This window comes from Nothobranchius furzeri, chromosome 3 (assembly GCF_043380555.1).
Source record: "Nothobranchius furzeri strain GRZ-AD chromosome 3, NfurGRZ-RIMD1, whole genome shotgun sequence".
Classification (NCBI taxonomy): domain Eukaryota; kingdom Metazoa; phylum Chordata; class Actinopteri; order Cyprinodontiformes; family Nothobranchiidae; genus Nothobranchius; species Nothobranchius furzeri.
This window is the reverse complement of record NC_091743.1, coordinates 58,022,529-58,166,707: the sequence shown is the minus strand read 5'-3', so window position 1 is coordinate 58,166,707 and position 144,179 is coordinate 58,022,529. Positions and strand designations below refer to the sequence as shown.

The window sequence follows — 144,179 nt, the reverse complement described above, 5'->3', positions numbered from 1 at the left end:
TGTGTGGTGGAGTTGCTAATGCTAACTGTTAGTTTCTACTAGCCGAGACATTCTCTGCTGTTTCATGGACGCTAAACCAAATTATTTTTACGACATTTGTTCTGCCAAGCTTGGTAGCAATATTGCTGTAATGCCAGACTTGTGAATGCACGTAACACCTTGGCGCAACAGAGAGAGGTGTCATGTGTCACGTGGGGAATTACTGCCGAGCTCCAGCTGGCAACTATATTGAAAATTAAAGTAAACGAGCAAAGTTTTGTTTTGTTAACAGAACAAGCTGAGATGATAAATTGTAGTGATGCAGAGCTTCAGGATCTTTTCTCAGTTAGAGCTGGAGCTCAGATCACCAGCACAGATCCTTTAGGAGCAGCTTTGATGGCAATATAAAGCAAGTTGTGTTGAAGATAGCAGCATAGAGACCGTCCCCATACCCCTTTTTTTACCACCATCATGTAATCTTTTGTAAGAAGGACATGAATGTGCCACATTACCACCATGGTCTGACCACTTATAAACAATATAAAGCTCCCTTATGCTGGCTCAGCATTGCAGAAAATTGGCAGCATTGTTTTCTAAAAGATGCTCATGAGTCTCACATCAGTGAGGAGAATTATTTGCAGAATTCAGCCAAAATGGAGAGCTTTCCAGCATGAACTCCTCGTTTAGCATTAAAGGTTAGACATTTTCTTTCAGACCAGTCTGGATTTTCTCGTAGCGGGAAGTATTTATGTTCCAGTGTATCAGTTACAGGTCCTGAAGTGGGAGAGCAGACCCATACCATCACACTACCACTACCATGCTTGACTGTTGGTTGATCATCAGAATGTTTGTTTTTTTTTGTCTGAATTTGTTTACTAATCAGAAACATTAATGTGAGGTTAGGTAGGTGTTACATGTAAGCAATGTTGTTTTAATTAAAGGATTAAAACTTACTTCAGATATTTCAATTAAACTTTTCTCTAAACTTCAAATAACACCAATAAAGACAAAAGTGTTTCATTGTGCCTGACTGCAGCTCATATTTCCAACAGTGCTTCTGTTTTCTTAACTCTCACTTTCACTTACTCTCTTTCGGGTTACTACACTGTCACCCCAACGTTAATCCAGTTCAAATGTAAACAGGCTTAGGTCCTCATTCCTCGCTCAAACCATATCAAATGTATCAAAGCAGAGGCTCAGAGCTGTCCTTGGCCACACAGGGGTCAGACCAGGGCCACACAGGGCCACACACTCTACTCAATTAGCCCAAGAGCCAGTTAGTCTGTCCGACCCAACACCGTGTTAGTTTCAGCTGACGTGCCCCAGGAAAGAGACTGTGTTTGTGCATGTCCATAACTTTCTAAACACAGTGCATTCTATAAGTAATCATATGCGAGTGTGACTAAATGTAAATGATGCTGTGTACCGGGTTAATAGGTCAGTTCATGTTATAAAGGGCATGAATGTGTGTGTGTGTGTGTGTGTGTGTTTAATAAAGTGTGTGTATATGTGTGTCTAGCAGAGACATGAAGTCTCACAGCCCCATCAACCAAAAGGGAAAATATGTGAAAGGTTGTCTGCAGGCTAAGGACAATAATGCACTCTGTGTCTGCAGAAACATCGTTTCTCTGGTTAAGCCAGAAGCCCCCGGAGGAGTCCTCAATGGCCTTGAGAGTGCATCACTGCTGTATGAAGCAAAGTTCTCTTTTTTCCTTTTTAAAGTACCCATGAAGTCAAATTTAATGTTGAAAAATGTTTGATAATTCACATGTTATCCATCACATGTACACACACTTGCTCCAATAACAGAAGTTATTTTGTTGACATATTATTTGTTTTTAATTGCCTTGAAAAATATGCATGCAAAATGTGAGTACAATAAAAGTCTCTTGCAAATTTAGGTTTCTTCTCTTAACTGACAGGCCGTGTCTGCTCAAGCCACTTTGCAGCTGACCAATCAGAGAGAGCTGGATCCTGCTGGAATTGGTTTTCAGAAGATGGGTCCACTGTGGTCATAAACAAATGGACAGTGGACCCATCTCCTGATGGCTTCTTTCAGCAGGTTAATGCATCATGTCATAAAGCTCAAATCATCTCAAACTGAAGAACTTAAAATAATTTCTCTAATGATCTCCACAGTCTCCAGATCTCATTCCAGTCCAGAACCTCTGTGATGTGGTGGGCCAGGAGAATCATAATCATGGCTAGAAATGTGTGAAGGTATTATTTCCAAAATGCTTTTTTAAATCTATGTCATGAAGAATTCAGGCAGCAGTCCTGAATGAAAAAGTTAACCAACCAAGTATTAACACTGTGCCAAATAAAGTGGCCAATATTTGTGTGACCATGTTTTGTCCTTCTGGTGTAATGTTACTTGTCAGCAGTGGTTGGTGGTATTTTATTAAACCCTGCTGTGACTTATGCGATTTTATCCGCTTGCGATCAAAAACAAGGTGTGTTTACAGAGATGGATTCTACTTGATCTGATGAGCTTTTTGTTCAGCTACTGATACAAACTGACAGTGGGTTAGTTTGGTGCTTTTTACACGTATTGCTTTTTCATATGTGGGTGCATTGAAATGTAACGCATGAGTGCAAATTTGTCCTGAAAGGTTGTAAGCCTTCTCTGAAAACAAAGATGCAGAACCTACAATTGTCACACATAGAATTCCAGTCAGGAAGCAAACCAGATTTTTTGGTGATGTTCTCTTGAAAAAATCCTGAAAAATTTTTTGTGACTCTTTTTATTAGGCTGCTGTATCCATAGTCAACTCGCATGAGCCATAAGTTATCAGGATGCCATAAGGAGGACTGCTACCGCATACCTTTTCTTTTTAAACTCCAGTCTAAATGTACAAACTCTTGATGAGAAGAAACAAATTGGAAAAAAGAAAAACACAAGCAAATAAACAAGAAAAAATGTATCAAAAGAAAATCACTAATTAATATGTGTCACGGTCCGTGGTGAGCCTCCTGCATTTCACCTGTATTTTCTGAGCATTGTTTTCAGGTGGGCGTGTCTGAGAGTCTGAGTCTCCAGCTGCAGCCAATCCAGTCATTACGGCCCAGGGGATTTAAGGAGCAGTGTGGCACTTCACTTCGCCGGATGATTACTCTATCTTGGGTAGCGCTAGCCTTAACCTGTCTTGATCCTGTGAAATTTCTAGTTCCTAGTCACTAACCTGTATTTGAAGCTCTGCTTGATTTCTGTCGTCAGAAGAAACCCTGATAATCCTCCCCTGCTCTGCTCCAGGTTTCTCTTTCACACTCCACCACCTCCATAACCAGCTTGGACTCCTGCACACCAGATCACGCCGTCTCCTCCCCTGGCCGCTCGCTCTCAGCCGCTCGCCTGCCTCCACCAAACCGCTGCTCCTACCTACTCTCTGGACCAACAGTCCCATCACCTTCTGGAGCTTTCCTGCTCACCCGGACCTGACCAGTCCCTCCGGAGGTTCTCACCACTACTGCAATCAGTAAGCTCCACTCCCAATATCAGTCTCCGTCATTCCTCCATATACTCATTTTGTCTCCCTCCTCAGAGTTCCATCCTGAAATCTTGCTGCCAGCCTGCCCGTCGTCTGTTCCCCTCGTTGCCCTTCAGTACATAATAAAGTCGTTTTACTTACTTACCGGTTCCTGTGTGGTGATTCTGCATGTCGTGGGTCAAAAGATTGCCGCCCGCCATGACAGAATCATCCGGCCATAACAATGATCCCATTGCAGAATCCAACCCGTCCACTAGTGCTCCGCTCGCTGTTTCTGAGGTTCTCACACGCCATGAACACGCCATCCATGGTTTACTGGAGCAAGTCTCCGACTCTCACCGACGAATACTCCAGATGGACACAATGTTACGTAATCTCACTACACGCTTAACTCCCTCGGAACCTTCTGCTCAGCCTCCCGTTTCTCCTCCGTCCGTACTTCCGGTTCCGCCCCCTACTGTAAACTTCCGGATACCCAACTCGCCTCCTTCAGACATCTATTCCGGTGAGTTCGGCAAATGCCGTGGTTTTCTGTTTAATTGCCAGTTGGCTTTTGAAAGATCTCCGGAAGCTTTCATGTTAGATTCAGTTAAGATTTCCTATATTATCGGTTTACTCCGGGGTAAGGCTTTAGATTGGGCTGAAGCCAGGAGCCATGACGTTAGTTTTCTGCGTGGTCCACTTTCACATTTCCTAGCTGAATTCAAGCAAACGTTCGATCACTCAGAGACCCCAGCTGTGGTAGCCAAAAAAGTGTGGAATCTCCGCCAGGGAAATCAAACAGTAGCCGATTTCGCCATAGCATTTCGCACGCTGGCAGCAACTTCCTCCCTCGATAGTGGTTCGTTACTGGGAGCATTTACCCAGGGGTTAAATGATCGCCTCTAGGATCAGTTGGCGTTATGCCAGGAACCTCCTGACCTCGAAACCCTTATTACCTTGGCCATAAAGATTGAAAAGCGTCTCAAGGAGCGTTCTAAGGGCTCTAGAATGTCATTTCCACCGCTAACTCAAACCAGAACCCCTCAGCCACCAGTCGCATCTTCCTCAGGAGACGAGCCTATGCAGATCGGCAGAACCCAGCTGAGTCAGGAGGAGCGGCAACGTCGTTTCTCCGCTAATCTTTGTTTTTACTGTGGTCAATCAGGGCACAGAATCTCAAATTGTGGCTTGCGGGTAAAAGGGCAAGCCCACCAGTAGTTCCGGGATTACTGGTGGGTGGTAATGGTGGCTCAAACTCCCGATGTTTGCTTCCTTGTACTGTGGTGTGTAATCAAAGAAGTCGTGTGTTGAAGGCTTTAGTAGACTCTGGATGCAAACGTAACATGCTGGACCAATCAGTCGTTCAAGATCTGGACATTCCCACTATTCTCCTTCCGACTCCTCTGCGAGCATCATCCCTGGATGGCAACTCTCTCATTACCATAACCCACCAGACCGTGCCAGTCAGCTTGCTGGTGTCAGGCAACCACCAGGAAGGTATCTCGTTTTTTGTTTTTCCATCTCCTCACTCCCCCGTAGTCTTAGGATATGATTGGCTGGTTAAGCACAACCCACAAATAAATTGGAAAACATCCCGAGTTACTGTTTGGAGCTCACACTGCCTAACTGACTGCCTTCGTTCTGCTCCACCTATCTGTTCAGCACCAACAGCCGATTCCCCAGTTCCTCCCGACCTGTCTGAAGTACCAGAGGAGTACCATGACCTCTCCCTTGTGTTCAGTAAGGACCGAGCCTCATCTCTACCTCCTCACCGTCCTTACGACTGTGCCATCGATCTCCTGCCGGGCGCAACACTTCCATCCAGCAGGTTGTATAACCTATCCAAACCCGAACAGCTCAGCATGTCCACCTACATTAACGAATCCCTAGCATCTGGTATCATCAGACCATCCACTTCACCACTAGGAGCAGGATTCTTTTTTGTAACTAAGAAGGATGGTTCACTTCGACCTTGCATTGATTACAGAGGGCTCAACCAGATTACAGTAAAAAAACAAATATCCTCTTCCGTTACTGTCATCCACATTCAAACCTGTTCAAGATGCTACCATTTTCACAAAACTCGACCTACGCAATGCTTACCATCTCGTCCGAATCAGAGAGGGCGATGAATGGAAAACGGCGTTCAAGACTCCCCTTGGTCATTTTGAGTATTTAGTCATGCCTTTTGGTCTCACAAATGCCCCCGCAGTGTTTCAATCCCTGGTCAATTCTGTTCTTGGCGACTACCTCAACCAGTTTGTCACAGTCTATTTGGATGACATTCTTATTTTCTCCAGATCCCCTGCTGAACACCGACAACATGTCAGATGTGTACTTCAACGCCTACTGGAGAACCGGCTCTATGTAAAGGCAGAGAAATGCGAATTCCACGTACCCTCAGTTAAGTTCCTCGGCTTCATCCTTGAGAGCGGGCGGTTGAAGACGGATCCAGAAAAGATCAAGTCAGTTCTCTCCTGGCCTACTCCCACCACACGCAAGCAGCTTCAACGCTTCTTAGGTTTTGCAAATTTTTACCGTCGTTTCATTAAAAACTACAGCCAGACTGCCGCCCCACTCACTCAGCTCACATCCATTAATAAACCCTTTATTTGGTCCCCCTCTGCTGAAGAATCCTTCCAAGCCCTAAAAGACAAATTCACGCAAGCACCTATTCTTACCCGTCCTGACACTTCTGCCCAGTTCACCCTGGAGGTTGACGCTTCTGACTCTGGTGTTGGTGCTGTGCTGTCACAGGTTTCCCTCTCAGATCACCGTCTCCACCCATGCGCTTTCTTCTCTCGCCGCCTCTCCCCAGCTGAGAAGAACTACGATGTCGGGGATCGGGAACTGTTGGCCATTAAACTGGCCCTGGAGGAGTGGCGACACTGGCTGGAGGGAGCGGAACACCCTATCATCATCTGGACCGACCATAAAAACTTGGCATATTTAAAGGAGGCTAAAAGATTGAATCCTCGACAGTCCCGCTGGTCCCTGTTTTTCTCCCGTTTCCACTTTCTCATCTCTTTCAGACCCGGTTCCAAGAACACTAAACCTGACGCCCTGTCCAGACTGTATTCACCCGACAAAGACCCCGAATCAGCCCCTATTCTGCCACCATCCTGCATAATGGGCGCTGTAGATTGGGACATCACAAAGAAAGTTCAGGATGCCCAGCAGACTGAACCCGATCCAGGTACCGGTCCACCACACAAGGTATATGTCCCTACCCGGGTTCGCGGTGATCTGATACATTGGGCCCACACAGCTAAATTCTCTATCCATCCTGGGGTTGGCCGTACATTGGCTTTAATCCGTAGAACCTTCTGGTGGCCCTCAATGTACAAAGACGTCCGTGAATACATCAGTGCCTGTTCCATCTGTGCCAGAAACAAATGCAGTAATCAACCCCCAGCTGGTCTTCTCAACCCACTTCCGGTACCCACTCGCCCCTGGTCTCATATAGCTTTGGATTTTGTTACTAGTCTACCCCCCTCTAATGGTTTTTCAGTCATTCTCACTATCGTCGATCGATTCTCTAAGTCCTGTCACCTGGTTCCTCTCAAGTCTCTCCCAACATCTGCCGAAACTGCCAGTCTACTAATCAAACATGTCTTCCGTCTCCATGGTATTCCTGCAGAGATCTTATCTGACCGTGATCCTCAGTTCCTGTCCCGTGTATGGAAGGGGCCCGTGTCGCCCTGAGCTCCGGGTTCCATCCTCAGACGAACGGACAATGTGAGAGGATGAATCAGGAGCTCGAAGCTATGTGAAGATGCGTGTGTTCATCCAACCCCTCGGGATGGAGTTCCCAACTGCCCTGGGTGGAATACGCACACAACGCTCACACCTCTGCATCTACAGGTTTGTCCCCATTCGAAACCGTTCTAGGTTACCAGCCCCCTCTGTTCCCATCCAGTCAGGACCCTCCTACCACAGCCCCCCAGTTCATTCGCCGTTCCAGGCGCACCTGGGCTCAGACCACGGCGGCCCTTCAACGGACAGCTGACCGCAACCGCCGTCTGGCAGATCGCCACAGGCGACCTGCTCCTATGTATGTCCCTGGGCAGAAGGTCTGGCTCTCCACCAGGGACATCCGGCTGAGGGACACCAGCAAGAAGTTGGCTCCGCGGTTCATTGGTCCGTATCCGATCACTGACGTCATTAGTCCCTCCGCTGTCCGCCTGGCCCTGCCTCCGTCGATGCGTGTCCACCCTGTGTTCCATGTCTCCCTGCTGAAACCTGTTCTGTCCAGTCCTTTGTGTCCTGCCCCTGCTCCTCCTCCACCTGCCCGGCTCGTCGGCGGTGGCCTGGTTTACCCGGTCCGCCGTCTCCTCGACGTCCGTCCCCGAGGCAGGGGCCTCCAGTACCTGGTGGACTGGGAGGGGTATGGTCCGGAGGATCGTTCCTGGGTTCCTCGATCCTTCATAACGGATCCGGATCTCATCAGGGACTTCGAGGCCTCTCGGGCTGCCTCCTCCTCCGCCTCCTCCTCCTCTGCTCGGCCGCCGGGTGGCGCCCGTTGAGGGGGGGGTACTGTCACGGTCCGTGGTGAGCCTCCTGCCTTTCACCTGTATTTTCTGAGCATTGTTTTCAGGTGGGCGTGTCTGAGAGTCTGAGAGTCTCCAGCTGCAGCCAATCCAGTCATTACGGCCCAGGGGATTTAAGGAGCAGTGTGGCACTTCACTTCGCCGGATGATTACTCTATCTTGGGTAGCTCTAGCCTTAACCTGTCTTGATCCTGTGAAATTTCTAGTTCCTAGTCACTAACCTGTATTTGAAGCTCTGCTTGATTTCTGTCGTCAGAAGAAACCCTGATAATCCTCCCCTGCTCTGCTCCAGGTTTCTCTTTCACACTCCACCACCTCCATAACCAGCTTGGACTCCTGCACACCAGATCACGCCGTCTCCTCCCCTGGCCGCTCGCTCTCAGCCGCTCGCCTGCCTCCACCAAACCGCTGCTCCTACCTACTCTCTGGACCAACAGTCCCATCACCTTCTGGAGCTTTCCTGCTCACCCGGACCTGACCAGTCCCTCCGGAGGTTCTCACCACTACTGCAATCAGTAAGCTCCACTCCCAATATCATTCTCCATCATTCCTCCATATACTCATTTTGTCTCCCTCCTCAGAGTTCCATCCTGAAATCTTGCTGCCAGCCTGCCCGTCGTCTGTTCCCCTCGTTGCCCTTCAGTACATAATAAAGTCGTTTTACTTACTTACCGGTTCTTGTGTGGTGATTCTGCATGTCGTGGGTCAAAAGATTGCCGCCCGCCATGACAATACGTTTAAGAACATTGCTAATTTTGCTCTTTTTCAAACTGAATTTCCATCAAAATGATTTCACACCAATTGGATAATTAATCCCACAATGTTCAGCATATTTTGTGAGTCCTCAGAGGTCGCAGTGGGGCTCTCCAGCATGAGGGCCCCTCCTCCCAATCAGAGTCCCAAGCCCATCACTCTTCCTCAGGCAAGTAACTGTCAATCCAACCCTGATATGGGAACCCTGCCTTATCTGATTCCCCAGAGCTCCCTGGAGGATGGAGGGCAGAGTTTGGTGGGCTACCCCAGCCAAGCCAAGCCATGTCTGCATACCTCCCATTAAACAGCTCAGCTATGTCAATCCCAACTGTGTCAATGTGTCCTCATCTTCTAGAGTCTGACTATGTCCTGCTTGATGCTTGTCCCATTTGTTTTTATTGGGCAGCAGATATCAGCTCTCTGAGAGGACATCTAGAGGAACGTAAATCTTGTGTTCAAGTGGAGTCAACAAACAGAATAGGTGATTACGTTATTCACTTTGAATGATCAGGGGTATTAAGATGTTTTGTCACCTAAAAAGTGATGATTTTTTCAAAGAGAAGTGAAAAGATACTTTATGCATGATTATTTGACAACAACGTAAATCTAACACCACAAAAGAATAATCTTAAAAAAAAGAAAACTTTAATATAACAACAACCTGTGTCTTAAACTGTTGTCCAGTTGTATTTGGGCCATTTTTCTCGTATATACCATTAGTATACCCCTGATACCACTGAAAAGAGTTTGTCAGATTCTTGTAAATGACTTTGACAAACTGCAAGGAAACAACTTCTGGACTGAACCTTTATCACTGGTTTACTGGTGTGCTGGATTCACTATAAGCTTGAGTTCTTTGGTTTCTTATTTTCACAGAACATTAGATCAGGTCAAAAACCTGTGCCATTTTGGTCTTGAAGCTCCACTGGTTTAGCTCACAATGCAGGATTGAACCATCTCTCTAGACTGCTCCAGATCAGTCAGAAACAAGTTTGATGAACTATTTCAAGATGACTTTAGATCCTTTTGACAGCTATTGTTTTCTGGTGCTGTTGTCTTCTCCATTGTGAAAAACACATCACAACACAACAAGGTCCAGATTTATATAAAACTAGCCAGTAATAAATTTAAAAAATGACGAGATGTGCTAATTTACTTATTTCAATGATCTTCATTCACAGATGACAAAACTCTTGTCAATGTTCACCAAAATTTTGAATAATTAAGATAGCTAATATTAATTAGGAGGGAGATGGGCTCAAAGTAGTTTCCCTGCTTCTCCACATCAAGAAGAGCCAGTTGAGGTGGCTTGAGCATCTGGTTAGGTGAGGTTTTCTAGACACGTCCAACCAAGAGGAGGCCTAAAAGAAGACCCAGGAACCATTGGAGGGACTATGGCCAGATTTCCAAATGGTATGGGGGCACTGATCTATGGATTTAGTTTTCCCACTTGGCTAAAACTGTTCATTACCAAAATGGGACGAAATATTCTTTTTACTTTCTTGTAATTCTTACATTTCTTTACATTTTTTTAGAATCTTCGGATCAAAAACTGATAAAGAGAAACAGTTTGAAATCCTCGTAGAAATTGTGACACAAAAATTGTGGCGTTATATCGCACACAGAAATTGTGTGCGGTTTAACTCCGCTCAATCGAAACAGGGTTTTGTCTGTTTTTTGTTCACATCTCTACATGACATTGTATCAGTGCACTGACCTGTCTATCCCCCTTTATCAACAGATTCCAGCATGTAGGAATAAGCTCTGTCAGGGCTTGTTGCTAATCATTCTGAAGCTCGTCCATCACACATAGATTCAATTGGAGCCTTTTAATTAATAATGCCGTTTATCGAGGGGGACATCAGGCGCTGGAACAGAGGCTGGGGAGGGGGGTTAGCAGGAGGAGGGGACATTGGGAGATTGTCTTTGTAATTGGGATGCCTGATTAGGCAGCGGAGGAAGCTTTTAAGCCAGCAAGGTTATCAGTGCTCCTCCCTCTGCTTGTCATCATCTCCTCAGAGTAGGATACCAGCTTCCTTTGCTCTTCTTGTCTTGTCATTTTGAGTTTATTATCTTCTGTTGCAGCTTTGTCTGTTTTTTCTTTTCTTCATGAGTCTTGCGTAACAGGTGTTTGACGTTAATAAGCTACCTGTGTTATCAATCTCAACATGCATACATACTTTTAAAGATAATTAATGACGTCCTTGATAGGATATCACCTGAAACAGCGGTGATGCTCAGCAGTCAGACAGCTGGACTGCTCCAGTCCAGTGGGATGGGAACAGAGTCTTATTGATCCCAGCAGGCCATGTGGTTTCCATTTCTGCACATTCTGTTTGTCCCCTCTTAATTACAGCAACACCATAATGAATTCAAACAACTCCCTAGACACTCCATGGCTTTCTCCTCCTGTTATTCATTTATTTTATTTTTTTTACTTATTTTGTTTTTCCATTTGCTTCCCCACCCATAGCCTCTCTGTGCTACGGAACCCCCCTGGGAATTATTTCTAACGGAAGCGTTTGTGAGGCCTGTCTGGTGCTGGCATGGCTCATGTGTTTTGTTGGTGTGGAAATTATGCACTGGTTCAAAATGAAACAAACTGACCAATGAGGCAAGTCAGGAAACACCCACTGATGTCAGCTGGGGTAACATTTACATGAGCACAGGTTTAAACATTTTAAATTCTCCATTATTAACATTTCTAGGGTCACCTGTTGAATACTTTAGGAGCTTTTAACTTACTAAATTGAACAGAATTTTGCTGTAAACTATTTACACGTGTGCACCAAACTAAACAAAAATAAAGGATGAACACTTCTTGGGAAGTGTGCATAGATTTACATTTACACTAAAGTGCAAATTAAACTCAGCTCATTTCAGCTCATTTCATTCAAAAGGCAACAAGAAACGGTCACAGGAGCATCAAATGTAATGTCATATTCTTGGAAATATATTGGACACATTTCTTAAACTCTTGTTTTTAGGGCACCATGTTTTCAGTGTGTTCATTATTAACAGTCTTGCGTTGTTTAAACTTCTCTTTTTTTTACTGTATTTTGTGGAAAAAGTGCAATTAGCTTCCCTCAAAAAGCCATGCTTGTTTGAAAACCTTTATCCCCATGATAAATGAAATAATTTGAAAACATTTTTAATGAATTGCCCAATTTCTCTTTACCTTTATTTTCTTTGTGCTGATCTGAAACATTCAAGAGTCACAAAAAGTATTGTGGAAATAAAAAAATACTCTTTATTACACAGTTGAAGAAACACTCTCAACTTTACTCTGATATTGCACATTTCCAGCTGTGGTTTCAACACAAAAAATTAAAACAAGTATTAATATTGTACACTTTTATTGAAGAGTTAACATTTTTAAAGCAACAAATCTCCTAAACAATGATACCCGTAGTTCTGGGCTGCAAGCAAATATTTATTTATTCCTACAGGTAGTTTTCCAAAGGTATTTCGACTTTATTCAACAAGTAAATTTCACCTTGAATGGTATAAAAAATTGAGGGGACACATGCAAAGACAAAATTACTTGCCTTTGAATTTGTCTGTGAAGTCAAGCCAGATAATTTGTATTAAATTATTTTATACAACATTTCAGAAGTTTACCATTTTCAAATACTTACAAATTTACCCTGCAAAGAGTAAAAAAGAGCATTTAGGACAATTAATCATGTTGATTTTTATGAGCACACCTCTGTTCTTCTCAAAATCTAAATACTTAAATTTGAAAAAGTGGTTGAATTTAAAACAACTAAAGAACAAAAGGATGTGTGAGTCCAGTGATCAGTGACATAAATTAAATAATCTATCTGTCATTACACTGACACTTTGAAGCCTTTGGGGACCTGTTGAAAGAATCTCAGAGCTCTGTGAGGAAATGAGTAAATGAAATTAAGACCAAAATGAATCGAAAATTTATAGGAGAAGAGATGAAATATTGGTTCTTGAGCGATAAAACAACATTTTTGTTAGTTTTGGTCAAAAGTGTGTTTTCCTCCCCCAATTCTCTTGGTATGCTGTCATCCCTGGAGAAGGATACACCCTCTCTCTCGAACCTTTAACCCCACCTTCCCCTTCGAAAACTCAGTTTATAAATGATCCTGTAACTTTTCCGTCTTAAGCTGATGTTGGTGGACTTTTTTGTCGCTTCGTTTGTTCAGAAGGTCAGCCGTAGGAGTGCAGCAGCGCTTTTATGGAGCAACAGAAGGAAAACATCAAGTACCAATAATAAAATGAAAGTTACAGTTTTAAATAATTCTTTCTATTACCTATCAACATGACTAAGAGCAATAATAAATGAATGATACACATTTCTTTCCACATAATAAAACACATTAAAGTCCCACGTGACAAATATAGATAATGGTGTTAGGGCTTGGGTTTGAGGACGTTTTTATGACTTTTTTCTGCCTGGTTGAAAAGAAACATGTAAATCAACAGAGAAAAGTCTTAAAATCTGAGGAACAGATGAAAGAAAAGGAGGAGGGATCCCAGGACAATGAGAGAAAAGCTTACATACCATTCTGTTTATGACAGAGACCAATGAAACATCTCTGGCTAGATTAAGTTCTGGGTAAGACCCATTAGATAACTTGTAGGCAGATTTTAACATGGCCTGTGCTTACTAAAAGTACATTATATAAGGTAGTCAAAATTTAGTCAGCCATTGATTTCTGTAATGATTACTATGAGGTGCAATGGTTCAGTTTTTGTTTGTTCATTTTGTTTTGGTATTATTATGAACCACTTTGAGGTTTTTCATTGTATTTATTTACCACCACCAATCACGATGGCTCAAAGTGCTGGACACAGTCAAAAAACAAATAAAAGAAAGATTAAAACTCATAAAACATACAATAGATACACCAAGCTTTGGTACAGTGGCCTGTCAGCTAGTGATTAATCCACAGTATACACTAAAAAGTAGAGCAGGTTGTCACGTTAGGAGTAGGAGGAGGTTAGGACCCAAGATGCAGAACACCAGAATACACGAGGCAGGAGCGATTGTAAAAGTAAAATCCTTTTATTAGGATGGGGAACAAAAATCCAAAAAGGCAGGAAGCCAAACCTAATATCTAAAATTGAAAGACAAAACCAAAAGCAAACGTAGTGGGGGGACAAAACTACGCTGACAAACATCAATGGACCGACAAAACACTGAGACGCACACAGGGTTATATACACAGTGACGGGGTGATTGGGAGACGAGGAGCAGGTGCGTGCGGAGAGAGAACTGGGGGGAGACTGGTGAAATCAATTAACTAAATGGGAAGGGAAAACCAAGCAGAGGGGATAAACCCTAACCTATAAAGCTCAAAATAAATAATAAACCTAAAAGACTAAGGGCACAGGAGAACCAAAGAACAAATAACTAATGACCTGAGGAGTAAGGGAGACTAATTAACAAGTGGGGAAGGGAACACACTCTAAAGGGGACTAATACAATGAAAAGCTGAACCTATAGAAAAACTACAGAGGGGTGACTAGGGGAAACCTGAGGGAGGCCGGGAGGGAGCTGGGGACAAAGAGCTGGAGAGGGAGCGTGGGGTCGAGAGAGAGCGGGTCGGTCAGGACGGATGGATGATGAACGTTGCAGAGCAAGACAGTCCGGAGTCCTATGGAGTTGGGTGAGTAATCCTGATGTATCGAGAACCTGAGGAGGGTGAGCCAAAAATACAAAAAATCACACGAGACCAAAACTACACTAGAGTAACCCAAAAAAAACCTGGACACTAGAACGAGGGCTGGAAACTACCAAGCAGTAGCAATCATCCAGCGTCGAGCTGTGTTCACCATCCCTCTTAAGTAGTCGACCCTCTGATTAGCAGATCAGGTGCAGCTGCCACTCCCTCTCCTGCAAACACTCAGAGATATGTTGATGAAGAGAGAGTACTCACCCCGGCTCACAACACCAACTACCTTAGCTTTAAAGCTCCATGCTGTGGTTGAGCTTCGAATCTCAAATTGGCTCCACAATTTTGGTGCTAAAATCCCAACTGCACGTTCTCCACGTGACTTGAGTTTTTATCCTCTAAAGAGTGCTTTACAAATAAGAATTACTCACTTGTTATTTGTTTTTTAAACATCCATCCATCCATCCATCTATCCATCCATTTTTTTCCTCTCATCTAGAGTCGGGTTGCAGGGGCAGCAGCCTAAGTGGAGAGGCCCAGACTTCTCTCTCCCCAGCCACTTGGGCCAGCTCTTCCGGGGGGAATCCCAAGGCCTGGTCAGGTGAGAGACATAGTCCCTCCAACGTGTCCTGGGTCTCCCTTTAGGTCTCCTCCCGGTTGGACGTGCCCAGAAAGCATCACCAGGGAGGCGTCCAGGAGGCATCCTGACCAGATGCCCGAGCCACCTCAACTGGCTCCTCTCAATGTGAAAGAGCAGCGGATCTACACCGAGCCCCTCCCGGATGACCGAGCTTCTTACCCTATCTGTAAGGGAGAGCCCAGCTAGTCTGCAGACAAAACTAATTTCGGCCGCTTGTATCTGCAATCTCATTCTTTCGGTCAATACCCAAAGCTCATGACCATAGGTGAGGGTAGGAACGTAGATCGTCCGGTAAATCGAGAGCTTCGCCTTCTGGCTCAGCTCTCTCTTCACCACGACAGACCGATACAACGTCTGCATCATTGCAGACGCAGCACCAATCCACCTATCGATCTCGCGCTCCAGCTTTCCCTCACTCATTTGATATTTCCACATGAAAATAACTTTTGTTTTGTTTAGGTGTCCTTATTGAGATTAAGGTCCCGTTTTGTTGCAGTTGAAATGTGCATGGTACATGATGTTAGTCTCATTACATCCTGTATGAAGTGTGAACTAAGTACACTACCTTTAGAAGTCATTTTGACTTGACATTATGGTATGCACACTTAAATTATAACTACTTCATCCAGTTTAGAAGAAGTTTTACTTATTAGTATTTATAATTACTAGACCAAGTATCTCCTCCTTTTCATGTTGCTAAAAAGTAAAGTGACCTCTGAAGGGCTGCCAAGGGCTGTTTTTGTTGTTGACCCAGAGTCTGTGCACTAACTCACCTTCAAACAACCATGATGGTCTTAAATGGCTTTTTTTCTGCACTAAGTAAACACATCGTACAGCTGTGTGTTGGTGTTGCTGTAACAAGTGAATATCCCCAAAGTAGGATCAATAAAGTCTATTCTATTCTATTCTATTCTATTCTATTCTATTCTATTCTATTCTATTCTATTCACTGGTTTGAAGAGGGAGCCACTCAGCTGTGGTGATGTCACAAGAATATTTAAAAGCCCTGGCACCTCAATATCAAAGGGTACATTTACTTTTGTCTGAAGTTATAATAGATCCTGCATGATCCTGACATTTTTACTTAAAATCCCTCTCACATTAAACAATTTCAGAAGTTTTTTTTTTCTTGACATTTTTACTATCTTGCAGAATGAACCGTTTCAGGTTTTTGTCCGTTTAAAAAAAACAAGCTGGAGCTGGACATGCCCACCCATGAGAAGCTCCGGTATATGGGAGGTGCTCAGAGTAGAGTCGCTTCCCCTCCAGCAGCAACTCTCTTGCATGTGAGAGGTGGTTCTATGCTAATATCCCTATCTGTGACATCACAAATGGGGACTTTTTGAAATTACTCTTTTTCTGCACAAAATTCCTTAAATGAATCACTGATGGAAAATAGATGCACAAGTTTAGGTGTTTATAGAGGCAGTAGAGACCCACATAGCTGCACAAAAGGATGCAAAAGGTGAGTTTTGCATAATAGACTTTGACAAAACAAAGTAACATCAAGAAAGTTAGATTTACTCTTTCTTACTTTTATAAACTATAGCCATACTGTCATCTAAATAAATTGTATGGTTTGTAGCTGTTTTAGAAACCATGTTTTAGTTAACGTATCTCAGTAAAAAAAGCTGTTTCTGTTTGGGTTAAGATGAGCACCTGACTCCCACATAAAACTTATATATTCATCTACATATTGCATATTTTTACATCTTAAACAAAAAAAAAAATCAACCAAAAAAAACAGACCAATGTATTAAAAAACATTAATAACTTATGCCCACTGACAACACTTGCTGGTTTCCTCCACACATCCCACCCTCCTCTGTTTTGCTTTAGCGTGGTCTGTCCCGCGGCCCATCCGTTGGCTGGTTCCTAATCCAGTTAGGGCTGAGGGGGTCTGGCGTTTCCCGTCTTGGCTGAACAGGCTGTGCTAAATGAGTTTTTTACTTGCCCTGGGGACTACAACTTTAATGGAGGTCGGTCAATGACTGCACAGAGAAGAGAGGCAGGCGACCAAGCGCAGGAAAATGCTAAGAAGACATGAGGAGGAAGAACAGTGACGGTAATTAACAGGTGAAGTGAGCAGATGGTCTGCTCATCAATCAAATCTGGATCCATTTATTTTATGGAGTAAAAGAAAATGTGGCATCATAAAGGCTAAAAAGTTTTAAAATGTTCTTTGTGGGAGTTGGGTGAATAAATCCGACATTACGAAAGCCTGTAATGTTCTTTGTGAAATAACTTGAAGGCGACAGAGGTCCACACACTGCTCAAAGCACTTCCTTTCTCCCACTATTGGAAAAAACACTATTGTTAATATGAATGTATTTATAAGCTGCGGCCGCTGTTGTGGCAGCTTGAGGCCCTTTGGTTCAGTTAGAAAATAGCTCCAGCTATAACCCTGCTTTTTCTCCCCCATACGTACACAACAAACCACCCTCCACTCCACCCTTTCCCACTGGATGGGCAGTAGACTCTGGGGAAAAGAGTTAACACACACACACACACAACACACAACACACACACACACACACACACACACACACACACACACACACACACACACACACACACACACACACACACACACACACACACACACACACACCACAGTGGCATTGCAATGCCATTTAGACCTGTGTTCTTCTCTTTCCATCACAGCTGTCAGTCTCAGGGAATTTCTCATTGGACCCCCACCATCCCCTACACACACCACCACCAACACCATCACCCTCACCCATAGACCTCAACCCACCTTTTCAAGACCTGGAATATTTGGTCCTGCCAGTTGTCATGGGAACCATCCAGATGTTGGGCTCTGATTAGCTGGCAACGGTCAAATGAAATCAGAAGATGTGTGATAAGATCACGGAGCAACAGAAACTGGAAGAGTGGTGGCCGCGAGCGAGTGGGAGGGTGGTGGTGGTTGTGGTGGGGGAGTAGTAAAAGTCATGGGGGTTGGGTTCGGGGGTTGGCACTTAAATGCAACTCAATGAGGAGCGCTGGCTTTTCCAGAGAATGACTATTTTCATTCTGTGTAGCTTCTGTATGAATCTCTACTCTAAGAATGTATTTTTCTGAATGAAAGTGGGATTGTGATTATCTAGCTCACAGCAGGACAACCTCCGCTGACCCTTTGAGGAGGTAAAAATAGAAACAATAACTGTAAAACAGCAGCCTGTTGATCCCATTGATAAGTCACTTAAGTCACATCGGACCAAGGACAACAGGCTGTGCGTTCAAAGTGCTTTTAAACAAACTCCAAACAGCACTTCTCCTCTCGCCTACCTGTCCCATAAGCATCTAATCACATCCAAAGTCCCATTTCCTGTCAATGAAATTACATTTAACATTTCCCTCTAGGTCCTTGTCCAAAGTGACCCCAAACTCAGAGCGACTGATAAGGGTGCTAACTAGGTAAAAGCTGAAGCGCTCCCCTGTGTTCGGTCAGTGAAAGGAAATGTAGTGCACAGGAGTGGGTGGGGGGGCTTGGCCCTGCCCCTGCTTGCTCCATTTTCCAATAAACTCCAGCAATCAGATCAGCGCTGCTTTAAATGGACGACTTGATGGCAGCAGGCTGCATTAGCCCCTGGTGATCTTCCAATCCGATTAGACAGAGACAGTGACAGGTTCCAGCTAAAAAGACCAGGTAACACACACACACACACACACACACACACACACACACACACACACACACACACACACACACACACACACACACACACACACACACACACACACACACACACACACACACACACACACACACACACTCTCTTGAAACAACAAGTTAGTATAACATGAATGGGCATCACAGTGACACATGCAGGCAGGACCTCTTGTGGTCATTTACGGTGATAATTGGATGGAGGCAGATGTCATTATTGTTACCCAACCAGTCACTTGATGCTTTCAAGTTATTGGGCAGTCATTTGGGCATATTAGCAGCTCCTTTGGGTCAGAGGTCATGCCTTAGGGCTACTTTACGGGTCTGTCAGAGCACGTAAAGATGCGTGCATGATTGTTGATGTGCACCGACGTGTGCTGCAGTGATTTATGAACGCAAACAAACAACAAAAACCCCTCCCTCTATCTCTTTCCTTTGCTTTAAGCAGTGGCCTTTTACAGCCACATAATTACCCCTAATTGTTCTTATGTTAACAGCAGGGCTACTTTCCTGCAAGGCTCACATGAGAAACAACACGCCACTCAAAGCAACAGGCAGTGGCTGTAAAAATGGTTGCAATACCTCAGATAGCTAAAACCTCTATTAGGACAACTACCTCTCCTCGGGACTTACTGAAGGGAGAATAGTCCCTCAGTGTGCTTATCAGGTAAAATAAACCTGATGCAAAGTAATGGCTCAGTTACATGAGACTGAATGTGTGGGGTAGAGACTGGAAACCCTGCTCCTTTTCACGCTGTGAGACACAGAGGAGTGAGACGGTACTTAACAGATTTAGACGCTCAGTGGAGCCCAACACCTGGACGTAGACGTCTCAGCCTATACACAGAGACAAAAGAGAACCTAAACGGTGGTTAAGTGAAAAAAGTCCTGTTTTTTTTATTTTTTACTCAGATCAGAGTGCTTCTTTTATTTCAACATCATCAGCACTTACATTTCTCTGTTTAATCAGACCCTCCTGGCAATGTTTTGAATCCAGAAATAGTAGATAGGAAATATTCAGAATAAGTTTACTCGGCATAAGCGAGAGCTGATAAAAGCAGGCCACCGGCTGTTTTTTTTTTTTTTTTGGTGTTTTAAGTTAGAAACACATTAGCGTGGAGCTGCGCTACCTGACGCTTTCTGATGACATGTCTGATGATGGACTGCAGATCAGCCAGTTAATTTAGGCCAGATAAAAGCCTCTCGTCTCTGCTGAGGTAGATTACTGTAATAGCAGCCATTGTCATCTTTTGATCTTTTTTTTACTGCTGTGTTGGTTCATTTGCATGTGTCAGAGATACAGCTTTATTTAGGGCAACTTTAATGGGAACAGGAGGGATTCTAGATACTAAAATCTGAGGCAGATTAGTAGTGACCCCCCTGGATCCTTCATGGTGTTACTTTGCACACTTGTGAGGAAAATAATCTGAATACAGGTATACATGCACAAACATGAACAAATGTATGCAGATGCGTAATCTAAAAAAGCTGCATGCACTCAAAGCAGGAAAGCTAACTCATAAAATAGACATACATACATAGACATAACAGACTCAGACAGAAATGAGATGCACGTGCACAACAACACACAAACATTCCTTCAACATGTTGGGGGAGGGGGGGTATATTGTTCTTCTTGGGGCGCTAAGCCCCTGGGCGATTACCCTGTCAAGGAAGGAGAACTCAGAGCCAGAGCCGACTGCCATAAACCAGCTCTAAATCCCAACTGATCGTAAAAAGAGGCCGATTTTACACTTTAGATTCCTCCCATCTCTTAATGCGGCCGATGAAGCAGAGGATCTTCGCCTCTCCCTCATCTCATCCGCATGCTGCTATCCTCTTCAACTGGTGGCGTCAAACCCTAAGCTCGGGCTGCGGGGATAAAACTCAACGCCTTGTCAGGCCAGATCAATGTGATTTTACAACGCAGGCCGAGAGAAGGGCCCACACAGCTGAGCGCAGCCCCTTAAACAAGCAGCAGCTCTGCTCAGAAGTGATTCCTACCACCACTTACTATCTGCTCAAATAAGATACTGCAATCTAACAACAATCTGGTACACGAAACCTACCAACTGCATCTCCTAAATCTGACTACCTCACACATACCTGTACTATCTCCCCCCTCTCTATCTCAGGGGTTGATCTCTCTGAATGCCTCATTGAACTCCCTCATCGGTTTATCTTATCTGTTTTCTCAGAAACACTCCTCGGGACACTTCTTCAAATTCCTTCTCCAGTTGTTAACGCATTTTTTTAAACATAAAGAGATCACCTGAGGATATGTCCCCTGGAGATGTTACCATCGTGTGAGTCTGTATTTGGGTGAGGTAGACGATATTTATGTTCATAGGGGATTAAAAGACAACGCTGCGATTATGTTATCGCATAACGTAGTCAGTAATATTTTTCTACTAGACTTCCCCTTGGAGTGGAAAGACGAAGACGGGAGTTCCATTGGTGAGCAGGTGGAGTGGCAGATTCAGTGCAAAAAGAGAAATATTTGAAAGAAATAATTTCCCATCAGAGCACCAAGCTTCACTAACATCCTGAGTCCTGCCAAACAGTTCAACTGATTTCCTGTTTTGTTTTGATTATCACACAGGACGAAGCTCCGATGTCACCCCCTCCCTCGCTCCTGCTCTCTTTTAGTTTTTACGAGTGACAGTGGGGGGAATAAAGTGTAGCATAAATCTCTGGCAGCAATAAAGCTGCTCAGGCCAATGTTTCTTCCTAATGCGGGTTCGTCTCTCTCCAGGACTTTTTTTTTAGCAACATGAGTTTAGGACCACGTTTCAGTTCACTCACTAAGTCGTCTTGAAATGTCAGGTCTCAATCTGGGTTTCAGAGTAGATCCACGATACACCCACAAGTGTAAAACATGTTTTAAGCATTCGCATAAATGCAGAGTTATGTCTAGCTCACCACATGAACACACCTCAATCCACTGGTAAAAGAACAACTGTACAAATTAAAGTGTAGTGGCAGTATAAGGTGGAAGTTCAAGCAAGTTATGAAAAAGCTGTTAAAACATCTGACACTTTTTTCAGAGACAGAGAATCCGATGGTCGCTGAAAATGGTTTAACACCAGCTCATGACACACACACACACACACACACACGCACGCACACACACACACACACACACACACACACACTGTAGCCATGGCCTGACCACATTCCTGTAAAGGGCGATCATGAATCTTGGCAAGGAATCTGAGTCCTGAACTGGTAACTCAGCCTGTGGCAGCAGTCCTCCTTCCTGCCTATAATGTGTTCTCTGGGTGGGCAGGAGAGCACTGCACCTCCCTGGCCTCCATCCATCATTTGGTGGGGAGTGCAATGAGTGGGTTCTAGATCCATCTTCCAGAATCAGCCTTCATGTGGACACACACACCTGCATCTAACCTGTGAGAGCTCACGGGTATCAAAACAGCATCTCAAAGCACAGGTCTCACAACTGTCTCATCACCTCACCCATCACTTGCAAATCCTTCCAAACTTTCCTAATATTTCATGATGGAAATAAGAAGTACAATACTGTGAAAAAAAGTATTTGCTGCCTAACAGATTTCAGACAAAGATAACATGATAACAAGAAAGATATCCAAAGTAAACTGGAATTATGTCTGAAATGTTATGTGATGTCTGAAGTCTGTTACATATCTTTCTGAGGTGTTTTATTTTGCAGAGCAAAGCTGCCCTCTCGGTGGAGGGTAACTCTGAAGTGCCTTTTTTCCCCCTCCACCTGAACCAATCCTCATGTAACCCTCTGATCTCTATTAAGGTAGTGTGACGCAGGGTTGCGAATGACCACAGTCACCAATTCTTGTCATGTGTCTTGCCCATGTATGTCTGATCTCTGAATTGTGTGTACTGAAACTCTAATTTCCCTCTGGGATTAATAAAGTATCTTGAATATGAATTGAATTGAATTTGAAATTGTACCCTTGTAAAATCTTGAATAAACTGTGATTAACCACATTATTAAGCTGAGTACAGTTTCACCAGTCACACCCAGGTCTGATTACGGTCAGACCTGAAGATTTTTAATAACTTCAATAGAACCTGTTTGACCACATGAAGGTTGCTAAAAGCAATAAATTAATTAACAAAACACCTGAAGCCCTTGATTGAGGTTAAAGGTGCAATAAGTTAGAAATTCAGTCTAATGTCTCAATTGTGTTGGAAGGAAGGTTACATTGAAACAGATTTCCTTCTCAGCCGGCTGCAGGGTTGCCAGTTTTTCTCCTCTTAAAAGAGGGATTTAGTCATTGTTTACAATCTGTCCCACCTCCGTACTTACTGGTTTCAGAGCCAATCATATGAAAGCACACTGCTGCACTGGCATTTGTAATTTGTCACTGGACAACAAATTGCACCAGCGCTGCAAACAGAATGGAAGCCAGTAAAAGTGGCAACCCATAAGCTATTTTTTGTGACCCTAAGAAGTCTAAGCATCCATTTTGTTTTACTGTTATATCAAGTGAAGCAGGCTGGAGGCTAATATTGAGCTAACAATGCTAATGGTGAATATGAAAAATAGTCAGCTCTAAAAATATATCAATCTATTTTTTTTCAATTACCAAAAATCTATATTAGAGTGAAACGTATTTATCTACTCAACAACTTACAATGTATGACTCATGGCTTGTCAACCAGAATCTATTGGTGCTGAGTTGTAACTAGCAACCGCCATGAAACTCAACAAAGTACACAAAAAGGAGGGGGTTGAGTTCCTTAGAGCAGGCTTGTTTGTTTTGATACATGGGCAGTAGTACCCAATGTCATTCTTACTTCATGCACCTTTAAGGTCAGAGGTCATTCTCTGTGAATAAGAGATAGGTGGAACTGTGCAAAACAGGTCACACCATCATCATAGACACAGTCAAACACAGTGGTGGTGGTGTGATTATCTGGGCTGTGTTGCTGCTTCAGACCCTGGCCCACTTGCTGTAAATGATGGAAATTTGAATTTTGCTCTCTGTCAGAAAATCCTGAACAAGAATGTTTGACCTCTGACCTTAAACAGACCATTCAATGTGGCTGAGTTAAAACAAATGTGCAACGTTAAGTAGGCTGTTATGTCTAAGGTTTGTTGTGCTGAAGTTAATTGCAGTAAACTCTTGCAAACTGACCTGGAAGGTGAATCACTCCAAAGATGATGGTTTTTAAGCATCTCTAGGTTGGCTGAGTACAGATCCTTTCTCACGCACCACAGAAAAGCAAAAGGCAAATAATGATTTTCCCTTTGTTGTGATTATTATTATTATTATTGTCTGGTAAAAAAAAATCTCATGGGAAAATTTTCACTAAGAAACTCTCAGAGAATAATTATTAAACATGCATCTACAACCTTCTACTCTTCTTCCGGCTCTTGGAGAGTTCAGACACTTTTTTTTTCTCCTCTCCCTCCCTCCTCATCCCAAGATTGTTTGTCCTGTCTTTGGGTGTATGGCGCTTTCTGCGTTTTTTCTGGAAACTAGAAATTATTAAAAATGGATTTGGTCAGTTGGTCTCTCAACGCGATTGAAATTTTTTTTTTCAGCGATGAGAATGGGAGAAGGGGCTCCCGGATGCCCCTCTGGGACAGAGCCAGCTGGGTATATCATGGACTCCTGGAAACTGTGGAACCTGATCTGCCTCTCTCAACTGTCTGTAGAAGATTCTGAAGACGTCTGGATATTCGTGGTGTTGGTGTCAGGTTTCTTGCTGTTTGGCCTGAGCGGTTACCTGGCTTACCGGAAAATTAATGAGCTTTCGAGGACAATTGTCTCAATCCCGGAGCTCAGGGATGGATTGCACCGCACTGTGAACGCACAAACTCATATAATTGTCGAGATGAGTCGTAAGCTTGGAACTTTGGCTGAGATTCAGACTCTGGCACAGAAGGTGGATTCGATCAAAGAGAGAGTTGATGGGACAGCACGGCTGGGAATAGATTAATTTAAGCCATTATTGGATCGAGAGGGGTTGGAGACTAACAGAACTTTAAGGCAGAGAGGAAATAATCTCTGTCTGGCCCCAAAACAATTTCTTATATGAATCTGGTGCCCTTGAGCATGTGAGGCTGTAGTAAGTACTCCCCCTTAGAAGAAATGTGGAATGCTGCCGTCGCTATGGTAACTCTGTCTCCCTATTCCAGCCTGGGCGGGACTGCGACCGGTGAAGGCCGTTGAATCGTTTCCAGGAGTCACTGTGCTCTCTAATCCAAATACCTCCCTCCCCTGTCCAAACGGAGGTGAAGAACACTGCTTATCGCGGCTGCATGCACTGATGTGAGGATAGTCCCCAACCCTACCTCCCCACCTAGTGGACACTTATGTTGTGTGATGTCTGAAGTCTGTTGCATTTCTGTCTGAGGTGTTTCTTGCCTAGCAAAGCTGCCCTCCCCGTGGAGGGTAACTCTGAAGTGCCTTTTTTTCCTCCACCTGACCCAATCCTCATGTAAACCCTCGGATCTCTATTAAGGTAGCGCGACTCGGGTGCGAATTACCATAGTCACCAATTCTTGTCATGTGTCTATGCCTATGTATGTATGTCTGATCTCAGAATTGTGTGTACTGAAACTCTAATTTCCCTCTGGGATTAATAAAGTATCTTTGAATTGAAATGACCATTGGAGTCAGCCTTTTTGAAGATGGCCACCAAAGTTAACTGACTGTAGAAAACACAAAAACAGCAACAATTGAATTGATTTTAGAGATACTGAGCTGAGATTTGATGCAGTACAGTCATTCACAACAGATACTTCTTGACCAAAAGATCACGTTAGATCTTACGATGTTATGATGTTAATGATTGAACCAGAACTCCGTCTGTAACTACATCTGCAACATTAGATTATCTTAGATGTTTTTAAAGATCTTAAATCATCTGTTTTTATTCAATAGTATTGTACAGGAATAAAATGCACTTTTACATAAAAACATGTCAAGTCAATCATACTGTATTTCTATGTGGGACAGATTGGTTTTCTGCTTCATCTTTCAATGGCCTTTTCTATCCAAAAGTTCAAATTCTACCAAATCAAAGTCTTTGCTGTTTCTGAGTATCTCAGTGAGATGATGACCAAAGAGCTGTGTGACCATCATCATTGGATTTCTGCTGCTCCTGAATAATTTTTCAAATTTACTTAAACAAAAAGTAACTAAATGACAGTGTTCTGGGCAGGGATGGAGTAAGTGAGAGCTGCTGGGACTCAAGTCATGACTCTAGCCACATTTAAGGTACTTGGGACTCAAGTCGGACTTCAAAAGTTGGGACATGAACTTGGATAGAGTGACATGCTGCTGTTTGACAATTCAACATGTTCAGAGAGGGTCTGCACATACTGCACTTTGTTTGTTTTCAAATATTTTTCTGCAAAGTCAGGAAAATGCAGCACCAGATGTACAACATATAGGAGGAAGTCAAGAATGGGACAGCCTAATGTCCCAAGCTATCACCAACCTAAAACAGTTGCATGTGGCTAAATAATAAAATATCCTTAAAATACATTTGAAAACAACAAATTATCATATCAACATGTCACCTGTACACTTCCAGAGACTTTGGTAATTTGTTATCAAATAATCCGATCAAACAAAACAAGCTAGCGTTAACATCAACTACAGGTATATCCTGACAGCAGAACCAATACTACCTTTCTGGTTGAAATTGGCTGTTGGACTTGAACAGGAAGATTCTGTGTGGGACGAATAAGCAAAACAGGTTCAAATCTTTTCAAATCTTTTCTATTTTAGCCAGGCCAATAGATTAGCATACAGCAAAAGGCTTTATGCACAATACAGCTGCTGTAGAAGATTGCTCTGGAAGGTGTTTACTAGAGAAGGAACCCAAACAGAAACAAAGATTTGATCTGTTTGTTTCTCACTTAATGATGAAGATGAGAGGATTAAAGGAAAACACAAATCTGGGACATCCACCATGAAGAAAGATATAAAAAACAGCCAGTTTACAGCAGAAAAGCTTTTATTTAGTTATTATTCTACCTCCTTTATCTCCAGGCACAAGGTAGCAAGTATCATGTGAGAGCTGAAGTTTTTTTCATAAGTGTCCTTTTGTGTCTGAAAGTAGCTTTAGGGAACTTTAATGAAAATGAGCAAGGATGTATTCTACGTACTAAAGGGTACCTTGTGATCACGGACATATCTACAATATATACAGTGGGGCAATAAATCAGCTCCAGTTCCTCACTTTGATTTTTTTCACAATTCTTTCAAAATGACTTCAGAGTTGTTTAAACTTCATCACTTCGCTCTTATTGAAAATCAACTTCAACTGCATCTAGTGAAGAAACTTTACTTTCAGTTTTATTTTAAAAAGCAATATAAAGGTTGAAGCTGTGTCACTAGTTATAATATTATGGATTTATATAACTGTATGTCATAACAAGAAATATTCTATATAAATGCAAAAAAAGATGTGCCAACTGATGCATCAATTCCTGCAAAAACAGATCAAATGTTGATAAAACAGATTTTTTATTTTCATGAAAACCTTTTGGTCCACTTTGAAAAATAAAATCCCTTAAAGATTTCTCACACAGACGCTTTTCATGTGTCATTCTACAGATGTGGAATGACCTACCAAGCACTAATAGAACAGGGGGTTCCTTGTCAATTTTCAAGAAACTCCTGAGGACCCAGCTCTTCAGAGCATCTTCTAAACTAGCACCCTCCCAGCACCTGTCCCCCACTCTACTGCAAACTCCATATTTGCTTCCTTCTATGATCGATTATGCTGCCTCACTGCCACCTATTTGACTGAATAATGTTTGTTTTTAGCCTCAAGGGCAACCTCATGGCATGATTATCACCTATAAGTTGCTTTTGACAAAAGCATCTGCTCAATGCATAAACATAAACATAAATGTAAACAGATAAGAAAAATATGGACTCAGCCGGTCCAACTTGAGGAGACCCAAGGGAAGACCCAGGACACATTGGGGGGACTATGTGTCTCGGCTTGCCAGGGAACACCTTGGGATTCCCCAGTAAGAGCTGGCCCAAGTAGCTGGGGAGAGGGAAGTCTGGGCGTCTCGGCTTTGGCTGCTGCCCCAGTGACCCGATTCTGGATAAACAGTTGAAAATGGATGGATGGATGGATGGATGGATGGACTCAGATCTGAACTAAATCACTTTACAGTAAACTAAAGAAAAACAAAACTTTAATCACATGATAAAGTAAAAATAAAACACTTCTTGTCAGGCTGTGGCAGGGTTGTTTTAAGAAGTTGTAATTCTGCATTCAGCCAGTAGGAGAGAGGTAACTTTTAGAGTTAGTTTAAAGCTGCAAAAGCAACTTTGGAAGACAAATTGGCTTAAAATATGTTTCTATGACTCTAAACTCATTCACTGCCATTGACGACTAAAGTCGTCATTTACATTTTTTTTTACTGTGTGGGCATCGGAACAAGCCCCCGCACCGTGAGAACAAACATCCCAGCTCTAAAGTCTATCTTCATCTGCGTACGTCACATGTCATGTGACCAGGAAGCAGAAAATTCATGTGTTAGGAGATCGTTTTTGGGCCATTGCTGTAAAAAAAGTGAGGAGCGAACCGGAAAAGCTTATGCCAATCACAATTGGACAACGAGTTATGAAAGAACGGATAAAGCTCAAAACGCACGGATTCTTCCTGATGTAAGAGGTGAGTCTCCTCTTTGTTTTGGTAGATTTGGTGTCAACATCATCCTAGCGTGCAATGTTCTGTGACTCTTAAAAAACAGTAAAAACGGTGAGAAAGGCTGGCAGCGAAGGGCTTTACCCATCAGGAAACGGCTGGCAGTGAATGAGTTAACAATGTTCAAACTTTCTATAGCCACGCCGTTATGCGTCTGCACAAGAGCTCTTCTGAACTGTTTATTCCTGAGTAGGATGGCAGAAGCTGCAGAACCACATTGTAACAGGCTCCACAGACTAGCTGTTAGCTCATCCATCCTAACAGAGCTAATAATTGTCTCTTTGAAGGGAGACTGAGCTATTTCTATCCTCGATCCACCAGCCACATGTGCAGATTCCTGTTGTGTATCCTGTTGTGTGTTCTTGTATTAAGCATCCGTTCTCACAAGAAAAAGGAAAAATTTAATTCATCTCAAGTTACATGCTAGAAAAGACAATTGAATTCATACATTTTGCATCAGATGGTGTTGACTTAGATCTTTATCCTGAACAAGCACAAGGGGACAGTTGAAAGGGAAAACTCCCTTTAACAGGAATAAACCTCCATCAGAAACAAAATGGGCCTCTATCAGCTTTTAGCTTCTATTAAATGTATTTTTTTTCACATTTAATTCATTTTGGAAATCCTTTGAAGACCTCATAATTACTGCTTTATGAGCCCCAATTAGATTTCTACCCCGACTTTGGAAACCATTGTTATTGTTTTTTTTTTGCCACATTAAATGACTTTATGGTTCTTTTATTGTTAGAATTTCCATTTTGTTTGAATAAATATTACTAGTAAACAGGCCCTAAATAGACATGCTTTGGGCCCAATTGTTTTGCCCTTTAATATTTTCCACAAACAAGCTCTCATAGCAACCAACAGACCAATGGGTCCATAGAAAACATTCATTTGAAGCCTGCTCAGTCTATTTAGGCAACAAATTGTACAGTATCTATGTGTGAAAAAGAGCTGCTCCCAAATCAGAAGTAAAGTAGTAAAAGTGTGAAGAAAAACTCAAAAACGTACTTAGTAAAATTTAAGGAAACAACCATCATTAATCTTCAAATCAATGTAAACAAAAAAAAGAAATGATAAAAGAAAATGAATGGAAACAGATTACATCAATAATAAATGGGTACTGTAAGCCCATCTATTCAGAACACACACACACACACACACACACACACACACACACACACACACACACACACACACACACACACACACACACACACACACACACACACACACTAGAGCTTCCTGAGTGGGTTTGAGACTTTCTCAGGGGTGGGACTGTGGGAACCATGCTGTCACTTCCTGTGCCCGTGGGCCCCGGCCAATCGTCACCAGATAAGAACTAAAACGCTGCCAATGAGAGCTGGTCTAGAGCTTCACAAGATGGGGCAGAGGACGCGATAAGAAAATAACTTGCCAGGGAAAATGTCTTGATCTCAATTGCCACCCCCCTCCTTCCATTCGACCCCTCCTTCCCACCAAAATAGTTGTTTGGACACAGGGTTTCTTTTTGTCTTTTGCCCATAATTACGCTCCCTTTCATCTGCCCCCCTGTTCCCCTTGACCCCTACTCTGGGGTCAGTAGCCAGGATATCCCACTCTCCCCCAGCCAATAATGTGCCTTTTAGGGTGGATGAAATGGGGCATTCATGCCAGGGCAGACAGGAGAGCAGCAAGGAGAGTAATCACTCCATCACACTCTGCCCCCGTCTGTCCCAGCTCCTGACCAAACACCCAAACAGCTTGCCTCACTCCTGAGATCAAAGACATGGACTCGGACCGCAGCCTCAGCCTCACGCAGCACAGAGAGAGAGACTGTCTCACCAGCCGTGGCGAAGCAGTGACTCGCAGCTGGGATCATTGTGTAACCCCCCCGAGAAAGGTCCCTGTCATACTGTAGAACACTGAGAAACAAGCTCACATTCGCTTTTTATGGGAGCACACTCAGTTCACTGGCAGACATACCTGCAGGAACCACATTGCCATTAAACACGCTTTTTATTCATTTCACTTTTAAATTATGTTTGATGTGCTCAACGAGGTGTGTGTTTGTGTTGTGTATGAGAGGACAAAACTAGCTATGACTGTATGTGTGTGTTGCAACAAGTGACCAACAACACAAGAAAAAACATGCAGTTAATTTCTCCTGGAGAAATATTTCAAGTGCTGTCTGTATCGTGGGCCACACAGACGTTCGGTACATCCTCATCACAGAAGGTGGTCTGGATTACGAGCTAAAAACTCAGTGAGCTACACTAACGACTCGGGGTATGTCAACAGTGTGAGTCTATTTTAAAGCAGAGTTCACCAAAGGAGTGGAAGATCATCTGTCTGGTTTTACTTCAATAGAATATGTTAATGGCCTTTTGTGACCCCGTGTGCAAAAGAACAATAAGCAGCGTGGGTTTTATAAATGTCCCCAATTCTTTAATGTCTACATCAAGAAAAGAGCAACAATTTTTTTTTCTTAATTTGTGCCGTCACTGTCCTTGCCCTGCTGTTGGTGGAGGGAGCGGCATGTGGTGTCTGTGTACAGCAGCCAAGCATCAGTCCAGTGTTGGGAAAGTTCATTTTACATTTGGACTAGTTCAGCTCAACCGTTCAGCCATACCCAGCTGCAGCGTTTACCCCTGCAGCTGGCTAAGGCTGTTAGCCCAGGTTAAACCATTCCTCTACTGCCATTCTTTTAATCAGTTTGAGGCAGGACTACTGTAACATACTGTATACTGGATTATCACAGGCTGTCATCTCTCGCTGGTTAAAATCTAAATTAGTGCAAAATGTCGCAGCAAGTCCTCCCAGGAGGATGCATATTACACCTGTACTGTTATCACTCCACTGGCTTCCTGTGAGCTTTAAATGCAGTTCAAAATCCTGATGCTTGCTGTAGCAATAACCAGCTACACAGGGTTCACACACTACTCAGCTTTGAGTTTAAAGACACTTTATTTAGCTTTTAGCTACCGTGCTCTCACCGTCGGATTCTTCTCTCTCTCCTTTCAGCCTGTGCCTTCTCTTCCGTATAAATTTGTCCTTCCTCTGATTGGGAATGCGTTTCAGCTGTGCTCAGCCGCACGCTACCGCATCTCCATCCATTCCTTGTTCACCCCGCAGACTTCCACCTCCATATTCAATGCCACATTACCTTTCAAGGCACTTATGGCACTGCTCCATCCTACATCTCAAATATGTTATCGTATGGAGTTACAAGGTCGTTGGGGCAACTGTTCCTAGATGTCCCCAGGTCAGGATACAAACAGTGGGGTGATGGCTTTTTTGTTGTGGTGACCCCAAAGTGGAACAAACTGACCTCTGATCTACGTACCACCACAGATCAGTTTAAATTGCTACAAAATGTACCTTTACCATCAGGCTTTTAAGAAAGAAAGATAGAGCACCTTTTCTTTCTAGGAACATGGCCAGTTGTATTAGTCCTCCATGAGTACCCAGGGTCCAGACCAGGAAGCAGAGTCGTAGTTTAACACACCCCTCTGCAGCTTCAGTACTGTTACCCACCCACTACCCCATTAAGACAGTGTCCTGCCCATGGCCAAAATCACACAGATTAAAAATCAGGCTTAATAAAGCAAATTATGGAAATCTCATAAATATTAGAACAAATTCAACTGAGCAGAAAATTAGAAAAAATTAACGTGGGTTATTGAACATTAGGTTCATTTTTTCTAAGACTTTGTTAGTTAATGACTTGATCTGTGATAATCAGATTTCTTTGCTCTCTCTCACAGAATCCTGGCTGCAGCAAGAGGACTACGTTAGTTTAAATGAGTCAACTCCGTCTAATTATTTAAATCATCATATTGCTCGAAGTACAGGGCGAGGAGGAGGAGTAGCAACTATATTTCATTCAGACTTATTAATCAATCTCGTACCAATTAATAGTTACAGTTCTTTTGAACATCTTATTCTTAGTTTTCCTAATCCAGATTGCAAAACTGTAAAACCACTCTTGTTTGTAGTTTTGTATCGTCCACCAGGCCCTTACCTGAGTTTTTGGATCAGACCTCTGATTTTTTTTATCTGATTTGGTGCTAAATACTGATAAGGTCATTGTAGTGGGGGATTTTAACATTCATGTGGATATTGAAAATGATAGCCTCAATGTAGCCTTTAGTAATATCTTAGAATCAATTGGTTTTACCCAAAGAATACATAGCTCCACCCACTCCTGCCATCATACATTAGACCAGGGGTGGGCAATTATTTGTTCCATGGGGCCACATGAGAAATAGAAAATATTGTGGAGGGCCATGTCAGGATCTGGGGTGAGTCTGCACATTCAACTAATTACCACCAAGTCGTTGCAGGTGAGCGGTGCCGGAGAGTGGCCAGCTGCGGTGTGTTTCCCATCACCTGCCAGGGTTTATAAGGAGCTGGGAGATCACTTCACCTCGCTGGAAGATTACTCAACTTGGGTAGTTCTGTCTTGCCTTTAGTACAAGCTACAGTTCTTGTCACAGTTTATAGATCGCTACAGTTATTGTTATCTCAGTCCTAGTAGCTACAGATGGTGTTTGTGCTCTTAATGAGCGTAGTAATCATTCGCCCTGCTTTCCTCAGGATCATCTTCAGACCTGCCTCATCCAACCTCAGCCATAATCTGGAACCGTGCTACAGATCTCCCTCCTCCTGGTGGACCCCACCGCTCTCCTCCGCTCACCTCTTGGATCACGCCCCAGTACCAACACCTCTGCCACAGCTCACCCCAGATCTGCCCAGACATCAAAGCCAGCTTCCTACAGTAAGACTCCTCCGAAGAATTTATTCCACTTCAGCCACAAGATCCTCACCTCTGTCTATCCTACAGACCCCGGCCACCGGAAAGAGTGCTCTGCGCCTTTGCTACCCATCTCCACATTTTGTGGTGCCTCTTTAGTTCAGTTAAAAGAAATAAAATTGTATCTTATTTTTTTCCTACCTCTGTCTCCGAATCATTCTGCATGTCTTGGGTCAGGAAACTCCCCTCAGTCATGTCAGGCCAGGCCAAAAGGCTGAAGTCAATTATGCATAATATTAATGGTATTTCTTTATAAAAAGCAGTAAATACCATCGTTTTTTTCAAGCTGGTAAGAGTGGACTATATGTTATAAATGAGCAAAAATGAAAAAGTGAGGTTGGCTTACAAAAATGTGATTTATTCAAATTTCCCATGGCAATGGTAAACAAAGTGCGCATTTGGTTTTTGTTAAACATTTGTGACTTATATTAGTTAACAGTTTTAGTCACATTCACTCCAAAACACATTTTGAGTTTCAAATATTGTTAGAAAGAGGTTCTTAGCATTCTACAGACACACAGTATTGTCTGTAAAATAAAATCACTGAACTGTGATCTTGAGAAAGAGGTTTAAAAAAAAAGTGTCCCAGTTCACTGCTATTTGCCTACATTTGTGGTCCAAACACCTTATTTTGTGTTTTTAAGCGATTTTTTTCTTATTCAATGAGAGAAATCTAGTCTCTGCTGGGCTTTAACGAGTGCATCAAAGTCAGGTTGAATATCTGAGGTGGAGATGCGAAGCACAGCTGACAAATGATCATCAGTGAGAGAGGATCTTTACCTGGATTTTGTAAACTTCATCATTGAAAATGCTTGTTCACAAATGTAGGTAGAGCCGAAGAGAACCATCATCTTCTGAGCATGTCTCCTCAGGTTTGGAAAGTTCTCCTCCTTAAGAGAAGAGTAGAAATCCAGCAGAGATCCTGAATCTCTGCTTTCAAGTCCCAAACCCTCTTCAGCACTTTCCCCAGGCTGAGCCATCTGACAGCTGTGTGGAGTCCTCCAAAAGAGCCACAAACTGTCTGTGATTCATTGCCCGCGCCCTGATGAAGTTTATTATTTTAGTAACAACATCAGTAACATGGTTGATTTTTAGCACTGACTTGCACAACACATGTTGGTGTATAATTCAATGCAAAAACACCTATTTTTGATCTGCATCGATTTCTGTCACTTTATCTTGCATGTGTTTCAAAAGTCCGGCATTTTTCCCTGTAAGATTTGGACAACCGTCTGTTGTGACACCTGACAGTCTCTCCCATTTCAATCCCAGAGTGTCCGTGCACGCATTTACCTCTGTAAAAAGATCACTCCCTGTCGTTGTCCCTTTCATCGACCGCATTGCTGCCAGCTCCGCTGTGAGCTCCGTTATCCCCCGGACATCACAGCTCTCGTCTAAGGCCAATGAGAAAAAGTCCAAACTTGCCACTTCACGTTGCAGCTGAAGCTCCAGGTTCCCCACGGTTCGCCTGGACAGCGGGATTTGCTCAAATGCGCCTTTTTTTTCAGGGCATATTAGTGCTGCGGAGTCCACCATGCACTCTTTGTCAAACTTTCCCTCCGAAAACGGCTTGCTGTTTTTAGCTATTTTGTGGCACATCACAAAGCTGGTCCTGGTTGCTGCATCCCTGGATGTGTGAAGCTTAGTAAAAAAGCCTTGCTGCTTTTGCAACTTTGCTAGCAAAGCTTCGGATGTCCGTGCCCTCTCAGCATCAGATGAGTTCTTGTATTTTTCCGAGTGTTTCTTGTCGTAATGCCGACTCAAATTGTAGTCCTTATACACGGCAATCTCCTCCCCGCAAACCAAACACATGGCTTTGCCTCCGACTTCAGTAAAAAAAAAAAAAAACTTAGCAGTCCAATTTTTGTTGAAAATCCTGTATTTGGCATCTTTCTTTCTTTTTTTTTTTTCTTTTTTTTTTGCATGAGCGGACATTTCTGGGGCTACAATCACCATGTCAACCGCGGGCACTTGTTGCTATACGTATTGTGTCATTGTGCACGTAAAAAACAACTTAAAAATAAAAGCAATGCAGCCTTAGCCCATGCATGAGGTAAAATGGGAAAATACATTTATTTTGTAATTTCCAATTAACCTTACGCGGGCCGGTCAAAGTCAACCAAAGGGCCGTATGTGGCCCGCGGGCCGTAAAATGCCCAGGTCTGCATTAGACCTTGTGCTGACGTATGGCAGAGTGTGAGGAAATAATGATATTTCGACATAATCCAGTCTCTCGGACAACTTTTTGATAACCTTTGAATTTTTTATAACTGAGTTCTCGAGGCATGAATGTAAATTTCACTATAGTCGGTCTCTATCTGACAACGCAGTTGCATCTTTTAAATAAACTGTTCCATCTTTACTGTCCTCAGCATCTCAGAGGAACGTAGCAGAGTGCAATATTTTTATTTCTAGCCCCTCACAAATTGATGCTTTAGTTCATAATGTTACTTCCTCTTTACGTGTGGCATTAGATGGTGTTGCCCCTTTTAAAAGAAGATAATTAGGGACAGGAAGTTGGCTCCCTGGTTTAATTCTCATTTACAAACTTTAAAACAAAACTCTAGAAAATTGGCAAGAACATGCCGCTCTATGCACCAGGAGGAGTCCTAGGAGGCCTCAGATAAGAATCTTGTGTCTGTTCTGTCTTGTTAGATCTCAGTTCTGCCTTTGACACAAATGATCACAATGGTCTTTTAGAAAGACTTGAACATGTTGTAGGGATCAAAGGAACAGCGCTAGGCTGGTTGAAATCCTACCTGTCTGATAGATTTCATTTTGTAAATGTACATGACAAATCTTCTTCCTACTCCAGGGTTACTTGTGGAGTACCACAGGGTTCGGTGCTTGGACCAATTCTTTTTAATATATATGCTTGCAATTGGTAAAATCATTAGACAGCATGAGATAAACTTCCACTGTTATGCTGACAATACTCAGTTATATTTATCCATGAACCCTGATGAACCTAATCGGTTAGTTAGATTACAGGCTTGTCTTGAAGACATAAAAAATTGGATGACTCAAAACTTTTTGCTTTTAAATCAAGACAAGACTAAAGTTCTCATCTTTGAACCTGAAAGTCAGACAAGGAAATTGCTTAGTCAATCACCTGACCTGAATGGCATTAAATAAGTTTCCGAGAACAAATTAAGGAACCTTGGTGTTATCTTCGACCCGAACATGTCATTCAAATCCCAGGTTAAACAGGTTTGTAGGATTTCCTTTTTCCACCTTCGGAATATTGCTAAAATTAGATGCATCCTTTCCAGGAGTGATGCTGAAAAACTAGTTAATGCATTTATTACATGAAGACCGTATTACTGTAATTCATGACTCTCAGGAAGTCCACAGAATGTAGTTAAAGGTATTCAGCTTGTCCAAAATGCTGCAGCTAGAGTTCTGATGAGAATTAAAAAGAGAGATCATATCTCTCCTGTCTTAGCTTCCCTACATTGGCTACCTGTTAAATTCAGAATAGATTTTAAGATCCTCCTTCTCACATATAAAGCTCTTAATAATCAAGCTCCATCATACATCAGTGACCAGATTGTTCAATACGTTCCTAACCTAGCACTTCGCGCTCAGACTGCAGGTTTACTGGTGGTTCCCAGAATATCTAAAAATAGGATTGGAGGCAGATCTTCTAGTTATCAGGCTCCTCTCTTGTGGAAATAACTCCCAGCTTTAGTCCGTGAGGCAGACACCTTGTCTACTTTTAAGACTAGGCTTAAAACATTTTTATTTGATAGGGCCTATGGTTAAAATCTGATGTTAGCCTAGATCCGGACAAGTGGGGGAGTAGAGGGAGGTGCAGTGTACCGTTGGTAAAGACGGCTCTCCCTTGCCCTGACTCCAACATGCCTCCATCTAAAAGGCTAGGATATCCAGAGATATCTCTGTAGTTATGCTGCTATAGGCTTAGACTGCTGGAGGACACACTGACCACTTTTCACACTCTACTACTTTCTTCTACAATCAGCTCTTTAAATGTATTATTTCCTGCAATTTCAGCTGTTAACTTTATTTTTTCTCTAAGTGTTTTTCTCCCCAGAAGAAGCTACAATGATGTTCTGTTGAGCTGTAGTGCCCTCATGGAGGGGGGCATTGTCTTGCACACTGTTGCTAAGCATTTAATCATTTTCCCTCTCCCGATAATAACATTTTACTTTCCTTGACAGTGGGCTGCATGGTGACGCAGTGGTTAGCACTGTTGCCTCGCAGTATGAAGGTTGCAGGTTCGAAACTCGGCTCGGCTGTGGCCTTTCTGCGCGGAGTTGCATGTTCTCCCCATGCATGCTCCGGGAACTCTGGTTTCCCCCACAGATCACAACATGCCCTATAGGTTATAAATTGTAAGTCGCTTTGGATAAAAGCGTCTGCTAAATGAATAAACATAAACATAAACTAGTTTACCCATTTAAATATAAATTCTCTAAGATAAATACAATAAAGTTTATCTCTCACCAAATAGAATATTTACTAAGAAATGACAATATAACCATAGACACGTTACTTGGTGTGTGTGTGTGTGTGTGTGTGTGTGTGTGTGTGTGTGTGTGTGTGTGTGTGTGTGTGTGTCTGCTCTGTCTTCTCAATCCCCAGTGAGTCGTGGAGGATGGCTGCTTATACTGAGCCAGGATCCTCTGGAGGTTTCTTCCTGTTAAAAGGTAGTTTTCCTCTCCACTGTCACTAAATGCTTGCTTAGTATGAGGATTGTTGTAAAGTCACTGACACTAGTCAGTGACTTAATGCAATTTGCTGGGTTCCTTATAAAGGAAACTTTTTTCTGATTGGCTTAATGAATTCACCTGAATTGGAATGTTTATTATGTGAAGTGCCTTGAGATGACTCTTGTCGTGATTTGGCGCTATATAAATAAAATTGAATTGAACTGAATTGGGAAAAAAACAATCTTTTATATAGCGCCTCTCAAGATAGAAATCATGAGCTGCTTCACAAAAAAAATCCCTAAGGGTCCAAAAACTATTTGACTTAAGTTCTTATTGAGCTACTTTGTCAGTTTTATGTTTTTATTCTGCTTTTATCTATTTTTTTATTCATTTTTATTGCCATTTTGGTCAATTGATTTTAGTGTCTTACTGTGATGCACACTGGTTGTTTGAAGTGCAGTAATTGTTTGGTAATGTTATACGACAAGAGCAATAGCTAAAGTTTGCCTCAGACACTTTGTGTAATCTGTAAGTCATGTTGAAACTAATCTTGAATGGAGAGCAAAAGGCTCTGCGTGTGTGAATTTTTGTGTTTCTATAATGTTTATGCAGAAGATATAACTGAATGAAAAGACCCTTTACTTCTAGTTTGGATGACATTTTAGGCTAAAATGACATCTGACTTTGGGTGCAAGGGTTTGGACTCTGAGGGGATTTGTGAGAAAACTAAAAAGCTAAAGGGGACAAAAATACACATTTGATGTAAAGTTTGTGTTTTTGTCGTGTTATTTAAAGTTGTGAGAGTAAGAATTGGCTGTTTGTTGAAGATTTGAAAATTTTAGTGTGACATCATGCATCAAAAGGCCAGTTCAGCCAAAGAAAGTCCAACTCTCTGTGAATCGTTAAACTTTTGCGTGATGTGAGTCTGCTGTCTGAGCTACAGAGCTCCTTCTATTTGACCAAAATCCCCCAATTTATTTTTAGCTAATTTGGTCCTTTGCCAAACCACCAACAACAACGCTTTAATGTATAATTATAATGAGCTTTTTTTTAAGATGCTGAGTGAAAATGAGCTAAATTCATGGCAGAACTATGAAAAGGACGCAAAAAATGAATAAGTGTAACAAATAATTTGTTTCCTAATAATGTGAAAGACTACAAATGTGTGAGTATATGAGCTTTAATTTAAACATTTGTTTGTGATGCATGAGTTAAATTACCAAAACAACCAACACACACGAGTAGTAGTGCTCATGAGCAGGGCATCCTCGTACACCAGCCAGCCTGCCTTCAGAGTTTTACTGTGATCAATAGCAGGATTAATTGTTGAAAGGACGAAGGGAGAAGGAGGAGATCTCCAGAGCCCCAGGCGAGGGAGGGCTTCAGGAGGTGGTGGTGGGGGGTTAAGATGCTGCTGACAGGCAGGGAAAGCTGAGGAGATTTAAAAGGAGGGAGCTGGACGTAGACGCTGTAAAGGCTCAAGAGGGGAACTTATACCTCCCCTTCCATCCATTTCGCCCACCCCAGGTCACCTGGCAGTGCGCAGGGTGGCGGGCCATCAGATTAGGATCTGAGAGGCGGAGATAACGAGTTTATTGCCCCCTGGACGGCCCTGGTTGAGCCAAGGAAGGAGGAGGGCCAGCCAAGCAGGCCTGGCTAGGAGGCTGAATGGTAGTGGGCGTTTGTGTTTGTTTTAACCTGGGGAGATAGATGCAGCCAGGCAGGGTCCTCATGAAAGAGCTCCACAGCAGGGCAGTAAAACTCACACAGGCAGCATGGTTAGAATACCAGCAGCAGCAGCACTCGAGAAGCAGGCGCAGCGGCTCATCTGTCACACCCCCGACAGCAGATACTCGCTTGTGTGCTCGGACTCAAGTGCACAAAGTGCCTGTTTTGTTCAGCAGATTAGAAAATAGCTGCACAAATTGATCCTCAAGTGGCCAAATATGTGACGCTGCTTATAATTACAGCAGAAAAACACCTCGTCCAATTTGTGCGCTGAGGGCCTGCTTGGACCCCGTACTTCTTCATTGATCAGCCACGTTTGCGCTCATGTTATCTGCTTGGTTATTGGGAATGGGATCAGCCCAATCCTATTACACATGAACACAGAATAACATATATAATCTATATGTATTTCACACTGCTGCACTCTTCAGGCCGCTGAATTCTGAACACGTACTGGGAGCCTGTATTAGCTTTGCGTGTCTGGGCCAGGCGCTGCAGGAGAGATAAGGGGAGCGGATATGAGAAATATGAAAAATAGCACTGTGATAGGATGATCAGTGGGAATGAGCAATGCCGGCTGTGGTGACAAATGGGACAGGGAGCCGTGGAGGAGAGAGCAATGCAAAAACGGCCTTAGAGCCAAGGACAGAATGATTTTCAAAAGACGAGTGGGGATCGAACATACGTTATGAGAAGGAACAGGTCAATAACGACCTCACAGTGTTGATCGCTAAGTACTTTTCTCCGTTTCACATAATTCCGTTTGAAGACATCTGTGAAAGTATTATTAACGTTGAATAAAATCTGTACACAGCAAAAGATGGATGGCTCAGACAACCAGAACCACAGGAACCAGAGCCTGGTTGCTTTTGTCCATGGTGAAACCACTGAACTTCAGTGCTCCTGTTTGTTTCTTTGTCAGTTCTACTATGGCAGCCTATTAGGGCCACAAAGAAAAAGAAAATCAATGACTAGGAATGTTGTTTATCTTTAGTCTACAGTACTGCGGGCGTTGCACCAGTCTGTAATGGTGAAGAAAGAGCTCAGCCAGAAGGTTCAGAATCTACTTTCCAACCCTCACCTATATGGTCACGAGCTTTAAAAGACGAGATCGAGACCAAAATAACCAGATCACAGAAGCCAGTCTAACTCATACTGCAGCTTGGCATTTTCTTTATAGGTCATGCTCAGCTCCAGATGCTATTATGTGTTAGCCTAGAATGAATTTGACCATAAAATGATTTTGGTTTACATTTTGGTCAGGCAACGCATCATTGGAACCATTGTATTGCAGCTGACCAATCACAGCTCGTTTATTTAGAAAAAAAAACATGTATTTAGTCTTTTCCTGCTTCTTCCACGATGTAATGGCGGACTGCCCCGTTGACTGACATCTGTAGCAGTCCAATCACAGTGCTCTATTGGTGTGTGGAATGTTCCTGAAAAACAAAGATGGCGACTGCTTGTTTGAAACAGCTTTGGCATCAACTTGGATTATTTTATCTTGGGCTTTCCTTTGTGTCAAGAGCAGACAGAGGTACTTAAATTTACTTAGACAAAGAATGTATTTGCGTCTTCTTTGATGGAGTACAGTGGACTGCCTTGTTGACTGACATCCGTAGCGAAGATGTTGTCATGTTATTTGTCGTCCAATAGTACGCAGAGACAGTTTGAAAGACACCCATAGGTCCCGCCCCATGACTGAGAGCCGTCAGACTATATATTCACATATTGTGGATGGCTTGCCAGGCTACTAATGTGAAGGAGCAAAAATAATTCCTTTATTAAGGTAACTTACTAATTTGGAAACACAAAGAAATTAAAGTTTCTTTACATGAGGTTTTGTGGATAACCTCTTATTTGTTACACTTTCTTCTGAAAACAACTGCATGTCTTTCTTGCAATTGTTCTTGTTTTTCTGGCTCTAATATGCCCTCATACATTTTGATAATGTGTCTAAATATCAACAAGTTAGGTTAAAAAGTTTTGAAACTGATACAAATATAAATTGTCTCACATTTTGCCTCCTCAGTAGTTACCTTATGTCATTGCCTCAATAAAGCCAAATACAATCTGTTTCAGATTGACAAACACCTGTGTAGGCAATCATACTGAATCTGTCTGACTGTGATGTTGTGAGTGTTAGAGACTTAAACACGTCGCTACACTGTGGCTTATTTCAGGAATAAAATATATCACACAAAAAACTGATTCAGCCAACAATCCAGCCAGACAACTGAAAATGAACAGACATCCAAGCAAACAGGATGAATAGCACAGATCCTCCTCAAACACACATTTCTCCTCACACACTCACACACTTGTGCACACACTCAGAGGGATTTGGGGGCCCTGTGGCGCGGCACGTGAGTAGCCCTCTGTCAGCTGTGTTTGCAGTCGGGCAGGCGAGGGGCGCCCTGCACCTCAGAAAGAAAGTAGCGACCCAGGGTAAGGGTGGTTGTGTGGAAAAGGCCAAGGCTTGAAGAGGAGAGAAAAGAGCAGCAACAAAACAGCTTTCCTCCAGAGACACACACACACACAACGGGGGTGGGGGGGTGGGGTTTGCTGGAACAATCAGCTGCAGGTGCAATGGCCAAGGCAGTGTCCATCCAAGTGTGTGTGTGTGTGTGTGTGTGTGTGTGTGTGTGTGTGTGTGTGTGTGTGTGTGTACAAACCACCTTCTTTTTTGTGTTAATTGAGCTGATTTGTTGTCTTTTCTCTGCTGCAAGTTCAACTCACAGCTGATTAACGTGTGGCCTTTCAGAGCTCCTGTATCAACACATTCTCACACCCAAGGCGTCAAAATATGATGGGTGTGACGAAGCGTATATATATAAATATTCGGGACGCCCCAGCGCGTCAGGAGACGACGATCAGGGAAAAACAGCTGACACAGCGTCCCAGAGCGTCGGTATCCGACGCCGGTGGTGAGACGGACATTAGAACTACTTGTGAACTACTTAACCTCACCCCAATCCTAACCTTAAAGTCACAGTGTATGGGCCTTAAGGTTAGGATTGGTGTGAGGGGAAGGTTAAATAGTTGAATAATGTCTGTGTGACCGCGCGCGTCAAACAGTGACACCAGCGGAGCCACGTGACCCAGCGTGTCCCTGATCGTCGTCTCCTGATGAGCTGGGGCGTCCCGAATCATCAAATATTGACGCTTGGTCACACGCGTCATATTTCGACGCCTTGGGTGTGAGAATGTGTTGCCTGTATGTGCAAAGTGTTTGTGTGTGTGTGTGTGTGTGTGTGTGTGTGTGTGCGTGCGTGCGTGTGTGTGCGTGTGTGTGTGTGTGTGTGTGTGTGTGTGTGTGTGTGTGTGTGTGTGTGTGTGTGTGTGCGTGTGTGCGTGTGTGTGTGTGTGTGTGTGTGTGTGTGTGTGTGTGTGTGTGTGTGTGTGTGCGTGTGTGTGTGTGTGTGTGCATGCATTCATGAAGAATTACAGAATGGGGAGTCAGAGCAGAGTAATGACACAGGCGCAGGGTCTGTAGACACAGACAAACAGAGAGTGTTAACTCGATTTGCACTTGTATGGAGTACGGCATAATGGTTAACACATCTGAATAAAGGCTTTATGTGCTACATGTCGTACAATTGGAAGTGCACAGAGGCGTCGCCCAGCCACCAGATTAAATAGCATACTCAGAGGATTAAAGGATTTATACCCAAGAACAGTAAAAGCTCACCTACAGTAATTACTGCCACTGTGTTATGTTACTAAACTGTATCAGGTCTCCTTACACACTTCAAAAGGCACGACGGGGCAAAGTTATTGTAATCATGCCTGGTTAAAGAAAGAAAACTTTAATATTGTTGAGTTTGACATCAAAACACTTTGGCGACTAAACTTAATCAGGCTCGGTGTGTTGACGCCGTGACAGCGGCCCCATGGTGAGCCATCCTGATTTTTCAGACCCCACCAGACTGGACGACCCTGTTTGGACAACTGGTTCCTATTCCACACTTACATGGAGCACGGCCGCCCGAGGGCGCGTCAAGGCTAGGTCTTGGCGCTGCAGCAGAGAAGTGCCCGTGTACCACCCACCAGCAGCGGCGATGGTCTCCACTCACACACACGTCAAAGTGAGAGCCCTCAGGCCATCGGCAGGCCAATAAGACAGCTAGTCCCAGTGAGGCACAAACACAGAAACATGTGTAAGGCCTCAAAGAAGACACAAACTTCACAGAGGAGTGTGTCCGCCCCCCTTGTTCCTCCCCCATCCTGCACCTTGGCCCATCTTTTTCATAGGAGATTATTGGGGGAGTGAGGAGCAGAGGGTAAAGATGGGGAACGGTGATATGAAAGTGAGTGAGCTAGCATGTCGGAGACAGAAACAGTGAGATTTTGCTCTCCACCCCTCTCTGCAGATATTACTGCTTAATTAAAAGGGCAGCATGTGCCAAGTATTATTCCAGCAGAGATCTCTATCATCAACCTATGTAATAAGATCTTCAGCAGGCTTACAGCTAAATTTTCTAGCAAATTTCCTTCCTATTCTTTGCCCTTATTTCCTTTTGGTCTGTTTTGTGCTTTCTCTGCAATCATTTTGATTGCTCGCAGTGTGTGTGTGTGTGTGTGTGTGTGTGTGTGTGTGTGTGTGTGTGTGTGTGTGTGTGTGTGTGTGTGTGTGTGTGTGTAGCGTGACTGTTTTGCATGTTAATTAATGTAATATTTGGTACACCTCTCGGGAGCGTGTAAGTGTTCTCTTGAATGTGTTCCAATTAAGAAACGTCCCTCGGGCGCGAATTGGTTTGGGCACACTGAAATTGTTCCCTTTAGTTTTTACACATTTGGGAGACCACGAAGAATGTGAACAAAATACAGAGTTTATGTCCAGGACCTGGAAATGTTGTCATACGGAGCAGTCTCATACTCCTTAACTGTCAGTCCCAAAGCCATCTCTCCTTCCGCCTCCCGCTCCACGTCCTGATGATGATTCATGTCTGCTGCTAATGCTGAAAATCCATGACGTCAGGCTGTCGTCTCTTGAAACCAATCCAACAAAGAGACAGTCTGCTAAAGTACCAAACATGTAGGAGCAGAATTTTAAAAAGTACATGCTCAGAATTTTAGGAGTAAAAGCTAAGCTGTTCTGGATTTGGAGGAATATCACGCTGCAGATTTATGCAGAGAACACTCATACGTGCACACTAAAATAAGCATGACTGCCAAGTCATTCATGTATCATGACCACTGGAGGGGTGACCAGGAGCACCTTATTGCATTTTTTTTCCAAAAGAGTGGCTTTGGACTCACATTCAATCATCTGGTAAATTAGTTTAATCCTGCAGCAAATCTGTCCCTCTCCTGGGACGTTTCCAGAGGTGTCAACCAGAGATAAGGACCATGTGACAATAAAGCCACTAAAGCACCAAAGGGGGAGGGGGTGGGTGCAGGTTTTACCTCATACATACATTTGATGCTATTTTGATTTATGAGAGAAGGAAAACTTATAGCAGAACATGAATGATGAGAATAAGAGTCGCTGTGATGAACAGAAAAGCTTTGTTTGGTAAAAACATCAAATTATGACTTTAAACTTAATCCAATACTGATGAAATAAGTGTGTCTCCACAACATTACTGTTAACTCTATCGGGATTTGTTTTTTAATGATACTAGAGTCACGTAAACTAAAATTACATCGTCTGTTCTTCACATTTAATGTCAGTTCTTGTGCTAGCGTCCTTTTGAGGGTTGTTATCAAGAGCAAACAGCTGGATCGGTGTTATACAGAGGTTCATCAAAGGCATGAACAGGCAAACATAAATAGAGAGCAGACAGATGAGAACACTGAGATGAGAACACTGACAGAGCTGCACACACGCTGGATGTCTCTGTTTCCTCTCCAGCACAAGCCTCAGCAGATCACTTCTGCCCTCCGTTGACTGTGAAGAGGACTGCAGCCGAGAGGACGAGGAGCTAGGATGGAAAAGTGAATCTAAACTGCAAAAAAGTACAAATTTGAAATAGGAAGAGCATTTATTTTATTTGTGACCTCTCCTTTAAAACAACCGTGGAAACTAAAGCTGTATTTTTTTATTTTAACAATTAATTTGTAGAATTAAATTCTCACTCATTTTCCAAGTGATTTATTTCACAGTAGGGTCATGAGAAGCTGTGTCTAACTCTAGGAGTCGTCAGGTGAGAGGCAGGGGACTCCCTGGACAGGTTTTCAGGCCATCACAGGGACACACACAACCAGTCACACACTCACTCACACCTAGGGACAATGTAGAGACTCCAATTAACCCGACATGCATGTTTCTTGTCTGTGGGATGAAACAGAAGTACCCAGAAAAAACCCACACATGCATGAGGGGTAACATGCTAACTCCACACGGAAAAATGCTGCTGGGATTTGAACCTGTGACCTTCTTGCTGTGAAGCAACAGTGCAACTGTGCCACCATGCAGCCCAAAGTAAAAACTGTTTGCTAGACTGTATATGAATTTGTTTTCCAAAATGACCAAAAAGCCATCAATTGATAAAGAGAAATGCAAAAAAATTGTGAAAGTTTAGCATCAGATGCAACATTTTTTAGATTTATTCTGTTTGTTGAAAAATTTGTTTATCATTTTGTCATCCGAGCATTCTTTGACAACATCTATCATTGAAAAGCGGTAGTTTTTCTGTGGATGTTTACTCAAACAAAAGGAATTACAAGACTAAAGCAGTGCCAGACGTGTGTCGAAGTGGTGTTAAAACCAGGAGACGGGAAATAAAAAGCAGAAAAGAGAAAAGAAAACTTCAAAATGCTCTTTGAGGAAAAGTGAGGTCACAGACTGCAATTATATAATTCATGTCAGTGATGGTGGTGATAGCTGAAGAGGAATGCACACACACACACACACACACACACACACACACACACACCATCAGTCCAGTGGGAGAATGGTCTCTATGACTGGATTCCTAAATGTTGGAAACTTATGGGCGGGTCACACGGGGGTCAGGCACAAGAAAAGAAAGTTAGAGAGAGAGAGAGAGAGAGAGAGAGAGAGAGAGAGAGAGAGAGAGAGAGAGAGAGAGAGAGAGAGAGAGAGAGAGAGGGAGAGAGAGAGACAGAGAGAGAGAGAGAGAGAGAGAGAGAAAGAGAAAGAGTGTGTGCGTGTGTGCGAGAGAGAGAGAGAGAGAGAGAGAGAGAGAGGGAGAGAGAGAGACAGAGAGAGAGAGAGAGAGAGAGAGAGAGAGAGAGAAAGAGAAAGAGTGTGTGCGTGTGTGCGTGTGTGTGTGTGTGTGTGTGTGTGTGTGTATGTGTGTGTGCGAGCGTGCGTGTGTGTGTGTGTGTGTGTGTGTGTGTGTGATGCTAGGAGTTTTGGGTCCTTGATAAAAAGCACTTCTTCTGATTTCCTCTGCATTTTTTCCTCGTGTCCATATGGTCGCCGCTCTTTCTCGTTATGTTGAAAGTCAAAAAGTCAAGCGGTTCCAAGTGCCTTGATGCCAAGAGCAGATTGGAGAGGAGTGAAGGACTTGTGAAGTGTGTTGTGCGTGCTGCGTGTGTTTTTGCATGATTGTGTGAGCGTGTTACACTCTGTCATGGTTTTAAGGGCAGCATTCACTGCAAGAAGCTTTGCTTTCCAGACGAACACACACAATAATGCAGGCATTCATGCTCTCTATCAATATCTTCAAATTTGTAAAAAGCATTAACAATATAGAAAACAAAAACTTCCTGTATGAGCCATCACATATTGTACACACACACGTAGACTGGTAGTGGGGCCAGGGGGTCTGCTGCCAGGTTCCCAGGGAGCCTCAGCGGTCTGATGGAGGCACTTTGTCTGAAGCCGGTGCAGACTACAGAGATGCCTATCAGCTACTAGCTATGCTAGTGCCGGCAGGAGAGAGGGAGGGTGAGAGAACTCAGAGAATGAGGGAGAACAAGAACAGAGGGTGCAGAATCAAGAGGAGGAAAAGGAGACAGAAAAAAACCCAGACCAGTCAGAAATTCTGAAAGCCAAACCAGGTTAAATCCCTAAAATCCCTAAATCCATAATCAAGTTCAAGAACCCAAACGCTCTTTCCGATGACAAACTTGAGTAAAATGGCATGTTGTATAGTAGCAGTGAATGCCTGAGGGAAGTGTTGGCAGCAGAGTGATGTGTGGTGAATCTGTGTGTGTGTGTGTGTGTGTGTGGGGGGGGGGGGGGGAGTCAAGCAGAGACAGACTAAAGTTCAACAAGGAGCAAGACCTCTCCAGGTGTGGCCTCCTGGCTCAGCTGCAACACAAGCTCCCTTTCTCACTCCGTCTGTCTATCCATTCTAAATAAATAAATGAAAATCATCTCTGACAGTTTTGAATTTATTAGCGGCATACAGTTCATCCGTCACCATGGCAGGTGGCTAAGGTGCTGAACAATGATAGGAGCAACAAAAAATGGGGACAAGGATGAACGCTCTTCATTTCTTCCCTTTTTTTTCTCCTGTAATCTCTCTGATTACAGAGGCAGAGCGAGGTCATGGATTGGTGGAGTTGGCTGACGTAGTGGTAGACAGATCTAATGTATGCTGTCTCCTGCATGGCGACTTCTTCGTTAGAGCATGAGGGTGTGGGGTGGGGTGAGGAGGGCTGGGAAGCAGGGACTTACACCATGACCCAAGGATTTCCATGGCCTCTGTCAGCGTAAAATTAGATTACAACAGTCCAAGTGGGGGGGGTGACTGAGGAGGGGGCGTCAAGAAGTCTAAATATGGAGGGCTCAGCATGTCCATAATCACTTTATACAAGTTAGATGAACTGAAAGACTTATCTCCTCCTCGCTGTCCAGATTGCCTTCACCTTGTCAAACAAATGCGAGTGTGTTGCCTTTTGTGGCATGACTGTGTCAGGATGCCAACAAGAAAAAGTGAACAGCGAAACAAAAATGGCAGTAATGTGTCTGAGTGGACGGTTTTGACTCCGTTTCGGCCAAAATTTAGCAGATGCCATTCAAAGTGAAGCCTTCTGAGGCGCAAGCACAAACGCGATAAGCAGCATGTCTATCTGGATTGGCATCCAGCATCAGGAAATTAGTAACTCGACGTGGAAAATTTAGATTTTTCTCACAAATATTTTCTTTTAGTTGAAATATGAAATAGTTACACTTAAGAGAAGAACTTATCTTGATGCCAAAGGGTCACATGTGAAGTGAGGACATGAACATGAAAGAACTTTTAAGGACAGAGACAGTGTCTGGAAGGAGTAATCTGGAGGACAGGCGCCGGCTGAGGATGAACGGTGGCAGCAAGAGGCAGTGGCGAAGACAACAGAAGGACAAAAGGTGAGAGGAGGGTAACAGAAAACTGAAGTACATGTAACATGACACAAATGGACAAAAGTATTTAGCTAATGATTTATTATTAAGCAGCGCAGGCAGCCGTCCCCGGGCCCAATCCTCCAGCCAAGCCCTGGCCCTATTGTAGGGAGATGGAGAGGCAGATAAGCAGGCCTGTAATGGTAGTCAGATGGCAGGTGGGCTGGTCGAATCCGGGGTTAATCACTGCTAAGTGCTGTGGATAGGGAAGGACACGGGGCCTGGCTGAAACACTGTATCCTGGGGGGGCACTGGGAGTCTAGGTAAGTCAGCCCAGGTAACCCACCTCAGCAGCATGGAGACAGCTGGACCCTCGCACCAATTGGATAATGGTGTTAACTCAGAAGAGTTGCCACAATAATATGTTACATCAACACACTCGACCCCCCCGTCTCACTCTCAGCTTTGCTCTTTCAAACCATGTTTGGCTCTTTTGTACCAACTCCATCCTGCCTTATTGCTTGGAGCATTTCCGAGTAACACAAGTGATTTAATCTGTCTGAGAGGAAGAAGGGAACACTGTGTAACACAGTTACATGACCAGCAAACCCTCAAACGGCGCTCCTCTGTAGGAAAAGAAGACAACTTTAGTATTGTTTTTATTTCAGAGATGAAGAGAAAACCTTTTAATTGCAATACTGTAAAAACTTTTAAACCACCTCTAATTTCTTTTAAGCAGCCAGATTTTCTAGCACTTTAAATGGTTTTCATTAATAGTTCAGATTCTGAAGCAGTTTGATTGTTTGTTTATTTTTATTGTATTTTTTACTTTTTTTTAAAGTTGATGATCTGAGGATAAGAGAAGAAATTTCAGACAACAAAAACAGCTTATTAACCATATCTGAAGGTTTCATCTTTAAGATAAAGGAAATCAATCTGTCAAATGACCCAAGGGATGCATCATCCTTAAGACAATCAGCCACACTGCAGCCATGCAGTTTCATCCTTAGTGTTTAGGAGCATGTTTATACCCAAAGGGCTTTTAGCACTGCAAAACACAATCTTAAATCAGTGGTTACCAAAGTTTGGGTTGGAAGACCTTTGTGGGTCACCGAGAGCTACAGAAGATGTCTGGAGAGGATTTCCAAAAATCAAAATAAAATAGAAAAACTGTATTTGTAGCATGATTGAATTATTTAGCTTTTTAAGCAATTTTGTATTATCCAATACGAGTCTAGAGCTAGAAGTTTAGTAACCACTATCTTAAATCCTGCTGAGGTAGTGGACGCAAAATTGTGAAGAATTAGTTAGTCTGAAGAAAAGCTCTAAAACTTCTCCAACAACTGTTGATCAAGTAAGAGAGCAAAAGAGTCTGTCTTTTTAGAAGCAAGGTAATATAAACTAGTGTATAAAAAAGCTGTGAAGCAACTGCAGCCTATTCAGAATGCTGCTACTCATGGACGTAATTTTTGGGGGGGGACAGGGGGGACATGTCCCCCCCTTTTTCCAAAGTCAAGTTTTGACCCCTGCAATTTTTACCATCCAAAAACAATATTACACTATATTAAATCGACACTGGTTGAGCTCTAGGACCAAGCAGAAAACAACAGTTTGTGTTGAGGCCTGTTTCCCATTAGAACATACTGTAAAGAATTCCCCCCCCCCCCCCCCCCCGTCCCCTCCACTTCTAAAGTGAAAATTACGTCCTTGCTGCTACTAGAGCCTTAACCAAGAGAACTGAGCCCATCACTCCTGTTCTTAACCCCCAGAGACCCACGGTTGTAATATCACAACATCAGATTTAAGTCTACAAAAATAAACCTTCCCCATTTTTTTTCTTTTTAAAACCACATTTACATTGCTAATAGGTCCTATTGTTCAGTTCTGCAACACTATTGGCTGTTAAAATGTGTAAATAGGCCCGTTTATCTGGCCTCCTCGAACAACATGTGAAAGGTAAAAAAAAAGATTTTGCAGTTGTTTTCTAAATTTGGGTTTCTGGGGGTTAAATCTTTACACTGGTTACCGGTAAACTATAGAATTCAAAGTGCTATGATAGTTTATAAATCCCTCAATGGCATGGGGACTGAATACATGTTGGATCTTCTTCTTGTATACATGCCCAGCAGGGCTCTGAGATCCATAGAAAGTAGTCAGCTGGTAGAACCCCGGGTCAGAACCAAACAGGGTGAAGCTGCTTTTAGCTACTATGCTGCACACCGATGGAACCAGCTTCCAAATGACATCAAATGTGACCCAACTCCAGTAACTTTTAAATAAAACTGAAAACGCTCATGTATTCATCAGCCTTTGAATTAATGTTTCTTATGCTGCACCTTCTGCACTGTAACTGTCCACCCTTAAGGAACAAGTCACTCCCACATCAACTTTATTTTGCTGATAAACTGAATAAATGAGTGTCTAATCGTGCTGTACACACATGTAGTCAATAATTGACACTTTAGAGCATCTTAGTTAAAATTTAAATATTCTGCCTAAAACTGTCAGTGTTTTGCCCTCTTCAGGTAAAAATTCTGCACAGCATTTGAATTTAAATCTGCCATCGCTATTGGCTAAGAGGTACCCTATGATGTTAGCTGGTACATTAGGATGTCACAATGTTGTTGTGAGCTTGTGTGTGTGTGTGTATTTGTTAGTGGCTCTGCCCTCTCGGTCTGCCTGGCAACATCATTTGTTGCATTTTTCAAGCAGGAAGTGGGAGTGGAGTAAGACTCTGGTAGGGGGTGACTTGCTCTTTAAACTTAAGCCTGGGGCACACCGGAGGCGAAAATGTACGTGGACTGCAGTGTTCAAAATTGACCACGGGGGGTGGGGGTGGGGTGGGGGGGGTGTCACTGTTCATACACATTTAAGCCCACACATTAACAAAATAAGATTACTAAATTGTCAGCAGATAAAAAATAAAGGCATACCAGTTTTGGTCCTACAGTGTGTGATGTAGCAAATGCTACACATGAACTGATTTCACACACAAACATTTCCAGTCAGACAGGAAATCACAGAAGATCAAACTTGACTTTGGAGTAAACAAACATGGTGGAGGAGGAGCATGCAGTGCACTTCCATAGCCTCCATTCAACAGGCAGCACTCTTGCTAGTTTTCGGATAATCGGACCAAGAGAATCCAACAAAGTTAAAGTCCCATTAGTCATCACACACTGATGAAATAACATCTATGCGTTTGACCCATCCCCGTTGGGTGCGGTGAGCTGCAGCAGTGGATACACTCGGGAACAATTTGGTGGTTTAACGTCCCAATTCAACCCTTTAAAGCTGAGTGTCAAGCAGGGAGGCACTGGGTCCCATTTTTAAAGTCTTTGACTCGACCGGGTTTTGAACCCCAATCTCTCAGTCCCAAGGCAGAAACTCTACCACCATGTCACTGAGAAGGTAAGTCAGAATACATCTGAAAGTCCCAGTTTATAATCGACCCCATGTCACACATCACACACAGAAGGAATATCTGATAAGACTATCTTTAGAGCCATTACAGTAATGATGCACATCCTGAAACTGTCAGAAAGGGAGGACAGGTTAAGAATTCAGCATAATAATTCTGCAAACTGGGCCTTATTAGAAATGGGGCAAAATCATAAAAATGTAAGAGTGGTGTCACAAGATTATTTTTTACTCTGTCATCAGTTTCCCCAAAACACTGAGTGAAGATGTGGACACAAGGCTGAAATGAGAAAAATCCAAAGCAAAATATCTGAACGAAAGCTGACATGCTTTCACAAAACCAAACAGGAAGTCCAGTTGCCTTCTATTCAAACACAGAATAAAAAGTGATATCATTGTCAGGTCGGCGATGGTGAAAAAAGTGTCAACCTAAACTCCCACATTCATCTGAGACCAAACTATCAGTCTTATTGCTTATTCCTCCACTCTCTCCAGTAAAGCGGAGTTGTTGTAAACAACAGATGAAGTCATCTTGTTTTAGAAGAAGAAAAGAGGTCAAGTTGAACGAAGAGGCTTAGTTAAATCATCTGCTTGTAGTAAACAGTTGAGAGGAACATCTATCAGCCGGGCACGTGCCGCTGACACTATAATAATAAGGTAGCGAGAGCTGGAGCGTGCGCTGAAAACAGATAAAGAGGAGAGAAGGAGAGCGCCGGGGAAAAGAAAGAGTGAACAAATACAAAGAGAGAAGTAGCTCATCACCTTTTCCATCAGCGCGCTCGGTGATGCCGGCGTGGGCGAGCACAGTTTTGCCACACACTCTGTTCATAACCACAAGGTTACTGTTCATTGTTCAACATGACCCACTGGACATGAGTGACAAGGTGGGTAGTGAGGTCTGTGCTGCTGCGCGGGTAATTACCTCATGACGACAAAGGAGACTTTGATGTCCACTTTCCTGCTGTAATGCTTTAATGACCTTAGAGCTGGTATTTCTGCCAGTTGGTGGATATATTTGTTTAAAGGAAGAAAGAAAATGCCTCCGCACACTCGACAAACCTATAATAGTCCTCGTAACGGAGCACCCGCTCTTCTTCTCACACAGGCTTCAGCCGCCAGCAGGCTTGATGTCAATCAAGAGGGTGTCTAATTAAAAGTAACAGGAGGAATGGGGACAGCAATCACTATCAGACTCCCATTTTCATATGAATGGCCTTTTTTTAATTAAACTCAGCAGCTAATAAGCCTCAGCATCCAGAACATGTAGCAGTTTAACAGACAAAGAGCCACGAAGAAACACACACACACACACACACACACACACACACGTAGAGCAGGAGAGGTAAAAGACAGTAGGATGAATAATGGAGAGTCAGTGGTAGAGTGATGCATTGCCTTTGAACTCGATGGTTCCCCTTTTGTTTGTGGAGGCGCTTGCCAGGAGCTATTGTTGTCAACAAAGTTTATTTAGCACTGATGGTATTAAAGAACACAGTCAAACACAAATTGTGTTTGCCATTAGACAGAAAGAAATGAAAGAGAGGTAAAAAATATATAAAACAGCACATGGCACAGCACATAGCACTATCTCTTTTTAGATGAAAAGGAGAGTCTACAAACACGTTGGGCATGTGTGTGTGTGTGTGTGTGTGTGTGTGTGTGTGTGTGTGTGTGTGTGTGTGTGTGTGTGTGTGTGTATTTTGTCCTGCAGCAAAGGACTAATTAGAAATGTGTTTGAGTTTTGGTGAATGGATCAAACATAAAGCAGCTTTCAGACTAAAGCAGCTGTCTTTATTTAAGGCAACAAAGACAAAATAATGCAACCTTTTTAAAGTTGATTGAGGTTATAAAGAAAATTTGAACTTAAATGAAAATTTCAATAGAATTAATGTGATTAGATTTAAGCAAAAAATGGAACATTTACCATGAGGTTGGTATTAATGTGTGTCGAAGTGGCATTGCATCAATTATAAGAATTTAGCTTTACATTTTGTAACATTCAAAGTGAAATAACTTCATCATCCTCCACACCACTAGTCTGAGCTGTACACTGAAGTATTAAGACCACTGAGAAGAACAAACGGAGACAGCAGAATCAAGAACAGAGTCAAAATGTCAAGATAAGTAGAAAATTGGCTGTTGTCCAACAATGTGGACCCCTCGTGCTCCAAGACCAGATCCATTTTTCTTACTGCTGTGACCGACGGTTTCTGAATGAAATAGGCACTTTTTAATGGTAAAAATTGTAATAGGCCAGTATTTGATATAGCACCTTTAAAGGATCTACAACCCCTAAGACACTTTACAACACATCCAGTCATTCACCGATGCACACACACATTCACACACTGGTAGTGATGAGCTACATTGTAGACACGGCTGCCATGGTGCGCACAGGCAGAAACGAGGCTGCCAGGCACGGGCACCACATGTCCCTCTGACCACATACATCATGTACATATACGCCCAATGGACTAACGCTTTGGAGAGGGAGGAACCCATCCAATACGGCGGTGATGCTGTTGTGCTCTCCAATGCCCAATGGGGCATCTATGTACTCATGTCTACGCCTCAGATGGGTTAAGTTTCTTGCCCAAGGACACAACAACTGTGACAGATGGGACTCAAACCTGCAACCGTCTGGTTACAGGCAGGCATGGAACTTAGTGATCATTTGAAGTTGTTTTGTTCACTTTGCAACATATTCTCTAACAAATGTTTTAAAACAAGACACTATGAACCTGAACATGTCTTCTCTCTGACTAATGAGCCTACTGCATAAATATATAAATTGTCGTGTCAGAGTAATTTGTTAAATTTGTGTTCAGTCAAGAGCTCCAACAATGACTTTCAACAAAACAAATAATGTTCATCAGGCATAACTAATAGACTGATCATCAGTCATCATCATCATAATCACAAAGCGAGAAACACTTTCAGATCCAGCTCATGAAAAAAGGGGAATTGTGTGTCTGCAAACACGCACAGTTACACCAGGTAGGTAATATGTGTAAGAAGAGAGAATGGCCTGAAAAGGCAACATAAATGGAACATATAATTCCCATACTGCTAAAATGTCATTGGTGTAGAGATTAGGGCTCCATTCTGACAAACACGAAAGAAAGAAAGAAATAAAGAAAGAAATGAGAAATCTCATTTCCCCAACCTTTTACAGCAGATAAAGGGCCTCGGATCCCTTTTCCACCCTAAACCCAAAATCAGCTTCTCTGTAGCTATTCAATCCACCCAGCAGGTTGCTTCTAAATGGCTTGAAAGTGAGCAGAGAGATAGCAAGCGCCAGAGTCTCAAATGAGCTCTGTGCAGCGCCGTGACGTGCGCTCGACTCGCTAATTCCCTCGCTTCTTTACTTCTTCAGAAACTTTTAACATCATGACCCCAAGAAACATTTGCAAACTATAACAATAAAATTAACATGTAATGAGCAAAATAATTGCACATCAAACGGTGCTCGATGGCAGAGCGTAAGCTTGGAAGAAAGGGCCCAATTTACAGATTACATGGCTCATGACTACCGGAGTTCAAAACACAGAGAAATTGGTTGAGAAGTGAGGAAAAAAAGGACCCTTCCAAAACGAGTCCCTAGCATTCTTTAAACTAGTGTAATGGATACGCTGTGGGCATCTTGGCAAATTCACCATGCAAAGAATCTCCATTCTGCATGCAGCACTTCAAAGGGGAAAGTAAGTGAGTTTCAGGAAGCCAGTGGGGAAAGGGAGAGGGAACTCAGAGATGCAGATTTGTCTCCTGGAGTGACAGAAATTGGGAGTTTTGTTGGGGGCATATTAGTCAACATCATAGTGTTTCCTCAGTCTTCAAGAACAGAAATGCTCAGAAAGCCCCCCAAAAAAAGAGTTGGAACACAAGATTTGTTTTTTCCTCCCAGCTGCTGGAAAATAAAAACAAAAAAAGTTAAGAAGAGATTAAAGAGATAGAGAAATGTGAGAAGGATGACTTGGGCAACAGCAGGCCAGGTTGTTGAGTTGTATTTTTCTCTATCAGGCAGCGGTCTGTTCTGTTGCATTGGCAGAGGAAGAATATAGCAGAGGAAAGAGATTACATTAGCGATGATAAAGTAAGCATTGCCTTGCTGTGTTTTACCATCAGATACACACAGCGTCAGAGATTACACTGAAAAACACCCAGAACCTCAGATACACTCTGGACCACACTGGACAGCTGATATCACGACAAGTCAACAAGTAGCAAAATGTGGGACGCAGCACTTTGAAAGTCTCATAAACACGATCTTTGTTCACGCCTTCTGAGATTAGACACCCGTGTAGATTACATCTAACCCAATTTTATTCCAAAAGATGCAGAAAAATGTCAGCAAAATCTTAAAAATGTACTTTTCTCTCTGCAGTTTGTGCTCATTTCTCCCACTCCATACCCTTTACTCGTTCTGCCCTTCCTTCACCACCCCCACCACCCTCTCTGCCTCACAAGGCAGCCTCCTTCTCCTGTTCTGCAGTCTTATCTGATGGGATGGCTGCCACTGTTTGCATAAAACACAGTTTATAAGGGGTTGCATATGTTAAAACATTAAAACACACACTTGATTGCACGCACGCACGCACGCACACACACACACACACACACACACACACACACACACACACACACACACACACACACACACACACACACACACACACACACACACATTGATTTAGATACAAAGTTGACCTTGCTGAAAACCGTGCAACTGACATAGCAAATTTGGTTCAAGAGGGCTTCTCCTTGTGTATTGTAGGAGTAACACACACAATGATACACATACAAAAGCTACTATAAACTCACTTTGACTAGTTACCTGTTCTATTTATGGTTCATTTAGGGCTCCTGCACATTGATTATGCAGAATATCAGGAGAACAAATATTTTGGTTGATAACAACATCCGTTATCAGAGTTGGGAAACACACTGCACTGGTTGCTCCTCTTCAGCTTTAAAGGGAAAGATGCGGGACTTTTTACCAAAATAAGAGCATCAAGTTGCACCTTAAACACTAAAAAAAGAGTCTGTGTAAAAGATGATTTGTGTTTATTTTATTAGATATTTGTATCTTGTCTCAGCTTTTCACCTGTGAGCAAATAACCTCAGAAATATATACGTTGATCACTCACATGAAAGGGCAACATTTCATAGCAGAGCATTTCTGCATAAACCCTACAACATTATATAACTCGTTGAATTAATACATTTGCAGTGGTTTCCAGGAATGAATGCCTCGCACTCGGGGGGGGGGGGGGGGGGGGGGGGGTGGGGGGGGGCTCACATGCGCTTGTTACTGGAACTAACCGAATGCCACATCAGAGCAGAGCTTAACACAGCAGGATTTGGAGTTTTATTTCTTGATATTTGAACAACTTGCCTCTGATTGGCTAACAGCAACACAACTCCACCACTGACTCTGTTTGCTTTGCAACATTGATGTTTTATCTCCACAAATAACACAAGCGTTGAGGATTTCTGTCATGTGGGGGAGTTGCTAATGCTAACAGTTAGCTTCTAATAGTCGAGATGTTCTCTGCTGTTTCCTGGATGCTAAACCAACAGCAGCCTTCCCCATCGCGAGTCAAGATTGGTGAGTCCATGAATGTTCAGTGACAGTGTGATGTAGATCTGTCAGGCTTTTCAAGCCCTAGAGTTTCACAATCTATTTTTTATAAGAAACAAATACAGGAGATAGGTGTGGGAGACTATTTTCATGTTCAGCCTGCATGAAAAACTCAGAAATAATAATAAAAAATTATTTTTCAGTGAACCACGCCATTAAGGGTACTGCAACACAGATTTATATCAACACGTGTCAGAGTTGTGCTGTTTAAATATGTAAAACTGATGAGAGTATAAACTTAGAGACCAAAGTTATTTACGTCATGTTAGAAAACACAAACAGACGGTCCTATAAAACACTTTTTTAAACCAAAGCAACAATGTGAGTTCAGCCTTCAGAAGGGAAGGAAATGTGCATCACTCAGATAGCATTACACATGAGCATGCCTTCAAAGTGGATTTCCTGTGATGACCAGAATGTTTTTGTCAAGTCAAATTGATGATGCCAAAGCTGATTTGATGTAAATTAATTTTAAGATTTAAGGCTCACTGAATCGTGATACACACATTTCTAAGTTTGTGGTAGCTGTATCTCTTTAGCAAGACTAGCATTTTCCTGAACAATCTGTAGTCTTAAATCTATTAAGGGTTTTCTGCCTGCTCATGGATTATTTATGTACTTAAGTGTCAATTGGGATTTTTATTTAGTATAATTATTGTTGTATTATTATAGAATTGCTCAATAAATTTAATATGAAAGTTAATAATTGTTATGTTATCATTACCAACCAAATGTTGAACATTTCTATACATTTGAGTCTTTTGAATATAATTTAATGTGTTGGGTCTTAAAGGGTTAAAATAACATTCTGAATGCAAATTTGATTGGCCCTGACGGGTGCAGAGTTTATGCTTATAGCTTTTTTGTTAAATTATTTAGATCATATAGTTCTTGAACATTTTGTGGTCTTGTTCCATTTTTTCTCTCCTGGAACACAAATCTGCGTGACAACCAGCCTAATTGTTTCTGTTCTACAAAGGATCAGTGTCAGATCACTATAATGGCCATCTGTGCCACATTGATGTCTTCAGCAAATGTTTAGTTATATTTATTTTTACCCATTCAGAAATGTTTTATTGACTCTGTATTTGTCTGTCGTCTTCAGGAAAAGTAACGGCTGGTGATAATTGCTGTGTCAGCAGCCCGCACATCATCATTAGTCTTTTCATGGGTCCCGCTTTGTTTTTCCCCACTCTGCCTACTGAGCTGACTGCTGTTGCACTCAATTAAAATTCCACCGACTGTTTTCTCTGAAAATGAAATTACACTTTCAAAATGTACACTAATTTACTCAACTTGCAGAAACATTTGGCTCTGGCAACTCAAAAGGCCTTGCAGTTTGTTTGACACATTTTGAACCAGGAGGATTTATAATTTTTTCTTTTTACATTTCATTTCACTTATTCCCATTTGAGGCATAAACATCAATCGATGTTCTGTGTTTGGTTCAAGGAAACATCTCCTGCTTTGATTTCATTGTAAACCAAAGGGGGTTTTGGTCAGTGCGGTGCATCGAGATGTGGTTTTGATTGGTCTACCACAGAACTGAAATTCAGACTCCCTACGATAGATCTCAGTATTGTTGGTCAGTTGTGTCAATGCGCTTGTGGACAGGAAAGACAGGGAGGAAGGTTCCCAGGAAGTTAAGGAGTGAGATGTGTGTATAGATTGGAAAGAGTGCTGTCATCGGAGTTAAGCCTCATGCCCTGACACATGACCTGACCACTTCCGGGTCATGTCGTGATAGCTTTCCTTAAGGTTATTCGGAGTGCCAGCAGGGTTTCACATGACCTCTGATGCAGCATTCCACAGCACAAATATGAAATGCTTTTCCTGACACACACGCACATGCACGCACACACACACACACACACACACACACACACACACACACACACACACACACACACACACACACACACACACACACACACACACACACACACACACCAGCCTTCTCCGCTCACAGTCAAAATCTGATCATTTCCAGCACAACGAGTGATTGAGGGCTGTTTGATGTCTAAATGGTGAACTGGGGTAGCGTTAGTGAGAGTCACTGACTCATGGGGGTTAATGGAGGCATTGGTGAAACTAGGCATGTTAACTGCAGGATGCTCTGTTTTTGGACAAGCGTGATTCAAGATCATCATCATTAAAGCTGAGGGTAAGCGGCTATGAGCTCATCATGAACCCATCCTCAATTGTCACATTCTTGAGCAGGAATAATTTATTCCACAGAGAAAACTGTCAGGAAGAGAAAAAATATATGAAAGGTCTTTATCGCTAAATTATATGTATGATTTCATATATTTATACATACCTTTCAAAAGATGTTCAAATAAATGTTGAATCTTTTGTTTTGAAGAGAAAACTTGGAAAGCCAACATTGAATTATCTTATGGTCCATGAACAGCTTTTGGCACTGTCCAAAAATGTAAAATAACCAGTATGTACCACAATTCAAAATATCGCTTCAGTTGCTAGACAACTTTAAATACAATATACGTTCAGACCACTTGACACGAGACATCACAGACCCAAGCCCCCTTCCCCCAGCTTCTGACTGGAGGGCAAAAAGATGGCACACTGTCTTATTATCTGTCAGTTGTCAATAAATTGAACTAAATAGCGGCAAATTTCATTTCGTTTAATTTTTATTAATTTTTTACATGGCTGTTCAAATCTCAGTTAAACAAAATGATTAAAAGAAGTGCTGCTTACCACACGGCCATGACTGAAAAGGAGGTGGAAGAAGAAAATTCCTGCTTGAACATAATCTTGAATATAAATAAAACTATAGTCTGTAAGTCAGTTACTATAGTCTATACTATACTATATACTCCAAGGGATTTTTACCCTAATGACCATCCGTTGATAAGGTTTAACTTGAACACAAAACCGCTTGCTTGTAATGATTTGGATATGTACTGCTCCCTATCACCAAGGGAAATACACATTGTCACTTTAAAATGAAATTTCCTTTTCATACCCTGATCCTCAGAACTAAAAACAAACAACTTCTGCAAACTCATCGGTAACACTTGACTTTTTGCCTTGTACATAACTGATAATGTGCTTAACTAAATAAAATCTTTAAGTTTCGCAATTCAGGATTAATTAAATAGTAATTTAGTGTGATCTCTTGGAAATAAAATCTATCAGCATGGTTAACCCATGGAAGAATGGCAGTAATGTAAACTTTTAGAGGTTTCCAGCAGATTGAATAATATGAAGGCAATGGTTGACAGCTATGAAGATTTTAGGAGCCAAAGTCTCATGGCTAGGGGTGGGAAGTGATATGTTTTTATCAATATCAATGGTACTGTCAATTCATTATCAATTCCTGAGTAGGTCAATAGGTGGCAAAAATGTAACTGTCAGTTTATTAACGATAAATAATCAGGTGTACCTGGTATCCTTTGGAAAGGGTTTTCCTAATGTTCTCCTTTTTGCTCCTTGTGAAGACAGAGTCATCGTCTTGTTCGGTGTAGTGTTGCTGTATCTTTGGAAAAAGAGGCAAAATCTTACCACAGGTCAGACTTTTGTCGCTGGAGTCTGCTAGCGTGGAGGTGTGTATAAAAGGCAGATGACGCTAACATGATAGTCGGTTACCTGCAGAAGAGGATGTGCAAATGTCAATGCTGCTGCTGCTACGCTGAAATTCACCTGTCCAGAGTGGGTCAAAACACGACATTGACTCCCTATGATGACATTTCTACTTTGCAAGTATTGCAAGTTGCCTTTTTGTCCTCCTTTCTTGTAAAGTATAACCAAACTTTAGATTATTTGTGCCACTTAGGCGCCATATTTCCTGCTGAGTAAATGCGTAAGCTACACGATGTGCATGGTGATGTCATTCACGCCAACTGGAATTGATAAGGGAATCTTTGCAACATAACAAATGTCTCCTAGGAAATGAAACTGTAGGAAACGGTTCTCAACAAGAACCGGTGTTCGATCCCCACCCCTTCTCATGACAGAATGAAAAAGTAAAGTGCCCCACATGTCCACACACGAACAGGTTATAGCTTTGTAATGACTTGTATGCATTTTTAACCATGTTAAATTAGTTTCTTTTTATATAATTACACAAAATGTGTTCTGTAATTGGAGAGAACGACCTTTAATCTCATTCATTTTGTGTTTGCTGAACTCGTCTTGTATGACAAATGTATAAAATCATTTATTTATTCATTCATTCACTTATTTATTTATAAACTGTCTGTCCCTCCTGAGATCTGTCCATGTGTCTTGTGTACATTTTACTGAGTCCAGAATCAGCATAAGTCAAACTGACAAATCTGACTTATGCTACGATTAGTGTAAATAACTGCTGAAAAAAATCTACTGTTTCTACTTGACGTATAAACCTGTAATGCAATGAATAACTGTAAGATCATTGTTCAAACCAACCAAATTAATCAAAAATTACACTTTATTTGTTTTTCTATTTGAAAAATGAGTGAGAACGTTTTTTGTTACTTCTTAAATAGACCAGCTTGCTGAACAGATGAGCTGAGGGTTCATTTTGACACCATTTTTCTTACCAAAGCTGCAACATGAAGTAGAGTTTAGAGGCAGATTATTGCACGATCCCTCTAGTTCTTTAGCTCTGTTCATTCTCATTTGCACCTCTACTGTGGGAACATGGACCACAACCCCCTTGGCACATAAAGACAGTGATATCTGCACTTAGTTCATTATGCTGCACAAGTGATTGCCCATTTTCCTATTTCTAGGCTTTTATTCATTTTAATTCATCCTCTATTTGATCAATTTCCCCAGCCGCAATGCTCTGTTTGGGCTCGGTCTCCTCTCTATCTCTTAATTCCCCGCTGACTGATGGAAGCACATGGCACCAAAGGCACTAAGCAGCATCTGCAAACTTTGAGTTTGTTTAAAACAACTAAAGTGTTTTTCATTCAGCTTTAAATTGTTTTAAAAAACTCAGCGTGCAGAGCAACGGATCAAAGACCAGTGTTCCTCAATCACTACACAACATTTTCTTCCTCTACTGCTTTATTCTTTCTAAAGTTTGATAAGTTGGTGCTATTTGTTACAGTTGCTGACAGCCTTCTGTCTCCTCACCTCAGCGCCTGTCTGGTTGGAATAAAATGGCCGCTGATGGATAGAAGAAAGGATGAGACGCAGGTAATATGGCTGCAATTGTTAAAGTATGCTTGAGAGACAGCCAAAAGAGACAGAGCCACCAAACTGGGCCAAGAGCGAGCTAACTGAATGGAGTGTGAATGAAGTGTGTGTATTTAGGGGGTAGCATGGATGGAAGATGTCAACAGTCTTTCTTCGTGGTGCCCATCTCCATTTGCATAATTTCCATTCCCCATGAGCAACAAAGAGAGGAAGGAGATGCTCATACAAAACCCATATTGACGAGGAAACAATGGTGGCCTGAAGGGTCATTTTGTGGGGGCCACACTTTTTAAAAATCACGGTTTAATACTTTGTCAAGCTAGTTTTGGAAAACATAGTTCTGCCAAAGCTCAGTCAAAGCCTGGCTTTGTCTGATTTGACGAGCAATGTACATTGAGCACAAATCACCTTCAAATATTCAAAAGAGAAATTAAAAGCAAACAATGCCTTTCACTTTACCAGTCAGCAGGACAAAACGAACAGAAAGAGATACAGGCACCGAGGAGAGTGGACATGTCAAATGATTAATGTTCGTCCCTTTTAAAGTTAAATTTAAGATGCATAAATCATCAAAGACCAAATCCTATCAAAAGGAATGGACGAAGAGCACACCATTCATCCTCCAGCTTCTCAGGACATTTGGTGTCCACCAAAAGTTTACGGGAAGGTTTTGACGGAGAGAGGTAAATGTATTCATGGGTGTTTAGAAAGTTGAGTTAATGACCTATTGGGTAGAAATGGACGCAGAGCTTGCAGGTGTGGGGAGAGAAAGAGGGCGAATGAGAGGGCGGGCGAAGATGGATGATGGATGGTGTTGATACAGGAGGAAGCAGCCTCGCTTTATCTAGGCAGCACAAGCCAGAACTGCCGAGGTGATGGGTGGGCTGTCAAACCTTTGTTTATGGACCATCTCCCATCTCCTATGCCCCCCCCCCCCCCAAAAAAGACCAAGATCTCTCAAAAACAGCAACTACCTCTCACCTCTTATTCTCATCTCTGACTGTGTTCTTTTTCTCTCTATCAGCATTTTGTTTAGACAACTTTGCTTCAAAAATACAGCAATAACGTAGGACTCAAGCAGGTCTATTCAAGTTTTCCCTTTAGCTGTTAAATGTTGGAGAGAAAAAAGAAAGAAATTAAAATCATGATTATTTGGAATGTGGTTCTAACACTGAATGAGGAACGAAGGAGAGCTGGAGGAAAATAGACGTGAATCTAATCCAATCATATCCCCACGAGTTGCACGCTTCCAATTAACAGCTGGTTGCTTTATCAGTTTCTGCTGGGTGATTGCTGTTGTTAATCACTTTCTTTTTTTCCCACTCTATCAGTTCTTCCCCTCCTTATCATCTAACCCCCTCCTTGTTCAGTCTCGCTCCACAACCCGTCTCTTATTAGCGCCTCCTCTGTTTCACCGCGGTTCTCATGGAGTTGCTCTCTCAGCTTTAAAACCCAGGCTGTCTATTAAATAAACTTTGATGTGTTGGTTTGAAATGGGTCTGAATCAGGCAACACCTGAAGAACAGAGTTGCTTAAATACTGTGATGGGGCCCGTTGTACTGGAAGTTTGAGTTGTTGATTTTTAAATGTTTGCAAAGGCCTTTGAGTGATCCAAACACTCAGCTGTGGCCTCCTTTACAAATCCCTCTCCTTCCACCTACCTTTGTTGATGTGATTGATTTGAAGACCTGCATCGCGCCTGTCGCACTGATCGATCAGTCCGCTCTGCCTCTTGGCGTGGTAATAAATGGGGCGTGATGGGCAGGTGATGGAGCAGCCGCTATTGCCTTAATTTACTCGACGCTTCACGATGACAGAGACTCATAACGAGGTGACACAGGGCTGTAATGGTTACGCTCAGTCACCTCTTGTGTGTTAGAGGTGGAGGGAGGTGGGTGGAGGTGTGTGATGTGAGCGAAGGATGTACGCGTAGTGTGTGTTTGTGGGAGCCCAGTGATTCAAAGCTGCTGCCTCTCCTCCCTCTGGTCAAGGTGTTATTGAGAGTGGGGTTATCTTTGTCGACGAGGTTGCCCGCCGCCTCACTAGCAGGGAGTACACCACCCATACTAATCCCAGCGCGCTGAGATGCATGTCCGGGTAGGGTGTTGCTAGCCACATCCTCCTGGGTGGGCCATAACTCATCCTTAGATGGGGATGCGCCTTATCTCGGTCTCTCTCCACAGCCATGCCCCTTGCCTGCTCCGTCTCAGGGAAGAGATGTCCCAGTGCCCTGGTGTGTGAGTTATAGTCCCGGTTAAGGTGACTGAATAGGCTTGTCCGTTGGGGCCGCCTTGGTGAAATTACTTCTGAAAGGAAAGAGGAATGTGAAGCATGTGAAACTGACATTTGCTCATCGTGTAAACATTCCCCAGTCCTTTACGCTTGGATTAATGCATCCCATTACGTACTGTAAGTTAAAACATTAAAGTCATTTAATCACGTGAATGCCATTGTTGCAGTTGCATCAAAAGGTCTCGCTTCCCCCCCGATCATCTTCCTGTCGCACGCACGTTCACGCACCCCTGCACCCGTCCACCCCGTTCTCACTGTCTTCCTCTGTCATCTTGGCCTATCAATCAAAAATGTATTAAGTCCAGAGTCGGGGCCGATCAAAGGCAGAATTCCTGGGAGGAGAGCAGATAAGGCCTATCTCATTAATAAGTGCTTTACCATCGTAGGGGCCCATGCGCCTCGCCACACCCAGCCTGCCTTCCTTTGATATCTAATTATCCATCCGTTTCATTCTGTCAGAGAGGGAGGAGAGGGACGACTCACAGTTGTCAAATGCTGTTGCCTGAGTGTGAGTGCGTGTGTGTATCAAGATATGGGCTGTGTCAAGACACCGGGACATGCAGAAAAACCAAATGTGCAAAGAGTGGCACGTGTAAACAAATGCAAATAAGATGTTCTTGCAGCGGCATCTGGACCTTCTGAAAAGCTGTCACGAGCTGAGCTTGAGATCTGCTTTACATGAAGAATTGCTGCTAATTCTCAGAGGTGTCTTACGCATCTTCCTTTAAAGAGCAAAGGGCTCAAGGAAAGCACCTCAAATAGCTGAGGAGGGATGAAATAGTGTCGAAACAAGATATTAAAACATCAAGGTAAGATACGACGGAGAGGGGACAATGGAAGGAGTTCAAGAGTTAAGAGGATTTTTAAAGAAATACTGGGTAAGGGTTGCGGACAAAAGGAGAAGGAATCAAGAAGAAAGGGAGAGGACAGGAGAGATGGGAGAAAGGGGAATGAGAGGGAGAGAAAGAGCAGGGCATTCTTTTTCCTTCCCTCCTTGGTTTTCTGTAAGAGTAGCTCAGGAAGATAAGGCTAAAAGGTCCGTCAGTCTGTTGTGGAACAATCCATTCTGTGTCTCTCCCTTTCCTTTCTCCCTCAAGATACTGCCGTTCCCTCTGTCTAATGGCACAACTCAGATTTCTAGCGATGCCTCTGGTGATACGGCTCATCTCTGGTGGCATGCTTTACCGACATCACTCGTCCATTACAATACACTCCCAAGCCACGAAGAGCAAATCAGCCTAGAGTCTAATGAAAGACAAAAAAAAAGAGAGCGTGCCAACACTTGTGCTGCATCTCTTCAAAGTGCCAACCTTCAATACAGCTAATATTCCAACATTACTAATATGAAGGGAGAACATTCAAAGCTACCATAAAGAGCTGCGTCCTCATTCACCCGAGCTGTTTAAACCTTCATCCCTAATCGCTCAAAGCAGAGCTCAGAGACAAACACAAACCAAGGAGGATTTAGAAGAACAGAACCAACACAAAAACACCAGTCCAACAAAGACTCCAAAGTCTGCCTCCCCATCCCGTGTCCTCTGTTAAAAGACACCTTCATCTCTGGGCATTCATGCAACGGAGAGACTTTGTTTGAGCGGAAAAAAGAGGCGTGTCAAAGACACGGGTCACAGTGTTTACAAAGGCGCCATTTAATCCAATCACAGCATCCCCACCGCTTTTATTTCTTGTTCTAGGGGATTAAAATGAAATGAAATTTATTAAACAAATTAATTTACAGCTGAAAATACATTTTTTTTGTCTCTCATTCAAAAGGATGTGTCGAAACATCAAGGAAATCTACAAAGGTAATAATTACTGGTCGAAGCAGCAAATGAGTTCCTGAGGCCTAATCATTTGAATTATTAATAATACATTTCTGAAGAAACTCTGATGTGAGACGTGGAAATAAAGGAAAGCAAAAATCCTTCTCAAAGTCTCACTTTCTCTTGTTGAAGAAGTTAAAAAACTAACTCCGTCCCCCCCCCTCATCTGACACTGAGACACATGTTAAGCAGTAAACAATCAGCTGCTCTCTTTTCTGTCACTATCTCTCTCTGTTTCTGTCTCTGACCTGTTGAGGAGCTGCCTGAGGGCTTGAATAGCTGTGTGGTGCCAGGCTGCCTCACCCCGAGGCCTTTTGGGAGACGCAGGAGAGGTCAGCAGAGGTGCATGAGGCAGTGCAGGCAAAGGTACGGGGGAAGGTTGAACAGTCGTGTTTTCATTGAGCTGAAGAAGATTGATAAAGGTGAACCTGGAGCGATGAGCAGGTTGTCAAAGTTACGTATTAATGAAAGACTATGCATGCACCGTTGTAAAAGAAAACAATGGATTTGGTTTTTAGAGATTCATAACAACACATATGAACGTCTGATATAAAGCTTATGTCCAATAGGGCTCCCTTCAGATGTGTTGAAGCAGGGAGACAACCAGCAACAGCTCTTGAAATTATTTTGAGACAGATTTTGTCTTTGGACATTTTTCAAACGTTCAAAATTTTAAAGAGCTCCTGTGATTCACACAAGAACTTTGGGAACCCTTATGAACAATTTGAGACCTTTGGAAATCTTACAAATACAACTTAAAATGTGTTTCCAGCAGGTTGCAATCCTTTACACTAACTTTCCCTTATAGGTGTGAAAGGACAGCCCAAACACCCAGGCAGATGAAAGTGAGGTCGGGCCACATGGGTGAACCCCTCAGTGGTCTAGATGGGCTGAAGGGGGTCTAACCTGCCTGGGTGGCAATGCCTACAGCCTAAAATGAACCGGTCTGGTTCTGATTTGCTTCAGCAGACACTGAAGACACACCAAAATCTTCCTTCACTTCACTTCATTTCTTTTTTTTTTTTGTTTTGTTCTGGTGATGCTTTGGCTAACTCAGGTCAGGGCGGGGTAACAGGGAGGTCAGGGGGCTCCAGTTGACTGTGCCCTGAGGGGGAATCCTGAGTAGGGATAGACGTGTACGTGCGTGTGTGTGTGTGTGTGTGGAGGGGGGGGGGGGTATCCCTTAGGAGTGTGACCCCTCCCAAATCAAATCAAAACAAACAAACAGAGTGGTCTAATCTAATCTGCATCTGAAGCCCTCCAATCAGGCAGCCTGGAGCAGCTACTGCGCCGAGCAGCAGGCTCGAATTCAGAGGTGCCAAGCTCTACAATTATTCATCTCACACTTTAGCGAGTTTAAGATAAAACCCAGAACTCATTTACATCGTTGCTGTGATGTGCGGGAGCCTGAATGTAATAATATCTGGAGTTCAAACCAGATGAAGAGACACAGACAGACTCGTTGTTTACAGGACCTGGATCAACAAGAAGTCACTAAACAGAGTCAAGTTGGTTTGTGCTAACGGTGGAAACACAAGGTTTATTTTACAAACCTCATCTTGATCGGGTCTACATGTTTGGTTTTAGAAATTCTGACCCTAAACATTCCTCCAGCTTCTGTGTTTTGAAGCTTTGCTGTGGTTCAGGCCGTAGACTAAACTTCTCACCGTCTAACTGTAACAACAACACAACGCTAAACAAGCCCCTCCTCCTCGGCGAGGGGCCGCAGCCAATCGCAGTGCCACATCATGTCAGCTGACCAGTGAGAAAAGATAAAGGGCGAGATTAGACCAATCAGGGGTCAGGATGGGGTTATCACAACCACTCCAAAACTAAAACAGATGGGGAACAGAGTGCAGCAGCATCTACTGTCAAGACCGTATCAGGAGGCTGTGTGCATGTTCCCCCACTGGACCGGACCGGAGGGATGTCAGACGGACTTTGGGTTTGAATTCTGGGTCATGTTGCTTTAGCAGAGCTGAGTGTGGATAAGCAAACGATACGACACATGATAAAATTAGCACATCTCACACTGTGGCAGAAGTTCTGCACCTTACACACCTTTAATGTGCCAATATTTAAATTTATTTCAGATTCACACAAATGTTGCAGAATCATGGAGGATTTCTTCAACACAGAACAGAAATCCAAATTTGCCCAGTTTTCTGCTGTCGTCTGTCAGTCTGCTCATGCTTTTCTTTCCTCCCACTTTGTCTATTTTTGCATAATTGTTTGCTTATTTTTTTCATTATCTCAACATCTGGAATTCAACTCCCCGCAGTGATAAACATTAGGCCCCTCTCGGTCTCTTTCCCCCGCCTTCTCTCTCTCTGACTCCTTGCACCTAGATGAGATCCGATTAGCAGCGCCGTGACAGGATAACCCGAGACTTTTCATCACGACGGAGAAAACAAAACAAACAAACAAAACCGGTGGAATGAAATGGTGGAAATATGTACAACATCTTATCAGAGATGATAATTGTTTCCGTGTGTGTGGGGGGAGGGAAGGGGGGGGGGGTGTCAGCGGAGTAAACCGGAGCACGTGAGGGAGGGAAAGAGGAACTTGAGAATATCCTCCCTGTGCCTTTGGCCTGCGCCTGACTTCAGCGTTAAGCTCTTTCTCAGGAGAAGGTCAACACCCAGTTCAACTTTTCACCTCAGCATCCTGAGAGAACACGCTAAATACCGAGGATTACACCAAGGTGAGATGCAACAAAACTCCTGGCTTTCCACTAAACTGCAGAGGAGACAAATATCATACTGAAAAAAAAGAAAGGTAATAGTTGAAAATGTTTACACTATTGTGAATTTGCTCACATCTAGATTTCTCCAGGTTCTTAAAACAAAAAGTGGTTTGAAAATGGAATTGACTCTTACAAAATTGCAGTTTGTGAACACTGAGTAGGTGGAGGAATTTTGTCACTGTCAACTTCACACTGGAGAGTTTGAGCATGAATGGCCTGTTTAAGGTCAAAGGTCACACTTTCTCCATTGGGATGTTCTGCCAGCGATCAGAACTCATGTTTCCATCCACAACAGCTAGTTTTCCAGCTCCTGAAGCAGAAAAGCAGCACCAGACCATCACACTACCACCACCATGCTTGACTGTTGGTACGATGCTCTTTTCCCTAGGTGAGTGTTTGTTTTCCACCAGATGTAGCAGGACACACACTGTCCAGCAGCCCTACAAGGAAGGTAACTTACTTCTTCTCATAGAGCCAGGGCCAATCCTAATTTAAAAACTGTATCTTTTATTTACTCAGGTTTCTCCTCTGTCTGACAGACTTTACTTTATGCACTTTCTGCATGTGATCAGCAATTCTTCACTGCACAGCAAATAAGGGGAAACACCACACACGTGCAAATCTGTAATCATTCTTGTGTGGTCTGAAAACCACTTTCACTCAACCTATAGGAATCTTACCTAACCCTGCAGTGACCGTGACCGTGCACGTGCAGGTGAAACAATGTCATCGATAGTTGAGGTGTAACTGAACCATGGACAGAAGGACAGACAGATAGGAAGGCGTCCCACTGGCGTCAGCAGCCACACGCCTGTCACGACACACCGCACGCCATGAGGCTGCATACCGTAGCACCCACACTGCATTCACACAATGAGGGCTCAGTCCCCAACATCATGCACCAGCGACAACAGCAATGTCAAATATTCACTCGGGGACAAAAGGTAAAGCGATGTGCCAGTGAGACGGGAGATCAGAGCGGGGAAGACAGAGGACATGATAAAAATCAGGTTCTGATGAAGGAAGTTACAGGAGACACCTCACTGAGAGAGTTGTTTAGGAATGTGCAGTAAGAAATGAAAGACAGGTTTAAACTACACTTGCAAATTTGAAACAAATCACAAAGCTGCACAGGCATGTTTTTTATAGCTTTTCTTGCCAGAAAATGAGTCACAGCAACGATAATTACAGTCATTGGTCAAACCAAAATCATGCTATTTTACTAATGTGGTTCAAGTTGTTTTACTGTTTTTAGATGTTTGTTAAGAAGGACACGATTATCAGAATCAAAGTAGCCACAATGAGCAAAATATTTTAAAGCCACTCTAATTGTTTAATTTTTTTCCTTAAACCTGTTTTGTTTATTTTTTTAAAAGTGGGTTCTATCAGTATCTTCATGTTTTAACGAGGTTCTGTAAAATTCTCTTTGAACTTTAGCTGTTTAGCCTCATTTCTATTACGTCTCTACACCTCGGAATTATAAAGTTGTGTGTTTAAAAAGTAAAAGTAATAAAGAAGCAGCCCCTTGATGTTAAGTATTTAAAAACAGGAGAAATTAATCCTTCAAAGGCCCGAAAGCAGGCTTGAAGAGACAATTCTTCTATTTTTGCAAAAAAAAAATTCAATTAGAATTAAAAATGTGCTAAAATAAACTTTTATTGTTTGTATCCAACACAATAAACTGAAACAGATTTTGTTTTAGTGACTAAAAAGTCTAAAGATCCCATTACAAACCACGTCATTTACAACAAATTTGCTGGTTCACCTCTGACTTTTGGAGCCATTTTATGTAGAGGCTGAATTAAATGTTCGGGGTTTATTAAATAAAATCATTCCCCTGTTGTTGTTTAAAAAATAAACAAAACAGGTTTAAGGAAAAAGTAAACAATTAGAGTGGCTTTAAAATATTTTGCTCATTGTGGCTACTTTGATTCTGACAAAATTAAAATGTAGCAAAAGACTAAAATTACTTTAAAAAAATACGAAAAACTTTAGAAACCCTAAAGAATAGCTGTTAATAAACAGTTAAAGAAATGAACGCTTTTTGGAAGTATAAAGAAATAATGGATGACACAAAACGTCTGCACAGAATTGTAAATTTATTGTTAAAAAATCATATTTAATATAACTTATTTTTTTCTCAGCTGAAAATTTTAACATCACCTCTTTTACATTTAAAAATAAAATAAATAAGCCAATCATAATTATGATTAAAATGTATTTAAATTGAACAACATAGGGAATATTTTCGGTTTGTTGTTCTTTGTGATTAAAAAAAACCTGCTGAAATACCTCAAAAACAGACCTAAGTTCAGACAGTAGAAATGAAGTTTGCAGATGTTTTATAGCTCTCTCCTGCCCTCTGGTGGAGTAGCAGGAGGTCTACATCAAACACAATCACCACCACCTTATTCAGAGATGTTCCTAACCTTGTAAGGATCTAGGATGGGCAGAAGTGGCAGTAAAATCCGCCATGCGTGAAGAAGTTACTATTTTCTGCAACAGAGCCTAAACAAAGTACAGTGGGGCCCTCTGAAGCTTTTGCTGACACCCTGAGTCGGTCGGTAAGAAGATGGCGCCTGTGCTTGGCTTAGCCTGTGCTTGGCTTAGGCGCAATCACCGGCCACTTTTTCTAACTTTTCTCTACTAACCTCCTCTTTTCCACCTTGCTCCTGTCTGCGATCCTCTTCGGTAGCATCCCTGATACCATCTCCTATGATCGCCAGACTCTTTTGTCCTTCCGTTCGTTCACGATCGCCCAAGATGCACCGAGAACGTACCTTCCTGTTTGTTTACCTGATCGGCATGCTGGCCCGGAGCCAAATGATTCCTACCGGTCCCGGGAAAACATCGGAGGAAAAGAGGTAAACGAGCAGGAATCCAAGTGAGAATGAGACTTCTCTTAATGCGTGGTTTATCTAGTAAACATCGGCGGGATCTTCTAGCTTCTTGTCCTTTGTTTGGCGACTTGAGCGCCACTTCCGCATTCCCGCCAGGTGGCGTTGTGGCGTGGTTTCTCCATCCAACTTTTTAAGGTCGGTTTATCCTCATTCCTCAGTGATTTCTCCTCCTGTTCCCTCCATGACTGGTTTTTATAAACACCGTGGATCTAACCCTGCTAAATTACATCCACTAACTCCAGCTGTTTCTGTAGTTTCTGATTTCTCCACCTCACTCAGCATGGCTCTATTAAATACCCGCTCTGTTAACAATAAGTCCTTCTTGCTCAATGATTTATTTCTTTCTAAAAACCTGGATTTTCTGTTTCTGGCTGAAGTTTGGCAGCAAACATCTGATTATTCTGGTCTGATTGAACTTTGCCCGAGTGGTTATTCTCTTCTTAGTCAGCCCTGGGGTTCTGGTCGTGGTGGAGGCCTGGCTGTTGTTTTCAGAGACCATCTTCCATGTAGCTCTACAACCTCTGGTCACTTTGCTTCCTTTGAACTGCAGCTGACTAAAGTCGGGCGTAAGGACCCATTCTACTGTGCTGTGGTCTATCGTCCACCTGGTCCAAACAGTTCTTTCCTTCAGGAGTTTAGTGTCTTTCTATCCTCCACTGTGAAGCTGTCCAGACTGGTGATTGTGGGTGATTTTAACATCCACGTTGATGATCCCTCTGATCACTTTGCCATGAATTTCTCCAGCCTTATGGACTCCTTCAGCTTTACCCAGCATGTTTCAGACCCCACACACACCAGGGGGCACAATCTAGACCTTGTTTTTACCCTGAGTCTAAATGCTGACAGTGTTTGTCCTGAGGATGTTTATATTTCAGATCACCATTGCATTTTCTTTAACTTGTCAGTTTCTGCGTCCCCACCTCCTGCTCGCTGTATGGTTAGTTCTCGTTTTCTTAATGAGAGCACAGCTAGCAATTTTTCTGCTGCTTTTGATCCACCCTGTTCTTCTGATAACGACCCAGATTCCTTAACTTCTCAGTTTAACGTGCACTGCCTCTCCATTCTGGACAACATCTGTCCTGTCAGAACCAGATCAGTTCCTGCAGTGAACCCTACTCCCTGGTTTAATGACAGCCGTCGCAGCCTAAAGTGCCAATGCAGAAAAACTGAGCGTTTGTGGAAGAAAACCCATCTCCACATCCATCTGCTGCACCTAAAGGATCTTCTGACATCCTTTAACTCTGCAGTCAGAGACGCTAGGGTTTCCTATTTTTCTAACCTGGTGTCCCAGAGCACAGGGAACCCTGAGGTGCTGTTTAACACCAGTATTGTCTCTCCTGCCTCTCCTACAGCCTCCATCCACTCTGTTGCAGACTGTGAGAACTTTGTCTTTCTTTGTGGACAAAGTCAATAAGGTCAGATCTAGCATCTTTCCTTCAGCCTTATCGCTGCCTTTCCCAACTCCAACCAGGCCCATCATCCTAGATAGCTTTTCTCCTGTTTCTTTGCCTGAGTTAACCAAACTAGTTAACTCTATGAAGACCTCTGCATGCCCCCTCGACATCTTACCCTCATCTTTGCTTTAAAGCTATTTTCAGTCCATCGGTCCCAGTGTGCTCTTTATAATTAATGCTTCTCTGGTTTCTAGTCAGGTCCCTGCTTACTTTAAGAATGCTGTAATCCACCTAGCCTAGTGAACTAGACCAAATTCTTGCTTTGCAAAGTTTGGTCTAGGAATGCTCCACTGGAACCTCTGCAGCACCAACAGCATTCTGGCTGGCCAATCACAGCTCTCTAGAGGGGTTTCAAACACATAAAGAGCTGTGATTGGTCCATAATGGTGGGCCAATCATAGTGCTCTATCTGCTTAGTGAACAAATCACAGAGCTTTATCCGCTTTGTGGGCCAATCAGGGCACTCTATATGCCTGGTGGGTGGGATGATGCAACAGAGTGAAACAAGAGTATGTCACATTCATTGTCCAGTGGAATGCAGAGATCATTTGAAAGACAATGGTAGAACCCGCCCCACAACTGAGAGCCGTCAATGGAGCGTTGCCAGACTAAATAATACATTTATTTAATCTGGCTTGCCAGGCTAGTAATCCACCCGCTTCTTAAAAAAACCGAGTCTTGACGCCTCTCTCCATAGCAGCTTCAGACCCATCTCTAAACTTCCGTTCATCTCCAAGATCTTGGAAAAGGTTGTGGCTAAACAACTCACATGAACATAACATCTGTGACTGCTAACAGTCAGGCTTTCGTAGAGCTCATTCTACTGAAACTGCTCTTCTTAGGGTCTCTAATGACCTTCTGACTCACAGTGATGCAGGGGACTGTTCTGTTCTGCTCCTGCTGGACCTGACAGCAGCCTTTGACACTGTTGACCATCACCTGCTACTGGAGAGGCTGAGAGACTGGGTAGGCCTATCAGGAACTGCTCTGGAGTGGTTCTCCTCTTATCTTTCTGAGCACTCCTTTTCTATGGCCGTCTCCAAGTTTAGGCCCTCCACCACCTCCTTTATCCATGGTGTCCCACAAGGTTCTGTGCTGGGGCCTCTGCTCTTCTTCCTCTATCTGCTTCCTCTTCAGCACATCCTGAGCTCCTTCAAAGGAATCTCCTACCATCTTTATGCAGATGACATCCAACTGTACATCTCCTTTAAGCCCCATGAGATGTCTAAGCTGCAGCTGTTACACACCTGCTTAGACTCTATCAAAACCTGAATGGCTGGGAGCTTTCTACAGCTGAATGAAGATAAGACTGAGATCCTCATCTGTGCCCCAGACAATCTGGTTCCCAAAGTCAGAGACTCTCTTGGTCAGCTTGCTTCTCACACCAAACCTTTCGTCAGGAATCTTGGTGTGACCTTTGACCCAGCTCTCACCCTGGATTCTCATGTCAGTTCTCTTGTTTGCTCTTCCTCCTTCCAACTCAGGAACATTGCTAAGCTGAGTCCCATTCTGTCCCGCTCTGAACTTGAGACTGTTATCCACACCTTCATCTCCTCACGCTTAGACTGCTGTAACTCTCTTTTCACGTGTCTGAAAAGACTCTGGAACTCTCTCCCCCTGAGCCTGAGATCAGTGGACTCAGTGGACTCCTTTAAAAAGCAGCTGAAAACTCACTTGTTCAAAGTGGTTTTTGTATGACCTTCTTCACCAGTCTCTCTTTATTCCTCTCTCCCCACCTATTCCACCTTTCTCAGGACCCACTGATTTCCCTCTTTCCGATTCACTCTCTCTCTTTCTTAACTTTTTAAAATCACAATTGTCTATTTTTTTGCTCATTTTAAACAAAGTTTTGACCATTTTCTAAATTCTTTTTTATATTTTTACATTTTTTGTTTTTGTGAAGCACCTCGTGATTTTTATCTTGACAGGCGCTATAGAAATGATATTTTCTTCTTCTTCTTCCACATCTGGTGTGAATCAGCAAAGCTTACAAAAACACCAGAACACAAAGAGACAGATGCACACAAGCAAACACTTCTCCTCGTCACAAAATCCTTCTCAACTCCTGAACTTCCGATACAACTGGGGTCAGCAAACCTGTCTTGGATCTACCAAAGCACACACACACACACAGACACACACTCACAACAGATTATGGAGGTAATGCAAGGGAGAAACCACTCAGAAAATGAACCCAACATGCAAAGGCACTCAAACAGCTGGTAAAGTGCTCAGGAAATGTAATAAGAGCACAAAAAATCTAGTAAAGGCTTTGGTCTACAGAGGAAATTGTTTAATCTGCAAGAGAATGATAATAAAACTGACTTCACTGAACATTATGCAAAAAATAAGAAATAAAACAGAAGTTATATCCAATGTTACTTTGTTGTAATTTTATTTTACAAAACATTTCCCCCTTCTTCTCCGGTACGTCTCAGAATTACTCACGGTCTGCATTTGGTATGCATGTGAAAACAGGCCAAGAGTCTCATTCTCAAAAAGCACCATGAGTTGGTTTTTAAAAGGTAGAAAAAAAACACACAACTGTTTTTTAAATGACTTTGATCACCTCTGAAGTTGGTGTTTTTTTTTTCATCTCTGTCTTATGCAGTAATATATCAGCTTTTAATAATAAGCCTGATGAAACTTGTTTTTCTACTTTGCATTTAGAACAGCAAATTATTATTTTTAAAAAGTGAAATAAACTGGGGTCTCATTTATCAAACATTATCCTTACTAAAACCGTACTTAAAGAGCAAGTCACCCCCAAATCAACTTTTTTTTGCTGATAAACTATATAAATGTGTGTCTAATTGGGCTGCAGACACGTGTAGTGAATGATTTAGCGCTTTAGTGCTTCTTAGTTAAAATGTAAATATTCTGCCTAAAACTGTCAGTGTTGCGCCGTTGTCAGGTAAAAACTCTGCACTGCATTTGAATTTAAATCTGCCACAGCTATTGGCTAAGAAGTATGCTATGATGTAAACTGGTACATTACGATGTCACAATGCCATTGTGAGCCTGTGTGTGTGTGTGTATTTGTTAGCAGCTCCGCCATCTCGGTCTGCTAGGCAACAGCATTTGTTGCATTTTTTAAACATGAAGAGGGAGTGAAGTAAGTTCCTTGTAGGGGGTGACTTGTTCTTTAAGCCCAGCAAAAAATATTTATTTACGCCAAGTAGGTTTGTGATCTATCAAACATGGAGTATGCACAGCTGCACACAGTCTCCACTTCATAAAGACTAACAAGAATGTTTCTCAGCTGCATTTTAGTCACATCCCACTCTCACCACGCCCACTTACTTCCATAAATAGTCAAAGCAAAGTGCCTTGTGGATCTCATGCCTACACATAAGCCAATGACATGGCGACCGTAGATCAAGGCAGATCAAGGAAGCACAATTTCACAGAAGCAGAAATTGAGGTACTTGTGGGTGAGGTGGAGAAATGAAAGGAAGTGCTTTTGCAAAACAAATAAGAGAAAATCCACAGAGTGACACAGTGTTGCTGAAGCCGTCAATGTTGTGAATTCTTCAGAGACATCTGTGCCGGATATAAAAAAAAATTGTCTGATTGGGATTTGATCCCCAGACTCTGAGGTGAAAGTCACACGCACTAACCAATCAGCCAAACAGAGATCTCCACTGTACAAGTAGCCAGGGTGCATAATCAATCGGGTCACAATGACAGGGCACACACTGCCACTGTCCCCCTGCTGATATTCTGTATTCCGTATTCTGCGCATCAGGCTGTGTGTGTGTGCGTGTGGGGGGTCTTGTTCTGTGTGAACACGAAGCGGTACAAGTGATAATGCTGCAGGATTTCATAATTTTATCCTTCCCAGCAGCAGCACTGCAGGTGCTCTCCATGTCCAAAATGTGCGTAAGCAAGGTCCTTTGTCAACTCAAAGTTGTGCACATTTTCCGCTAAGTTTTCTTTGATAAATCCCAAAGTTTGCATGGAAAGTTGCTTACACAGTTTTCCGACCCCGTTTTGTGCATAAGCAAGTTTGATAAATGAGGCCCCAGGTGTTTAAATTTTCCAGAAAATATTTTGAAGTGACTGACATTTGTCACTACAGAAATAATTATTCTGTTAGTGTAATAAAGTTTGGTTTGCAGTGATAAAGTTCATATTGGTTTACATTTTACGCTCACACACACACACACACACACACACACACACACACACACACACACACACACACACACACACACCTGTCTATCTATCATCTATCTATCTATCTATCTATCTATCTATATATATATATATATATATATATATATATATATATATATATATATATATATATATATATATATATATATGTATCGAGGGTGAAAATGTGCCCACTAGTTAACTAGTGAACACTGAGCAATACTAGTTAACTAGTAAGATATGAAACATTTTAACTAGTTAACTAGAGAGAATTTAGGCCTTACTAGTTAACTAGTTGACATTTAGGCTGTCGCTATTTAACTAGTTGACACAAACATGGCTAACTAGTTAACCAGTGGACAGAAATGGCTTACATGTTCATGACAATTCTGGCTGATATCCTGATACCAGAATAAATGCCCATTTGGCTTGCCATAAACCTGCGCCTCTCGGTTTGCGCTGCTTTAAATGTTTGAAACAACGTGTGAAGCGGTCACGTGGGTGGAAGGGTGACTCGAAGCATCGTTGCTCATTGGTCACGTGACTTTCAGTAAACAAATCAAGCTCCGACACAGTGCTTTGCTCTGCGGTGGTTCGTTTTGGTGATACAAGCTTCGAATCCTTCGTGTCACAGGTAACATCACTAATCAGAACCCCGACCCTGGTTCTGAACTTTGATTACTGATCCCTGCTGATACACTGGTTGTGTATGACCTTGCCTGTACCTCACTCTATTGGATTTTTGGATACTTGAACTTCTGTGGGCTGCACTACTAGTTGTCTGTTGTTTTGAGGAGAGAGTTGAATCCACAGACCAAAGAGGAGCTCCCATAGCTGGCACCGAAACAGTCCCGCCCCCTCTTCCTGTCATTGCAGCACATGCTGATCCATCCCCAGTTTTCCTATCAGCAGAATCTTCTGTGATTCCCTCATTCTCCAACATTTTAAATAAATAAAAAAATAAACAAAATAAAAACATTTTACTGCTGTGTTCTGGCTGAACTTCTGGGTCTTCAGGTTATACCCATTACACATCATGTAACTTTGGAGTTACTTTTCTTTATTTGCTCTGAAACAATTTTCATTGGAAATCCTCTCAGCTAGTTTATTGCTAACCAGAATTAGAAAAGTTGCCAGTGTCAGTTTATAGTTAACTGTAAAATACAACAGACACATGAGAAACAAATTAAAGCAAAACAAACAGGTTTCGTGAACTGTAACCCCAATATTGCAACACATCAGACATTGCTCTTTCTTAAATGGTTTTCTGATTGTCAAATACTGTGACTAAAGCCCACTCTCCTGTGGGTGGAGGAATATCAGGGGTGCATTCGTGAGTATTTGTGATTTAAGTACAGATTTGATTTTGGTCATTTCAGTGGCAAACATGTATAACTTTTAAACAGCTGTAAAAAGATCAGACACAATATAGTCTGCTTCAACTCCATCTATGAGGCCTAATCCATTATTGTGGACAAACCAGCAGGGAACATTCTCCCCCTTCCAGTTCCTCCTGAAGTCTCTCTGCCAGCCTCTGTGGATTCAGATAATTACAATCAGACTGAGAACATGAAGAAGCAGCAGCCACTCACGCTTTCTGTTGGAACGTCTTCACAATGAGAACAAACGCATGTCTGAGGCCGTTTCTGTACCTGGTTACGTTTATCTCTTGTCCTTTAACAAACATGGTTGCGTCTGGTTTCTCTGGATCCTCTCCGGGATGCAGGTTTGTCACTTCAAAATCAATCCCATGATAAAACTGACCTGGAGGATGGTTGAAAGTAAGCAAATGGTAAATGGCCTACATTATATAGCACCTTTTAGGGTTCTACACACCACAAAGGCACTTTACAACACAACTAGTTATTCACCTGGTGGTGATAAACCATATTGTAGCCACAGCTGCCCCAGGGCACACTTACATAGCATCAGAATCTATGGTGACCACACATGTTTGCTTTAGCTAACGTCCCGTGTTTGTGCGCGCGTGCGCTTGACTTTATATGCTGAAGTGGACAAATTTTAACTTTTAACCTGTAGTGTGTGGACATTTCCACATCTGGCTGGTCCACACGATGACAAAATCCTGTTAAACGTGGTTTTGGAGGTACATTTTAATTAACTTTTTGTTTAGAATACTTTTAGGAATGGAACAGCGTTGGTTATGGTTCGGGTATGGGATAGGCATAGTGGAGTCCCAAAAATGAATTGGAGTCATGGGAGGGTCCTAACAAGGATACAGAGACGTGTGTCTGTGTGTGTATACTTGTCTATACATCAATGTGAGGACTAAGCTTTTTACCTACAAATGGAGGACATTAGTGCCAAAGTGAGGACATTTTGCTGGTACTCACTTTGCCACAATGTTAGAGCTCTACTCGATAGTTTTAGAGCTATAGTGTGAAGTAAGTCTTAGTTAAGGTAAATAATAGTTTGGTTATGGTTAAAGTTAGGGTTTGGGTTGGCTACAATCCAGTCACTAAAATGAATGGAAGTCAATGACTGTCCTCACAACAAAGGCTAGGTGTGTGTGTGTGTGTGTGTGTGTGTGTGTGTGTGTGTGTGTGTGTGTGTGTGTGTGTGTGTGTGTGTGTGTGTGTGTGTGTGTGTGTGAGAGATCATTAGTATAGTCACACACTAATAGTACATCTACATCTGATTTATTTTTGAAGTCAAAGTGAAATTTGCTGTCACAGCTAATCAACATTTTGTTTAACAAAGACAATTCCGATAGGTCCTTTAAGTTTGTAATGAAAACAAAATGATTTTATCTGTGTGTTACTGTTTAAGTTTGGGAGACATTTTGTTCTAGTTTTCTATCCATCCATCCATTTTCATCCGCTTATCCGGAGTCAGGTCGCGGGGGGCAGTAGCCTAAAGGTTAGTTTATGCTTGACGCATCCGCGAGGTTCGCACGGCTCCGTGCGGCAAAATTGCATAATTTTAATGACCACGCTCCTCCACCTGGCCTCCGCACGACCCGAACTTTCCACATCGCGCACCTGGGAAATTTTCTAACCACGCGGACGGTCGAACACGGAAAAACATGGCGGACTGGCAAGAACTAGTTATGGCAGAGGTTCGTAAATACAGACATTTGAATGATTCAGCTCTCAAAGATCACCGTGATCAACATGTTGTTAATAACTCTTGGAGAGAAATAGCTCGCACTGTCAGAAAAGACGAGGACGCCGTTAAAATATGCTGGAATGCCATGTTGTAAACAACAGTAATTTTTACTTCTATGGTGTAGTGTTGGATGCATGCCGTAGAGCTCTATGCTGCCACCTACAGTTTGGGAGAATATTGGCTCATCGCAGAAACAAGCCGCATGAACCATAAACGCTGCAAGTTGTGAAGCACGTTCCATCCGCGAGCTGCATCACCAAGCGGAAAGTAAATGCGTCAAGCATAAACCAAGCTTCAGGCGACATGCCCAGATTTCCCTCTCCCCAGTCACTTGGGTCAGCTCCTCCGGGAGAATCCCAAGGCGTTCCCTGGCCAGGTGAGAGACATAGTCCCTCCACAGTGTCCTGGGTCTACCTTTAGGTCTCCTCCCGGTTGGACGTGCCCGGAAAACCTCACCAGGGAGGCGTCCAGGAGGCATCCTGACCAGATGCCGGAGCCACCTCAACTGGCTCCTCTCAATGTGGAGGAGCAGCGGGTCTACTCCGAGCCCCTCCCGATTGACCGAGGTTCTCACCCTATCTCTAAGGGAGAGCCCAGCCACTCTTGGGAGAAAACTCATTTCGGCCACTTGTATCCGCGATCTCGTTCTTTTGGTCACTACCCAAAGCTCATGATCATAGGTGAGGGTAGGAACGTAGATCGACCAGTAAATTGAGAGCTTCGCCTTCTGACTCAGCTCTCTCCACCATGACAGACCGGTACAATGCCCACATCACTGCAGATGCAGCACCAATCCACCTATCGAGCTCACGCTCCAGTTTTCCCTCACTCGTGAAAAAGACCCAGAGATATCTAAACTCCTCCACTTGGGGCATGACCTCATCCCTGACCCAGAGAAGGCATTCTACCCTTTTCCGAATCAAGACCATGGTCTCAGATTTAGAGTAGCTGATTCTCATCCCAGCTGCTTCACACTCGTCTACAAACCGCTCCACGTTCTGATGAAGCCAACAGGACCACATCAGCTGCAAAAAGCAGAAACCTGATCCTCAGACAACCAAAACGGATACCCTCCACACCTTGGCTGTGCCTAGAAATCCTGTCCATAAAGGTTATGAACAGAATCGGTGACAAAGGGCAGCCTTGGCGGATTCCAACTCTCACTGGGAATGAGCCCGACTTACTGCCGGCAATGCGGACCAAGCATTGTTTTGTTAAAGATCAACACAGTTTATGACTAAAGTTGACTTTAATACATTTTAAAATTGTAATGCTCGTGGGTAAATGTAAACCCTACTGTAATGGTTTCTATGTCATGCTGTACCTAGCAGGCCGTGAACAGAAGGGGACAGAAGATGGGTGTCCACTGTGTAGATACCCAGGTAGTCCCTGTGATATGGGTGCTTCTTCCAAACTTTGTGTAGCAAGATGATAAACTTCACTGAATCCTTCAGTGTTACAGTTAACTTTCCATCTTTGGTCACCAGAAGATCCACACTGCAAAGAAAAGTAAGCAAAGGATTGTAATGAACTTTTTACATAGATTTGTGTAACATTTTCTTTTGAAGAGAAATATGTTGTAATAAAATTGAGGGGAGTTCTTTGCTTGGTTGTTTGTTTGGAAACCTGGCATTTTCATCTTAGTTTAGGTTTTGTGTATTTGCTGGTTGTTTTTTCTGTGCACCCCTGCCAGTGCATGGTTGTGCCCCATATGGAGATATATATATATGGGTAAACTGTATGAGTGCCAACAGGGTTTGTCTGTGGTTTCAAACTTGGCCCTACAGTGATTTGACCACATAGATTTCAAAAGGTCCATGTATGAGTCAAACCATCTTAGCCCGTCTGTAAACCCATATAGGACCCATTAAAAACTATGTGGGTAAACCTCTGTGGGGCCGTCATAAAAAAACATGGGCAAACCCTGTTGGTTCCTGTAAGATTTGCCCATTTTATCCATATGGGGCCCACCTATGCATGGGCTGGGATGGTTTGTCTTTTTTTAGGTCCCTTCCTGTTTGTCTTCCACGTGTAATCATTACACTCTAATACTTGTGTGTACATATCCTCCCCTTATTGTCATCAGCTTTTCTGTCTAGAGTTCCAGCCATAGACTTCCCATACTTTTTTTTTTTGTCATTTAGACCTCCCTTTTGGATTTACCTCCTCCTCCATATTAAATGTTTTACTTGTATATTTTAATTAGAAAATCTCTGGATTGTTTGAGTCCTTCCATTGCTGCTGAAGGTTAAATATTCTTTCTCTTTATTTTGTCAAAAACTAAGTATTGTCAGTACAGAACCATGATCTGAAAAATAAAGACAAACCAAAAATGATTTCTTCACATACTTGTCTCCTTTAAGGGAAGCCATATCTGTCCACAGCAGCTTGACCTGTTTGCCATCTTGGAGGACTAAAATTTCCTGAGTGGTTATCTCCAGCTTCACCCCAAAAATCTGATGAATGATGCCAAATTTCCAAAAATAGGTATTAATTTTCCCATCAGGAGGAATCTTCTTGTCTCCAATGATCTGGCCATTGACCAAAATACCTGAGGGAACATGGTGGGATCTGGTCACTGAAGAATATTAATATCCAATATTTATTTATACAGTATTTATCAGTGGTCGCATGTATCAGTAGCTGACCTGATATTGAGTCTCTGACTAAATTAAAAATGGTTCCTGGTGTGTCGTTGATGTTGAAGCACAGAGCGTCGTTCCTGTTAGGAAGCTCTATCATGAAATGAGGATCCCCATCCACTGCAGGAGACACAAAAATGCATCAATAGATGGGAATTAACAAAAGGTACTGACACCCACAACGTGCCAGCACCCTTTCAACTGCAACACTCAGGAAATGAGATTTTGAGATATGTAAAGTAAAGATTCCAACTCTTCTCCTTGAACCGTCACCTTATCGTGGTGGAGTTTGCGTGCCCTAATGATCCTAGGAGCAATGTTGTCTGGGGCACTTTGTGCCCCTGGTAGGGTCTCCCATGACAAATTGGTCTTAGGTGAAGGGTGAGCCAAAGAACGGTTCACAGGATCTTTCATGGACGTTAAAACAAAGAGTCGGAGTACCCGGCCCGGAGGGTTACCGAGGTCCCACCCTGGAGCCAGGCCTGGGGTTGGGGCCCGTGAGTGTGCGTCTGGTGGCAGGGCTTTCGCCCATGGGGCCCGGCTGGACCCAGCCCGAACCGGATACATGGGCTCATCCAACTATGGACCCACCACCCGCAGGAGGAACATGAAGGGTCCGGCGCAATGTGGATTGGGTGGCAGACCAAGGCGGGAGCATTGTCGGTCAGATCCCCGGACAAGAAAACTGGTTTTGGGGACATGGAACGTCACCTCGCTGGCGGGGAAGGAGCAGGAGCTTGTGGCAGAGGTTGAGCGGTACCGGCTAGATATAGTCGGACTCACCTCGACACATAGCATTGGCTCTGGAACCCAAGTCCTTGAGAGGGGTTGGACACCCTCGTTTGCTGGAGTTGCTCCAGGTGAGAGGCGGAGGGCTGGGGTTGGCTTTTTCTTAGCCCCAAGACTCTCTGCCTGTGTGATGGAGTTTACCCCGGGGGACGAGAGAGTAGCTTCCCTGCGCCGTCGGGTCAGGGAACGGGACCTGACTGTTGTTTGTACTTATGGGCCAAATATCAGTTCAGAGTACCCACCCTTTTTGGAGTCCCTGGGACAAGTGCTAGATAGTGCTCCATCAGGGGACTCCATTGTCCTGCTGGGGGACTTCAATGCTCACGTGGGCAATGACAGCTTGACCTGGAGGGGTGTGATTGGGAGGAACGGCCTACCTGATCTGAACTCGAGTGGTGTTTCGTTATTGGATTTCTGTGCAAGCCGCAGTTTGGCCATAACGAACACCATGTTCGAACATAAGGATGCCCATCGATACACCTGGTACCAGGGCAGCAGTGGCAGTTGCCAAGGCAAAATCTCGGGCATGGGAGGAGTTTGGTGAGGCCATGGAGAAAGACTATCGATCGGCTCCAAAGAGGTTCTGGCAAACTGTCCGGCGCCTCAGGAGAGGAAGGCAGTAACTCGCTAACACTGTTTACAGTGGGGATGGGGAGCTGCTGACGTAAACTGGAGCTATAGTCGGACGGTGGAAGGAATACTTTGAGGAGCTCCTCAATCCCACCTATGCGCATTCCGAGGAGGAACCAGAGCCGGGGGACCTGGGGATAGACTGTCCAATCTCAGGGGCAGAAGTTGCTGAGGTAGTCAAACAACTACACAGCGGCGGAGCCCTGGGGCAGATGAGGTTCGTCCTGGGTATCGCAAGGCTATGGATGTTGTAGGGCTGTCATGGTTGTCATGTCTCTGCAACATTGCAAGGTCATCGGGGGCAGTTCCTGTGGAGTGGCAGACCGGGGTGGTGGTCCCCATCTTTAAGAAGGGTGACCTGAGGGTGTGTTCCAACTATAGGGGGATCACACTCCTCAGCCTCCCTGGAAAGGTCTACTCCAAGGTACTGGAGAGGAGGGTCAGATCGATAGTTGAATCTCAGATTGAGGAGGAGCAATGTGGTTTTCGTCCTGGCCGTGGAACTGTGGACCAGCTCTATACCCTTGCAAGGGTGATGGAGCGGACATGGGAGTTTGCCCAACCAATCCACATGAGTTTTGTGGATTTGGAGAAGGCTTATGACCGTGTCCCCAGGGGCACCCTGTGGGGGACGCTCCAGGAGTATAGGGTGGGTGGCTTTCTGTTAAGGGCCATTCAGTCCCTTTACCAGAGGAGCGTGAGTTTGGTCCGCATAGCCGGTAGTAAGTCGGACCTGTTACTGGTGAGGGTTGGACTCCGCCAGGGCTGTCCTTTGTCACCGGTTCTGTTCATATCCTTTATGGACAGAATTTCTAGGCACAGCCGTGGTGTGGAGTGTGTCGAGTTTGGTGGCAGGAGAATTTCGTCTCTGCTTTTTGTGGATGATGTGGTCATCCTAGCCTCATCCAGCTCTGACCTTCAGCTCTTGCTGGGTAGGTTCGCGGCGGAGTGTGAAGCTGCTGGGATGAGGATCAGCACCTCCAAATCTGAGACCATGGTTCTCGACCGGAAAAGGGTGGCTTGCCAACTCTGGGTCGGGGGAGAGGTCCTACCTCAAGTGGAGGAGTTTAAGTATCTCGGGGTCTTGTTCACGAGTGAGGGTAGGAGGGATCAGGAGATCGACAGGCGGATTGGTTCAGCATCTGCAGTGATGCGGACGTTGATCCAATCTGTCGTGGTGAAGAGGGAGCTGAGCCAGAAAGCCAGGCTCTCGGTTTACCGGTCAGTCTACGTCCCAATCCTCACCTATGGTCATGAGCTTTGGGTAATGACTGAAAGGAAGAGATCGCGGATACAAGCGGCCGAAATGAGTTTCCTCCGTAGGGTGGCCGGGCTCAGCCTTAGAGATAGGGTGAGGAGCTAGGACATTCAGGAGGGACTTGGAGTAGAACCGCTGCTCCTCCAGATCAAAAGGAGCCAGTTGAGGTGGTTTGGGTATCTGGTCAGAATGCCTCCTGGACGCCTCCCCAGGGAGGTGTTTCGGGCATGTCCTGCCGGCAGGAGGCCCCCGGGTAGACCCAGGACATGTTGGAGAGGTCACATGTCCAATCTGGTCTGGGAACGCCTTGGGGTCCTGCCGGAGGAGCTGGTGGAGTTGGCCGGGGAGAGGACAGTCTGGAGCTCCCTAGTTGGGATGCTGCCCCCGCGACCCGGACCAGGATAAGCGGAGGAAAACGACGACGATGACGACGACGAAAGATTCCAACAGTATAATTAAAGTAAAGAGGACATTATTGGAGTTTATGATGAGCTGAAACAACAAGAAACATGCAGCTGGTTTTCCAGCTACTTACCAAAATATGTTGGAATACCTGAAGAACTCATCGGTGTCAACTGGCTCAGATATGATCTCATCGGTGTCATCTGGCTCAGATATGATGTGCCTGCATGTGGTACAGACATTTTCAAAAATACAAGTAATAATTGATTGTTGCACATCTCGTCATCTCTCAGGTTCTTTTTATAATATAAAACAACTTCCTACCCATGATTTGAGCCTTTTCTGCCTGTTGCCTTTGCTCTGTCAAGAAAAAAAAGAGTCAAAACAATTGAAATAATATACTAAAATGTGAAAAATTAGCTATATCCTGTAAAGAAAAGCTTGTCTACAGAAACCAATGCAGATATCCTGTCCACTATCTTACAAGACTATTTTGTTGTGTTTTACCCTCTGTTAGTTTGTCAGCAATGAGTGGGCTTGCTGTTGCGTCCTCAGTTTCAGGTTTGGTTACCACCATGGAGGTGAGGGGGGTGACAAAGTTGTACTGCAGAGACATGTCCAAGGCCTTTGCTGTGGCGTTGGCTTTTTCGTCTGGCTCACCACTTTTACTGCCATTAGGAAATGTATGCTTGTTAAAACAGAAACACAAAACATGACAGAGGATCAACATTTTTGCAATGGTTTTAAGAAATTTGTGTCAGTATAATCCATTGTATTATTAATTTATTATCTTTTTTTTTCAGATTAACTTCAAGGGGGCATATCATGGAAAATCCACTTTTTGGAGTTTTTTACCGTGTGATATTGTTTCCTCATGAAAAAAAATGTTTTGGCTGCAATCATGCAACTTCCTGTTTCAACTGCAAATTTAGAGTTTTACTTTGAAAATCTTGTAAAGCATCAATGGAAACTAATCTTGTCATCAGGTCCTGCTCCTCTCCTGCTAGTCTCTAGTCTTAAACCTGTCTCATTTGGCCTGCAGAAGATATGTGGCTTGGCTGACTGCTGTCGTGTAGTAGACTTGGTAGTCTAGTGGTAAGAGTGTTTACACAGATGCCTTAACCACTGGACTACCATAGCCAATTTTGGCATGCGTAAGATGCTGTTGTGGGCACATTTTGATAAATGACCACTCATTAGTGTCAACGGTAATATTTTATCTTATACGGCGCTTATAACATTGCTCTCAAAGGTTTAAAATAGTGTTAAATGGAAACTCTCAAGTCAGTAAAATTTGGTTTAGTGACCTTTTCTCTAGAAGCTGCTGGATGGTGAGGTAAGCCCACAGACGCTCGGTAAAATCTCCAAAGATGTACTCCTCATCAGGGTACAACACGTCCCAGTCACTGACCGTAGCCTGACCCTCCACACTAAAATCCTCCTCAAACTACAAGAGAGAGAAAAATTAAGCGAGGGTATGTTAAAGCTGAATATTTAACTTTTGAGCTGTTTTTACATCTCTGTTGTTTCCTTTTCCTCACCCCCTGGCCAAATACTTCCACCAGGAAGTTGTCAAGGTCATTGTCCATCAGCCGACCAGCCACAACAATCTCAGAGCCATTAAACAGCTGGTTGAAATGACGAGTGGTAAGGGAGTCCACTTGATTGTCCGGATACTTCAGGTCCACCTCCAAGAGCAATGGGCTGGACACTTCATCATAGAAACCCTGTAACAAACAGACACACACATCTGTATGCATATTTGGAGATGCTGGTTCAAATAAGAATTCCTTTAACCCTCTGGAGATAGGTGTTGCAGATTTGCAATGTTAAACCCTACCTACCTGGTTGCTCCACATACGTATTTCATGAGAATTTTTTTAACTCAGAAGTACCCATGAAGGACTTAGTTGTTCATCTTTTTATAAAAACTTATTTTGAGCCTGAGTGTGTTAAAAAGTACAAAACGCATTCAAAGGCTTCACCTGGAGCTGGAGAGCTGCATCTGAAGCCTCAAAGATTCTGCGAGCCAATCCTTTGTTTTCTTTGCTCATCACATCCAGGAAGTTGTAGTCTACATCGTTTCCAAAGCCAAGACAGAAAAGTGTCATATTTCCTCCCATGGCTTCACGTACGTTCTGCTGGATTTTCTGGATGTTGGACTCCCCTTCACATGCATAGAAAATACAAAGATTTAATGTAAAAAAAATGAAGAAAACAAAGATACCATCTATCATCCAAACTTTGCAAGCTTACCGTCGTTTGGCATTCCATCAGTCAGTAAAATTATCATGTCCATGCTTTTCTCAGGAAGGTGGTTATCTTGTCTGTCTTGAACCAGCATGTTTATACCTCTTAGCATGGCACTGTTGATATTGGTAGCTTGAAACAAGAGAGAAAACTTTTATTTAGCCGGCGTATTTTTCAGTCAGAGAGTTTGTCGTGTAATAACTTTTTTGATTTCCGTTGGACTCACTTCCCTCATCTCTGATGCCTTTGACATACTCCATGGCTTCAGCCACATTTTCCTTTGTTGCTTTTGTAAGGGACTCCTTCCAACAATTCACTACGTTGTCAAATAGGATGACTGCAAAGTAATCCTCTTGGTGGAGGTCTTGCAGGATGGCAAGCATCGCCTCTCGAGTCTGAAAAACATCCAAAGGTCAAAAAAATGTATGTTACGACTTCTACAGTTGTAGTGTGCTATGTATTGATTCATCTTTTACCTGTTTAATCTTGTTGCCATACATTGATCCACTCCTGTCGATTATAAACACCACATTCTTAGGAACTCTGTGCAGGTCAGGCGGTGCAAAGAAATGCACAAAGTATCCATTAACAATCTGAAGGAAATAACATTATGAATTAGAATACCTTAGAGGAAGTCAGACTGGAGAAACAGTGAACATGTTTAAATGATATTTATACCTGGATCTCCCCAAGACGCTTATCTCGCTTCACATCATACTCGATGATGAAATCTCCTTCGATCAGTGTTCCGTCACAGCCAGGACATTTTCTCTGCTGCTCAGGAGTTGGTGAAAAACTGATATGTGCCTGGCGGGCGGTTAAACAAAACCTGCTTTTAAATGTTGCAAACAGTAAACAACCAAGATCATTCAGGGGAAGTCGGTCCAAGATCCACGCACCTTTTTGTCTGTGACAGTTTTCTCCACCAGAGGGAGCAGCTCATTGGAGAGGAATGTTGCTTTGGCATCCACATAAGAAAGGCCTTGAGGCTCATAAATATTTGTCAAAATCTGTTTCCACACAAGCAAACACAAGAAAGGGTTGTTTGTAACACTGCACATTCACTCAGGATGGCAGAACTCACCAGGAAGTGTGTGGATTTACCTGAAACTGCTGGATGACTGTGTTGGGTTTTACTCGGGTCAAAATCTCATAATGACCCAGTTTCCTTTGGAGAAGTTCCTCATAGGTTAAGATGAAAGTTACATTACTTTCAGCTGCAATGTTGACATGGACAGAAAACTTCTCCATCTTTCTTCCAGAAGCCCTGCAGCCAAACGCAAGCATCTCTGATCTAAAATATCTACACTGTGATGCTTTGACAGCATTTGGCTTTATAAATTTCATTTGGTCGGACTCACTTGACCAGCCCAGCTGTCTGTCCTGTTGAAACGGCTTTCTCATACTGTTTTTTAGCTTTCTCTTTCTCCTTCACCTCTCCGACATAAACTTTTCCTTCGATTTCCCTGAGAAGTGCAAAGAAAGAAAGCAACATTAAAGACTCGAACGGGCATAAATAATTTTTAGGCATTTTGACAGAAAATATGGACAGAAAAATAAAACAAATATACAAACATGCTGAAGTTTGTGATAAATGCAGTTTTGGGAAGTTCCACTTCAAAAAAGATTTCCTGGGATGAGTTGGCTTTGTTTAAAGCCGTCGAGGTCATGACAGTGTGGGCGAAGCGGGATGTGACAGTGCATTCAACCATCACACTGTGCACTTCCACCTGCAAATAATAATAATAAAAATCATCAAATGAAATTCAAAACATTAAAACAAAAGTTTTAACAATAGTTTGCTGAAATCAAACATAAGTATATACATCATCTCGTATCGACAGCATCCTCGTTACTGATTAATGAGAACTATTGTGAGCTCACATTTAAATTTATTACTTGGAACAGAGAAATTATTGTACTTTTTGTATGCATTTTCCAGCTGAACCTTGTGTGTCCTCAGAGGTGCCAAACAACATGGTGTAGCTTGGAAAGAGTGTTTAAAGGACATGATGTCACCCTGTTCCACCCTGGGAGTGTTAGGGTGAGGTTGAGTGTGTCCAGTGATTCTCTTCATGTCTTTCTTCACTTTCAAATCTTTTACTTAAAATTTAAAACAAGTTCAGCACAGAGATTTGGTTTATTTTAGGAGGAATTAAGTTAAATCAATCTGCAAATCATCAAAAATATGTTTAATGATGACAACTACATACAAAAGGAGGCAAATCCTTATTTTTCAAATTTTCTTCATCATTATCAATGGTGAAAAGTAAAAAAATAAGTCTTACTGTGCTCTCACTTGTACTTCTTTTCTGTAACAGAACATTTAGAAAATCATTTTTTCTTCTGTAAAATAAAAAAAATGTTTAATGTAAAATGTTTGTTTATGGTCATCTCTAATTTCTAGGCATTTAAGTGTGTTTAAATACACATTTGTGGTTTTAATAATGACAAAATTCACATGAAAAAACTTGTTTTTCAGTAGCAGAACAATACCTGGCGAGAATTGGCCTGGTTCCCCATTCCCTGAAATACAAATACACAGACTTTAAGTCAACATGGTGACAAGATGTCAGAAAAAAGGCAATACTAATGATTCAGGGGGTAAAGTAACATAAACTTGAGTTAGTCATTCTGAAGGCACTGACTAGAATATGAAATGAGTGTGAAGTTACCTTTGAAACATCATTGTCCTCAGAGATAATCAGAGCTCCAGCTGTGATGCTCCAAAAGCAGGCACAGCCCCACATCAGCAGCAGCATCTGGATTCCCAAAAGTCCTGACATTACTGAACTCCCAGTGAGAACTGGCCCGCTTTAGCAGGAGCAGAGAAAAAGCCCTCTCTGGTCCAGGGGGAGGGACCGTGGGTGTGCTGCCCTTGACTGCTGACCAGCAGATCTGGGGTCAACGTGCAGGAGGCTCTGAGGTACAAACATGGTAGTCATGAAAAAAAAAAGAATATTTGCGAGTTTGAATGCCTCCATTCAACGTCACTAAGACATTTGGCAAAAAAATAACAACGAAACGGTCTCCCAAAAGTCTCACAGGGCATTAAAAAGCACCAATTATTAGTGCTAACGTTGTTATTTAGCACATGAGATAAGAGGATGACATAACAAAAACATTTACGGTCAGCTGATGCTGTAGTCCAGTTATTTCTAAGATGCAGGATAAGTGGGTGTTATTTTGAAATATGTGAACAAGTCTCACAATCCCCTAATTGTCGAACAGAAGATACTTTTAATGAATGAATCAACATAAAATCTGTGTTTGGAGGAAATTATCCACCTAAACACTTTCAAATACTTCTGAGTTGTTTGTGCATTTAAAACATGATTTTTAATCTGCAACACAAACTGCTTTATGAGGTTTGCAGCGTCCGGCTGCATGTTTGCAGTGCTGGCACACTGAGCCTCTGTGAACAGGACCTTTGTTTTAACAGGGCTGGACTCTGCTTTTGATTTGGAGTCTTCATGGCACAGAGTTCTTTTCACTTTGTTTATTGAGTCGGTGATGAGTGCTCAGTTTGTACAGCAAACACTTCTCACTTTTGATTTTACTGAGACAGCTCTTAGCTTATTATGTCAGAGTTTACAACACTCTAAAGAAGTCTATTTTGGAAGTTCTTTTTAAATCCTGCTTTACCAGCAACTGTGATTCACGCCTTTACACAGGTACGGCAAGGCAAGTACGGGAAATGACTCCAGATATGCAGCCAGTTAAACAGAATAAGTAAACAGAGATGGTCTTTCGCCACCATGCACAAAGCTCACCCACTTTAGGACACACCGCACAGCCTTGCCTCAGATGAACTTGAAACACAGAGTAAACATTTTTATTCAAACAAAATCTGCAAAATCAGCATATATAGTGATGTTAATCCTCAATATCATGCTTGATTTCCTCAAGTATTTTGATTAATCTTCATTTCTTTTATATTGTTGAATCATGACCTTTGATCCCCCACCTTTATCAAGTGAGTCCTGCAGAACTGTAGATGTTCTTCTGGGCTCATTTCCTTTTGATTTTCTCTACATCTTTGCTTTTTGAGATCATTTAGCCTTTGCATGTCTGGCAACAATCAGGCCTGAAACCTAACTGAGGTTCTATTGTCCTCACAGACCCACCTTTGCAGGAATGCGACCTGCATTTGTTGTTTATGTCTTCCTTTAGCACAACAGCAGAAAACACACCTACCTCCCTATTACAGTCAATCTCACAGATAAATGTAAATGTGCCACCTTTGTGCACGTGTAATTGGAGTGTATGCACAACAGTGGCAGGGTAAGTGCATGCCTAGGAGGTCAAGGCAGGCAAGGGGTTTATTCAGAAATTTGATGATGTGCAGTAAGGCTGGAGTTAAATGACAAAAAAATCACCAATCATTCGTAAACATGGCTTATCATTACATCTGTATGCTGACGATTGCCAGATTTACTCTCCATTGTGTCAGGAGAAAGGACACTCCATCCAGTCCTTTGTGTCCTGTCTTAACGAGGTGAAGTCTTGGCTAATGGCCAATGTTCTACATCTGAATGAGGGAAAGACAGAGCCCATTGTTTTTCACCCCAACAGCAGGAATGTGGGTCGTTATGTTGATCTTGGCCTCTTTCTCCCTACTCAAAACCAGTTGTTACCAGTTTGGGGGTGAAACTTGATGCTGGACTTAAATTTGATGCTCACATCAATTCTGTGATCCGGTCCAGTTTCTTTCACCTGAGACGCCTTGCGAAAATCAAGCCTATGCTGTCGAGAGCCCACCTGGAGCGGGTACTGCATGCCTTTGTAATTTCTAGGCTTGATTACTGCAACTCTCTCTATGCAGGGTTGTGTCAGTCATCACTGCGTCGCCTACAGGTTGTGCAGAGCAGCACAGCCAGGTTCCTGACTGGGACTAGGAAACGGGACCACATCAGTCCGGTTCTGGCCTCCTTGAACTGGCTTCCGGTTTGTTATCGTTCACACTTCAAACTCCTTGTCTTTGTTTACAATTTCTTCCAGAGTAATGCTCCCCCCTATCTAGCCACACTCCTGAACAGACAATCCCCATCACGCGTTCTGCGCTCCTCTGACCAAGGCCTGCTCGCTGTCCCTCGTTCTAGGTGTCATACTCGCGGGGACCGGGCTTTCTCAGTCCTAGCACCGTCACTCTGGAACCAGTTGCCACCCTCAGTTAGGCTGTCCCCATCTCTGGCAGTCTTTAAGAGTCACCTAAAAACACACCTCCTCTGCTTGGCATTTCCTGAACGTGTTTGAATTTGGCCATCTTTAATGTTGAGTTTATTTCCCTGTTTTCATTGGATCGCTCTATCCCTTGTTTTAATCCTTTGTCTTCTACTAGAATGTTTTACCTTTTTTTGCCATTTGTAATTTGAACTGCTTTTATTTTCGATTTATTCACCATATTTCACTGTGTCATGTAATATGTTCAGCGCCTTGGGCTACCCGACAGGGTTGCGGAAGGTGCTATATAAATAAAGCTTTGATTGATTGATTGATTGATTGAAAAATAAAAACAGGAGATATTTAAATGTGGGGGAATACTATATATATATATATATATATATATATATATATATATATATATATATATATATATATATATATATATATATATATATGTATACATACAACCGCTGCAAATACAAATCTGGACGTTTCTCTGATAATTATTATTATTTATTTTTTTGCAAATGGCATTTCAATTCGTAAACTAAATGTAAATATTATTACCAAAAATTAATCAATTGGCTTGAAAATGTTCAGATGGCAAACATGAAGGACTGTATTCCCTTTTGGAGTTCTGCAGTTTTCACTCAAATAGAAAAGAAAATACTACATCTTGTTAATGGAAAAAGTATTTATGCAAAAGTAAAAAGTCATCAACAGTAATATCAAAACACAGCATGGTAGGAAATATCCAGCTCATTTATGGGCTAACTTCATATTTCACACATATCCACTACAGTCCTCCCAGTCCAGTCTTGTCTCCAAGACTATATGTAATCATCTATTCCTGTTTTCTTGTCTTGTTGCAGAGTGATCACTTGCTGAACACACTGGCAGAAGGGTCTTTGGCACCTGCAGGCTTTGTGAGGACCGTCTCTGTTCCTGTCCTCACTCCGCTGAACACAGATGGAGCCACCTTGCCCAAGCGCTCTGAACACAGAAACACACGATCAACACATGGATGTGGTGCATTCGTGGGAAGTTGATAAAAATATGTCTGAATTTGTTGAGACGTTACAGCTGATCTAACAGCTGAGCTTCCTTCAACCCACGGTTGACAACATGTTTAAATGTTAATGCACCTTTGTGCACACACACATACACAGGGCTGCCAACTTTCACAAAAGACTTGGAGTGAGATTTTCTTAATTTTATTTTAAATGAGTGTGTTTGTGTGTGTCCGGGGGTCATTAGGGTTGACAAAGTCTATCAGAGAATCTAAAGTGATATTACGGTAGATTCTATTTTCCAAAGGCATAATGGACCTTTAAAAAATAAATAAATCAGTGTCTGTGTGTCGATTAGATGTATCTGGGTATTTACTACTCTTTGAACTAATAACTAATAGTTCTATAACTGACATGTTTTATTAGAAACTATAAACGTAAAATTTTGTAACCAAATATATTTATTTTATATTACCTATTAATAAAATCCCTCCAAGTCTACTGTGAATCTAGTTTCACCCAGTGGCTCCCCCAAGGTGTGGCTAGGGTTTGCCTTGCCCGCCCCTAGAAAATGCTGGTCCCCCCCCAGGAAAGACCAGTGTTAATAAATCTTATTAATGTTCACTCAAACCACAAATGTGTTTTTTTATTCAAGACATAAATGTGAAACACAATAGAGATGCATACATTCAATGAGTAAAAAAAAAAATCAGAAATTTTAAAAATGCATATGTTTCTGCTGCTCACCTTTTTAGTAAAGTTTATATTTCCATAGTTATTTTTTATTCAATTTTTTTGTGAAGGCAGCAACAGCTGAAATAAACAAAAAAATAAAATAAAATTCTAAAAGTAATTTTTGAAATAACATTTCAAATAACAGAAATGTTTTTGTATTTGAAATATTTGTGTTTCTCAAATTTGAGTTAAGTGCTTTGGATACATATTGTTTTTAATAAAAAATAATAAAGGAGTAATCCAAGGCATCGCCACAGACTAAACTCTCCCAGAGTTATCACAAGGACCAAGTACATGTGCCACCCCAAAATTTTCTTTGGCCTTGTCTGGACACCCTTATCAAAAATTTCTGGAGGTGCCCCTGGTTTCACCTTGTGGCCACCAGAGGGCGTATTTGTTTGTAGAGCTGTAGCAAGCTGCTAATAGCTCCTGCTTTCACTCATTGATCTAATCTTGTTGAACATAGATAATTAACATATATTTATTTTCTTGTATTAGTTGTTTGTATAAGTGATGACGTTCTATTACTTAGACTAACAATAAAACCCGTAGTAATGTTTAAGAAGTGTATATTATTTTGAAAGCAATCTACAGGAAGTGCTAATGAGTTATGTCTTGTTTAGCTTTATGAACAATGCATGCAGCAATAAATTATGTCCACAAGAGGGCGAAAAAATCATTAATCTCGAAAGCCAGACGGACTAGTTGACCTAGAATAATACAGGAACCTTTTCGTTATAGTGCTCCTGACTATCAGTTCACAACTGCACACAATTATTGTGTTTAACACAATTACAGAAATACACCTCGAAATGTGTTTTAGCTAGAGACATATAAGTGTTTGACATGATGATTCATAGTATCCCTGGTGGTCTAGTGATTAGGATTCGGTGCTCTCACCACTGTGGCCCGGGTTTGATTCCCGGTCGGTAAATGAGCTATTTTATTTCATTTACTTTCTATTTATTTATTTATTTTATCTGCAGAAGTAATAGCAGTTGCTGGCAGTCAGTTATATAATTGAAATAATCAAAAACACGAGGTCATTGTAATGTGTTACCCTTATAAATGTTTCCATTTGTATGATGTTTTCCAAAGTACCTGCAGCTGATTTTGTAAAACCAGAAGTAACGCATCTTAGGCATGTACAATTTTTAAACCAGACTGAGGGGAAGTATTTCTACTGAAATGCTTGACCTGTTAAGCCATTTCCTCTTAGGTTTCTGTCATGAATAAAATATAAACGACAGACTTTACTCACCACACTCTGCCATGACCTCATAAGTCTTACTCTTGACCTCGCCCTTCAGCCCCAGCTTACTGCGAGCTCCTTTCAAATCTTCTTCCTTCATTGGTGGTCGCTTCTTCTTTTTTACTTCTCCTGGCTACAATAAAGACAAGCAGGGCAGTAAATGGTGATTTTGTTTAAATTAGCAGTAACCCTTTAATAACGAGGTAATGTCTGCACAAAATCAAAACAAATGATGTAACGTACCTGTGACATGGTTAGGGACTCTTTCCAGCCTAACTGATGGGCTGATTGTTATTCTGCTCTGTGTCTTTTCAACCAGACAGCCTGACATTATATATAGTCCTAGTGACACTCCTGCTTGTTGTCAGTGTGTATTATTAGGTGTGACGTGAGGGATAGTACAGCTGGAATGGGTCCCTCATAAACTTGAGGGGCCAACAGCTGATAATTCTGGACACAAATGGGACTGGGCACAGAAATGAAAAACGTCCACCACCCAGTAATGCCTTCCTGCTATGGAGGACAGGATCTATTTAAGCCAGGAAGAATTCCTTTTTTGGGTCTTGGAGTTTGTGGGTAGCATTTCCAGACAATTAGCACATCCATAAAGAAAAATCAGGGCTGAACCATAAAGTATTCCAAAGGAAAAGTGCCCAGCTTTCTCCCAAAACGTACTGGTGATGAGTTATCTAATGGGTACATAACAAATATGAGGTTAATACAATGTTATGTTTTTCTTGGTTGACTGAGTGGAACTGAATATTAGCCGTTAACTAGTACGGAACGGGTGGGATGAAATATGCGTATTGTTCTTCCAACCCATTTCTGAATGTTATTTTCCTTATGTGTTGGTTGTTTTGCATCTGTTCAAATGAAACTTTATCAAATCAGTCATGTTTTTGTGAGTGGATCTCAACACAGCCTATGACTTTATTCTCAGACTTTGAAAGAAATAGGTGTTACCCACTGTTGACTCACAGTTTCTTTTAAGGTTGGGTTGGTGAAGGCTCAAATCTCACAGGGAGCACACTCATTCAAGCTGTTATGGGACACAGTCAGAAGATCACACAAGAATTGTTTAGTTCAGACCTTTTCTTCAACCTTTTAGATTTATTTAAAAAAAGATTAAATCTGTCAAACACTGATTTAAAACCCAGTTTTAATACCCTAAAACCCTGATAACATAAAATAACTTCAATCACACAGATTCTTCCAAATATCTCTGAAACCAAATTTACTTATTGAAATCTACCATACTCACTAGCCACTTTATTAGGTACACCTTAGTACTAGCTGAATGACATGGCAGCATCTCAGTTCCATCCATGATTCATTCATTCATTCAACCACATCCCAAAGAAATTAGTGAAGTAATTATGTTCTAGAAACCAGTTTGAGATCATCTTGCTGGAACTAGCATTGGCAGATGTGTCCACTGTGTCAAAGGGGTCAACAATACTCTGTTAGGCTGTGGCACGATGCCCAGACCAGGCTCAGTTGGTACTCCATAGTGGACCAAGAATATCTCACCTACACAATGACACCTCCAGCAGCGTGAACCATTGATGGAAGTCAGGCTGGATCCATGCTTTCATGTTGCGGACACCAAATTCCAACCCAACCATCTGAATGTTGCAGTCTACTTCCCATCTGCCAGAACCAGTCCCTCGATTCTTCTGTGGTCTCTTACTAGATATTTTCCCTTTTTGAGACCATTCTCTGTAAACCTTAGACATGGTTGTGGGCGAAAATCCCAATAGATCAGCTGCTTCAGAAATATGTCACTCTTGCACCATGTTATGTTCAAAGTCACCCAAAGGTGTCATTCACAAGAGAACCCATGTAATACTTCATTCGATTAGCGGAATACGATTAGCCACTCTGACTTAGATTCACATGCAGAACGTGAACATTTTCTTCAACCTCCATCAAATGCATCATCAACAGGAAGGTAAAACGATCGGTCCAAAAAAACATGACACTTCTACAACACAGAGAAAATCTGCATTCATGGTTTAATCCACCATGGTTTGCAACCATGGAAGGCTGTGCTGATGTCGCAGCCAGGAGAGAGCAGAGCATGTCTCGGCTAAATAGCAGCTATCATTAGCAATAGCAACTTCACAACATGTTCAAATTTGTGTTATTTCTGAGAAAACACAAACGTTGCATTTTTTACCCAAGAAAAACAAGCAAACAGAGGCAGGGGAAGAGTTGCGTTGCTGTTAAACAATCAGACGATACGTTTGCATACCATGAACAATTATTATTTAAAAAACGAGTGAATTAGACCTTTAAACCTGAATTAGACCTTTAAACCTTATGTTTTCTTGTTTCATATTTTCTTGATATTTTCCTGATTTGCACTTCAGCAAGTAGTTTTCTCCACATCTAGATGTCTAAATATACTGAGTTACTGCCAAGTAAAGGTTATTACCTTTTGTGTGAACATGCATTTAAACAGGTGAACCTAAAAGTGTCTAGTAGGTATAATAGAATGTAAAATATGAAATGCTGTAGAGCAAAATAATGATAGAGCAACAAATGCTGCAGAACTTACATCAAAATAACTCAAACAGATAAAATGTAAGCAAACCAACTGTACTTGTACCTGAAAAGACCTTAAAATGTTTAAATGATTCAGTAGCAATCATCTGAAGTGAATTTACTCCTGAGCAACTTTCCTAAACAGTATAGAAAACATGAGCCCAGCCAGTTTTCACAGTTTATGTCGCTTAGTTTACTTTTTAAACAGGACCAGTAGTCATTCTGACAACGTACACATGTATTCAGCTCATGTCCTATACACTCACACACTCGCAAACGCACGCACACGCACACCACTTACAGTTTAAAGGTCTAAGCAAGTCACATTCTGAACATCAGAGCCTGCTGAGTTATGCTTTATGCTCGAACATCTGGAGCTCTGCTTTAAATTTGCCAAAGAAAAAAAAAACAGAGCAACAAAAAACACAAACTGCTGATTGCACTTAGGCACGTTTCAGGGCAAACAAAAATCACACAGGAAACAGGAAGAGCAAACACCAGACTGGAAAACTGCAAAAACAGAATTTGGTTCCAATAACAACACGCCCAAATGGAATAAAGGAATGATAAACACTTTAGAGAAAGCAGACCGACCTTTTTGGCCAAGAATAAAACAACTAAAAACACTCAAAACTGAAAAATAAGACAAATGAGACAAAACTGTTCAAACGTAATGAGCTGCAGGTGAGCTCAGCAGGTTGTTGTCTTTGAGATCCAGATTCAAGAGTTGGACATACGCATGTTTAATCTATTAGAAGACAAAATGGAAGATTAATACAAGAATTAACATGCTCCCTTTGACAAAGGTCGGATTACATACAAGATATATAAAGTTTGTAACTGCTGTAGTGAGTCACAGCTGCATCAGTGCAGAGGTTCAAACACTGAAATAAATGCTAGTATATTATTTGACAAGGGTACACACCATCTCTCACACACACGCATGCACGCACACGCACACACACACGCGCGCACACACACACACCATGGTTGCATGTCTACACATGACACAAAGGACAAATCAGACATAGAATCTATGGTTACTTCAGAAAAACCTGTTACAGTATCAAATGTAACCAAAGTAACAAAGCAGAGAGCATCATATCTGCCCAACTGACCTAATCTGGGATTACATAGTTCGGTAAGTGGTTCAGATGTTTGTTTATGGTGGGAATCTTTTGTCCTCGTCTTTAAACCCAACAGTCATTCTAGAAAGTACCACATCAACGTGCAGCAGTCATCCAAAGGTCATGGCTAATTGCAACAGACAGGTGCAGCGTCCTAGTTCAGAAATGGTTTGTGTAGCAGTTCTCCATCACAAATGGAATTAGAGTAGTGTATTATAGTTTGGTGTGTGTGTGTGTGTGTGTGTGTGTGTGTGTGTGTGGTACAGGAAATGTGAGTGGGGTTAAGAGCTACATGGGGAAACCCATCTTAGCAGTAAAGCTAGGCACACAGGTCATACAGGGATCCCCATCCTGAGCTTTTTCTTCTTCACCGTCTTCAGACCGGTGATTCTACGGACATCGTCCTCATCCGACTCATCCATTTCATCATCTGCTGAGAACAGAATCTAAAAAAACACAGATGGAGAAATATGAATATAAAACATGGACAAAAAGTGTTTTAGCTCGATTCAGTAATGTTTATGTTTATGTGTTTAGCAGACGCTTTTATCCTAAGCGACTTACAATTTATAACCTATAGGGCATGTTGTGATCTGTGGGGGAAACTGGAGTACCCGGAGGAAACCCACGCAGGCATGGGGAGAACACGCAACTCCACGCAGAAAGGCCGCAGCCGAGTTTCAAACCTTCGACCTTCGTGCTGCGAGGCAACAGTGCTAACCACTGCGCCACCATGCAGCCCATCTGTTAGAGCAGTGGTTCCTAACCTGGGGGTCCCGACCCCCACAAGGGGGCGCCAAAGCCTCTCAGTAGGTCGCCAGGACCTCTCCACTTTAAGGGGTTAAAACTTCATTTATTACTTGTTTATAGCCTACATTTTGCTCACATTTTTTTCATGAGTGAAAAGTTTACTGATATTAAGACAGGAAATAATTAGTACAGAAAAAGTAACACACTTTTAAGCACATTTTGCTCAGCTCACTGTTTTATTTTCAAGTGTCAAAAGTTTATTAAAGATAGGACTGGTTGATTAATCACAGCTTTTACAGTAAATAATCTAGTATAAACAGTAATATACACATTTAAGTACATTTTGCTCAGTGTATTTTTTATGTGTCAAACGTTTATTGAAAGGAATGATTGATTTATCGGTGTTTACAAGAAACAATGTGTTCAGAAAAGTAATACAAACTGTCAAGCACATTACGCTCTGTTTGGTTTTGTTAATGGCTTTGTTCTGTACTGGAGCCTACTTTTACTGCTATCTATTGAATCAAAGCATATTAAAATGTGCTTGAACAATTTTATCATTTCTTAATAATGTTTGTACTGGAAGAGAGAATGGGAGGGGGTCGTCAAAAATTTTACTGGTAAAAAAGGGGTCCCTTGGGAAAAAGGTTGGGAACCACTGTGTTGGAGTTTGTATTGAATCATAATGATGACTCTTTAGGCTACATTTCACCTGTTTACTCCTCCTTTAAGTGTGTGCAGAGGCTATAAAAAGCTGATCTATTTGTGGGCACATAGTCACGTCTGAAAACTGAGCTGCTCACATTACTGTTGGTCATACACACTAAATAATACTTGTACAATGAGAGGAGCGGAGGTGTGCACGAACAAGTTGTACAAACAGAAATGAAAGACATTTCTATAATAGAAAGAAGAAGGTGAGCTAAATAAAACCACAAGAAAAGAAGAGAAAATATTTGCGAGAATGTTTATCATTATTAAAACAGAAATGTTGAGAGGAAACATATTCCTTCAAATCAGGCTGACTGCATGTCAGCTCACATGTGACAGACGAGTTTATAGGATACACATTTTTTTAATGCACGTGGATAAAAAAATAGATATAATCTGACCACTTTTTATTTAGAACTGACTGTTTTTCAATGAACCAAGCCAGCAGAGGAACAACAGGCACATGGCAAAGCTCCTGTTGTTTTCTTTCACAGGGCTGCTCCCTGGTGGCAGCCATCTGTAATGACAAGTAATATGGAGCCACCACTTCAACAAACCGTCAGCATGGAAAATATGGATTTATTGGTTTTAAATTATTCAAAATTGTATAAAATATCATTGATATTTGGATTCCTATCTAACTTTATCTGGGACATATTCCACAGTCCCTGGTGGTCTAGTGGTTAGGATTCGGCGCTCTCACCGCCGCGGCCCGGGTTCGATTCCCGGTCAGGGAACATAAATTTTCTTGACAGGGCAAGAAATTGCTGCAAGACTGGTCCCTACAAGCTGCCAGAAACCAGATGTATGGTGCCGTTGCTTCTCTTGAGTCAAATAAAAATAAAAGCTGGTCAGAGACGGCAAATTAGCTAAATTGGTACTTCAATATGTTAATTAATAGCAATCATTCCAGTAATAAGTCTTAGGAGACTTTCCTCAGCTACATCAAAACTACACCCATGAACTCTCACCTACACACCCACTCAACACCATAATAAAAGTTTCCTGATGACAAAACAATTCTGGGTCTCATCTCAATGGAGTCTGAGCACAAGAAGGAAATACAGATGACCCCCAAAACTTAAACAAAACCCTAATTCCTGGGTGTCCACATATCCGACAACCTCCACTGGTCAGCAAACACCACAGCTGTTGTCAAAAAAGCATGGCAACTCCTTTACTGTCTCAGAGTGGCCAGCGGGAGTCAAGTAGAGAAAAAGCTGTGCGAGTTTCTACAGAGCAGCTATAGGGAGCACCCTGACCAACTGGGTTGCAGTGCTGCAGACAGAAAGGTTCTGCAGCACTTAATCAGGACTGCAGAGAAAAAAGCTGTCCTCAAACCTCACAACACACCTCCACCCCTCTTTGAACTGCTACCATCTGGCAGACATTACAGGTCTGTTAAACACACCAGCAGACTCGAGGAGAGTTTATGCTACTGCATAGAGAGAGAGAGAGAGAATCTTCCTTGGGCATACTACACTTCCAAATGTTGCACACGGGATGCTGTTAAAACCATTATATGTGTTTTTATATTATTATTCGCAGCACCGCTGTAGTATAAACATTTAACTTCTGTTTCAAATTTAAAAATTCGAGCCAGCCAGGAGTCGAACCTAGAATCTTCTGATCCGTAGTCAGACGCGTTATCCATTGCGCCACTGGCCCGGTGATGACAGCATGTTTCTAAAACCCTTCAAGTTTTTTCTTAAACCAACCTGAAACTCCATAGCCTGGAACAGCCTCATATATATCAACTGCTGTTTGAAATGTATGCAAAGCAAAATTATTTGCTTCAGCAAATGATGGTCTAGATTTTAGGCTAGGTGTTCCCAGGATCCATATAGGTTGCACACAGGCCTTTTCTCCAAATAGCACAAGTATAAAATAAAATCTGCTGCCATGTTTTTAATCACAAATTTAAAAATCACAATTGTTTTAAAAATAAAAACATTCCATCATCCATTCATTTTCATCCGCTTATCCGGAGTCGGGTCGCGGGGGCAGTAGCCCAAGGCGAGAGGCCCAGACTTCCCTCTCCCCAGCCACATGGGCCAGCTCCTCCGGGGGAATCCCAAGGCGTTCCCTGGCCAGGTGAGAGACATAGTCCCTCCACAGTGTCCTGGGTCTACCTTTAGGTCCCCTTCCCGGTTGGACGTGTCCAGAAAACCTCACCAGGGAGGCGTCCAGGAGGCATCCTGACTACAAGCCCGAGCCACCTCAACTGGCTCCTCTCGATGTGGAGGAGCAGCGGGTCTACTCAGAGCCCCTCCCGAATGACCGAGCTTCTCACCCTATCTCTAAGGGAGAGCCCAGCCACTCTTGGGAGAAAACTCATTTTAGCCACTTGTATCCGCGGTCTCGTTCTTTCGGTCACTACCCAAAGCTCATGACCATAGCTGAGGGTAGGAACGTAGATCGACCGGTAAATCGAGAGCTTCGCCTTCTGACTCAGCTCTCTCTTCACCACGACAGACCGGTACAACGCCCGCATCACTGCAGATGCAGCACCAATCCGCCTATCGATCTCACGCTCCAGTTTTCCCTCACTCGTGAACAAGACCCCGAGATACTTAAACCTCTCCACTTGGGGCAGGACCTCATCCCTGACCCTGGAGAAGGCATTCTACCCTTTTCCGAATCAAGACCATGGTCTCAGATTTAGAGGAGCTGATTCTCATCCCAGCTGCTTCACACTCGGCTGCGAACCGCTCCAGCGAAAGCTGAAGATCACATTCTGATGAAGCCAACAGGACCACATCATCTGCAAAAAGCAGAGACCTGATCCTCAGGCCACCAAAACGGACGCCCTCCACACCTTGGTTGTGCCTAGAAATCCTGTCCATAAAGGTTATGAACAGAATCGGTGACAAAGGGCAGCCTTGGCGGGGTCTGATGATATGATAAAAACATTAAAACATGTTTATTACGCATGATTTACAGAGCTTTGTTTAGCTCTGATCTATTCTAGTTCAAACGTCAGTACTGTATCAACCTGGTAGCGTGTTGTGTGGCTCACAGGTTGGTGACCCCCCAGCTCTAGACAATGACAAACTCTTCTCACAAACCACAATAACGGTTTTTGGACTATTCTGGTTCAGTGTAACGTGTCTAAATATCATAAAATAGACCATGAAAAATAAAAAGTCACAAAGACTCATGGGCTTTAACCCTGGCCTTGTGTACCAACAGCCAGAATGTTTTAGAAGGCCAAATGAAAACCTATCTACAAAATAAATACATGATCAGTCTTAAAAATAGTAACAGACAAGACAAAACTTAACTTACTCAGTATAGTAAAAGCATAGAAAAGGCGCACAGAGAGCCACGATTTGAGATCTTTAATCATCTCCTAAATGTCAGCTGGCTCACCTCTGACTCGGAGTCGTCGTGGGAAAGAGCTCGTCTGTAGCGAACCTTGCTGTTCCCTCGAGAGTCCTCTTCTCTTTCCTCAAGCTTTGCTTTTGTTCTGTGCTTCTTCATCAGGAAGTTATCTACCACCCAAAACATTAGGGCCTAAACCAAACACAGACAACGCTGATGAAGAGTTTCCTTTAGAACAAGACCGAAATGACTTAAGGATATCTCATCATGGCAGAGAAGCATTGTTTTAATAATTACGCCCACAAACAACCTTTAGTATAGAAGAAAGAGAACAGAGACCGTTTCGGATCTTATTGGACATGTTCAGAGTTGGATTTTCAGGGGCATGTGGAATCCAGGTGTGAGGAAACACGTAGCAACAGCGGACTTACATTGACGAAGAACGGAACGATGAGCATGACGATGGCCAGTTCCAGATCTGGATTGTTTATGGGGTTGAGGAGAGCCAGCTGTGACATAGACAAACACATAATAAACATTCAACGTGCCATGGGCTGACATTAAACAAATCATCATTAAAAATAATTTCACAACTGCAACAGTTTACATGATAAGTATGTGTTAGTTTGTGGTATAAAGTACAAAAGAGTTCACTTCAGAAGACTTCTCTTATCTGTTGTCCACTGGTTAACCTTCCTGCTAAGACATGCATATAATCACTCATTTTGCATGTTTTATTGTTTCCCTACCTTCTTCCACTGGGGAATGAGAAGAACCAACATGATTAAAACTTTCTCAAACACCATGATGAGGATGTAGAGGATGCATTGGCCCAACCATGCAGTGCACTGCACTGGCTCTCCTAAACCCCAGAAGAAAACAGTAAATTATTAATAATGTCATTACGTTTTACATCCCTAGTGATGTGTAAATATGTGAAAACACAACAGAAAGCCCATGTAGTACAAGAATGCAGCATTGCAGTATTATGGAAAGCCACTGCCCTCTACTGGACATCACTAGTATTTACCGTATTCTCCAAAACGTAGAGAATCCCACTGCCACCACTCTACAATAGCGCTGACGGCTCTTACTCCTGCATATATTAGCAACATGCCCAAAGAGGCATCTAATAGGAAGTTAATGAGGTATCTGTGGAGGACAAACAATCAGATGTGACATTTAAAAGACTAAAACATCCCAAATGTCCCATGGCTTCTTGGCAATGTGTTTGGAGTAAAAACAAATGCTCACAGTGAGCAGGGATCCTCCTCTGTGAGGTCTGATAAGTAGACATTAGCAAAGTGGATGAACAGCATCCCTATTGCTTGTTTGGAAGTGTCCAGGAACCTGCAGAGACACAGACAAGAGATGCATTTTTACTAGGGATGTTCCGATCAAATTTTTTTGCTCTCGATTCTATTCCAAGTCCTTTGATGTTAAGAATCTGTCGATACAAAGTCCCAATCCGATAGTTTAGAAATGCTTTAAGAAAAAAAGAGAACACACTGGAGTTTTACTTAAGTTCTTTTTAATGCTGCTGATGTAGAGGAACTTGTTGACTTTAAAACTAAGCCATCGCTTTTCCCCGATTTCCTATCACATGATCGGATCATCCCCAATTTTTACAGAACTTTAACATTGGCTGACTTACCAGATCTTCCAGGGTCTTCTCTCATGTTTGGGCTCCCTGAAGCGTTTTACTGCATAAAGAAAGCGTCACACAGAGACTTTGTTACAGCTGAATCCCAACAAAACTCATTAAACCAAAAGGAATCGCATCATTTTTCTCTCGAAGAAGGCAAAAGTGAGGTATGGCCTATTATAGCTGAATAAGTAGTCTAAAATATAGGCAGAGCATCACTGGTTAAAAAAGACATTCTGTATTACATGAAAACACTGGTCTGAGTTGTAAACAGCGTTCTACTTTTAAGTCATCACTTGGTTCATTGTGAGTTTTAGAAAAATGAGAGGGGTGTTTATGCAGCAACACGTCTGAGTCTGACACAAACTGAGCTTCTCCTTTTCTTCACAATAGGTGTTTGTTTTCTTCAACGCTCTAAGCTCCTTCTTCTACTTCACGCCACTGACCACACACACACACACAATAGTTAAAAACCTGTGAGACTGCAGATAAACATCCAACAACGTTGTAAAAGAGCAGAAGGAGATGTTTTTTTCTATGTTTTGTTTTTAACGGAGAAGCTTGAAGCTATGACCTCAGTCTCTCCTCTCAACACGTGTGACTTCACACTAAACACACCCTGTGTGCAGCTGGGTGTGATCTCGATCTTCTCCTTCAAAATAAAAGCACAGAAACAAAGTTTCTTGCAACTGAAAAGTAAATTGTGTTAGGCGCTAAAGGTCGGTCCTGTAATGCTGATTATTTCTTATGACATCAATCAGTCCTATTAAAAAATGTCATCGAGTATTCTTGTAAAGTGAAATATAACAAAAGAACTTTAAATAGACAATGTGTACTTTTACCATTAAGCTCTGAATTTTTGCATTGAAATGTAAAAAATGAATTAAACGATGCCCAGTTGCTAAAAACTATTGGCAGCTTCGTAACATATAACCTTAAAAATCTGATCTAAAATACATGGAGTGGGACTAAGACTCTGGGCAACACAATGTTTCCTTCTACAGTAAGTAAGTAAAAGTTTATTTATCTATTTATTTATCTACAGGAGCCCATGAGGACAAAATGTATTTACTAATGTGTAACAAACATCTGTGTCTGAGTCTGATGCGCTTGTCGTTTTGCTGGAGGTTGTACTCTCATGGATTTTTGACCCTAATGGCCATCCGTTGGTATGATCTTACTCAAACACAAAAATACTGCTTGCTTGCAATTATTTATGTACTGCTCCCCATCACCAGGGAAATAACACGCCCTTGCTTTAATGATCGTATAATGTTGAGGTTTTTTGTTATTGGAGCCGATACCAGAATTAAAATACAAAATCAATGAACTGCACAGTCCTACAGATGATGGTGCAGTTGCGCAGATCATTTTCATCTCCTCTAGCTGTGACTAATAAACTGTTGAGTTAAAGCTGACAAAATAAAACTAGCAAATATGAACATAGGATGGGAAAAAAGCCTAATTACCAACAAAAATGTAGTTTGTTTGTGTTTTAACTGACTTATTTAAAATACCCCGAGAAAAGGAAACTGTTCTTTTGACTGTGAAGCAACTTTTGTGTTCACCACTGAAGCACGTTTGGTCCGTAAAGAAAGCTTAAATCTGTAAATTATCATGTGATCAGCATGTTCGAAGGAACTTTCAAAGCAAAAAATGAAAGCAAACAATACATTTCCTCTGCTATTACTTCCCTAACGTAGTGTCCTGCACAGCAATTTATGAACACCAGACCTCTGTCAGCATTAGATTTTTTAAAAGCTAATTTTTATAAGCCAGCATTGAGCTTTGTTTCAAATGTTTCCCCTTGGACTTAATATTAATGTTTAGAAAAGACAGTTCTCTACCTAAACTGAGAATTAACAAGGGCAGGCTTTTATTTCCAGTTTGACATGTTGAACTGGTAACTGACATGCAAATGTGTTTCTGACCTAAACAAATGAGGAGATGATAACTTTCAGCAGGTTTCAGCTTTTTGGGCTTTCTGTGATAATTTTATGCATGCTGGAATTGGATTGTTTTGTTTACACACACAGAAAGCAAGAAACTAGAAGGAGATGAAGCTACAATAAAAGACAGAAATGTCTGGTTAAACATTAAGTATGACAGTAGACCTTAAGAGAAAATAAACAATAAGCTTTATCAAGCATCTGGGTTTTAGTTCAAATAACTTTAGCAGGCCCAAAGCGATTGTATCCAAATAATCTAAAAACAAAGCTTTTATCATTTAATTTGATTTTAATGTATTTTTTGTTGATATTTAGAACAATTTAATACCAGTTTTCTTTTCTTGGTATATAATAAAATGACTCATTAAATGCCTCTGGTGTTTCCTCCATAATAAGACTGTCTCTGTTCATTTATGTTCTATAACACAGAGTTCTTATCCCTTGGTTAAAATCACATTCATGTATTTTAAGGAGAGCTGAAGATGTCCCAGCATCTTGCATTAGTAAAGTAGTAGATTAATGTTAAAATCTCAGTACTCAGTCTGGTAAATTTTAAAACATTTAAGTATAAAATCCAACACTAGACCGAAATGACTTGGATATCTAACACCTGTTTTATTAAATAATGACACTTCTAATCCCCCCCCCCCCCTATATTTGTGTTTTTATGCTGATGATGTTGTTTACATGTTTATTTGCTTTAACTATTGTAAAGTGCTTTATTACATCAGTTTGTTTGAAAAATGCTTTCCAGAATAAAGCTTCACGGGTTGTGGCTGTGATGCTGTCGAGATCTAGGTGCTCTCTGACTAATCCAGTGTTGCTATTGGATAAAGTGGGCTTACATCAGCAGCTGGTGTCAGATATCTGACACACAACAGGACTTCTGGAGCATACTCACACATTAGCGTGCTGAAAGCCATCACAGCCAGAAGCCCCTGCAGGAAAATCCCAAAGGAGTCCATTAGGGCTCCGTTCTCGCAGCCCCGGTTCTCGTTCCCCGGCGTCGGGCTGGAGGACGCCGACGTGTTGGCAGCTGAACCCCCCGCAGGTAAAGCCGCTCCCCCTGAACTTGCCAGCGCCACATCTCCGGGCATGTTTCCAGTACTTCAGAGGCAAGAGGACCCGGGCGGTAAAAACTCCTGAACTTGGTCAGCTTATTAAAAGCTGGCCAGTCTTGTTCGGTGGAAGATGGTGCTATCCCGCACTCCTGCTTCACACATCCACACGGCCATAGCTGCTGAGAATGTCGAGAAGCTACCTGAACAGGAAGAGACAACAGACTCGTCTGCACAATTCAAAACTGAGGTACAACATTTTAAAAATCTATTTGCTGCAGGTTGAGATGGAGATGCTTCCTGCAACCACCTGGAACTTGCAGCTAACATAAACACACACACTAATGTTAAAAACATACGCATGCACAGTGCAGCTGGTGAAACAGAACTCTCAAACGTGCAACGAGAAATATTAGTCTAAAATAAGTAGAATTTCTTCCACAAAACCTGCAGTCATAGACCGTTCAGCGCCTGAGATGCTGCTTGTACTCACCCCGCTAGCTTCTGAGCAAACTACTCGTTTGCATTAAGCAAAAAATAAACTAGCGCAAGTTAAATGTCTCCTGCGTCGAAAAAGAAGCTCAAAAACCGCAAACCACCCCGAAAAAGTCGTTACTGTCAAGGTACGAATATGAGAAGCAGGTCACAGGTCGGGTATCCATCCAGCTGCTTCCCTATTCCCGATCCAGCAGCGCCCACTCATGCTGATAGCGGACACCAGCCGGTCACGTGACCTTAACGTAACCGCGAACTGCATGCTGGGAAACAAACACCAAAACAGTATTTTTTTTATTATTGCTGCGTTTACTTTTAAATACCAGTAATAATCTTCAAACAAGTTTTGTTCTTTTTAGAATAATTAAATCAGTAAACAGCTGTTTTTAATCACACAAAAACCAAACAGTATACATTAAATCACACTACATGAAATGGCAAAGAAATTACAAAAGCATTATTTAAAAACTCAAATTATTAAAACTACTTAGCTGATATCATTCAAATTACATTTTTTTACTCCTCTTGTAAGAAAGTTTTAGCTTATTTTGTGCAAATATTCAGTATAATTTTGAAAATTTACAAATTTCTTTGGCAGACAGTATATTTTTCTTTCTAATCACCCTGTTGCGCTAAGATTTGATTATGTACACTATGTACACACACATGCACTGTGGTTAAACACCATGTAGCACGCTTTTGCTTGTGCTTACATTACAAAATCCATACTGTAAACTACTCTTACATATAAAAAAAATAAAAAAACAATTTGGTCTCTTTAAAAAGAAAAAAAAACAACTAATTTAACAATTTCACAGGAGATCATTAAATGTATTATGTTTACAAGCAAATACATTATTACAAATGTGTATTTTCTTCTTTAACTCATCTTTAAGCTGTTCTTTCTCAGCAAACAAGGCCCAAGTTTGATCAACCAATTATTCAAAACACATTTCTGACAATAGCAGCAAGGAATGCAGCAAAACAGCTTCCAGTGTGTTCCTTTTCTAGAGAACTGCTGGTTATTTCAGAAGTAACCACAATCAAAGATGCACTCATTAATGAAATCAGTAGATAAATAGTAAAGGTTGACTAGATTAGAAAAAAACAGTTGCAATTCCATCCATCTTAAAATGAAAGGCGAAAGCTTTTGTCTGCCATGGTAGCAGTGATGTTTGTTTGCTCTAGAAGGACAAGAAATGTTAGGAGACTGAACAATTCAGAGGGTAGAAGGTAGAGTTATAAAAAATGTTATTTCAATTTATTTCAAACCTGTTGAACTTAAAATCTGATCTTTCATAGCTGTTTTATTTTTGCTTGTTTTATATTATACTTTGATTAATTTAAACATCAAAGTGTCCCCCGCCCTTCCTCTGTTCCATCACACACGTAATGTTTTCGACTACTGCATTGCTCTTTAGTCCCCAAAACGATCAGGAAATGTTGCTTCATCAGTCTGAATGGATTCTAAAGAAAGCCCAACGTTACAAAAACAGATCAGTAAAAGGCATCTTCCACGTTTTTTCAGGGTGAAGATGCAGAACAGGATGCATCAGGTCCCATTGGCCTTCCTCGTTAACTACGTAGCAAACTGCTGATAAAAAGCCAGTTTGACTCTCTCAATGTGGTGGCACAGCTTTATGGCTGGTCCCAACTTCAGCTCCATGCACTCCTGCACCGTTGGAAGGTTCAGCAGCAGCAGCGCCTGTCCGTCAATCTCCTGCAAACACAAAGAAATGCAAAGATTTGTTTGTGACATCACTAAGGTTTCAGAGGATCATTGTATGCGCTGACAACTGAAGTGTTTTTTTAAATTGCCGTTTTAGTCTGCAGGAATTCCTGACCTGGTCCAGGAAAATCCTTGCTAAAGGTGCACAGTCAGTAGTCCGGATGAAGCGAACCACATCAGCAACACTCCACTCCAGTGGGCTGGTGTCCAAACACAACTTCTGAGGAGGTTCAAACTTTGATGTCTACAGAAACACGGTGGACAGGAAGATAGGCTCACTTCAAAAGGAAAGTACTAGAGCTAAACAAATAAACAAATTTAGCTTAATTATCTGTGGAAGTGAAAGCACCTGTGAAATAGAGCTGAGGAAAATAATCAAATAATCGATGCATCGGGATGCGGACATAAACGATTCTGCATCGTAGAAGAGTACGCCGTTATCGATTATAGTGGAATGTAGTTTTGTTTTTTTAACGGCGGCACCAGCGCAGCATCCATATCTGTCAGAGTGAGCGTCTTCCACATTTACCAAGTGCTTCCGCCTTAATGTGGTTCTGCAGGGCTGAGCGCTGGAGTTGTAACCCGAGACCGAACCGGAACCGAATCAGCCCGACCGGTTCTGTTGGACTTGAGCCGTGAATTATGTTAATTGAGCGGGTTGTCACCATCGACATTAATATAGGTTGTCACGCGGCACACACCGCTTGCTCGCACAGCAACTGAGAGAGAGAGAGAGAGAGAGAGAGAGAGAGAGAGAGAGAGAGAGAGAGAGAGAGAGAGAGAGAGAGAGAGAGAGAGAGAGAGAGAGAGAGAGAGAGAGAGAGAGAGAGAGAGAGAGAGAGAGAGAGAGAGAGAGAGAGAGAGAGAGAGAGAGAGAGAGAGAGAGAGAGAGAGAGAGAGAGAGAGAGAGAGAGAGAGAGAGAGAGAGAGAGGATCGGAGGACGCTCCTCCAAACCGATGATCCGAACACGCATTATAATTTTCATAATTTAATTATTATTTCTCCTCGAAGAGCTCAGTCAGACCGAGTGTTGTGATGCCGGGAGATCCGGCCTTGGGGAGGGGGCGGGGTCAATGACAGCGGCTGCAGCGTGATCGTCTGTCTCTTTTATTTAGAGACACGGAGAAGTTAAAAGGAGAGAGAAATAGAAGATAGAAGTTCTTGTTCCACTTTATTCTTCTGTTTCATGATGATAAACTGATGTTAAATTCAACTTAAAAAAACTGGGAGGAAGCTTTGGTTCATTTTAGGTTACAGGAGACTTGTCTCCTATCTACTCCTCCAGAGACAGCATGGACATGAGGGTTACATGGTGAGGGTCACACAGGACAGGTTAGTGGAAAGGTTTGTAGTTAGCTGGTTAGTGAAGGAGATCCATCAGCCGGGTAATTTAATCCTAATCCAGCCCACAGCCTTCTGCTGGTGTTATTATCAGAAAGAATAAAACACACATCTTAAATATTATTGGAAGTTTAGAATTTGTTTTATGTTTTATTATTTTCTGCATCAAACAGAACTTGATTCATTCTCCAACACTTCAGAAATGAACCACTGGGTTCAAATAAAAAAAACTAAGTCAAACATTTCATTTGGTGTTATTTCTGACACCCTTGAACTGTGGCATAAATATTTGACTCTAAAGCTGCTCAGAGACATTAAACACTCATATATGAACCAGTTATGTATTTTTTATTACATTATGTGTCCTGTAGGTTTTCAGTATTTTTTCAGATTTTGTGAGTTTTTGCAAAGCGTGTTTTTTTCAGCCTGAAGCGTGGTGTTGAACGAGGAAACAGATTGTTTTACTTTGTTAAATCTTCTTAAATGTTTAAAATGTTTTGTCCTAACCTGTTGTGAATGGAGAGTTTTTGAGGGATGGCAGGTTGTGTCAATTATGTTTTTGTTATAAAAAAAATAAAAAAATAAAAAGCAATTATCTGACATCCTCTATTTATCGATGAAAATCAATATGAAATAATCGTGATGCATCGGGATGTTGAATCGAATTGAATCGTTGACCCAATAATCGTAGTCAAATCGAAAGACAAGTGAAGATTCACACCTCTACTGTGAAATGGTAGTGATATTCAAATATGAAGAACGATGCGCCATTAACGTAAGCTTGTGGGGAACAACTTTACAAATGTTAAGAGTGATCTTTCACACCATCCACAACTTATAAAAACACTCAAGCACATCTAATCGTGGACATTTTGTGTTCGTTTTAGTCGATATTTTCTCATTTTTATAAATCGGCATCGGCCAATTTGCCTAGTCAGTAGAGCCGATTTAAAGTCAGGCACATCTGTGGGTAGCCTGATCCTGGTGCTGAATTTCATTTAAATGTATATTTAAATTCCTGAAAAAACATCAACTTAATAAATGTTATTTTTATTAACCTTTTTTATATTGCATACTTAATCAGTTTATTGATTTGAAATGTTTGATTTTAATACAGAGCTGTATGAAAGCTGTGGTTCACTCGTTCACTCTAGTAGGAATGAATGCCTTGTACGCCTTACTCTGGAGGAAAAAAGCTCAGGTGCGCCTGTGATTGCCACATCAGACTTGAGCCTCAGAGAGCAGGATTCAGAGTCTTATTTCCTGATATTTGGACATCTTAGCTCTGATTGGCTAAATGCAACGCAACTCTACCAATGACTCAATTTGCTTTGTGACAAGGATGTTTTATCTCCACAAATAACACAAGCCTGAGTGAGTTCTGCTGTGTGGTCGAGTTTCTAATGCTAATGGTTAGCTTCTGTTAGCCAAGATGTTCTCTGCTGATTCCTGGACGTTAAACCAACTACAACCTTCCTTGTCGTGAGTCAAGATGGGCGAGTCCATAAATGTTACATGCCAGTGTGACGTAGATCTGTCTGGTTTTTCCAATCCTAGAGTTTCACCGTCTGTTTTCAATCAGAAGCTAATGCAGGAGATAGTTGTAGGAGACTGTTTATGTTCAGCCTGCATGAAAAACTCAGAGTGACCAATTATAATCAGAAATAATCAAGACATGTTTTTTTTAGTCAACCACACATTTAAAATTGAACATTTGGTTAAATTGAGATTTCAAAAACTGATTAAACCCAAAATATTGTGCATCTACTCTTATTAGTGACGGTTTTGCATATAAATAAGGTGGAAAGTCTCTAGAAATCGGCCATGAAAATCAACGGCACATATTAGCATCTGTATCAACAACAGAAAAACCCACATCGGTACATCGTTAGTTAGATTATTACTACATTTAGTCCTAAATGACTGTAGGGTTTTGTAGAACACTGTTGAAGCATGCTGGGATTTAAAAGGAGAATGCTTGAAGCATATATATGAATCTTACTAGGAAAAATAAAATCTGATATCCTTCCCTACCTTAGGTGAAGGAGGATGGTTTTCATCATCAGAGAAGGAGGGTGAGCGAGGTTTCCGGCGTCTGCGTGAGGGCCTGGGTGTTGCTGGTGGTGAGGGGGAGGGTGTGGTGGGCTGAGATTTACTGACGGATTGTTCAGAATCATCCTGAAGGTCGTCCTGCATCTCTGAGCCAGTGTCCTCACTGAGGGAATCATCTTCATCCAGATCTTCTTCATCTCCACTGCCCTGCAAGATCAATTTAAACACAACAGTTGAACCAGTTTTGATCTCTCCTTAGGAATTTAAATGAAGAAAGTAGATGTGTGTCATACTTGTGGAGACCCAGCAGGTGTGTTATCCACCGAGGCTGACGAGCGTCTCTTCTTATGGACAAAAAGCTGCTTCCTCCTCTTCCTCCTTCGCCCTCTCCTTTTCACACCACCCTCCAGGTTGGTGTGGCCCCCAGGCGGACGACCAACACGTTTGCTCTTTTTCTTTCCATAATAATATGCTGATGATTTAAAATAAAATAAAAAACACCTACAGTGAAAAGCTGTAACCATGTCTTATGGAATTAACACATTACTACAAACAGAAATGAATCCAATTACTTTACAGCATCTCATCGGTTTTTATTCCCCAAAGGAAATGAACAAATATCCAAAACAAAAGACTAAACCGATAAATATGCAGCTAAAGTGGGTCAAAGCGATTCAAAAAATATGCAATCAAATCTGGTTAATCACAGCATCTGCTGCGGAGCTGCGACAAACAAAACTGTTCTGTGTGAGACGAAGGAACATTCTCTACAGGTAACATTCTGCTTTGACGACTCCCAAAGGAGGTTAAAATCAAGCTTGGACATTCATGTTGAGGTTCATGGAAGAGCAGGTGTGTGAAAATGGGACAAAAGTCATAACTATTCAAATGGATTTAATAAAAGTAGTCAGGCGAGATTATTTAATAGTCTCGTCTATAATTCTGTAAAAACACGTACTGTATTTGGTCTTGGTGAGGATGGAGCAGTTCTCTGAGCAGTGCTCCAGAACCATCCGCGGTCCAAACAGGTTTGGGCAGCATTCCAACTTGATGCAGGTCTTCCTGCAGAAGTCTGCCACCCGATCAGCAGTGCGAACAATTTCTACGGTGGCCCGGTAACTCTTTCCCTTGTACCTGGTGATTGAAGAACAGCGGTGTTGAAAAGTGACAAATCTTTCATGAATCCATAAAACAATAAAGTGAACAAAAAGAGCAACACGTGCGACAGATCCCGACCACTAAAGCTTAATCTGCCCAAACAAAGCTGCTGTAATCAGGCCGCTCTTAAAATTCCTCCCCAGACACATCAGAAGTCTAAGGAAGGCCTCTGTTGTGCAGATCTCTCTTCTGTTTGTGTTTCAAGTACGTCTAGGTTCCATCATGTGTCCCCAGCTGTGAGCACTTGGACTATCACAGCAAGTTTTCTAAGGAGCAGAGCGTTTACAAGCCGGAGATTAAAGAGTGCTTCTCCTCACTTGGCTTTGAGTGTCTCTCCGTGGCCTTGCCAGCGGCTCTCCTGATCCAGCTGCAGCTCTCTCAGCACACGGCTGGGCTTGTAGGCCGAGTTGATCAGCAGAGTCAATACCTGCATTTAAAAAGGTAACACTTAAGAGTTACAAGCCTCGAGAAGTTGGAGAATGAAAGTTTTTTTTTAAATTTATTACCAGACTGGTGTATTGCATCCTGGGATACACCCTGGGATGTTTTAGTATAAGTAAAGTTTCTGCAGTTTGTGCAAATTGCAAACTAGTAAACAATCATGTAACAAAAATATAAATGTTTTAACTTATTCATGTAAATTTTTGATTTTAGCTAATGGTTTTATGTGAAATGCAAGCTAGCCAAGGCTATTTAGCATTTCTGATGGTCAGTATGTTTGGCTACTAAGCTAACACATGCTAATCTACCATTCACTAACAGACAGGTCAGAACAGGATCAGCTCGATAATTGAAGAAAATCATAATCAGTTATTTTGGTAATAAAAACATATTGCATTTATTTATTTGTTTTACACTGAAAATACTGCAGGGAGGCTCGTCAAAATAATAGCATCAAGTGCTAAATGACACAGATTTTGTATATTTTGAATGTTCTACTCCAATTGCCTTTGTCTTTTTTGACTTCGCACAAAGTGCTTTGATGTCATTTACTGCCTGGTCGGCAAAAGCTTTAATCATCACAAATTGCAACAACAATCTTTTACTGTGCAGTTCTTCTCAGAGAGCTTCCTTTTATCCTACGCATCATGCAAATGGAAACAGCAAATGAACTTCCTCATTTTTAAAATGAAAAAGATTTTTTATTTATTATACTGTACCATCACGCTGACAAGTAAAATAAACAAAAAACTGGGTGTTATTTTGGAAATAATTTTAATTCTTGCTCACATTAAGAGTGATCAGAAGGCTGAAATCATCACGTTTGTGTTTAAAATAGCTTTTTGATCTACTGAGCGGCCCCTCACCTCTTTCAGAACGAGGACACAGTTTCCAGGGCCGATGAACTGAGGCAGCTCGGCGATGCGCCCCTTGTTAAGATAAGGGCCTGAGAAGCATCGGTGGTTGAAGTAGATCTTGGGACAGCAGTACTTTCCATTTCCTTGGCCTGAGTGTGTTCATAAACGTCAGATACAAACAACAACACTTCACTGTGAACTAGAAATCGTACGGCGCACTCACCCGTCTCTGACTGAGTAGAGATCTGCTGTTTGACAGCATCCGGTGATGAAGACTTAGGTGGAGTTCTGCTGTAAAGTAGTAAAAACCACGAAGTTACAAATCTGTTGAGACCAAACAGCGCCAATCATCGTTCACTCTACTCACTGTTTCTCCGGCTGCACAACCGCAATTTTTCTTTCTCTCTCAACTGAAAAGATGAACACAAAACCGTGAGTTAAAACAGTCCGTTCTTTTGTGAGGTGAGGGTAATTACGGTACGTTTTAGTGACAGTCTCATCAAACAGCTGAGTTAAGATCAGGAGCATGGCTGTGATGACTCATGTTCATGATTCACTGTATACCTGAGGGCTTGATGGGGTGGACCAGCGGGTAGCCGTTTGTTTCGCACCAGCTGACAGGAAAGATGTCGAGTGAATCCATGTGAACTATCAGCTCAGGCATCGGCTGCTTCAGACCTACAGAACCAGACGTTAGGTGATCCTCCTCAGCGTTTGCAGCCGTTACCGCTCAACCTTCATATCATCACATCAGCAGTTTTTATATTATTTAAACACTAGGCAACTAATTGTCACCTCCAGGGTGGCAAATGTAGCCCTGACTAGACTTCTCTCTGTATTTTAAAAACTGGAGCTTTTCTACTGTTTTGACCTCTAATTTCACACAAAAACAGAGTTCATTCAGAGAAACTGGGATTTTTTTTCTGTGTGGAAACCAAAACAACAATGGAGTCATTTTTACAGTTTTTTCATATCTAATCCTGCCACTAACTGGGAGTAAAATGTAAACCACAGATACGAGTTTGAATCCCTGAGTAAACAGCTCTCACTGTTCTTATTTCAGAGTATTTATATAGGATGCAGCTTGCAGCTGTGTGTTAATCTCTGCTGCTCTAGGAGTCGCTGCAGGATTATTTTCCAAACCGGTAACATTTCTCAGCGTTTTCTTTTCTATTTAAGGTAAGAAGTAAAAGCAGCTGTGCACTTTCGGTTAGTGTCACTGGAACATGTCCAGTTCACTGCAGGAATAAAAAAAATCTGTTTATCTTCCTTCCTTCTTTCATTATCACGTCTCACCTTCCAGGCTGAGCCAGATGTATTGCCCTTTGACCCTTGTGACAGCCGCCACGTGGATGTTCTCAGGTGACAGTGGATTGACGGCCTCTAGTTTCATGCCTTCTTTAAAGCTGTGTTCACAAGGCTCCTGAAAAGTTAAAAGAAAAACTTACATGTACATTATGACTCGAGTCACATGGATACAAGCTGGTTTTCTAACTTTTGTCTTTTATAATAAATCATTTGTTTAGTAAACCAAGTAAAAAGGTCACTTAAAGATTAAAAAACAAAACTGTAGTACAGTTGGGGTTGCATGTCTGCAGAAGGGAAATAATGAACAGTGAGCACAACATTGTTGAGGTTTAAATCCCAACATGAGGTAGAAGCAGCAATGTCATCCGACCCCAATTTAAAATTGATTTGCCTTTAGTTAGAAATCAGTTACACAAAAAATCCCTGTAAATACAAAAATATCTGTGCCTGGTGTAATCCTAAAACAAAAAAACAGCAGGCTAAAGACTGAGGCAAACAAAAATAATTACTTGCACAAATATGCTTTAAAGTAACAATAGATGGGTTTTAAAACTGTAAGCTAGAGCTTTAACATTGTTGAGTTAGAAACTTGACCAGTTCCATATTTGACACCACTCTGACAAAACCTGACCAAAAATCACTATTCGATAGTTTTGTGGAGTGGGTAGGTGTTCTGGGGGCGCACTTTACCTGCTTACGACTGTTAAGCCTGATTCATGCTTCTCCGTCAGCTCCGCAAGGGACAGACACGCACGGATATATGGAAGCGTTTTGCTCTCATACTTCTCCGTCTCCTGGGGAGTTTTGCAAAGCAATTCCCCGGCAGGACAACAGAGGGCGTAGCGCTGTTCTGTGGTATCCTGTCATGTATCCGGTCCAAGATAGTGTGTTTATATTGTGTTTTTTTGTATATAAGAGACTTTTTAGCACAGACAAATTTGTCTCTCATTCTCCTTCACCTCTTCATGCGCTCGCCACCTCTAAGCCCATGTTTCCTGTCATTTCTGTCCACAAATAAAACGCTTGCTGCAAATCTTTTCACTCCTCCAGTCACAGGGAACTAAACGTTCATGTTTTTAGAGTTTTTTCGCGAGGTATTCTTCAAGCTGCTCCGTGTCTACCGCTAGTTATCCTCGGCTCTGTTTATGTTTTTGAGGGCGCAATGGCGGCGGTGTAGATGACAGCGGTGTCCTGACCAATCAAAAGCTTGCGTTGTCCGTCTCGACTGACGGATGTTTAGAAAAGGGAGCTCGACTCCGTCTGTCCTTGCGGAGCTCTCCAGCAGACCCACAAGGACGTTGCGTGTCTCCGCACTGACGCAGATGGAGAAGCATGAATCAGGCTTTAGCTGTAAAGCTAGCGGATAGCATTTTCAGTTTGCTGGTCATCAATAAAAAGCAAAATGAGAAGTTTGCTTTTTCTGTTGGCATCATGACAGAACCTGGAAGTTAAAGTAAGAGAATATTGTCTTTGGAGGCAAAGCAAAGCGCTAAAACCGGAGAGAACATCGGCACAGCCTACACTAGTTTGAGGTAGCGAAAGAAGGCAACAAAAATCACAGACTGATGGTGACCTGGCTTTGTTGCTACTGGACCTGTAAGTAATAATATTTTTGTACAACAGTGTGGACCTTTTGACTTTGTGGTTTATTTTACTGTTGGCTCATGTTAGCATTAGCTCATTGTTAGCACTAGCTACAGCAGACTGCAGCAGGGTTGTTTATGACATTTGTAACTCCACTTTCAACCAGTAGGGTGGAGGAGCAGGAAGCTAGTGTTATTTTAAAATGGACAGATTTATTGCGACCTTAAAGATAAAGTAAAATTGCCTTCAAAATCTACATAAATATTAAAGGGGATCTGGGAAGTTGTGGCTTGCTTTTAGCACCCCCTAGTGTTTGTATGTAGAACCAAAAACAAATCTCTCCGCTGTGCGTTAGTCTTTTCAACACCTTAATCTAACAGCTGAAATGTCTCCCAGTCTTCATTAGAGTCTACCGGAGTGACTCATCACTAAATAAAACAAATCGGCTGTGTTCATGATCTGAAACATGCTGGAACCAAACTGCAGCGCCAGGTATGTAAGCTCAATTTTTTCTAAGTCCAATAGAGAGTTCTGCCAGTCTGAAGTTGCAAGTGGAATATTCTAGCCACAGGAGGTGATAGCGACTGGGTGGTCTTACTTAAAACCCTGTAAAGGGTCATTTTTGGCACATACTGGCTGAAGAAATTGATTAAAAGATATAAAAAAATTTGCAAAATATCTCTAAGTAATTTCTGTGGTCCATAAACAGCCTAAAATCATGGCATAGTGGATGGCTAAACTTACAGTTGGGAAGCTGTGCTGAGGAGCAGCCTCGGCTTCACACTGCTTCAGGTAGTCTGCCCAGTCGAAATCTGGACCCTGGAACCCTGATCATGATAAATAAACACAGAGAGATCCAGAGACAAAACATAAAAGACGGGGTTCTCACACCTTTCTCAGAATCAAATTCAACAAATATTACAAAGATGAAAGAGCGACAGTTTGGAATTGCAAGCTCATAACTTTGGTCTAGATAATGGTAAAAATAACCCTGCAAGGATCAAATGGGTGTCACCACTAGCATCTTGTCAAGTGGTCATGAAAGGATGAGTGTGACAGAACAAACCAGGTGGGGGGGAGAGGGAGAGCCCATTTTTGAGACTCCACTGAGCTGGAAAGATCCCAGGACTGTCTCTGTGACACAGGAAGGATCGCCCAGGGCCTTCTGACTCATCAATCTCACACAGGTCATCCATCGTCACCAGGAAGTATTTCTCATTGAACACCTGAAACAGGAGAGTTTGTTTACTGGAGGTTTTAAAGGTTTGAATTAAAGGCAACTGGACTTGTTTGGTTTCTTGAAGATGTTTCACTTCTCATCCAAGGAGCTTTGTCAATTCTGACCGCCATACTCATTCTTGATCACTCACAGGAAGCCCTTGGTAAGGAGTTTTCCTACAACAGTTCAAATCTCATCCAACACTAGTTTAGAAACCTTTATACCACTGTCAGACTGACATGACATGATAATGTATGGGAAATGTTTGTATGCATAAACATCTCGCCTCTGATTGGCTTACAACAATACTACTCCTGCTGTTTCTGTTTAATCTGCTTAGGTAGAAAATATATTGTTGATGTTTTATCTCCACAAATAACAGAAGCCTGAGCGTCTCCCGCCATGTTGTGGAGATGCTAATGCTAATGATTAGCTCCTACTAGCCGTAGTATTACACGCTTCTCGGAGAACCGCCATTTTAAAGGTTCAGATAAAATCACCATGTAAATGGACCTGTTAAAAGACAAAGCCAACAGACTTTGATCTTGGCTTTAACTGGACTAGTAGTTAGCTCATCAGTCCTATGAGATATAAATTGGATTTCTACAAATATTTAGGATATTATATGTAACATATTAAAAACGAACTATTTGTAACTTCAAAATCAGCAAAAATTCACCAGCTGTAGTTTTGTTTTAAGCTGAATCAGAATATTTGTAGATTTTTAGCTGTGGTGCATTCACTGATTGAGGAGGAAAAATCTGATTTTTGAGTGTCTACGTGCTAGCTGAAAGTTTTCCAACTCTTGTCTGAACAATCATTGAATTCCTACTTCAATTATCAGTTTTGTTTGAGTCAGACTGAAAACGTCAAACTGATAATAAAGTAAAAATACTACTTTTTTCCAACAAACCATGAGCATGTGCTCACAAATCAATAGACTGAAATCTATTTGATAAAGAAGACAGAAAACATTAACAACCAAGGCGAATAAACAGCAAACAACTGTGAAACATTGCACCACAGGAGAAATAAGAAATACTGTTACCTTGGCGACGGTAGCAGGCCTGATGGAAATGGGTGCAGCAGGGTCGACAGCTTCCAGTTTCATCTGTTCCTTGAAACAATGATCAGCAATGTTGGGCTGATCCTGAAACACAACAAAAACATATATTGTGAGTCACTCTCAAGAGCCTGGTCCTAGTAGATTTGGACACCTGTTTGTTCAACGGTGGCCAATCAAACGGAGTGGGGAGAAAAGACGGCGTTCACACGAGAAAGAACAAATAAAAGCTGTGCTGGCGTCACCTTAGCAAACTCTGCAGTCAGAGCTTCATCCTCAGGAAGGTCGTTTATCCTCTCTCTGACCTCCTCCCACTCCTCCTCGCTCCGCAGAACCATCAGGTCTGAAGGAGACAAATCTACACCAATCAGCTGCTGGAGAGCAAACATCTGACTTTTTAACAAGTCAGCTACTGTTTCTATAACAGCTTGTCCTTGATAATCAGACAACACACAAATAATTAAGCTCAGCTGAAATAAATGCTTTTCATTAACATTTTTCCTAGTTTTGATTCAATTTAATAAGTGAAGTCAGGATATCGTTTGGATTTGCTGCTTGTTATAATCACTTTAAAGCTTCTGTAAATACAGAAAATAACCTACAATAAAACACTGGATCAAAAATCCATAAGGCTTCAGCTGTGGTGCTAACACAAAATTAATCATCTGTCAGGACACAGCTGCGCTTCCTCACATTTTGCATAGAAATCCTGTATTTTCTACAGATTACAGAGCTGAAAACAACCACCATTTATTACAGGCAGAAAACGTATTTCAAGGTCTGGAGCAGGGGTCTGCAACCTGTGGTTCTAGGGCCAGAAGGAAACTTTTGGTTACTCAGGCATGGACATTTGCAGCTTTGACCCAATGAAAATGAATAATGACATTTTTATGTTCAACTCAATGCACATATTTGATTGAAATCTGTGACAGAATGATGCAAAAGGCTGCTCCAAGGCTGAAAACTATATCTAAACTTTATGGATTATGCAATATCAGCATCCTCAAAATCCATATTATGAAGACTTCTAATATATTGCAGTCTCAAACTGCATGAAAATAGATGAATTTGATAATTAGATGGAACCCCTGTGTGGGTTTACCCTAGTCTGCTCTAGTATTTCGTTATTCTGTTTGTAATCTCATTCTAGTGAAATATTGTGATTTTTTTATCTGAAATCACAAACTTTATACAGAAGCGACACGCTCAACAGAAATAAAGTGCAGTTTTGTAAAATAAATAAATGATTACAAAACACTGAAAGACATCCTGCAAAAACAAAAAAAAGCCTAATTTAAATTAGATCTAGAGTTTTTTTTTTCAGAAAAACATCAGACAACTTTTTTCTACTTTAATGTTACAGATGAATAAATATTGATACTTTATTGTAGTTTCCTAATTTTAAGATACAACCCACCACAGTTATCAACATTTATAAATATAAATACTTATTTAATACTTGTTTATTTTAAGCTTCAAGCACGTTTTGCAACTCTTTAAATAAATTCATTAGGGAAAGTAGCAGGAATGACTCCTATAGCAATAAAAGCAGCAGCTTTCTGGGATCACTCTTTCTGGAGTTTAGTTAGGAACACATGCGCTCTGTACCATTTATTTCTCTGATCAAACTTTATTTTTTGTGCCATTCAATCAGGTTATTAATTGACAAACTGTCACATATTTCGCTTCTGATAAGGAAGCTAAAACAGCCTCCTTATTTTATTATGAACAAAAAAAAACCTGACCAGGTCAGGGCTGCGGACCTGACGGAGGCCTCAGGGTGCAGCCATGCTCTTTGGCCCAGCCAGGTGGGTGCAGGCGTGGGTGGAGATAAAAAAGCCATAGTGTTGCAGGTGTGTCCGGGAGGCCCTCAGTGCCTAGCAGGCGCAGCTTCAACCTCCCTCCAATGTTTTCCTCCACCTCAGCAGCCCAGGCCAGCCCAGGGTCCACGCCATCCTGCAGCTCCACATAGCAGCCCGCAGACAGAAGCTCCACTGGGTCTCGACCATGCTGGGGCTGAAAGAGGGGGTGACGAGAGGTTGTAAACAAAGAGAAGACGGCACACATTTCCACAGACCCACGGTAGCACACGCCTCGGTGAAGAGAGGAGAATTTGCTTCGTGACTAAGTGACAGAAGTGAAGCTCCATTTAAGAGAGCTGAAGAATTTCATAGCCTGTTCATGCAGTAAATTACCTTTCAGCAGCGTGGCCTTGGTGGTGCAAACAAAAGCTCTAAAGGGCCCAATACTTCATAGACTTTATGTAGGCAGGGCATACAGGATGGTATAGAAATAAAACCTCATTCAGATCAGGTGGAAACACATTCTAGTGGCCATTTTCAGTGTTTTCTGTCATTTCAGTCTTGGAATTCATTCATCAAGTACTTAAATAAAAACACACACATACATACATACATATAATATATACATACATACGTACGTACATACATACATACATACATACATACATACATATAATATATATATACGTACGTACATACATACATACATATAATATATACATACGTACGTACATACATACATACATATAATATATATATAGACATAGTGAGTGATCTTGTGGAGTCATAGCCAATCACCTATTGGTGCTTTTAAATCTGGTCTTAAAACTTATCTTTTTACCAGAGCTTTCGGGTTCAATTAACTTTGTAGCACTTTGAGATTTGTTTCAAATGTAAAGTGCTTTATAAATCAAATGTATTATTATTATTACCTTAGTGTTAATTAAAATCATAACTGACAGATAAGACAGAAAACACACCGAGAAATAACCCTCTTTTCCTCCCTGGTTGGGAGTTATTTTCCAGGTTTTAAGGCGGACAGCCGCTCCACACCCCAGCCTCACCATTTCCAGCAGGTTGGCCGGTGCGCTGCACTCCTCAGCCAAGGCCTTTTCCAGCACCGCCTCCCAGTCTGAATGTTTCTCACGCACACCTGAGGAGGAGGAGGAGGAGGAGGAACAATTCACACAGTTGCCTTTATCAACTAAAAACACCTGGAGCTGAGCTCTAGAGGATTACACGCTTGTTTCACCGATCTTTTTATCTGACAACTGCCACCTTAAAGAATAACAATTCAAGATTTTATCAAATATAGTTGATTTTTAGTATTTCAAGTTCTCTGGTGTTTTATGTGTTTTATTAACAAACAAATAAAAGTTCAATTAAAACCCTACACAGAACATTTTGGGCTGATCCACATGTACTTGCTGCTATCTTGTTTATTTTTTTGTAGCCATATTTGGAGAAGATGTTAGAAAAGGGAGAACAACGCCTCAAAGCCGACTGTATGAAAGCATTAACTAATAAGGTTGGATGTCTGTTGAATTATAAAAGTATTTTCAGAAAGACTATGAGGACAGCGATCAGAGGGAATGAATCTGTTTAATGACACCGAGCTTTGTGAGACAGAGAGAGAGAAAAAGACTTTCTGCATTTCACAGGAGAAGTAGATGCCGAGGAGATCCTCTGGAGGCTTCACCGAGCTGCTTCGGTGAGTTTTCCACTTTAAGGCACTCCTACCTACATTTTACAGTCTGTTGTAACACTATAACATTATATTTTCACATGTGCAAGATGAAAAGAAAGACTAAAACTGGAGTGTTAAATAAGTCTTCTGCTCTTAGAGGTGGAAAAACATAAAATCCCACCAACAGAACCCAAACATCAAACAGATTTACACTGACAAAAACTAAAATGATAATATTTAAAACTTTTGATGTCAGGATCTGGGGTGAGTCAGCACCATTCTGCTATTCATGCCCCAAGTCTCTGCAGGTGGGCGGTTACGGAGAGCGGCCAGCTGCAGGCTATCCCTAATCTACCGGTCCAGCGTTTATAAGGAGCTGAGAGACCACTTCACCTCGCTGGATGATTACTCACCTTGGGTAGCTCTCTCCAGCTAGAGTTAAAACTAAAGTCTTAGTCCCTGTTTTTGTGCTCATGTGTTATTGTTGTTTAGACTTACTTCGCCTTATCCTCACCAGGATCCCTCGCCTCAGACCACCTCTGCAACAGCCTGGACAACACATTCGAGCTTGATCTCCCTCCACGCCTGGACCGACCCACTCTCCCACCGCTTACCTCATTTGGATTACGGATACCCCAGACACTTCCCTTTCCCCTTGGATTTCGGATACCTCAGACGCTGCTCACCCCAGTCCTGCATGTTCCCTCCCAAGCCCCAGGCTTTGCCAACCCGCAGTAAGAACCACAAAGACTGAATCTTGAGTTCTGTTTCTCTCTGCCAAACCCCTCACCAGTGTCTGTCTCTACAGACCCTGTCCGGAGCTGTGCTCAGCATCACCGCCACGTCTGGCGGTGCACCCTCAGTTACCCTTTTAAATAAACTTTTGTTTTTTCCTCCTTCCCTACGTCTCCTCGCTTGATTCTGCATGTCTTGGGTCAGGAAACTCCCCACAGTCATGACATCTGATGGCTAATTTAGGGCCCTAGGTTTTTAAATATTCAATTTTATTTTATTTTCATCTTTTATGACTAAATCACGTTTTTCAGGTTAAAAAATGCTTTATTATAGAGCAGATGAATAAAAAATTTAACAGTTCAATAGAAAAATGTGATGTCACTGAAATAAAAAAATAGGGCTTCATGTCAACAAAACATGTCATGTTTCATTAGTGTTCTGTTTGTAATCATTAAATCCAAATTATTCCAACATTTGTTAAATGAATTCCGTGTGTGTGTGTTTCATATGAAAATAAACGGTTCAAGGTGTCATTAACGTAAAAATATTACCCTAACCCTAAGTTAAACTGTTCTCTATTAGTGAGGAATAAATATCAACTGATGACTGGAATTAGTCATTGTTCAGCAAGATCAGCTGATCTGAAACTCAGTTTACACACACACACACACACACACACACACACACACACACACAACCCTGTTACTCACCCTCAGGAGGCCTCATGGTTTTTCCGTGCTGCCGGCTCCAGCCCAACGGGTGCAGATCGGCTGTCATGATGTCACACCAGAAGTCGGCGCGGCGATCTTCCTGGTATCCTTCATAGCGCAGCAGAAGCAGCTGGCCACATGTGGTGATGATGGTGGCCACCCAGTAAGGGCTGTCTGCCTCTGAGCGGACACACACCTCCAGCTTCATGCCTGGGGTCAGCCCAGACTGCGGACCCTGGTCCACCTGAGGAACAACACAGGACTTACTGTCAGTCACTGAAACACAAGTAAAATGGCTTTAATGCAAAATTACACTTGGACACTAGTGTAATCAGATGTGTGTGCCACCCACGTGTTTGAAGGCATGATGGGGCACCGCCACGGCTCCAGTCTCCTCCAAGTAGTCGTCCCAGCTGAAGTCAGCCATATCTTGGGTACACTCTCCATCTGGAGGCAGAACAGCTTTTATTATTTCATGCTAGCACATTTTAACCCAACTCATCAGCCTCAGGGCAGTTCTCACCGGACTCCTGTGTCTGCTGGCTCATGCTGGTGACCCCTCAAGGCCGACAACTGTTGACAAGGATCAGATGGGTAGGGGATTTACCCGGTGAGAGAAAACGTGGCCTGAATACTCTGGTGAGACAGAATAATGAACACAATGGGTCAGTAAATATGCAAGGTGATGCACCTGCCGTATGGTAAAAAACAAAATAAAGGAAAAAGTCACACAAAAGCAATAGAAACAATTACCAATCAGGCTGAGTGACCTGCACTACTGGGAGGAATCCTCAAGTTGAAAAAGAAAACAAATGACAGCTTGTCATATTCTCAGAACCAAGCCGTGCTGGGTCTCGTTTAGCAATGCAGAAAAATCTTAACGTTAATATTTAAAAAATCCCCTCTGGTCCAGGACTTGGCACCTACATTGCACCCCAGATGGTCAGTGTTTACCCCACCCACAGTCACTTCCTTTTTGGAAGACCCTAATCACAAAAGCTTTCTTCATTAGCATCAGCTTCAGAAAACCAGTGTCATGGCGTGAATGGCAGACACGCACATCAAGATCTGACACAAGAAACTGACCCGCAACATTCTGGAAAGCAGATAAATAAAGTTCATGCAACAAGGGAGCTGATGTGAAGGAGAAAGAAGGGAGCGCTGGGCGTGACAGCGGAGGAGAGCGTTTGCCACTGTCAGCTCGGCTCCATTCAGCTGTCCTGTCAGGCTCGTCTTTGTCACATCTGACATCTCTTTTAAAAACAGGGGCCGCCGTTACAGGCCAGCCCCCCGCCTCTTCCCCAAGCCCCCATGAACACCGGAGTGCCACGACGACCCCGATGCTCCTCTGGGATCACCGCCGCCTTTCACCCACGACCCTGCACCAGACTCACTCTGTCTCTGCTCCCCCATCATTCCTCTGAAACAAACACACACACACACCAGAGGGCCTCATTGTCCTGGGAAGGCATGCGTGTGCGTGTGCATGTGGCTAGGGGTCCTTTTTGACACAACGGAAAAAAGAGCAACTAAGAAACCAGAAGAAACACAGACCTAGAATATGTTTAATTTATTTATTACTGATCTTAAAAGAGAGATTATTCTACAAACTAGGGATGTAAGAAAAAATCCATAAAGCTCAGGTATTTTTCCCTGCAATATTATATCGATATTCAAAAGCTGTGTATCAATTTTTTGGAAGAATTTACATACAAACATTTGTGTATTTTCTTTTCTTTTGGTGTAATTCAAATGCCGACCTCTAGTTGGCAGAAGTGTGTAATGGGTTTTGTTTCCACCACTGAAAGGTAAATCCCTCTATTATGGTTCAGATACCTCATGTTAATAATTTCAGTCTAAAAGAAATCGCTAATATCGTCTGGCTGAATGTATCACAATATATCGTGATAAGTATCGCATTGCCAGGATTTCACCAATACACATCCCCACTACAAACTAAAGGACAGTTTTGTCTTTTTCTGTGATTTCTTCAAGGTGAATGTTTGAAGCTGAGATGTTAACACTTTATCACTTAAATAAAGCCACTGGTGCTTGACTCCTACCACAATCCATTCTCCTTTTTTAAGATTTTTCCTAAAAAAACTTTTGATATTCGCTTTAATCTATAAGACTGCGGGAGTTACAGCTTCAGCAACCCTCACAACTCGAGCTACAGCACACGCAGACAGGAAGATAAGCAACTTCCCCGTTTCAGAACCAGAGAGCGGTCTAAACGGACCACTCCCTGAATCTAGCAGCAACCAACAGCCTGACTGAAGATCAAAGAGAAAAGGCAAAATGCACACACACACACACACACACACACACACACTCAACAAAGATCTATAACATCTTCTTTACAAGCATTTATACAGAAATGTTCTCATCTGCACTCAATGCACCATCCAGCTTTCCCAAAACTTCCGATGTTCTGGGGTGGGAATCTTACAACATTTGAGGACTCCACTGCTGAACATTTCCCCAACCTCTACTGAAAAAATCCCTGTATCTCACTGGTGGGTGACTTTACACTTGAAGAAGTAATTTGACAGAAAACGTTTTTTTTCTTCTTCTTTTTACAGGGAAAGCAGGGTAGACCAGTAACGTTGCTGCCTGAACATGATGGACTGAAATAAGTGTTGGAGGAAAACCGTGTCCTCTCTCTGCAGATGTTCTGCTAACTCTCTTCAACAGGACACAGCTACAGTTGGTCCAAAAGGTCAAAGAACTGGTCCTAGCCCGAGTTGGTGTTATAATTATGTTTGCTTTTTCCTGGAGCGAAGATGGAAGCCAGTGGAAAAAGGAGTGCTTTTCCACGGATGTTATTTTTCAAACCACTTTTATTATCTGCCGTTTCTTTCTTTACTGCTCTAAACTCTTTGGCGTTACATAAATTAGCTCTTTTTTACCTTCAACCATCAATCTAAGACAAGCAAGAGAGGGGAGACGGGTGAAGTAAACGTCTCAAGTCCTGCCTAATGAAATAGTACTAAAGGAAGAATTAAGAATACATCAGATACTTCCATAGCCTTTTGCCCCTGTTGATTTGTGTAGTTGTTACTACGTTTTGTTGTTCAAATAATAAGATTCCTAATATGTATGTTTACCAGTGATTTGTTTTACGAAGAATAAAAACACCATGATTGAGTGTGGGGGAGTAGGAAGGACTTCCAGGCCCATCATCTCTACTTAGCTAATGCTAAATAAATGTTTACAAGTTAAAAATAATGTGTGACATTTGAAATAAATAAAAAAAACTGTATTTAAATGAGTATTTTTGTTTAAATCAACTAAATAATGAGTTTCAGTTGGCTGGAAGAAGCAGCTGCTGCATCTTATTTTTCCCCCTTGAACAGATAACAGATTATTTAAAAGGTGCTGCATGTTGCTGATTTATTTTTCAGGTGGATTCATTGGTTTAAATCGAAAAGGGAATTTTATTTTGTACATAGCAGAGCAGCAGTAAATTTCACATATGTAGAAGATGAAAGATCATGACACATTTAATGAACATAATCAACAGATTTGATTATTAAATAGCTAAATGGCTTTGAAATAGTGCTGGACTGTTTTTATCTGCATACGTGTTGTCTTTTAGGATTATTCATTATTTTCTGAACATGAGGATGTTAACGCATAAAGCAATAAGACCTGTTTCAATAAAACAGCTGAGAAAAATGTGGGGATTTTTTTTCCACTTAGGATTTTTTTAGCATGAACCATCCGTTCTGTAACCATAATGACACACACACACACACACACACACACACACACACACACACACACACACACACACACACACACACCTGGTTTCTATGCAACAAACACAAAAGCAAGTGAGAGCTGAGAATTCCACTTAAGGGATTTGGAGGAAGGAATAAGGTATTTTTGCTCCACAGTTTTAATTCACCCTTGCATGGTATAGTCTGAAATTAAATCTGGTCAAACTTTCAATTATTATTATTATTATCATCATTTATATTTTATTATTAGTAACGAACCAGATTCAGATCTGACTTTGCCTTTGTGTTGATGTTCTCAGCAAACTGCTTGTGTTAAATTGTTGTGCAGCAGCAGCAAGCCTCACTTGTTTTCCATGTTTTTCTTGTTTAAAATAAACAAGAAACCAGAATCTCTATGTAAGATCTCTTATTTCCATTTAACAGTTCTGCTTTTTGTTGGTGCTCTCTGATGGCTAAAATCCAATAATAAGTGAAATAAGGAAACAAATTAATTTGTCAAAATAAAATCGGGGAATTTGTGATACTGTAGGGTTGGGTCATTTGTTTAGATTTTTTAAATCTGCATCCAAACATTTATTGCCACAATATTGCAAACATAATGCCTCATGTCACTTCAGATGAGATGTTTCACCTGTACAGGTGGTTTTATGACTATGCACACGTATTCATCTGCATCCGTGCCCCAAGATGCTCCTGCAAACCAAATGTATGTGCCAGACATAAAAACAACACACATCTATTTTCAGTTATACCGCCCACTCACTCTGAAGCAAGGTTCGGCCATATCCTTCAATAGGGAGCCTAAGTCTCCCCTCTTTTCGGTCGGCTCAGGATTCTCCGGAAGAACAAAAGACATTAATGCAAGCAAACGGGGCTAAAGCCATTTTCTAATCCACTTTGCCTTACACACTGGATCACACATATGTTGTACTTCAATCTAAATGAAAAGTAATGATGTGTGTTTTGGCCATGCTAGTCACGTACTTTGAGATTTATAAGTTTGTAAAAATTCAGTTCAGTTCAATTTTATTTCAAACATTTCACACATGTATCATTACAAAATATCATTCCATTATTTGTTTGAAAAGGAGTAAGCAGAAGTATTTACTTATTTGTCCCTACCCCCAATTTTTCCCTCTTATTCATTTAATTTCTTTCAGTCTTAAATTAAACAAACAACATATGAATAAAAAACAAAAAAACAAAACAACATATGAAAAACAGAGAATGTGTAAATTTGCAGATTCCCCAGTTATGGAAAAAAATAAATAAATAACACCGATAAAGAAGCACAACAGCATAACCAGCCACATTACCGCCCTGGGTTAACACTGTTTTCTTCATTCTTTTACTTATTTAAAATTAGGTTTTTATATTTTACTTTAAACTGGTTTAAGTTTTTACTTTCTTTTTATTTCTTCTGTTAGACTGTTCCATAATTTAACTCCTGCAATTGTGATTGACATAGTTTTTAGGGTTGTTCTAGCACTTTGTATTTTTTAATTCCATTTCCCTCTTAAGTTATACCCACCTTGTCTTTCTTTGAACAATAAACAGATTTCTTTTGGAAGCAATTTATTTCTTACTTTATACATTATTTGCGCTGTTTTGAGCTTCACCAAGTCTTGGAATTTAATAGCTTGCATTTGCATGGTCCCTGTACCCTGTAACGGAATGAAATGACTGTTTTCCACCTAAAAGTCATTTTTCCCCTCTCCGCTGACACAGAACTAATCTGCATGAGATACTGCCTCAAGGTCTCATGCATTTGCTCTAAACTGCTTCCTTTCCAGCCCAAGAGAAGAATGAAGAAAAGGACTCTCCTTTTAATAAATCAACAAACTCTATTTTTAATAAGCTAATCAAACAATTGTTAGTCAATAATAAGATGTGACCAATCTGTGAAATCAAAATGTTAATTACTTTATTATAATCCTATAGAATATAATAAGTAATATGACTTTAAATGTTTCCAATAGGACTGATCTCACGTAGCGTTAAGACCCACGTCATCTTTAACGCCAGTTCAAAGCGTTCGAGAGAAGTTGACGGAGTGGCCAATCCGTAAACTCACCTCTTCAGCCGAAAGAACCAACGACAAGCTGGATAAACCTATTGCCGTTCCGCCTGCTGCAACAGTTCCTTTCAGAATAAAAGCTGAACTCACTGACCTTCTGGGTCCATCTGACGCAGTCAACCAACTGTCGCTTTTTACCTGGAGACAATCCAAAGACTAGTCTGCCGTACTGCTGACGCTGTTTCATCGGCTCCGGTACCGAAAGAGGGGTTGGAGGACCTGGCATTCTGGATCTGTACAGAGGTCTCATTCTAAGGGTATGTGTGGAGCGACAACATGGCGTTGCATGTGTTTATGAATCTCCTAATCAAAGCTTAGCTCAAGACATCACCATCATTCCCACCAGAACCCCACATTATTTAGAAGAAGAAGACGAAGAAGAAAATATCATTTCTATAGCGCCTCTCAAGATAAAAATCACGAGGTGCTTCAAAAAAACAAAAAATGTAAAAATATAAAAAAGAATTTAGAAAATGATTAAAACTTTATTTAAAATGAGCAAAAAATAGACAATTGTGATTTTAAAAAGTTAAGAAAGAGAGAGTGAATAGGAAAGAGGGAAATCAGTGGGTCCTGAGAAAGGTGGAATAGGTGGGGAGAGAGGAATAAGGAGAGAGTGGTGAAGAAGGTCATACAAAAGCCACTTTGAACAAGTGAGTCTTCAGCTGCTTTTTAAAGGAGTCCACTGAGTCCACTGATCTCAGGCTCAGGGGGAGAGAGTTCCAGAGTCTGGGGTCCACAGCAGCAAATGATCTGTCACCTTTGGTCTTTAGCCTGGTGCTGCACAACCAGTAGGCTTTGATCGCTGGACCTCAGGGACCTGCTGGGGGTGTAGGGACTAAGAAGATCACCAATGTAAGATGGTGCTTGTCCATGTAAGGCCCTATAGACCAGAACCAGGATCTTGAAATGAACCCTGAAGTTGACTGGCAGCCAATGAAGCTGGAGGAGAAGCGGGGTGATGTGGGTGTGTTTGGAGGAGTTGGTCAGAAGCCGAGCACAGGCGTTCTGAACCACCTGTAGACGGTTCAGGGAGCTTCTACCCAGACACGTGAAAAGAGAGTTACAGTAGTCTAAGCGTGAGGAGATGAAGGTGTGGATAACTGTCTCAAGTTCAGAGCGGGACAGAATGGGACTCAGCTTAGCAATGTTTCTGAGATGGAAGAAGGAATAGCGAACAAGAGAACTGACATGAGAATCCAGGGTGAGAGCTGGGTCAAAGGTCACACCAAGATTCCTGACGGAAGGTTTGGTGTGAGAAGCAAGCTGACCAAGAGAGTCTCTTACTTTGGGAAACAGCTTGTCCAGGGCACAGATGAGGATCTCAGTCTTATCTTCATTCAGCTGTAGAAAGCTCCCAGCCATCCAGGTTTTGATAGAGTCTAAGCAGCGCTCAAAAAGATAAGAGGAGAACCACTCCAGAGCAGATCCTGATAGGCCTACCCAGTCTCTCAGCCTCTCCAGTAGCAGGTGATGGTCAACAGTGACAAAAGCTGCAGTCAGGTCCAGCAGGACCAGAACAGAACAGTCCCCTGCATCACTGTGAGTCAGAAGGTCATTAGAGACCCTAAGAAGAGCTGTTTCAGTAGAATGAGCTCTACGAAAACCTGACTGTTAGCAGTCACAGATGTTATGTTCATGTGAGCTGTTTAGCCACAACCTTTTCCAAGATCTTGGAGATGAATGGAAGTTTAGAGATGGGTCTGAAGCTGCTATGGAGAGAGGTGTCAAGACTCGGTTTTTAAGAAGCGGGTGGATTACAGCATTCTTAAAGTAAGCAGGGACCTGGCCAGAAACCAGAGAAGCATTAATTATAGAGAGCACGCTGGGACCGATGGACTGAAAAGCACTTTTAAACAAAGATGAGGGTAAGATGTCGAGGGGGCATGCAGAGGTCTTCATAGAGTTAACTAGTTTGGTTAACTCAGGCAAAGAAACAGGAGCAAAGCTATCTAGGATGATGGGCCTGGTTGGAGCCGGGAGAGGCAGCGATAAGGCTGAAGGAGAGATGCTCGATCTAACCTTACTGACTTTGTCCACAAAGGAAGACAAAGTTCTCACAGTCTGCAACAGAGTGGATGGAGGCTGTAGGAGAGGCAAGAGAGACAATGCTGCTGATGGTGTTAAACAGCACCTTGGGGTTCCCTTTGCTCTGGGACACCAGGCTGGAGAAATAGGAAACCCTCGTGTATCTGACTGCAGAGTTAAAGGATGTCAGAAGATCCTTTAGGTGCAGCAGATGGACGTGGAGATGGGTTTTCTTCCACAAGCGTCTCACCTTTATGTTAATATTGTTTTATTTGATGCACTCCACTTTGAACTGCACCAATCCAGCAACTGCTATATTTTAATAACTAGTATTAAAGGTGAATACACCAATATTTGCACAAGAATAATTTCTGTTTTAAACTCTCAGTGACACACTTTGCAGGGGGATTTGGCATTTAATTTTTCTTGGCGTCTGGAAAAACATCTCCTTCTGCCCCCCTTTATTTGACTTTCTGCCCCCTTTATTTTGGCCCAAGATCATTACTGGGCTGGCCCTATTAAAAATGTTCTACACCCCCTGCTTAGTAGACTTAATGAAGTATTTTTAAGCCAGTATAAAAATGACTGAAACACAAATTTACATATTTGGCATTATTGACCAATATCTTTTATTTAATTTATTTGTTAAGAACATCAAGATGCATTACAGTGAACATTATAATAAAGTAAATGTTTCTAGTGCAGAGTGGAGACAACCCATAGAAGCACTGATTTGATCTCATTTCAGAGAAAAATAGAACAGGTCAGATGCACCTAATAAATAAAATTACTAACAAACTCAGGAATCTGTTTCTTTGCTTCATTGTTCTGGTGCTGAAAATTTCACTAATGCGGATCAAAGGACATACACAGATGAATGCACCTCTTATTATTTGGAAATTAGTGGGTGTGGTTTACATCAATACATTATTTTAAATCTGAAATTGATACGGATTGATCAGAAGTTGTTTATTTATAAACTATTGTTTATTTGAAAACTATTTACAGAGCAGCCTCAGAATTGAGATGAAATATTTTTGATCACAATAGTAACTATTACAGAACAAGTTTCAGTAAAATCAGAACATTATTATTTAAGTGCATGAATTAATGCATCTGAACTCATGCTGTAGGAACTAGGAAATATGAAATACTAGAACCAGACACAACTTTTTATTTTAATTTGATTAAACAGATTTTTTTCCTAACGTTGTTGGCATTTTTCCCACACACAGTTAAACAAAACAATGTTGATTAAGGTGTGTGTGTGTGAGAGAGAGAGTTAAAATAATTTTAAAAACCCGACCGGAGCGGAGGCAGTGACCGACACATGCACGAGCCGTTTTCAGCTCTGTCTTGTCAAATGCACCATGTAAATTACGAAAAAGGTAACTTTAAATATTGAACTGAAAAACAGGCAAGCTGAAGAAAACGTAGGGAGTACTGAAGAAATGTGAGAGACAGTGAAGCAAGCACAGAGAGATCCGTTACTGTGTGTGTGTACGCGTGGATGCCTGGGCCGAACTGACTGAGCTCCCGGAGGGGCGGGCGCTCTATGACTGGCCAATCACAGAGCATGAAGACAGTCAGTTATCCAATGAGGATTTTCCTTCACCACGATTACAGATGTTTACGAGTTTTACACTCGTTTCATGCTCGTATTCGTCAATAACGCTTCATCCGTACGCTCATCCCTAGCTGCAACCACCCTGCCCTGCCTCCTCCTCCTTGCTGCCTGCCGGCTGTGATCACAAGCAACAACAGAGTAGTTCCCGCTGCTTCTTCGGGAAATGGCGCAAAAAAAAAAATCAATAAATCTTGGGATCTTGTAGGCGTGGCGGTGGGATTTCAGCCGTGGCGGGCCGCCACGGCTACGCCTATGTAAGGGAAACACTGCTAACTGAAACAAGATGGAAAAAATATATCAGTCCAGTTTTACTTATCAGACCATATTGATATGTTCAAAAATGATTGGCCAATACCAATATTGATGCTGAAATATCGTGCATCCCTAGCCAGATGGTGGTTCTTTCCTCCTGATGGATGGATTCAAAGTTCGCCGACCTTACAGCCCTTTTTCCTCTGCTTCAATCAATTTGGTGATCCTGGATATACAAACCCTAAAATAACCTTCTGCCCTGCTCGAAAATAAGCGCTTTCTTGGCATCAAAACACATCTTTAAATTCACGGATATTAGGGCTGCAACAACGAATCGATGAATTCGATGAAAATCGATTACTAAAAGCGTTGGCAACGAATTGCGTCATCGATTCGTTGTGTCGCACAACTCTTCCAAAAGCGCCCCCCCCATCCCCCACCCCCTTCCCGCCCGCCGTTGCACGCAGACCAGAGCAAGTCAGATCAGCGCGAGGGAGAGCCGCAGATCAGCGCGAGGGAGAGCCGGTACCAGCAGATCAGCGCGAGGGAGAGCCTGCAGACTTGCGCTGCTGCGAACCGGTTCCGCATTGTTGCACAGCGATCCAGGCAGCTGCTTCCAGCGCACGGTCCATTCTCAAAGTGGCGCAACCAAAAAACTATAATTAGCACACGATCGTTCTTGTCTGCACATGTTCTCTATTTTCTGTCTTATTTGTGCCTGAAGCGCTCTGCTGCGGAGCTCATCACCTGTGCTGTGGTGATTTCACCTCACGCAGCATCGAAAACGAGCTCTCCGCTTTGCGGTCAGGAGATCTCTTTGATCTGCTCAAAAGTAACTGATGAGGTGAAAAAGTAAGAATCCAGGCAACAGATTTTCTGGAGAATTATGAGGAGATGCAGGAAGATGAGAGACAGACAGGACAGGAAAATAGTTAAATAAAAACAAGAAAACAAAGTAAAATGTAGGTAGATTTATCTCCACTACACGTTTTTACCAGTAAAAAACAATAAGTTATACACATGTCATATTTATACATCTGATACAATTCAGATCACCTTCAAAACTCAGTCACACACCCAGGGCCGTTTCAAGACATTTTGGGGGCCAAGGCAAAATGTCCCCCCCCCCCCCATAACTGGGCTCCCCAGAAGCCTCTGTGTAATTCATACCCTCTCCAGTAGTGTTAGTTATACAGTGTTTGTAAAAGCCCCTCAGACATTACTGACATGTTCTAATATATCAGATGAAAAACTAAATTATCAGACATGCTGTCTCATCTGCTTCTTTTCTAAACTTGCAAAAAGTAACAAAACCATTTGAAAGCCACTATTTGTGGATTATCTGAAAGTTTCCATGGAGTGTGTGACAACTTATTTTTTTCATTGATCCTATCGTCTAATCTCACAGCTGAAACAAGCATCCTTAATAATCTGTGCACAGGAAGCTTACCGATGCTGTAGTAAAACAAAAGGTATAATAATTTATTATTAATAAAACCTTGTTGCAGCACTAAAGCATAAAAATGAGCTTTTGCATTAAATATGCAAAATATTTACATATGAATTGTTTTAGAGCCCTTTTATTGGCAGAATCTGATATTAATTTAGTTCTTACAAAAAATGGGTCCCAACATGGTTTGTGTGGTGTTGCCATAGTGTGACGTCATAGGCACAGATCCCCTGTCCTCTTGTTTGGAAATGGAAATATGATCACCCTACATTAAACAAACTGTCCACCCGGGCTTTTGCGCTGCACAGAGACGCTTCGCTGCCTATGACTCTGAACGTCAGTTGAGAGTCAGTCTCATGCAGACTGACCAATGAAGAGAGGGCCTCAAGTTAAGACCCTCTCCTCATTGGTCAGTCCACACGAGGTGGGTCAAAGGTTACCCTGGGCGGGTTACGTGTTGTCAGGCATTCAAGTATTGAGTATATTTACTGCATATTACAGTAAAATATTCTGTATGTGACCACATTATGGTGATCCTCGGGTCGTGATGATGGAGCCCTTGAATATTGTTGCCCAGGGTACAACAAAGTGTTAATCAGGACCTGGTTCCGCCGTCACATTCCCGCAGAAACTGGTTGATCACACCGGGGCCAGACTACTAGCATGTGGTTTTACAACCACAATGTCCTCGGAAGCAAAAACGCTTTTAAAAGGGAGGGAGGAGTCCTAACTGTTGCTGCAGGCGTGTTGTGTGAGAGTGCAGTTATATACTGGTTAATATATTTTTGGGTTCAGTTGCTTTCATGTGGCCTAATGTGAGTCTATTTGGGATCATTGGAATGATCAACAGCATTTCTTGATGTGACTTTATGGCAGTTGCCCAGGGCATCATTGCAAGGAGGATGGCATTCATTTACTTTTGTTTTATTTGGTATTTTTTCAGTCATTTTTGGAAATAGTGATCAATTTTGATTAATTCACAGCCTATGTTTAATTACATTTAAAATAAATGTCAACAGATGAGATCAAACAAAACAGATGAGAATTGCCCTTAAGCTGTTTAACTTGGACCAAGCATTTTAGGTCACAGATAGATGTAGCTTAGGGTCTCTGTCTATACACCTTATAAGACAATTTAGGTGATGGCATGTTGTTTTTCTGCTATTGAACTGTTTTCTAATAATGTTGTGTTAAATAAAGTGAAGGAAGGAGAGAAATAACGTTTCCCTAGCAGTTTTTAAAAATTTCCCCATGTAATCCGATTAATCGATTAATCGTGTCGAGACCCCATCCGATTAATCGATTATCCAAATAATCGTTTGTTGCAGCCCTAACGGATATCATATTTATCTATGACACATAACAAACGGGATTAGAAAATTGTGTTTTTAGCCTTTTTAACTTGCATTCATTTTTCCTTCTTCCAGGGGAACCATGGTCTGGAAGTAGATGGCTTAGGCTCCCGATACGGCTCTACTTAAAAATGCAGCATCTAGGCTAATTCTCTGTTTCATTAACAAACATTTTTGTTTATTATAAAACAACTCAACTCTGACACCTGCTGATAGGGATGTAAGAAAATATCGATACAGAAATATTAAGATATATTTGGCTATGATACAGAATTTAGTTTTTTTTAGCTATGATACTGAATTTAGTTTTATTTTATATGTAAGCATGTACTGTATTTCTTTAATAGGGTGAATTTCATAATTTCTAGGTGGCAGCAGATTTTACCATTTTCATTCAGACGCAACAATGGGATAACACCAGATGTGTCTTGAGTTTTCCAATTAAATTCGGTCTTAAAAATTGCACATATATATACACACTGCATCATCTCCACTGTATTTTGATATTAAACAAATTACCAGATTCTTGCCAATACACACCCCTACAGGCTACCATAACAGTTTTTCTTTGTTTTATTAAATGTTGTTGCTCACTACAAAAAAACTAAAGTCTGCCACCTGCTGATGTAAACTGTTAACTGAAGTCACCTAAAATTTTTGATCTCTGGAAATTTTGAACTTTACATAATCAGAAGTTTTTTTGCTTTCAAACCAACTCTACCTGTTATTATAGTCTATATTTGTGAATGTATAAAAAATACATTAAAAAGTATGAGAGTGGAAAACTGCCAAAGCAATCAAAGTCCATGATAAACAATGGTGCTCTGCAGAAATCACATGCTCTTATTGTGATGAGCCACATCATGTGATTTTGCATCTAAAGAAGTAAAATAAAAGCAGCATTCCCCAATTTGCTGAGTTATTTTACCATTATTAATCAAGTAGCCCTATGCTCTGTTTAGACTTGCTCAGAAATTAAATTCATGTGTTTCCAAAAAATTTACATAAAATTCAAGCAAGTTTAAAGGTTGAGTCATTTAAAAGAGAAATGAGACAATAAAGTAATAAACACCCTCTCAGCTCATAGGAAGATTTAAATAACTTCCTCCGCTGCATTAATGTGAACACTGAAAATGTTTGAAAGATCAAATCAAATAAGATCCGTCTCAGTGGATCATGGTGATTCACCCCATTAACACACACACACACACACACACACACACACACACACACACACACACACACACACACACACACACACACACTTGTATTTATATGTTCGTGTGGACATCAATTCATTTCCCATTAATTGTGCCTAACCATAAACAGTGGGGTTCTATTCCTAACCCTAACCAAAAGTTAATTCACACCATACCAGTTTAAGGGTGCAGCATTGTGCGGACCAGCAAGATTTCCCCACAATGTGGAAATGTCCACGTTACTGGTTTGTTAAGATTTGTCCACTTAAACATATGAAGACAAGTACACACACAGACACCTTTAAAAGAGAAGTCAGTGAATTGCTCCGTGCACTTGCAGGTCGCTGCTGCCGCCTCTGCGCAGCGGAACGTCAACCCGAGCAGCGCGCGGAGCAGTCAGTGGTCGGATCACTCAAGTTGCACAATAGGGAAGTTAAAGAAGGGCCAGATGAATAAAAAAGCTGCATCGAGTCAACGCGGGGGAAACATGGCAACTGATTAAACCCGGCAAAGCATCGTCAGCTTGATAAACACCTGAGTTTTGTGAGTGTTTAGTGGCGTTTATGTGAACGCTGCTGACTGACAAACACATCGGATGAGGTCGTGCAACCTTCATTATGTAAGGCTTCGGCATGGTGAAAAAACACTGAGTTGTTCAAGGATAAATAACTGGAAATTTCCACACAATCCTTGAACTGTGTCTGGTTAAAGATTGCGCTGCATTCACACACACATTCACGCAGAGGGAGAGAGAGAGAAAGAGAGATGGGCCATGAAAGGCTTTGCAGAGACACTACAGCGCTAACTTTCACAATGAGCACAACGCCGAATTAAAAATGTCCCCTAGCGAATAAAAACCACTAACATTAGCCTGCGAGGGACATGCACGACTGTTTGGACACATGGCTGGACCGCCTGTGTCCGAGTCAAGTTACTGAACGTCACGGCTTGAGCAATAAGGAGCAAAGCTGTGGCGAGCAATAAGGGCGCTTACACTAGACCGAAGCAGACTCATCTTTTTGAGAGACGGGAAAAAAGACGAACGCGACGCAACGGTGCAAAACACCGCGAGGAATTCCTACCAAACACCACAAAGTACGTGAATATTTAGTCACAAAATTCCAACCTTACCGCTAAGTAGTTTTTACAAGTCGATTTTTGATGCCGTTCCTCTCCGCCTGCTCGCTCGCAGAAACTGTCAATCATTAGGTAAATGCCTAACTTCCGGGTTGACATTTCAAAATAAGACGCATACGCGGCCACGGCTTTCGTGAAAGTAAAGCATGGGGCTTTTATCGCGAAAGGGTTTAATCGCAGCTTTTCCGGATTGGCTCCAGCGGCGTCATGTTAGCTTGACGCACTTTTCTTTCGCGACCTCATTCCAATATGGCACAAGTGTCCACTGCGCATGTTCTGCCGCCTGTATGCCTCTGAGCCTGGCTTCATCATCATACTGACTTCCATTTACAACACACA

At 42.0% G+C, this 144,179-nt stretch overlaps 3 protein-coding genes, 1 long non-coding RNA gene and 2 other non-coding genes across 8 annotated transcripts; 2 read left to right on the top strand and 4 right to left on the bottom strand.

Annotated features, from left to right (window-relative positions):
- The first annotated feature begins 2,261 nt into the window (after positions 1-2,261).
- Positions 2,262-4,215, top strand: LOC139068932 (uncharacterized). Its single transcript, XR_011520180.1, has 3 exons — positions 2,262-3,103; positions 3,233-3,455; positions 3,522-4,215. It is a non-coding gene; the product is annotated as an uncharacterized lncRNA (long non-coding RNA).
- A 75,243-nt stretch (positions 4,216-79,458) lies between these two features.
- Positions 79,459-92,359, bottom strand: LOC107385423 (inter-alpha-trypsin inhibitor heavy chain H3). Its single transcript, XM_015959274.3, has 22 exons — positions 92,195-92,359; positions 92,016-92,045; positions 91,808-91,831; positions 91,095-91,249; positions 90,881-90,985; positions 90,624-90,786; positions 90,419-90,529; positions 90,198-90,326; positions 89,996-90,112; positions 89,746-89,914; positions 89,526-89,651; positions 89,255-89,436; positions 88,811-88,996; positions 88,577-88,716; positions 87,777-87,937; positions 87,594-87,629; positions 87,403-87,492; positions 84,197-84,310; positions 83,898-84,099; positions 82,873-83,045; positions 80,072-80,183; positions 79,459-79,953 (listed from the first exon to the last, which is right to left on the bottom strand). The coding sequence occupies exons 1-22, from the start codon at positions 92,303-92,305 to the stop codon at positions 79,818-79,820; spliced, it is 2,772 nt and encodes a 923-aa protein (XP_015814760.3). The 5' UTR covers positions 92,306-92,359; the 3' UTR covers positions 79,459-79,817.
- Positions 92,360-95,176: 2,817 nt separating this feature from the next.
- stimate (STIM activating enhance) lies at positions 95,177-111,454 on the bottom strand. 2 transcript variants are annotated; one of them, XM_015959279.3, is made up of 11 exons: positions 111,287-111,454; positions 110,637-110,996; positions 107,796-107,844; positions 107,396-107,491; positions 107,172-107,293; positions 106,891-107,003; positions 106,573-106,650; positions 106,190-106,333; positions 101,695-101,802; positions 97,692-97,815; positions 95,362-95,678 (listed from the first exon to the last, which is right to left on the bottom strand). In XM_015959279.3, the coding sequence occupies exons 2-11, from the start codon at positions 110,830-110,832 to the stop codon at positions 95,563-95,565; spliced, it is 1,146 nt and encodes a 381-aa protein (XP_015814765.2). In that variant the 5' UTR covers positions 110,833-110,996; positions 111,287-111,454; the 3' UTR covers positions 95,362-95,562. The 2 variants fall into 2 exon arrangements, with proteins under 2 accessions (XP_015814766.1, XP_015814765.2); XM_015959280.3 differs by lacking the exons at positions 101,695-101,802; positions 106,190-106,333; positions 106,573-106,650; ... (4 more) ...; positions 110,637-110,996; positions 111,287-111,454 and adding an exon at positions 97,926-98,049 and having other exon boundaries at positions 95,177-95,678.
- Positions 103,483-103,554, top strand: trnae-cuc (transfer RNA glutamic acid (anticodon CUC)). Its single transcript has one exon. It is a non-coding gene; the product is annotated as a tRNA-Glu (tRNA).
- On the bottom strand, positions 104,413-104,485 carry trnar-acg (transfer RNA arginine (anticodon ACG)). The gene has a single exon. It is a non-coding gene; the product is annotated as a tRNA-Arg (tRNA).
- A 1,217-nt stretch (positions 111,455-112,671) lies between the features above and the next one.
- On the bottom strand, positions 112,672-143,926 carry sfmbt1 (Scm like with four mbt domains 1). 2 transcript variants are annotated; one of them, XM_070549908.1, is made up of 21 exons: positions 143,835-143,926; positions 129,499-129,611; positions 129,328-129,422; positions 128,976-129,219; positions 126,908-126,996; positions 125,805-126,057; positions 124,287-124,384; positions 124,027-124,128; positions 122,826-122,985; positions 122,504-122,586; positions 120,164-120,290; positions 119,432-119,545; positions 119,235-119,277; positions 119,091-119,158; positions 118,877-119,016; positions 117,887-117,996; positions 117,370-117,545; positions 116,705-116,883; positions 116,394-116,618; positions 113,133-113,261; positions 112,672-113,008 (listed from the first exon to the last, which is right to left on the bottom strand). In XM_070549908.1, the coding sequence occupies exons 2-21, from the start codon at positions 129,521-129,523 to the stop codon at positions 112,868-112,870; spliced, it is 2,601 nt and encodes an 866-aa protein (XP_070406009.1). In that variant the 5' UTR covers positions 129,524-129,611; positions 143,835-143,926; the 3' UTR covers positions 112,672-112,867. The 2 variants fall into 2 exon arrangements, with proteins under 2 accessions (XP_070406009.1, XP_070406010.1); XM_070549909.1 differs by having other exon boundaries at positions 119,091-119,155.
- Between the last annotated feature and the right edge of the window lie 253 nt (positions 143,927-144,179).

Coding starts and splice junctions, on each gene's coding strand:
- LOC107385423 (XM_015959274.3), bottom strand. CDS start 92,305: ATGTCAGGACTTTTGGGAATCCAGATGCTGCTGCTGATGTGGGGCTGT. Junction 91,832..92,015: donor ACCAGGCCAATTCTCGCCAG/GTATTGTTCTGC, acceptor GTTCTGTTACAG/AAAAGAAGTACAAGTGAGAG. Junction 90,787..90,880: donor CAGACAGCTGGGCTGGTCAA/GTGAGTCCGACC, acceptor GTTTGGCTGCAG/GGCTTCTGGAAGAAAGATGG.
- stimate (XM_015959279.3), bottom strand. CDS start 110,832: ATGCCCGGAGATGTGGCGCTGGCAAGTTCAGGGGGAGCGGCTTTACCT. Junction 107,845..110,636: donor GGCTTTCAGCACGCTAATGT/GTGAGTATGCTC, acceptor TTCTTTATGCAG/TAAAACGCTTCAGGGAGCCC. Junction 107,492..107,795: donor AGAAGACCCTGGAAGATCTG/GTAAGTCAGCCA, acceptor GTGTCTCTGCAG/GTTCCTGGACACTTCCAAAC.
- sfmbt1 (XM_070549908.1), bottom strand. CDS start 129,523: ATGAGCCAGCAGACACAGGAGTCCG. Junction 126,058..126,907: donor CGGCCAACCTGCTGGAAATG/GTGAGGCTGGGG, acceptor CCCCTCTTTCAG/CCCCAGCATGGTCGAGACCC. Junction 119,278..119,431: donor CCACCCCATCAAGCCCTCAG/GTATACAGTGAA, acceptor TCATCTTTTCAG/TTGAGAGAGAAAGAAAAATT.